This window comes from Nelumbo nucifera, chromosome 2, assembly GCF_055504915.1.
Source record: "Nelumbo nucifera cultivar China Antique chromosome 2, China Antique-T2T, whole genome shotgun sequence".
In the NCBI taxonomy this organism is placed as follows: Eukaryota; Viridiplantae; Streptophyta; class Magnoliopsida; order Proteales; family Nelumbonaceae; genus Nelumbo; species Nelumbo nucifera.
The window spans coordinates 25941060-26085238 of record NC_142650.1 but is presented as its reverse complement, the minus strand read 5'-3'; the positions used below and the strand labels follow the sequence as shown (position 1 = coordinate 26085238).

General features: G+C 41.7%; 4 protein-coding genes, 3 long non-coding RNA genes and 2 pseudogenes across 23 annotated transcripts in view; 8 read left to right on the top strand and 1 right to left on the bottom strand.

Annotated features, from left to right (window-relative positions):
- The window catches only part of LOC104595365 (RNA polymerase II transcription mediator), a 10861-nt gene extending 5378 nt beyond the window's left edge, over positions 1 to 5483 (bottom strand). Inside the window, exons 1-4 of the mRNA XM_010256069.2 lie at positions 5259 to 5483; positions 4978 to 5167; positions 1290 to 1403; positions 757 to 842 (exon numbers count right to left, since the gene is read on the bottom strand). Of these exons, the coding sequence (XP_010254371.1) occupies positions 757 to 842; positions 1290 to 1403; positions 4978 to 5167; positions 5259 to 5347 (479 nt within the window). The 5' untranslated portion in view covers positions 5348 to 5483. The remainder of the gene's footprint in view (positions 1 to 756; positions 843 to 1289; positions 1404 to 4977; positions 5168 to 5258) is intronic.
- A 1798-nt stretch (positions 5484 to 7281) lies between these two features.
- Positions 7282 to 8439, top strand: LOC148802019 (uncharacterized). Its single transcript, XR_016082257.1, has 3 exons — positions 7282 to 7492; positions 7626 to 8031; positions 8112 to 8439. It is a non-coding gene; the product is annotated as an uncharacterized LOC148802019 (long non-coding RNA).
- Positions 8440 to 10769: 2330 nt separating this feature from the next.
- On the top strand, positions 10770 to 18461 carry LOC104595364 (uncharacterized). 12 transcript variants are annotated; one of them, XR_734871.2, is made up of 6 exons: positions 10770 to 11065; positions 11993 to 12075; positions 12321 to 12402; positions 14366 to 14422; positions 15719 to 15781; positions 16029 to 18461. It is a non-coding gene; the product is annotated as an uncharacterized LOC104595364 (long non-coding RNA). The 12 variants fall into 12 exon arrangements; XR_016081854.1 differs by having other exon boundaries at positions 10772 to 11065; positions 12321 to 12382; positions 16035 to 18461; XR_734870.2 differs by having other exon boundaries at positions 10773 to 11065; positions 12321 to 12382.
- A 21795-nt stretch (positions 18462 to 40256) lies between these two features.
- On the top strand, positions 40257 to 41585 carry LOC104595363 (glyoxylase I 4-like). 4 transcript variants are annotated; one of them, XM_088899350.1, is made up of 3 exons: positions 40257 to 40716; positions 40820 to 40925; positions 41094 to 41585. In XM_088899350.1, exons 1-3 carry the CDS (start codon positions 40562 to 40564, stop codon positions 41232 to 41234), a joined length of 402 nt encoding a protein of 133 aa, XP_088755476.1. In that variant the 5' UTR covers positions 40257 to 40561; the 3' UTR covers positions 41235 to 41585. The 4 variants fall into 4 exon arrangements, with proteins under 4 accessions (XP_088755476.1, XP_088755475.1, XP_088755474.1 ...); XM_088899349.1 differs by having other exon boundaries at positions 41022 to 41585; XM_088899348.1 differs by having other exon boundaries at positions 40258 to 40716; positions 41098 to 41585.
- Positions 41586 to 63587: 22002 nt separating this feature from the next.
- On the top strand, positions 63588 to 67175 carry LOC104595362 (uncharacterized). The gene is made up of 9 exons (XM_010256066.2): positions 63588 to 64054; positions 64148 to 64322; positions 64437 to 64570; positions 64698 to 64822; positions 64952 to 65219; positions 65338 to 65493; positions 65592 to 65671; positions 65774 to 65823; positions 66783 to 67175. The coding sequence occupies exons 1-9, from the start codon at positions 63650 to 63652 to the stop codon at positions 66914 to 66916; spliced, it is 1527 nt and encodes a 508-aa protein (XP_010254368.2). The 5' UTR covers positions 63588 to 63649; the 3' UTR covers positions 66917 to 67175.
- A 7132-nt stretch (positions 67176 to 74307) lies between these two features.
- Positions 74308 to 76871, top strand: LOC109114534 (uncharacterized). Its single transcript, XM_019197370.2, has 9 exons — positions 74308 to 74712; positions 74803 to 74977; positions 75094 to 75227; positions 75349 to 75461; positions 75572 to 75833; positions 76020 to 76178; positions 76261 to 76340; positions 76458 to 76507; positions 76654 to 76871. The coding sequence occupies exons 1-9, from the start codon at positions 74401 to 74403 to the stop codon at positions 76791 to 76793; spliced, it is 1425 nt and encodes a 474-aa protein (XP_019052915.1). The 5' UTR covers positions 74308 to 74400; the 3' UTR covers positions 76794 to 76871.
- Positions 76872 to 82700: 5829 nt separating this feature from the next.
- LOC104595360 (uncharacterized) lies at positions 82701 to 101571 on the top strand. Of its 3 annotated transcripts, none has more exons than XR_734868.3 (6): positions 82701 to 83202; positions 83311 to 83394; positions 84527 to 84699; positions 87363 to 87684; positions 100461 to 100789; positions 101389 to 101571. It is a non-coding gene; the product is annotated as an uncharacterized LOC104595360 (long non-coding RNA). The 3 variants fall into 3 exon arrangements; XR_734867.3 differs by having other exon boundaries at positions 82702 to 83202; positions 84530 to 84699; XR_734866.3 differs by lacking the exon at positions 84527 to 84699 and having other exon boundaries at positions 82704 to 83202.
- A 6439-nt stretch (positions 101572 to 108010) lies between these two features.
- LOC104595460 (subtilisin-like serine-protease S pseudogene) lies at positions 108011 to 112146 on the top strand (annotated as a pseudogene).
- A 12134-nt stretch (positions 112147 to 124280) lies between these two features.
- LOC104595459 (uncharacterized) lies at positions 124281 to 126243 on the top strand (annotated as a pseudogene).
- The last annotated feature ends 17936 nt before the right edge of the window (positions 126244 to 144179 follow it).

Sequence of the window (144179 nt, the reverse complement as noted above, 5' to 3'; positions counted from 1 at the left end):
TCTTGGGGCATTTATAGCTATGTCAGTTATGAAAAAAGAAGAGTTTTTGGGCATTTATAACTAGGCCAGTTGGGCATTTATAGAGGGAGTCAGTTATGCCATCAAAAGAGTATAAGAAAGGGCTTTGGGGGATAGGGGTGGCATGTTTTTCTTTGAGTAAAGAATATTGTGAGTGTTTGGGAGAGCCGGCGGTCTCTCGAAGAACCGACCAACAGTTAATGTTTTCTGCTGAATGAATACTAGTCTCTTTTGTTGATGTTCGAGTGTGTGAACGCTGCTGTAAGTCTGTGAACTGCGTGTCAAATTTTCGGGACATATCAGCATGTCAATATGGCACATGTTCTGTATGTAATAGGTTTTACTTATCAAAATTCATCACCAAGACGACAAGGTGTTCCTTTGTGTGTTGTCACCAAGCTTGCCTTTATGCCTTGATAACCATTATACCAATGAAATGTTCCTTTATGCCTTTATGCCTTGATAACCATTATACCATTCTTTCTCTTGGGTATATTCGGGGAACTTCTTACGTGCCTTCAACAACAATGCAGTATATTAATGTACATGGCATTTCATATGAATAAAAATATACACAAATGGTTCAAGGTAAATTTAAATATATCGAGTTATATAAAAATGTCTTGGGGCAAGAAATAAACAGACAAAGATAAATTGGTTGTGATAAAGTACTGAGTGAAACCTGATTTTTGAAGTAATGGGACACTACAACTTTACTAAGATATAAAGTAGACTCACCTGATTAGGGCACCATAAAATCTTGCTTCCCGAGCAACCTGCTGTTCCAAACCTTTAGCAGACTGCTTAAAATATCTCCCCAGATTCTAAAGAGAATATATGATAAAAACAACATCAGAGTAAGAAATGAAATCACCAATTTTGGGTCTCAAAGAGAGTTTAAGCTACATGATATATAATATATAGGAATTTGAGATCCTATATGCTGATTTCACTGAGAAATTACTATGTTAGTCAATCAAGAGACATGGAACACCCCCCAGAAGGGTATTTTGGCATGGCATAGAGATTTCTCCATAGCTCTTGCTGTAGAGGATCTGAACTTGATTAACAGAAAGTTCTGGATTAGCATCCATACTACCATTTCTATGAAATAGTTTCTGCACATAATATAACTGTCTTTACAAGTGTTCTTTTAGCCCATAAAATTTTACAGCAAAAAACCAGGAAACAGTGCAGTGCACCAGTACATAAGTACATAAGAGACATTATCGTTGCACAAAACAGATAAAAGTATAAGATATAAACATTACCCGGAAACACTGCAGCTTAGTTGCTGCAGATACAGAAAGGTCCGAGAGAATTTCATTGGGTAATTGTTTTGGCCTGATCATACCAGCCACAGTAACTGCATCATTAGCTTCTACCTATGAAAGAATTTGAAGAGGAAAAAAACTGTCAACCATATAAAGACTCATTTCTATGATATACCAGACAATCCATCATAAAGCATGAGGTTTTACTTGTAAAAGCAAGGAATTGTTCAAAATGAAGTTAAAGCACAGAAGCAAAACTATCCACCTTTTTTAAAGTACTTTGATGTTTTTGAAAATAAAATATGATCTGAAAGCATGTATAGCATTTGGATATGCCTGTTTTCAAAAAGTATAATTGCTAAAAGTAGTACAGTAAAGCATAAGAACATGAAGCCCGAACTCCTGGTCACATGATTTTGTCCACGTTTTTACTTTAATTTTACAACTCATGTGTGGACTGTGGCTTATATGCCACTTTTTTGTCTTCAACACTTCTCTGTCTCAATGGATGACACATGACAGAAAGATCAACTAAATTAGAAAATGCATAGTGCATGCCATGTGGCATACCTATAAATGCTACGTTGCAACTTGTGAATGACATTGACATTTTGAAAGTATAAAAATAATGTCATATCACATGTGTGCCATGTGGCATATTTGATGCAGCTATGTGGCTTTTATAGACTTCCAAATTGCATTACTGAAAAGTTGATATGTGTACGGTTTGATGTCAAACAATGCAAGTATATTATTGTCTCCAAGCACTTATTCATACTTTTTACTATGAATGCATGTTCTGAAAACACATTTTACCAAATGGATCCTATAGAACAACATACACAATAAAAGCCCAAAGTATGCTTCTGCTTCAGGGCTTTTATTACCAGAGAACCCCCAAGAATGGGCACAAAATTGACACTTGGATAAGCTGAACTTAACTCAGCCATAATCCCAACTATTTGGCACTGGGTACGTGAATCCTATCCCTTCATTGTGCTCTATCAAGAACCATGTTTTTTGTCAAAACTCAAAGTCCTTAGGACATTTATTACCACTTAAGTTGATGTTTCCTTAGTCATCCCCTTGCTTTTTTAGAGTATTTACTTGCACCAAGTCACTCCTCATTTTTACAATCATTCGTCATCCATGCACATGACAAATCCACCTCAATTGACTTTACCTTATCATGTCACGAACTGGGGCCACTCCTAAGATGTGTTTGGCATGGTGGTTTTTATCTACGTGGCATTGAAGCATAATCAGCAATCTAATGCTAATGCATGCCCAACTTTTCAAAGTATTTTTTTCATCAAATGTGTTGGATAAAGATATACTGACTAGGCATATTAAGGGGTTTCTTTTTATTAAAATCCTTGGTGCATTAGAATGGAATAGCTTAGAAAAGTGGTTTACCTTTTTATGTCCAATACGCCACATCATAAGTGGCACTGTAACAACGCCCCCTAATTCCCCCCTCTGCACTAAACTCTAGAGTCTACTGTTGTATTGGCATTTCCACATAAATAGGCCTAAACAAACATAATCTTTGTCTTTTTATGCAAAAACGCTAATGTGATTAAGGTAAACAAAACTGTATCAAACACCTTAAGTCCTCACTAATGCGTTTTGTTTCTAATCTATCCTTTGTAGTCTTACCACCCATCAATTCTAGCATCCTCATCTCAACTACACTCATTGGTATTCATAAAAAACACCCTAAACAAACATAATTTTTTTACTGCAAGAACTCTGTTCCATATAACATTGCCAGTCTCATAGCCTTTTATAAAAATTTTCCTTGTACTCCCATTGGTATTCACTAGTCTGGCTGATACTCGGAAAAGCTAAATAAACAAAACACCAATTTGCTAGTGTATTACCTCTTAGTGTTTAGGATTCCTGCTAGGGAGGCCAAGAAATTGGAGAGATTGATGAGGAACTTTCTTTGGGAACCAGGGGCAGAGAAAAAGGATCATTTAATAAGGTGGGATGCGGGTGTGTCACGCCGGGCTACTTTATCCACACCTTGGAAAGCAATTCATGGTGTCTTTCCTTTATTTCTCAACTTTGTCAGGTATGATGCTTGTTCTGGTAATTCTGTTTTATTTTGGGAAGACATCTGGGTGGATAATTCAGCTTTCAAGGACCTTTTCCCCTCTCTTTACTCCATCTCTTTGTTCGAAAATTAGGTGGTGTCTCAGTTCCTCCCTTCTCCTGTCCTCCCTCTATCTCTAAGCTGGAATTTTGGGTTTTGTAGGGGTTTAAGGGACAATGAATTTGTATCTATTTTGGATCTTTTGAGCCTTTTGGGCAATGTCTGGTTAGACCCTTCTCAGTCGAACAGGAGAGTTTGGTTCCCTCATCCAAAAGGTTCCTTCTCTTGTGCTTCTTTCTTCAACTCCCTTTGTTCCCCTTCTAGTTAGAAGTTCTTTCTGGTTAAGGAGGTTTGGTTCAGGCCAGTTCCCCCCTAAAATTATGGCATTTTGTTGGGAGGTGTTTCTTGGGAAAATCAATAATTTGGACTGTCTGCAAAAGAAAAGGCCTTCCATGTGCTTGTTTCCTAACTGGTGCAGTCTTTGCAGAGTTGATGGTGAGGACTGTTTTCATTTACTAATATCTTGCTCTTTTGCTTCATCTATTTGGAATTGGATTTTTGCTTTGTTTGGGTGCAGGTGGAACTCACCTACAGATGTTTGTTTACAGTTTGAACTTTGAATCTTCCTTCTTTGTGTGGCCCACTAAAAGAGGGTGGAGCATGTGGAAATGCATTAGAGCAGCTGCTCTCTGGACAGTTAGGGAAGAGAGGAATGCAAGGATTTTTCAAGAAAATGAAAGAAGCCTCCTGCCTCCTAAATGTCAATGATTGCATTCTGACAAGAACAATCCATTGGTTGAGAACTATGGATTCCTTCCAATCCTTTTCTTTCGATGAACCTTGGAAGGAACTGGTCAATTGTAGCAGCTTGCTCTTCCAGGAAAGACAGAGTAATTGCAGATTGGATTCCTCCTCCTGAAGGATGTGCAAAGATGAATTTTGATGGAAGTAGTCAAGGTAATCCAGGACCTTCTAGAATAGGAGGGGTCTTAAGAGATAAGGACGGTAACATCTTAGCCTTATTCTCTGGCCCAGTGGGTTTGGGAGACTCTAATAGGGCTGAACTTTAGCAGCCTTATAAGGTATTCAAAGTGCACATCAACTTGGGGTGGAGAACCTAATACTTGAAGGAGATTCTAAAGTTGTTGTGGGATGGCTCATGGCTGACAGATTCAGACTCAGTGGTTTGGTGCTTAGGGACCTGATAAAGAAAGCTAAGTGGTTAATTAGAAATATGAATATCAGCCTACACTGGGTGGGAAGGTCGGCAAATGCGTTGGCTGATTGTCTTGCCAAACAAGGGGTCAATAGGGAAAGTTTGTACTGGGCTGTTTTGTAATGTTTTCACTACTGTTTTCTCTGTAATTTTCTTTTAAGGAGAGGATGCCTGCATTGTCTATCATTTGATTAATAAAATCACAATTCAATTATCAAAAGAAAAAAAAAAAACACCAATACTGATAAGAGAAAGAAAAAAAGATACACAAAATTTCAACCCTAAATGCTAAACTCGCTATGTTTCTCCAAGATTATTATGTAAAAAATAACTTAAAAATTCATGGAAATTAATGGAGAAATATCCCTTACCGTGTTAATGAGATCAATGATGACAGACAATTCTTGATGAGCCAACTGCAAATTCTCCACCAAGCTCTGCCATGGCCATGGCGTCGTCGTCTCCTTGGAGGTTTTCTGCTTCTTCGTGTCTTTCTCCACTGCCCAAGCAAAGTCGATGCGCCGAATCAGGGAAAGCCGCTTCTCGTCATGACCAATGTCACTGGTGCGAAAGACATAACAGAAACCAATTGCAATACATGAGAAACCAAACCAATCCTTGGACCAAAATAAGACGAAGAAAAGGAACGTACGGAGGAAATCTTTCGATTCCGTTCTCCTCAATGGCATCCAGACGTTTGATTGGCAGCTTGTCGAGCGAAATCTCCATGTTTCCGTCCATCGTTCGGTCTTCTCTCTGAGAGAAGCCTTAGATGGGGCTTCCAGCTGAAGCAGATCGAAAACCCCTAAATTGGATTATTGGACTAGTGCTCAATGCTCATGGTCAGGTGACCGAGACTCTAGAGTCTGAATTTCGCGAAAAGACAATTTTCTCCCGTTCAATTTTGAATATACGGCGCTATTTTTTGAGTAAATTACAAATACCCCCTCTATTATGGGTCAGTGACAAAGACCTGCACTTTTAATTTTTGCGATTAATATCCCCTGAGGCCATTAGATAAAGATCCTCTCCGCATTTCGTGAGTTAACTTTGGAAAGATTCTTATTTGACTATTTAAAATTTTCTAAATACCCAAATTACCTTTTTTATTTGGGATTTTTGAACTGCAATCCTATTCAGAAATCTGAATTGCAACTCCCTCCTAGTCTGTTAGTAGCCCCTATAAATCGCATCCTACCCGTGAATCCGATATCAATCCATGGTCAGGATTCCGTCCACCCTAGAGTAGAGCACTAGTTTTTAGGGGTGGACTGAACGGTAAAATCCTCTTTTTATTTTTGAAATCATTATACTTTTTTACAATTTGTTCTGTTCATTGTCTTTTATCGGCAATCAGCCACATTTAAGGCTGTGTTTGGTTGTAATACAAATAAATTTGTATTGATGCAAAATTATGACAGTGCAAATGATTTGAGTATAAATTTTACCCTATTTTTTATTTAAAATTTTAACTTGTTTTGTTTGATTGAAGTAAATTAAGGCATGAAACAGAATAAATAAAATCCAAAGCTAAATTAAACAAGAATTTGCATTTTTTTTATTTATACTCCTTTACATTTGTACAATTGCAAATAAAATTGCACTGAAACCAAACAGCCTAGGGTTCAAAATTTCAATATGCCTTTGTGTATTCACATAGGTGTATGGTACTAAAACCTATGTGCATTTTTTTTTTTGTTTTTTTTTTCAAAACTTAATTTATGGACATGTTTTTTGTCAAAATAAAGGAGGTCCCAAAACATCTGTAAACAGGTGTGTATCAGGACCCAAAAAATACAATACTATACGCCTGATACACCTTAGAGTTCATGCCAAAAGCATGTTATCAACAATTCGAAATGGCCCTCATCTTCTTCCCTGCTTGGAGCCATCTTTGCATTTCTCCATATTAAAGTCAACTTCTCATTGCTTGCATCTCTTTTTCTTTTTCTTGTTTTTGGTACAATAATGGAAAATAGAGTGTTGTTGTTACAGAAGAAAAAGAAGAAGAAGAAGAAGAAGTTTCTTTGCTTTCAGTGATAGTCATGCTCTTTCTTTGTTTCCTTCCTGATGAGGGGTAATTTGGCTTGACCCGTTAGCACGCGGACACCTAAGCCAAGACTGAGGTGCGAGCAGCTTGTTGTGTCATGACCTGCCGAGGCGCCACATAGCCTTCTTCTAGAAGCTAGCTAGTCGTCTCCGACTTTTTTTGGATCACACCGCACGTCAACAAGCCTTAACCTTATCCCGCTCAGATCGGACAAACTCGATAAGCCTTATCAGTTCACACGAAGTCCATCCCCAGTACAAAATAGACTCCTGGTTATGCGGGCCAGAGGTCTCAGATATATTTCATAAGGCCTACAACAGCTCGCCTATATAAGAGCATCACCCCCAGCCTCATGAGGTATGTGTGATTTAGCTCTTAGACTCTCTCACTTACAAGCAAATAGCTCGCTACTACAAATTCTTTGCTAACTTAAGCATCAAAGTGCCCGCACCGGGTAAAACACCCCAGGTCCTCTAATCTACTTGTCTTGCAGTTCGACCGGCCATGTGACAGTCCACCATTCGAGATGCCTTCCGATTAGGAGAGTACAGATGGCACATCATCACTTCTCTTTATGCTTTACTCTTTTTTTTTTTAGTTTTTGTTGTTTCTCCCCGCACAACTTCTAGGAATGGTGCTCTCAAACCTGAAGAGAATAGCGGAGAAGAATCTGAGTGCAGCAGTTGTGGATTGCTGTATCGGGATCCCAGTTTATTTCACGGATGTTCAAAGAAGAGCTGTCTTGGATGCAGCTACAATTGCTGGTTTGCAAACTCTCCGGTTGATTCACGGAACAATTGATCGTTCACAAAGTTCATTGTTGTTACTACGACAAAGTAAACTGCTATTTTACATTCAGACTTGTTATTTTGTTCAGACATTTATTGCTACATGTCATTTTGTTTTTTTCTTGTTTACTCGTAGACCTACCTTGATTTATTGATAATCTTCTTTTTAACCTTCAAATAGGTAAATGAGAGCTTCCCATTCCCAATTGCATTGTCCTGGAAAGGTTTGGCTCCAGATGCCCAGAATGGCGCAATGGATCAACAACAGAGCACCATTGTCTTCCCAAAAGGAAATCCAATTCCTAGTGTCAAAGGCTTTGACATTTTACAGGCCAGGCACATTCATGGATGATGCCCATTATGCTGATATGAGTGAACTAAAAGTTTCTGCAAAGATCAGTAACTGTTTTTCTTTGGCTTCATATTTGTATGACATTTTGTTTTGAACTTCCTAATTTTTCCTTTTTGATTTTCAAATGTATCCTTACAGATTGGTCCACCCAAATCTGCAAAAGGTGAACATGCAAAGCTGAAGGTGAAAATTCGCTTGAATCTTCATGGCGTTGTATCTGTTTGAGTCTGCAACTGTAAGTAATGCATTATTATCATAATTGCGATATTTGTTGTTTTATAGACTCCTTTTAATCTCCATTTTATCTACTGGAAGAAGAAGCAGTCGAAGTTCCAGTTGTAAAGGAGCCAGTTAAGGAAGCTACAAAGATGGATACTGATTAGGTCCCAAGTGATGCAGCTAGCCCCCCACTGGTACTGGAGAAAATGATGTAAACATGCAAGATGCCAAGGATGCCACTATGCCTCAGGAGTCGAAAATGGACTTCCTGAGTTTATACACAAGCCTCTGCGTATGGATACAGATGCCAAGGTTTAGAAAATCATGCATATTTTTTTTATTGCTTTGTTAATATAAATGTCATGTGTGAAGGAATCAAAGAGTAGACAGTTCTCGATTGCACAACCCTCAGTAGTTTTCCTTTTTCGGCGATTAATCAAAGGTATTTTTGGGTCAATTATTTTCTAAAGAGAAATTGGCAAAAATAAAAATAGAGAAAGTTTAATCGGGTATTTTGATAATTTAACGCATCCTGTGTTGTCAGACTTAATGGCCGATGGGGTCTTTGCCTAACGGCCAAAGTTCAGGGGATATTTGTTGCAAAAAAAGCGCAGGGGTCTTTGTCACAAACCCCATAGTACGGGGGGGTCTTTGTAATTTACCTTTTTTTAAATTTTCAATTAGTATCTTATACTTTGGGCCTAGTGACACTTTGGTCCCCGAGTTTTAAAATACAATAATTTAGTACCTAAACTTTCAAAACATGTCAATCTGGTACCTATCATTAACCAACTGTTTTAAATGGCATATGAAAAGACACAAATGTCTTTCGTAATTTTCTTTATCAACCATCCTTTTGAATAAAAACGAATTGTCAAATTTTTTGTCCCTTTTAATTTTCTTTATCAACCTCCTCGTACTCGGTCCGAATGGTCCGAACTTCATTTGCAGATTCATCACTTAGTAGGACCTTTGTCTTTACCTGAGCCAAACAACATTGATGAAGTTAATGTCGACCAAGGATCGGTGATGCTTCTAATGGTGATTTCAGATCTCCACTGTGTGAGGCTTCCACGAGACGTTGAGACACCTCTGTTTGATAATCAATCGAAAAAACCTGTTTTCCTGCAAGAAAATGGATGCCATAGTGATTGAAGACCGTCATTTTATGGGATGACAGGTATTCCGGCTATTTTGTTTTGAACTTCAAGCACCAAAAGTCACGCGAGACTAAATCATGCTTTCATCCGTGTTATAACTTAGGGGCCCGCTTGGGAGTGCAGACTGAAGATTCAGCTTAAGTTGCTCTAAAGAGGCTGAAGCAGATGATTATTCAAATGGCTGGGAAAGCCAAGAAGCCATTGCGCTTTAGCCTTTCCAAATAGTAGGGCTGCAAGTCGGGCCGGGTTAGGTCGGGTTGAGGCCAATCCTAGTCCAACCCTAACCCTAACCCAACCCAAAATTTTGGGCCCAACCCAATCTTCTTCCCATCCCTTAAAACCTCATAAATTTCTCGATTTTAGATCATAACTCAACTTTTACTACATAATCCTGTGTTTCATTAGTATTTGTTTGTTGGCGTTTTTTTTTTGTTTTGTTTTTTCGGTACACAATTCAGAAAAAGCAAGTTTTAGAAATAACTATAGTTTATTATAAGTTTATGGCTTATGATAGATCTTTCTTGAGTGGCAAACAACATAGAAGAGATGAAGAATAAAATTTTCAAAAAAACATAAAATAATATTATTAAGGTTTTATCTTTCTGATTAGGATTAAGTGAAGTAATTATCTTAAAAGAAATACATGATACTATGTAGTGGGGGCTATACAAATATCATGCATCTAAACAAATATATGTTACATATTACATATAACATATATTTATATATAACATGTAATATAGAGTTGGGTTCGAGCTGGCTAAGGGGTCAACCCTAATCCAATCCAAAGTAAAATCGGGTTCATAAATTTCAACCCTAACCTTAACCCTAACCCAAATATCAACCCGACCCGACCCAACCCAACCCAATTTTTTTGAATTGGGTTAGGGTTGGGTTCGGGCCAACCTGGCCCAAGTTGCATCCTTACCAAATAGGCACTTATAAACCACAAAACACTACCACCATTACTACTATCGCGGTATATGATGTCACCACCATCATCATCATTATATAAATAAATAATTATTAAAATATGAAACAAAAGGAAAAACTCTAAAAGCCATGTGTGAGTGAGTGATTTGAAGATAATACTGTAACACAACAAATGGGGTTAAGACTTCATAATGGGATGACAGAATAGCAATCCCGGACTTCCGTCAACAATGGTGGGGAAGAATAACCAAAACACGGGGTTGAAGATAAGTTTCAAATGAGATTAGTTATTTTTTATTCACTGAGTTTTCTCTTTGCTTTTGGTAGGGGGGGTTTGGTGTTTGTTGTTGAGAGATTGGACTCTATTTCATCTTTTCAAAGGAGAAGATGATGGATAGTGTTTTAATTTTAAAGGTAATTTTAACATTTTTAAAAGTTATAAGATGTGCATGATGTCAGGTGACACAAATAATTGATTGTCGGTTAATGGTAAATACCGGATTGACATATTATGAAAATTTAGATACTAAATTGTCACGTTATAAAGTTAGGGGACCAAAATGGCATTAGGCACAAAGTTTACTAATTAGGAATTTTCCTTTTATTTAAGGTAATATATGGCGTTAATTGGTAGTAGTGTCGTACAATCTTATGAATAAAATGGTAAATTAGAGATTCATTGGTTATTAGGGCCCGCTAATTGCTAAATAGCGGCAGTTTTAAAATGGGCTAATTGGCGATTGCCGCTAAAAATAATATTCTATAGCGGCAGTCGTTTTAAACTGCCGCTCTAAGACAGGACCGACTGCCGCTGCAAGTAGGGCGCGAATTAGGGTGCTACTTCCCCCTCCTCCTCTTCCCTTTCTCACTCTCTTCCCGCCCTATTTCTCTCTCGCATATACTCTCTCACATTTGAAATCTCACCCAGGCGACACCCAACAATGACGCTGGTATTAGGTAATCTCTCTCTCTCTCTCTCTATGGTTGAAATTGATTATGATCTGGTAATATTTATTGAAGAGTAAGAAATCTGTAATTTTTTAATGGATTGCAGTTTCGATTATCCGACTTTGACAAAATAAGAAAGAAACAATTGTTTAACCTTTCCTTTTAATTCCTTTTGTCTAGTGGTTGCGAGTAGCAGGGGATCCTCGAAGTTCAGAGGTCGTCTGTATTATTTTTTCATTTAGTGAAGTGGAGACTAATCAATTGATGATAGTGATAGACACAAAGGACAACGAACCAAATCCTAGCTTTCTATTTTTAGGTTTTTATCAACAAGAATGCAACCATTCGTCATTTGTCCTATTTATTGTTAATATTTCACTTCCATAGTGTCGTCCACACTATTTTTAAGTTGTCTTCTTCTAGCTACTGCCAACAATTGAAGATTGTGAACTCACTTTTTCTTGCTAGGCTTTAGCTGTTATTGTAGCTAGGAGGTTCCAACACTAGCAGTTGTTCATGCCCGTGTATGCATATCTAATCTCAATATGAGTGATTAGTCTCCACTTTCCCGCAATGAGTTATCCCCAAGTCGGATTATAAAAAATTTCCAAATATTATTGAAACTATTCAAATTTCTCATAAATTAACAGTAACTATTGAAAATTCTTAGAAATTATAAGAAATCTGCATAAATTAAAGAAAATTACTAGAAATCATCAGTAAATTATACAAATAACATATTCCATTATTTTCTTATCAATACCTTCCTTGTTCTTGGTTCCCTGTGTTATGTTCTTATGCTCTCTTTACGATCTGATACTCATTCTGGTGGGTTATCTCAGTTGGGTAAGGCATGCAAGTTCCAAATTAAGTAGAGGTTCATTCATTTATTTTTTTATTGAAGAGTAATACCTGTCTTTTATGTGAAATTTGCAGTTTGATTCAGACTTCTAAGAGTGAAAGGTGTACATATATTGCTATGTGTGAGGGAGACATTGGGAGTGTTATATCTATGCTAGGTAGGCCTTATTTACATCTCTATATGAATGTCTATTCCTAATAAAGCTAGGCCCCTTCATGTGGATCAGCTAACAAAGTTGAAGAATCGTTGAAATTTTAAACCAAGCATTCTACTTTGTACTTTGTACTTTGTACTTAAGTTTCTATTGAGTTCAGCTGATGTTGTGTCTCTTAGTCAAAGACTTGTAGTTACTTATTGTTATCATTTTTCATTTCCTACTCTTGATCATGTTCCAACGTGCAGGACTGGGCATAGTATATATGATTATAGATGCAGAGGAGAAAGGCCTCATTACACCAAGGAAAGTGAGTTGATTCCATGTTAGGTAGATGCTTCTAGAAGAGAAGTGCTTCCATCAATATTTGACATTGCCAACCATGCATGTTTCACAACCATCCTACAATACTTTGTTTTGAATATTTTATCTTTACATATATGAAATTCATGGTCTGTCACTTCATGCCATTAGCCAGGGTATTGCCAGCCATGTTTCACAACCATCCTACAATACTATGTTTTGAATATTTTATCTTTACATTTATGAAACTGATGGTCTGTTATCACTTCATGTCATTAGCCAGGGTATTGCCCCTGGTGATCCCTATCATTTTATCTGGTGCAACCTCTTCATGTTGGATCATTACAGAATTGTGGGGAGATGCTCCAATTTGTCTAACTTTGTCACTGCCAAATCATGATCAGACTAACTTGACCACATTTCATGGCAATGATTGTCAACTTTCTGTGGTTAATCTGGTTTGGAGTTACTTCTTTTACATGTATCTCTCAAAAATCAAGTTTTCTTTACCTTCATTGAAGTGGGACTATATTAGCTAGATAAGGGCACTGGACCTGAGATTTAGAAGGGCACTGAACCTGAGGCCTGGAAGGGCACAACTGGGAAGGTTAATGTTTTTGTTTCTGGAATAGAAACTTGTTATGGGCCCTAGCGTAGGATCTTGTCACGGGTCGGTCCACGGGGAGAACTCCTAGCTTCCCCTTGCCCCTCCCTTTGCGCGCAGACCCTATGGTGGCGAACTGAGGGTGATTTGTTCAAGAGATCACCCCAACTCTCCTACTCTTTCTTGACTGAAAACTGAATGCTTTATTCTCAATTTGCAGCTCCTTAAATAGGAGATTACAAGAGGTGTGGGAAGACTCCCAGTAGAATTCGAATACTCACAGATAAGGATAATTCACACTTTTAGGATCAACAGACTCATACTTCTAATAGGTAAATCAAACTCTAGAAGATAAGGAAAACTACTAAGAATAAGATAAGATGAGCCAAGATAAGCTGCCACCTTTGTGGGCCCCTTGTGGGCCCCTCCTCACTGCTGCTGTCGGCGGCTGTACGTCCTCCCTATGAATGCATCCGCAACAAAACTGGGGGTACAATAACAAGGACAGAGAAATTTCTCAAAAAGAAAAACCCTGTGGTTAAGGTTGACATTTTCATGTTGCATTTGGGCCACAATTTTTGCCTAGTATCAAAGTATTGACTTGAATGAGCTGAACTGAGCTAAGTTCTACTATCAGTTATTGAGTTAGAGGTCAGAGGCTAAGATGTGCAAATCTCAACTCATCTCTACTAGTTTAGGCTCCTACTTTTTGGTGAGGAATTTTCATGTTGGAATACAAGATTGATTGGGATTCAAGGCCTTAAATTAGCTGGCAGGTAGTTAATGGGTCTTTCACTATTTATAATTTATGTTATAATTAGATAGTTCATACCAGAAAAAGAGCTACACAAGGATGGTTACCCATTTCTGCTAGGTATGGTAACTGACATTAGTAAGACCAAGGTTACTTTGAAATTTGAAAACTTTAGAAAAATGTATTGATATTCTTCATGTAAACCTTTAAAACCTTTGATTAGGTGATCTTTTTCGGTGAACATGTGAATTTATCTTCATATTAGACATTTTCTGAAGCATCACTAATTAAGCAAAAGACATTGACATAAAGTTGATTGATTGCTAAATAACCCCCATGAGATATTAATCCTTTGTTAATGAGTTGGTGGGGTTACAAGGTCCTCATGAGCTTGTAATCGGTAGATTGTAAGCTTCAGGTTGGATAGGGTTAAAGCACTCATCTTATAATCTTGTACTGTTCTAGGATCCATGGACAGAATAACTTGGTCATGGTCCTTTGGCTGCCATGAAGGCCCTTGAACTGTAGTTTAATTTTATTTTCCTTTTCCTATAATTCATCAATGTAGTTTCTACTTCTGCAAAATATTTGATTTACTATTTATTATATTATGATGTTTGTGTAATTTCTAGGTATCAAGTGGTGAAGCTATTGAGACTGCAAAGCTTCTTGCTCTGAAGGAATTGCTAGTATATTCTATCTCCAAAAGAATGAATTTTTTCTATATTTCTATTACCATCTTATTGCTCATATATTGTTCAAATGATATAGAGGGGTAATAAAGACTAGGACAAATATCTGAAAGCAGAAATAAATGGAAGATGGCTAGATCAACTGACCAGAAAACAGGCCCTATGTGGTCCATTCAAATCCTCTAACTGGATTGCACCAAAATTTGACAGATTCATCTTTTTGTTTTTTTGATAGGCAATAGAATTTGACAGATTCATCTTTCATATATATCAGCACTCTTGGGTTTACATAAGTATGTTTTCATCTTGTAATCTGCTATGACATTGGTATTTCAAGAAGTGCGTTAATATCTTTTCCATTCTGATACATGTTTAGACCAATGCCTTTCTAAAATCATTTTCCTGATTGCTAGATCTCAGAGTTGTTACCCAAGCTAAACAATATTGTGTTGAACCCAATTTGGATGCTTAATAAAGAAAAAAGTCTTGCAATCTTAAGACTAGTTTTAATCTTGAATGGTTGCGGGTTGGGGTTGCCCAGGTTTTGGGTTCAGATTCAAACCATGGGGTAGTTCACCTTAGTTTTGTTCTTATCACTAGATTTGTTCAGCAAGCTTTCAGCTGCCTCTGTCTATCTTAGGACCCAGGCTTTGGAAAAACAAAGCTAGGTGATGGTTATAGGTTTGGAAATCAGTGGATGGGCTGATAGCAAGTTACCCTCATGGTTTGGACATCACCATTCAGTCTCTGAGGAATTGCAGGGCTGAAACATTGACCCTTGGACCACCTCTACAGGTTTTGTCCCCATAGTTCCCCTTGGAAGAAATGTATACCCCCTAGGATGGAGTAGTTGCAGATTGAGAGAGAACAAAGGTAGGAGGAGAAGAAAAATAATTCTGAATAGTCTTGGGGTCCCTTCCCTATCAGTAATATCTGAAAAGATTTGGGTTCAAGGCTGGATTGTCCCAGCTCAATCTCTGTATTGAAATCTGTCCTGGGCTGTTTTTATGGAGGTAAAATCCAGACCTTCTCTTGGGAGCAAAGGGCATTATGGGTCTGATATTGGCTTATATTGTTAATTTATTTCCATACAGATTGAGTTTCTTCTTTTTTGAGTCCAGAAATAGAAGTCAAAATCCTTATTCTGATTTTTCCATGTTGAGTTTCTGAAGAGTGAAGTATTTGTCTTTCTATTCTCTTCAGGGTATGTCTGAAAATTGAAACTACTATTTTGTTTCATCACCTTTCACAAAGACTAAAATCACCCATTTTGTTTTTAAATTTTGCGTGCAGGAATATTTCACTCTTCTTCATGATGGATATTAGAAAACCAGCTCTAATCTTCTTCATTCATCTGTACGTAAAATGTAAAAGAAAATGCTGGTTACTGCATATGGGGAAGTTGGGTTTCTTTTTTGATTCAAATACGAGGGAAGTTCTAAAATGCTAGACTGAGAATAACCTTTTCTCAGGATTGTTATATATGAGTTGAGAGTATTTAATAAAAATGTGTTTTGGCTGACTGAACTGAGAATAATTCTTTGAATGCAGTATTTTGGTTGCTTTGTTAATACAGTTTACTAATTTGTTCATAATATTCTAGTTGCAGAAGTAAGGTGCCAAAAAGGATGTGTTTCAGTTGTTTGCTGATAAGGTGAAGGACCATAAGGATTTAGAATCTAGATGGGTTATTTTACAGGAGACCCGGGTTCAATATTTCAGAGGAAATCATCCAGAGCTCAAGGATTTTGTCTACTTACTACTATGTACATGAGAAGACAAGAAGAGAAAGAGAGTTTAAAGGCTGTAGTGTACTATGCACATGGACTTCAGAATAATTTTTCTTTTTTTTTCCTTTCTTGTATGATTAAAGTTCCAATGGTTGTCAAGAAAGGAAACAAGTTGTTTTGTATTGAATTTTAATTTGGATGAATAAAATTACAAGTTTATTTAATAATTGACATTTGTAGCTAGGGATGGCAATCTTGTCCCTGACCCTTCTTACCCATCCAACCCACCCACTTCAAAACCCACCCATAGTCACCCATTTCAGTAGTGGGTTATATGGGTCAAATGACCCATTAGGGTCAAGGAAAAGAGGGTTATGGTGGGTTGGGTCGAGGGTATCCATTGGGTCAAAAGGGTTAGGGTCACTTGGGTCAAGGAGAGGGTCGAGAGAGGGTTGAGAGAGAATAAGAGCAGAGGGTCGAGAGAGAGAGAGTAAGAGGAGAGGGTAAGGGGAGAGGGTCAAGAGAGGAGTTGCAGAGTCGGCTGTCGAACAAACATCTTAGGTTTTTCTCAGTTCTCAGTCGAACGAACTTCCACCATCAAAGATCCATTTAAGGTTTTCTTTGTTCCAGTCATCCGATCAAGTGCAAGGTCAAAAGTTGTTAGGGTTTCAAGCCACTCGCCATCCAAATTTTTCGCAGTTCTAAGGGGAGCGCAAGTCTCTGTTAGATCCGCTATTGAAGCAACCAAGAGATCTTGGATAGGTAAATCTCTGTTAGTTCCGCCATCAATTTTTTCGCAGTTCTAAGGGGAGCGCAAGTCTCTGTTAGTTCTGCCATTGAAGCAACCAAGAGATTTTGGATAGGTAAATCTCTGTTAGTTCCGCCATCAGTTTTTTCGCAGTTCTTTAAAGCTTTGCTAGTCTTGACATTGAAGCATGTTAGTTCCGCCATTGAAGCAAGACATGTGAACTCATATGCTTTCACTAGTGAAGCTTAAAAAAAGCTAAGACAAAGGCTATATCATTGTCTTATATGCTCTAGAAAAATAAGACATGTGAAATGTGTATGCAAATAGGAAATCTTTTTCTCCCCCTTTTCCATTTTATTCCTTTCCCCTGAAAATAAGAATATCTTCGTTTGTGAATATCTTCGTTTTAGTCAAAATACTCCATATTTTAGTCAAAATTAAGAAGATCAGCTTCATGGACAAGTACAACCAAAACATACACCCTCACCTACTTCACAATAAAAACATCATTGTTGATAGGAGTTTATGCTTCGATTTTCTCAATTTGTTACATTTTCCTTGATAAAATAAGTAGATGGATGTATTGCCAATATGTACACCAATGCAGAGCAGAACTGTTTGATCCTGACCACACTATATTTCTGCATGTGGTTTCCTTGGACCTAACTTACAAGTACAAAAAGAATATGGTCTTGCCATGGGCATTGAAATCCATTTGTAGGGGCTACCTAAATATGCATTATTTTAACCATTATCGAGGAGAAGTTCAATTGAGTGTTATCAAGTGAGAAGAAAAAGGGCTTTTTTTTTTGATATTGTGAGAAGAAAAACGGTTTAACATTTAGAAAAGGCACTTTCAGCATTTTAGATTTTCTCTGAAGTGCTTTACCTATTAGACAATAGTTCTCTTACTGGTTTGTACAACAGCACTTAATATATAACCTTACAATCATAGTTCATAGTTTTTTTCGGAAATACAGTGAAATTTATCTCTGACAAGCATGAGAACACTGGGACTAACATTGAATAATGGCCTTTTATAGCGAAAATTTTCTATTTCTGCAAGGGGTGGAACAAAAGTATATTGTCTGCAAGGGGACCAACATTGGAATATCTTCGTTTGTGAAACAGGCTTTCCCCTTTCAATCTCATTTAAAGTATATTGTTTGAAAAGAGCTAGTGTAGTACTTCAACATTGAAGACTGTTTAGTGACTAGATGGGTGCATTTTTCTTTCTTGGTAAATGGATTTAAACAGTTCAAAGCATCTGGGTGTTGTTCTTCCTGATCCACTTGTATCTTCCAACTTAGAAAAATTTGAAGTTTCTTTTCTGGTATTCCTGAACTGCTTGATACTATTTGCCTACCAAAATTCCGACTGATACCAACAAGAGTTCGAAGTGACAGGCTGAACTTTAGGAGAAGACTAGAAGCCAAATAACTAAATGCCGTGTTTAGGCATATCTTTGTCAGTGAAGAACTTTTTTGGTTAAATATATGTTTCTCTTATTTGTATCAAATTAAGCACAGCATTAAATATATGTTTCTGCTAGCTGAAATTGAAGTTGATGTTCATTTTTGTTTTTGTAAATTAGTTTTTGAGGTTAATGTTACTATGTTGAGCTAAGAAATCAGCGAAGTCCATTTATCAGAACAAAGTTTATTGCGAATAGAACCCTAGAATATAATGTGTAACAACAGTTAGGTATACAATTTTCTGATATTTTCTATATTTTCTGCATTATTTGCAATTTTCTGGTATTTTTCTGCAAATTTTCGGTATTTTTTGCATTTTCTGTATTTTTTGCTACTTTTTGGTATTTTTTGTAATTTTCTGCTATTTCTGAAAATTTCCGCATTTTCTGGTATTTTCTTTAACTTCCTAGTATTTTCTGCTATTTTCTGCAATTTTCTGGTATTTTTCTGCAATTTCTTGTATTTTCTGCATTTTTGCAATTTACTAGTATTTTCTGAAATTTCTGCTATTTTTTAGCAAATTTCTACAATTTTCTGATTTTTTTTTGCATTTTCTGCATTTTTCTGTAAATTTTGCAATTTTATGCTATTTGTGGAATTTTTCTGTTTTTTTCTGAAATTTCTGATTTTTTTTATATTTTCTGCAATTTTCTGTTATTTCCTGATATTTTCTATAATTTTCTGCTGTTTTTCTACAAATTTCTGCTATTTTCCCGCATTTTCTACAATTTTTGTGAGTTTTCTACAAATTTCTGCTATGTTTTGCTATTTTCTGAAATTTTTTGCTATTTTCTTCAATTTTCTGCATTTTCTACAATTTTTTATAATTTTCTATTATTTTTCTGCTATTTTTTTGCAATTTTCTGCATTTTTGTGAATTTTCTATAATTTTTCTGATTAATTTCTGTATATTCTAGTATTTTATGTTATTTTGGGTATATGGGTCAACTTGACCCGTTTATACAACACGGCAATCTCGGGAGAGTTGTTTCTCTCAAAAAGTTGTTATTTTTTGGGTATACGGGCTGACATGACCCGTTTCTACCATGTGGCATCATTGAGAGGTGTTTCATAAAAAATGTTATTTTTGGGTACATGGGTCGATCCATCCCGTGTATATCACTTGACAGTCTCGGGAGAGTTGAATCTCTCAAAAATTGTTGTTTAGGGTAAATAGGTCGAGTCGACCCGTTTATGTATTTATATATGATGGTAGGTGGGTTAGTATGGGTGAGGGTGGGCAAGGGTCATATGAATGTGTCAAGTGGGTCATATAGGTCAGGGTTAAGGTGGGTTGTGATCCTTCAACAAGCATTGATGATGAGTCATGGTGGGTTGGTGGGTCAAGATGGGTGGGTTGGGATTCAACCCTTACCCAACCCACCCATTAGCCACCCCTATTTGTAGCCAATTACATTTAAATTATAGGTTATTTATAACAAATTCCATGTTGTTTTAGTAGGTGTAAAAAAATAATAGAGATTTAGCAGCAATCGAGGGACTGCCATTAGAAAAAATTGTGGCTTCCACTATAATTTGTAGCCAATTACATTTAAATTATAGGTTATTTATAACAAATTCCATGTTTTAGTAGGTGTAAAAAAATAATAGAGATTTAGCAGCAATCGAGGGACTGCCATTAGAAAAAATTGTGGCTTCCACTATAAACTTATAGCGGCAGTCACGATTGCTGCTAATAATCATTTATAGCGGCAGATTTTTGTATTTTACCAGCAGTCGCTAGAACTGCCGCTAGAACCTTTAGCGACACTTGCTTTAGCTGCACTTCGCTGCTCGGTAAAGCTTTTTAGCGGCACCTTTAGGACTTTTAGCAGCAGTCAATCATTCTTCTTATAGTATATTGGGTCCCATCGTAATTAAAGATACCGGAGAGTATCCGTTATGAGGGTAATTAATACCCTCCTACAAGATGGATAAGCAATTTATTCGGACGCCAATAACACTCTCCCTTCCGTGGCTTCGCCTCTCTCTTTACTCGGGTAATTTGTATCACACAACAACATTGTAACCTCAACTATCTAGACAAATTTTACCTAAGAAACACTTGCTCAAGTAAACATATTTATCCAGATAAGTAAAAATGAATGGAGCCTTAATGGCTGAAGTTGAAGTATGGTAAATCATGTCTATACTCTTGAAAGTTTTATTATTTAAGGGTAAATTGTTGAAACCTCCCCTAAAATTTAATAATTGCAAACACTTACTCTGAACCTTGTGACATAGTTACAAGTAGACCCTCTTTATTAAAATCATCTAAAAAGAGACATAAAAATGTCTAATATACCCATGCAATTACTTTTCACCAAAATGCTTATTTTTCAAAATTTCTCTTCATGTCAATTACTATTCCAAACCCTTCCAATCTCTTCTTTGAAATTGATTTATTTTCCAAATTTTCCCTTCATATCAATTGCTAAAAAATAGAGGTGCAACTTTAAATTCTCTCTTTCTTCTTATTGTTATTGCTTTTTTTTTTTTGAAGAAACCAGCTTCAATAATAATTTCATGGGTATTTTGGATGTTTTTCTTGCCTCTTGTTAATTAATTCTAACAAAGGGAGTCTGTTTGCAATTATGCCAAAAAGTTAAGGGGAGGTGGATGCAATTACCAAACTTTAGGGTGAGGTTTTAGCAACAATCAGAAAATTCAAGGGAGGTTTCAGCAATTTACCATTTAATTAATTTATCTTTTTTTTTTGATAGGCAAAAGATAAGTTACAAAGACGGGGGGTAACTCTTCCCCAAGAATTAGAAAAACAAATTACATTAAGATCATACGGGATACAATTAGCATTAATTGGAGTGATAGATTGAGCATTCCTAGCAAGCCAGTCTGTAGCTTCATTTGCTTCGCGATACACATGTTTGAATGGGATGCTTGCATTGATCTATGTCGTTGCATTAATGCACTCTTTGATGATATTGTCCAGGTTCCATGGGGGCTGCACCTTCCTTTTGAGACAATTAGCCACGAGCTTGGAGTCACCTTATAAAATGATTGGGGAATTAATCCTTGTAGTTAGTGGCCATGTTCACCGCTTCCCATGCCACCAAGCTTCAGCTAAATTAATCAATGTGTAGCCAATGCAGTAAGCCTTAAGATAGAGAATAACTCCTAAGTGGATCCTAGCAATACATGCTCCTAAGGTTCAGTTTAGAAAGAGTACAAATACAAATATGTAGAGTACAAAACCTTATATGTTATATTATTTTGTATGTATTTGTATTTTACGTTTCTATATTTCTACTCTTTCCAAGCTCAGCCTTAAAAAGACAAATCAGTTAAAACCTTTTATTATTTATTTGTGTAAAATTACATGTTGGGTCGGTCCCAGCTTGGATTGGTCCCATCCAAGTTGCACCCTAGCAATGAACACAAAAAGCTTGTATCTTTATTTGAACAATTAAGCATTTGATGTTATTTTAGTCAAAATTTGAAAGCAAGGTTCAAAGTATCGGAAACACCAAATGTATTCGAGGGGCAATTTTAAGAGAGATTGAGATATGTTTCAGAGAAAGATTAAGATATGCATGGAAACACTATAACTACTTTAATAAATCATAAAAATACATCAATAACACTAAATATAAGACCTCAATGAGATACATATACATTAAATTAATATATTTTAATGGTTTTATGAAGAAATACATTATAGTTAATTATAATTTTATTAAAAACACCTATGCTTAACTATAATTTATAAATTATAATTCTTAAGTTTCATGGGATGGGAAAAAACCCAATTCTCTTTCCCAACCATACAACATGCATTGGCATAACTTCTAAGTGAAAATATAATTAATAATTATCTATTTTTATTTTAAAAAATTATAGAAAATATAAATAAACATTACACAATATATTCGAAAAATAGTTATTAAAGAATAAATTTCAATTGCTTTGTGGATGTGACAGATCATTCATAGAATTATAATAAATTCAATCATTGTGATCAAATGATAAAATATAATTAACTATTATTTATTTATAATTTTAAAAATAAAAATAAAAAAAATAATTATTAAAGAAGAAATTTTAATTGCTCTATGGAAATGATAGATCATCAATAGAATTATAATATATTCAACCATTGTGATCAAATTATAAAATATAATTAATTATTATTTATTTTTAATTCTAAAAATACAAAAATTAAAAAAATAAAGAAGAAACTTCAATTGCTCTATAGATATGATAGATAAACCCATAGATCTAAAACATATTAAGTCTTTATAGGTAGAGACAAAATTACATTTTCAAAATTTTTATTAATTTATATTTTCCCCAAATATCTTCATGAAATTTCATAGATCTACTCATAACACAAAAAAAAAAATTGTGAATTTTTTTATCAAAACAAAAGGTGCTACATAAGATGGGGGGGGGGGGGGGGGTAGCACACCCCACAAAATCACCAAAACAAATAGAAGCTAAATCAGTAGGAAGGGTACAAAAAAAATTGAGAAAACATTCAAGAAATGTAAATCAACATAGATTTAAACATTCAAAAAAAATCACAAGATATTATAAAAATTGAAAAAACTTACCTATTTTTGCCATATTTTTTTTTTCAAAATTTGAAAAATCTTAAAAAAAAAAAATAATGATTCATGCTTGTTTCTTGAAATTTTTTACATATTTAGCACTCTAAGAATGAGGTTTGGAGTTTTAGAGTCATTTGGGCGGGGGGAGAAGGCTTATATTTCTAATAGATTATACTAAAAACACTTGCTTAAAATTATTTATATTCATGTATGAACATGCATGAAATACACATATATGTATACATATATTAAAAGGCTATTACCCAATATTGGTCCCATCTATCTTTTTTCTTTTTTATTTCTTTTTGAAGGGCTACACAACAGGGGGTAGCCCATCCCCTAACCATAGCCCCCCAACTCAGAAGCAAGTGGGATTCGGTCCAAAATCTCCCCTACGACTAGCAAGAAACCTTACCAACCTGCTTGTTGGCACCTTTCTTGTCCTGGCTATCTGTGGTGTTGGCAGGGATGAATTGGATATGGACCTAATTTTTTAGCATTTTAGCAAAAGTGGTTTGGGTTTGACTATAATGTTGGAAAGACATGATACTAAAAAGACTTATAACTAATCAATCCGCATTTTAGATTTATTTTTATTTTATTCTGCTTTTAATTGAGTTTCAAAATCCAAATAAAAGGTAGAAGTGCAAAAACATAAGCAATAAACCCTGAAACCCAACCAACCTTCCTAAACAACCCAAGCTTGAACCCTGCCTGAATTGTGCTAATTTGACCTAGGTTTGAAATAGGCTGGCCAATTCAAGCTTTGGCCTTGGGTTGGGTTGGGCCAAGGCCTGAAAATTAGGTCTTAGGGTTCAGCTTGGGTAAGGCCCGATCCATCCTGCCCAATTTGCACCACTTCTATTAGATCATTAGATGGCTAGAAAAAATCAAATTGCCCTCCCCCACGGCCCCTTTAGGATTCTTTCACTGATTCAGTTTGAAAAAGATGTTAAATTAGTTATTATCTTAGATGATGTCAATGGTGGTAGTTTGTCAAGGTTGGTGACTTGGTGTTGTCTAAGTAGTATAACATACTAGGCGTCTTAGGTGGCATTTTGTTTGCATTTAATAAATCTATGAAGTCTGAGAAAACGACTAGTTTGAGTTCTCAATTTGTTTGATGCAACTTCTGAGAAGACTCTCTGCTTAATTACAAAACTGCCTCTTAGTGGCTTAGATGGTCAATCCTTTCTAAGTGTACTAAGAGCTTTTTTGCATTACTTTTTTTTAAGGGTTCGACCTAAACATCATATCTGAAAAATTTGTGATCAATCAACTGGTATCATAAAAGGTGTTAATCAATGAAATGGTATTTATCAAAGTTCATGACTGAGTATCAAAGTTCTTTCAGTACCATTTCTTTCAGCATCATAAATTTTTCCTTTTTTTTTTTTTAATTAACTCTATATAAGTTTCGCTTTGACACAAATGCCATTGTTTCATCTTCCTACCCAAAACTCAAAAATATTTTCTTTTCAACATTTTCATTTGGATAGCTAAGGACAGAGGTGTATACATTGGTAATCTTGATATTTCACTTAAATTCTTATATATATCATATTGTTCCATCTCCTCTTGAGAGGTTAATTTGTAAAATGAGCTATTTTTAGGTGTTACAGAATTTAGATATTCAAACATTTCATTTGCATCACGACGCATAAAAATTATGGGAAAGTCATCTTGAGTATTCGAAGTCCAAAATCTCATTTAGGGTCTGTTTGGTATGGTCAAAATCTAAATTAGAATTGGAATTGAAATCCTTTAGAAGTTGGAACTGCCTACTCCCCCAGATTTTGGTTTATAAAAGAATTGGAATAGGATTTCATAAGATATGCACGACTCCCAAGGAGGATTGGCATCGGGTAAAGAGAAATAGCTGGGGGGGGAGGGTTAAGTTTTTTTTTTTTTTTTCATTCCCAAGGTGAGAGGTCCAAATGGCCATTCCCTTAAATGGGAGAACGCTATTTCACCAGGAATAAAAATCGGAATTGCATTCTGCTCAATCAAATGGCTGTTGGAGAGCCCTATTCCTGTGAGCCAAATAGACCAACAGATCTTTTTATATGTTGCATCTTGACCATTCTAAAACCTGCAGGGACAAACCAACAATGACATGGCTTAAAATAGTAAAAGTTGATTTTAGATTTCCTAATTTAACAAAGGATTAGGGGTGCAACTTTGGATGCTCAATTTGAAGAACTTTTAAGCACTAAAATAAATGAAAATTTTATATAACATCAAGAGTTGGGCCTGTTCAAAATTTAACAAATCCTCAATCCGAACAGGCTTTGTCAGTTGAGTTGAGCCAAGTGACTTTATGATTTAAATTTTCTACTGGTCTATTTGTCCTTTGGGCTGTTTTTGTTTGTGGCACAAATCTAAATCAGAAATAAATTTTGCACTTAGTCCAGTTTTGCCTTTATTTGCTTGTAATTATGATTTGCATTCCTATTAAATACAAATTTGTAATTTTTGTCTCATTTGCACTTAATAACAGTTCAAAATTTGCTTCTCAAAAACTAATACAAAATTTGCACCACATCCCTCCTACATTCAGTTCTTTCTCCATTCCCTTGGCCTAAAAAAGAAAGAAAAAAAAAGTGGTTCTCTTTCATGTAAGTTGGGGATGCACATTCTTTTGGTAATAAGAACATGTTTTTTATTTTTGTTTTCAGAAACAAAACCAACCATATTGTTAAAGAAAGGTAAATTCAAATTTGAAGCAAAGTAAATAAATTTAACACTCAGTTAATTTGCACTGCGCATAGCTATCAACTTCTTGTTCTTATTGGATACAAATTTCAAATAAGAGGAAAAAATGAACTTAACTTTTCTTGTTTCATGCTTGTTGACGACCAGGCGGCCGGAGAGGCGGTGGGCCGGTGGGTAGTTTTTTTCCTTAAAAACGTGAAAAAATGATTTGGTAATTGGCATGTCACATTGGAAGTGGACAGCACTCAATCTTCGAGTCCACATTCAATTATCAACTATGGTCCAAGGCCCACGGATTCAACTTTGGATGTTTTCGGATTCTGAATGCCTGGATCCATTGTAAGAAGACTTCTGTACCAGGCCACCGATGTGAGAGAGAGAGAGAAATTAAACTCAAGAAAACCCGGAAAGCCTAGATGTATCCAATCACAATTAGGAATAGTGGTCGCGTGTGCAAGCTTAAAAACCGAACTCAAAGTGGATCAGCAGAAATAGCCTGTAGTTTGTCGTGTTTTTTTTTTAACCAAAATTTGATTCTTTCTCCAAAACTTCTTAGACGCTTTTTGGCTTCTTTTATCAGTAGGAATTGGTCTTAGCTTCCTGGGGTAGGGACTTAAATGGGAAGTATATTAAGGGGGTGTTGGGGAAATCTTTATCATACATGCACATCAAATTGAACCAAGTTGGGTCATGGGTGGAGACTTGCAAAATATAATTCATACATCAGTGTTGATTGCTGCAGTCTGTATCGGATCCACATGAGGTGACATTATGTCTGAAGATAGTATTCCCTAGTCACTACACTCCTAATGGTAGTATCCTTCTATACTACACTTCTACCATATTAGTCTAAGAGTACGTGCATAAGCATTAATCATATATCATATATGGTATTTAGATTTAAGTTTTATGATTTTTATGAAATTCAAAAGGCAAGTATCTATTTTATATAATATAGGTGTCCAATTAATAGTCCTTTCAACCCTATGAAGTTAGGTATATGGATTTCATTGTTAAACTATATAAAACTTCAAGCATTTCTTATTATTTTTATCTATACCTTTTTCTATGGCTTCCTCCATCTATTTTAGGTTAGTTTGGATACCACAACACATTTTTGGCCACATTCACCCAATCGTAAATTAAGAAAATCAATGATATAAAGTATAAGAGATGTTCTCAAGGTTTGATTGAGTGAAACTTGACTAGCAATGTATTGTGATCAGTAGATCCGAACTCATTTTAGGCCTTTCAATTTGGAGATCACTTCTTATTGGTGCCATGACACGGATGATGGTTTATGGTTCAAAATAATGTTGTCAGCTTTGGACCACATTGAATGGTTGAACCAGTAACCGAACTTTTCAGGTCCCAGTTATTTGATGGTTCCTTAACAACCTAAGTAATTAAAGAGTTTCACCATATAGATAGCATACACCAGGGCCCACGCTATAAGTGCTACCCTCTTGGGTTTCTATTTGTTTGGAAGTAAGGTAGAAAGTAAGATGTCAATACAATTCTTGGAGGTAGACCAATTTATAAGTTTATATGATTATTGCTGCCTTAAATGGGTTGAGGGCAATAAAGTAAATTTACTTTTAAGCTGAGGGCTGATTGATGAGTCCGAGATTTACTGTGGCCGAGGGCCTATAGGTCAGTCTTGGAGAGAGAGAGAAAACGTCAGAGGTCTCGGGTACTAACCCGAGGTAAGGACTCCGATGGTCAAGTTAGTAAGGGTGTGACGAACGGTGGACGAGGCTTGAGTTAGGAATGCTCAGACAAGGCCATGAGGGACACAATGAAGTTCTCAGTAATAAAGAGTTTAGGTACTCACCTTGGGGGTCATCCCCTATTTATACTTGAGACCGCTTGGAAGTGGATGGATGCGGATGGCCAGGATGTGGTCCGGCCTTGAGGGCACAGCCATCTGAGGTCTCTGCATGCGATCACGCTTTGGCCCTGCATCACACGCCAGCCTCTACTTTGTGCGATGCTCTCATTAGATCTACTCTACGCACCGCCTTCCACCATGTGCGTGCATACCATTGGCCCGAGCTATAAACACCTACATCAATGATAGAGAAATGAGATAGGAGAAATGTGATACAAATTTTATATCAATTTGTGAGTTACAAAATTTATACCACTAGTACATAAAAATGAGACAAAAGAGTATAAATTTTATATCAAGTAATTGAGAGTATAAATAATAAATACAAACCAACGTATGAAAACTGAACTGGGTGTTGTATCTGATTCAGATCTGCATCGCAACCAAATGCAGCTTAAAATACTAACTATACACCCCCCAAAGCCGCACCATTGTATCAAAGAAAGTCCTAATTTGGGGATATCTTAATGTGATAAGATATTTTATCGTTGCAAGCTCATTATCTCGGTATCTCAAATCAAGTAAGTCTTATGTGTTATTGTTAATGAAATAATAGTCAACTTCTTTCTTATGAATGCCGGCAAAGAATAGTTTAATTTAAAATTAAGGAAATGTTATTCTTTTCATTATCAGTACTTTTATATATTATAATATATCAGTATATGATTATTTCTAACAACATTAGGAACATGCACTTAATTTGATATTTCATCAACCTGTGGCTTAGAGCATCTGCTGTAATCACTAAAGCATATATAATATATGATTCATATTTAAAATCTAACTACGCCCAGTGTCACTAGTGAGAATGAGGGTCCCACCCTTCTTCTAAGTGCCTTTTTAAAAGGGTTTTAAGGTTGCGGCTTCTGGGTTCAAGTGGGCCTTACCCGAGTGGCTTCTGCGTTCTGTTTAGTCTAAACAGTCCAAAATAACTACTTTTCAGTCAGGAATAAGGCTTTCTGAACTGAATCGCAGGGAACCTGAAACGGAAAAGATGAGGAAGCTCCGGGGGGAACCCAGTGTAAAGGCTCCGAAGCTCAAGTTAGAATCCTTCAAAGGCAAGATAAAATCAGATAGCGCAAAGTTTGCATATCATGTTTTTGGGGGGTAGAGAGCCTTTTATAACCACTTCGCGCACTCACTCCTAGGTTTTTGTCAGGTCGGGTATGATTACTTCCATGCTTTTGCCAATTCGGGTGTCATCACCTTTGTTGGGGCAGAACCGTCACTACTCTTTTTGTCGGAGCCGTCTCTGTAATTGGTGGTAAGTGATGGTGGCAGGTGGCTGTTGAAGTGCGACTGTCAAGCGTCAGATCCCAAGTTAGTCAGGTGCGCCGCCCCTGGATACGGACTCCTTCGGTGTCGGGTACGGTGTGGTTTGTCTAGTTCGGCGTTCTAGAGGCGAAGTGCTGGAGCGGTGTGCGAGGCGAAGTCTTGAGTTCGGATAGGGGAGTGTCCCGAACTACCATGAGGCGGGCCAGTTCGGGTCACTGCTTTGTGTGGCTTGGGGCCTAAGGGAGAGTTCAGGCTCCTCGTAGGGAGTTCGGATAGGGGAGTGTCCCGAACTACCATGAGGCGGGCCAGTTCGGGTCACTGCTTTGTGTGGCTCGGGGCCTAAGGGAGAGTTTGGGCTCCTTGTAGGGAGTTCGAGCTCTTAGTAGGGAGTTCGGACTGCTAGTTTCTTCCCTTTGGTGTTTGCGCCCTGGGTACGCTGCTTTAAGTGCCGAGCTATTTGTTTTTTGCCACGTGGCGTGATTGCGAGGTTGGGCCAAATCTTCCTTCATCAATTGCCCCCCACTCCTCGCGCTAAGGGTCTTGCCCTAGCGCAGGGAGTTCACAAGGTGTCAGGTAGATTTGCCCTGTACTTTGAATCTTGGTTCTGATGGCGCGAGGTGCGTTGTCAGGGTTCCTTGGGTTTCTTCGAGCGTCCAAAAGACGGGAAGCGTGCCGGCCTGCCTAAATGCTGATAGATGTGACAGTGCACGCTTTATTTCGACATTTCAAAAAAGCGTGTCACTTGGGAGGCGCGATAGCAGGCGTCTTTTCAAATTTGAAAAAATGTGCCGCTGCCGCTTTTATTGAGGAGACGTGCGCTGGCGTTCCGTCAATTTCGAAAAGACGTGTGCCAATCACGTCTCGGTCTCAGGGGACGTGCGGTCAGTGTGGCTGTGGGCCGTCGGATTGGCTTTGATCTAAGCCGTTGCTTTTCGATCACTGTGAGTATAAATAGCGGGGGGGGGGACCCCAGTCGCTGTCACTTCTGTATTTCTCTCGAGCTCGCGTCTGAGTTTCAGCTTGCATCCAGTTCGCGTCCAGGTTTTTTCAGCTCGCGTTCAAGGTCTTCTGCTCGTCCGAGCTCCTATGGTCTACAACCTTTTTCCGGGTGAGTACTTTCCTAGATCCCATCTCACTCCCCGATGTCTAGCTTGGATAGCTCAGATAGTCCTTCCAGCGGGTCTGATGCAGGTTCTACGAACCGAGTTGCATCCCTTGATAGCCCTAGCGAGCCGAAGGTAGAGCTCGAGGAAGAGTTCGAACTCGTAGGCCGAGGCGCTTTGGGTAGTTTGGCGTCCACCTCTCGTCGGGGTCGGATGTTAGACAAGTTTGGTCCTTCGACCATGACGCCCGAGGGGCTCCAATCCCTCATTACCTACTATAACTTGCCCAGGGAGTATGCTTATTTCATACCTTCGGGTAGCTTTCCTTGGGAACACGGTCCTGATGAGATCGTGATATTCCGGGAGCAGCTCGCCACGGGGCTGCGATTGCCTTTCCATCCCCTCCTTGTCGAAGTCTTGAACAACTTCGGCGTGACGGTCGGCCAGCTTCACCCGAACTCCATTCGAAATTTGGTGGGGACAATCTCCTTATTTTGCGAAGAGAGCTTTCTTTGGACTTGGAGATTTTTTCTTCAATCTTGATGCTTAAGAAGCAAGCGGGTCCCCTCCCCGGGCGTAGGCGGGCATACTACCTGTCTCCTCACCCGGGCGTAGGCGGGCATACTACCTGTCTCCTCGTCCGGGCTTTAAGCTTTTACATGAACTCCCCAACAAGGTCCCAGCATGGAAGCAGGACTATTTTGGGGTGCAAAGTGTGCTGGGGTGGCCGTTTCAGACCGGGTGGGGGATGGCCACTCCTGACTCCGGGGTCACGCTTGACAAAGAGACGGCGAAGGGTCTCCGGCAATGGGCGCGACCAGCCTGAGCTCGGGTAAGTTCTTCACTTAGAGATTCTGTCTTGCTATCTTTCTTGCTTTTTACTGATGGCGAACTTCTTTTCGCAGGTGTGATGGACTCTCGAGGGACCCGTGGGGGGCACTTGTTCCAAGGCATGAAGAGGAGAAAGCAGGTTGCCAAGCGAACTCGCACCGAGATGCCCCCGAGATGTGGAGCCCGAGGTGTCGGACTATCCGTCAAAAGATCTGCCCAGGGAGCCCGAGATGGTTCCTCCAATGCAGGAGCCGACGGGGGTCCCTTATGCTGAGACTACTTACACAGGGGCTTCTACATACTCCGGTGCTCCTGCTTACTCCGGGTCTGCTCATACGCGAGCTGGGCTCTCAGGCTCGGGGGCCCTGGGGGATTTCAGGAGTGTGCTGTCGCCGACCCATGCTCTTCAGAAGAGTAAGGAGGCCATTTTCCCCGAAGAGGTCGCGGCGCGGACTGATCTCCCTCTGCATCAAGTGGCCTGTCATGCCGTTACCTATGCCATGGTGGTAAGTGTTCTCCCTTTTTTAGAGCTCTTTGGCTTTTGTTTTGTTGGTTCTTTTGATCACTCGGTTTTTTTTGGTAGGTGAATTCTTCTATTCACGTCTTGGCGGCTTAGGTGGAGAGGAGCTCGAGGTAGGCGCGAGCTGCCGAAGAGGCTTGTCGCGCTGCCGAGGAGGCTGCTCGTTTTTCACAGATCAAGCAGGCGAGGTCTCAGAGAGATGCCGAGGCCATGGGAGTGGTGGTGAAGCACATGACGGACTTGATGCAGCATCAGGTTGAGTACCTTCAGGAGGACATCAGGGAGAGGACGCAGATCTTTTCTCAAGGTATCGAAGATGCCAAGAAGAAGGCTGTCGATGAATACATTGCTTTGTCGGGCTTTGATGATCTGATGGTGGATTCATACAGGATGGGTTTTAAACTAAGCCGGTGGATGATCTGAAATACGTACCCCAAGCTCGATATTAGCGCCATATCCACTTCGCGCATAACTCAGGAGATGGCCAATGCTGCTGACGGTGAGCCAGACTCCGAGGGCGAGGCGGGGCCTTTGGGTATTGTTGAAGTGCCTTCTGATAATGAAGAAATAGCTCCAGGCTTGTAAATTTTATTTTTTTTTGTACTACCTTACTTTTGAAATGGAATGACTCTTTTGGTTAAGTGTTGGTTGTTCTTTCTCCCGAACTGAGCATATTTGCCGAACTAATCATACGTCCGATCTATTTCCTGTCTGGGCTGCCGCACTCGCGCGGCCTGTTTTGGTGGTGATTTTATCCACTTTGCTTGGTGGTCTATAGGTAGTATCACCTTAGGTTAACGATGTTCCATGCTCGGGGTACTTGCTTACCCTCTAAGGTTTCGAGCTCGTATGCCCCCCCGAGTGCTTTCTTTACTCTGTAGGGTCCTTCCCAATTTGGTATGAGTTTTCCCACGCCGGGTTCGGGTACCATGATCTTACGGAGAACCAGGTCGCCGACGCGGAAGCTCCTCTTCTTTACTCTGGCGTTATAGTACCGAGCTACCTTTTGCTGGTAGGCCGCAGTTCGGATGTGCGCGAGGTCTCTTACCTCATCCAGTAGGTCGAGGTTGGTGCGTAACTCGTCTCCGTTTGTCTGCTCGTCGTATGCTTCTAGTCGCAGTGTAGGTACTTCGATTTCCGCCGGGATTACCGCTTCGGTGCCGTAGGAGAGGTTAAAGGGGGTCTCTCCCGTAGTGGTTTTTTTCGTGGTTCGGTGAGCCCACAAGACACTTGGTAGCTCGTCCGCCCACAACCCTTTAGCTCGGTCTAGTCGTGCTTTCAGTCCGTAGAGGATGGCTCTGTTCATTACTTCTGTCTGACCGTTTGCCTGCGGGTGTGCGACCGACGTGAAGTTCTGACGAATTCCCATATTTTGGCACCATTCTTGGAACTTGATATCCTTGAACTGTTTGCCGTTGTCGGAGATCAGTACCCGAGGTAGCCCGAAGCGACATACTATGTTCTTCCAAAAGAAGTTCTGTATGTTTCAGGCTGTAACTATTGCTAGAGGTTCAGCTTCTATCCACTTTGTGAAGTAATCTACTGCCACCACTAGGAACTTTCTCCCACCTGTTGCTGGCGGGAATGGCCCCAGAAGGTCGATGCCCCATTGTGCAAAGGGCCATGGACTGGTGAGGTACTTGAGGTCGGCAGCAGGCTGATGGTGGATATTGGCATGCTTCTAACACTTGTCGCATTTTCTGACGAGCTCGACGGCTTCTGCCTTCATCGTTGGCCAGTAGTATCCTTATCGAAGTGCCTTTTGAGCGAGGGCTCTGCCCCCTAGGTGTTCGCCGCACAGACCTTCTTGAGTATCGCGGAGTACGAGCTCGGCTTCGGCAGGTCGCAAGCAACGTAGGTAGGGGAGCGTGTAAGATCGTCGGTACAACTGTTCATCTATTATGACGTATTTGGTTGCTTGGCGCTACACCCTCTTGGCTGCATTGCGGTCCGTAGGGAGGATTCCATCTAGTAGGAAGCTCGCGAGTGGGTCGATCCAGCTCGGCTCTGCTTCAAGGACGGGAGCGACCTCTTCTGCCCCATTGAGAATGCTGGGCCGAGGTAAGTCCTCTATGTACACAGTTCTCATGGCGTTGTGACTCATGCTAGCTAACCGGGACAGGGCGTCAGCCTCAGTGTTCTCTGACGTCGGGATTTTCTTGATGAAGTGTGACTGGAAGTTGAGCAGAACCTCCTTTACTTTTGCCAACTATGCAATCATAGTGAGCTCGCGTGCTTTGTACTCGCCTGTAACTTGGTTGACCACGAGCTGGGAATCACTGTAGATAACTACGTGTTTTGCTCTGACCTTGTGCACTAGGTTCAGCCCGGCTATCAGTGCCTCGTACTCCGCCTCGTTGTTGGATGCCGCGAACTCAAAGCGTAGTGCGTATTCCAATTTTGTTCCGCTCGGGCCGCGTAGCACTATTCCAACCCCGCTGTCCTGCTGGTTCGAGGAGCCATCTATGTGAAGGATCCAGGGCTCCTCATCCCAGTTCGCGTTTGGCCTAACTAGGAGAGATGCTACACTGGCTGCTACTTCATGGGGTTCGGACTCTATTGGCTTGGGAGCTCCGAGCTCGCCCGAACTGGGGATCTTGGGCTCGACTAGCTCAGGGGCTTCGAGGCTAAACGTGCACTCGGCGATAAAATCTGCCAAGGCTTGGGCCTTAATAGCAGTTCTTGGTTTGTACTGGAGGTCATACTTGTTGAGTTCGATGGCCCATTTCATCAGTCGACCGGAAACCTCGGGTTTGAGTAAAACTTGCCTTAGAGGTTTGTTAGTCAGGACGATGACGGTGTGAGCCTAGAAGTACGGGCGGAGTTTCCGAGCTGCTATCACCAGTGCGTATGCTAGCTTTTCTATCTGCGGGTACCTTGTCTCTGCTCCCTGCAAAATTTTACTAACATAATAGATGGGTCACTGGACCCGGTCTGCTTCTTTTATTAGTATCAAATTGACCACCTTGTCGCTTGCCGAGAGGTAGAGTTCTAAGACCTCGCCCTCCTCGGGCCGGGCTAAGGTTGGCACTCTAGCGAGGTAACTTTTTAGCTCGTCAAATGCGAGCTAGCAGTCTCGGCTCCATTCGAACCCTTTGCCTTTGATTGCTTTGAAGAAGGGTAGGCAGCGGTCTGCTAATTTGGACATGAAGCGGCTTAGAGCGGCTATGCGGCCGTTTAGCCTTTGAACTTCTTTTACTTTCCGGGGTGGTCTCATATGTAGGATGACTTTTATCTTGTCAGGGTTGGCCTCAATACCGCGCCGGTTGACAATGTACCCTAGGAACTTGCCCGAGGTGACACCGAAGACACATTTGTTAGGGTTCAGCTTCATGCTAAATTGATGCAGGATTTGGAAGACAGAATCTAAGTCTTGTATTAATTCCTGTGAAAACTGTGTCTTGACGACCATGTCGTCTACCTAACATTCTATCTTCGTGCCAATCAAGGGCCGAAACAGCCTATTTACAAGTCTTTGGAAGGTTGCCCCGGCATTTTTTAATCCGAAGGGCATGACCTTGTAGTAGTACAGGCCGAACTCGGTTATGAAGCTAGTTTTTTCCTCATCGGATTGGTCCATCCTGATTTGGTTGTAGCCTGAGTAGGCGTCTAGGAAGCTTAGCAACTCATGTCCCGAGGTCGTGTCCACTAGGCGGTCAATCCTGGGGAGGGGGAAGCAATCTTTCGGGCAAGCTCGGTTCAGGTCAGTGTAGTCGACGCACATGCGCCACTTGCCGTTTGCCTTTTTCACCAGCACTGGGTTGGCTACCCAGCTCGGGTAATGGACTTCCCTTATGAAGTTTGCTGCGAGGAGCTTCTCGACCTCCTCGTCGACCTTCCTCCAACGCTCTGGGGCTAAGTTACGTTTCTTTTGTCTAACGGGTCTGACTACAGGGTTAGTATTAAGTTTGTGAGTTATCAGGCTGGGGCTAATACCGGGCATGTCGGCCGCGGACCAGGCAAAAAGATCTAAATTTTGAAGTAAAAAACTCACCAGTTTGGTTCGTAGTGGTTCCTCGATGGAAGCACCGATCTGTAGTGTGCGAGCTGGGTTTGTAGCCAAAGTAGAGACTGCGACCGTTTCCTCTGTGGGCGAAGCTCATTCCTCGCCTTGCTCCATAGGCCGCTCTAGTTCAAGGTCGTCGGCCACCTTGGTTTTTCCCTTCAGGGTGGCAACATAACACTTGCGGGACTCGAGCTGGTCGCCCCGCGCTACCCCCACACCGAAGTCTGTAGGGAACTTCATGGCCAAATAGTAGGTGTAGACCATTGCCAGCAGGATATGCGTGATTGGCCGCCCTATTATGGCTTTGTATGGGGAGGGGGTCGCGACCACCAGGAAATCATGGTTGAGTCTGACCGCACAAGGCCATGTGCCGACTTCCACAGGTACTGTTTTTTTTCCGAGGGGCTTGACTTCCTCTCCGCTGAAACCCACCAGAGGAGTGTTCGCGGGGTTCAGCTCGCTCCTCTATAATTGTAGCTGGTCAAATGCTGATTTGAAGAGGATGTCCGCTGAGCTGCCCGAATCTACGAGTACGCGTCTGACCTCAAAGTCGCTGATCCTTAGTTTAATGACAAGCGCGTCATCATGGGGGTAGTGGACCCCTCGCGCGTCGTCTTCCGTGAAGAAGATCGGTTCTTCAGTCTTTGGTCTTTTTGGGGGGTTTCGTTCCTTGAGGGTCGCTTTGCGAACTGATGTCCGGGTTGTTGCCGAGGTACACCCTACTACCACCGAACCTCCCACAATACATGGATGGTTCCCTGAACTGGCCTCTCTTCCGAAGGCTGTTGTTGCAACGGTTCTGCTGGTCTGCTGCTAGATTCGGGGGCATCCTTTCCGTGTTCCCCTTGCCGACCCGCCTTATTGTTATTATTGTTATGCTGTACAAAATTTCTTAAGTATCCGCGACGGATGAGTCCCTCTATCTCGTCCCGGAGATTATTACACTGTTCGGTACTATGACCGTGGTCTCTATGGAAACTACAATACAAATTCTTATTTCTCTCGTTCGGATTTCCCTTTAGGCGAGGTGGCCACTTTATGTATGGGGCGTCCTTGATCGTCATTAAGATCTCGGTCCGCCTCGCGTTTAACGGCGTGTAATCCGTCTGAACTGCTAGGGGAGTTCGGAACGACTGGTTCGGCTTCGGCTCTCAGGCCGGGTTTTTTCTGTCGACTGGGTTGGAGGGCTCGCCTTCCCTCTTTCTTTTCTCATTCCCGCTTTCGGTTCGTTGGTTGATTTCTTCCTCTGTTCTCATGAACTTATCCGCGAGCTTGAGGAATTCGGCCACGGTTGCGGGCCGGTTAGCTACCATGTGCCATTTATACTCTTTGTGCGTTACTCCTCTCTTGGCCGCCGCGAGCTGCACCGCGGGGTCTAACCATGGTATCTGTAAGCATGTTTCATTGAACCGCTTGATGTAGCCCCGGATGGTATCTCCTTCCCTCTGGACTACTCCGAAGATGCTTTCCTCTGTTCTGGGGCACCGCTTGCTGGTGACAAAGTGTGCGGTAAAGACCTGCACGAACTAGGCCCAGCATTTTATCGACCCGGGGGCCAAATTCCTGTACCAAGTGCGGGCTACCCCCCTGAAGGTGGTGGTGAAGGCCACGCACATGCACGATTCACTAGCCCTGGCGAGGTGCATTTGGGACTGAAAAGCGTCAACGTGGTTGTTGGGGTCGAAGGACCCATCATACTTGTCCAAAGGTGGGAGCTTGAAATCTCTGGGCAAGGGGACTGCCAGGAGTTCGGATGGGAGGGGGGAAGGAACTGAGAGAATCGAGGCAGCTCCTACCTCGTCCGAGCTCGTCTCTTCCTTGCCTCTGGGCTCTGATAGGACACGGGTGGCAGTTCGGCGACTTCGCCAGCGCCTTTGTTGTTGAGTGGGCCTGGTACTGGCGCTGTTGGCCTCTGTGTTGCCGAGCTCGATGGGCCCGGAATGCTGGTAGTATGCTGCTAGGGCGCCGAATCGGTTTTCCGTGAGCAGGAACTCGGGCTTGGAGCGCCGAGGTGCCGACCTTTCGGGCGAGGTTCCTGACCCGCCTGCGAGCTGCGAGGCGGGGATGATTTTTCTCTCTCTTCGGCCTGGGTACGAGGCCTGGTTGTTAGGGGTGTTCTGGGGCTGGGAGGCCTTTCCCTGGTGGGGGCGTCCATCCTGTGGGGAGGCCTTAACTGGCCTCGGAGCAGGGTGCCGAGGTGGAAGTAGTGGTTGGTTCAATGATAGTTGGGGGAACTGCTGTTGATAGTGATACTGGGAGATGTGCAGTACTTGGTGCTGATGAAGCTGGTGTTGTTGGAACTGTTGCATTTGGGTTTGCATTGCCCGCATGCACTGCATCAGGTCGTCCAACCGGTTTTGGCTGGCTGCCAGGGGGACGGCAGTTGGTTCAGTAAAGGTTGTCTCAATAGGGGGAGGAAAGGGGATGCTCATGGCAGGAAGGTTTACGGGCGCCACTGCTTGTGGCGCATTCAAGCTGGGGATCCCATCCACCGAAAGGGGGATGGTGAACTGTCCAACGCACACCACGGGGACTTGAAGTTGTTCCCCGGTGGTGTTTGTCTCCGTGCCACGTTCGGCGTTGCTGGAAGAAGCCATGAGTGTTGGGTTTTTTGAAGAAAAGAGGTTATGAGAGTTTGGAGGGAGGCTTTTTGAAGCGTTCCCACAGACAGCGCCAATTGATGGTGCGCAATCCGGCCGGTCTTAGCTGTCAACGACCTTGCCTCTGAACTGAATCACAGGGAACCTAAAACGGAGATGATGAGGAAACTCCGGGGGGAACCCGATGTAAAGGCTCCGAAGCTCGAGTTAGAATCCTTCAAAGGCAAGATAAAACCAGATAGCGCAAAGTTTGCATACCATGTTCTTGGGGGGTAGAGAGCCTTTTCTAACCACCTCGTGCACTCACTCCTAGGTTTCTGTCAGGTCGGGTATGATTACTTCCGTGCTTCTACCAGTTCGGGTGTCATCACCTCTGCTGGGGCAGAACCGCCACTGCTCTTTTTGTCGGAGCTGTCTCTGTAACTGGTGGTAGGTGACTGTGGCAGGTGGCCGTTGAAGTGCGGCTGTCAAGCGTCAGATCCCAAGTCAGTCAGGTGCGCCGCCCCTGGATACGGACTCCTTCGGTGTCAGGTACGGTGTGGTTTGTCTAGTTCGGCGTTCTGGAGGCGAAGTGCTGGAGTAGTGTGCGAGGCTAAGTCTTGAGTTCGGATAGGGGAGTGTCCCGAACTGCCATGAGGTCGGCCAGTTCGGGTCACTGCTTTGTGTGGCTCGGGGCCTAAGGGAGAGTTCGGGCTCCTCGTAGGGAGTTCGGATAGGGGAGTGTCCCGAACTACCATGAGGCGGGTCAGTTCGGGTCACTGCTTTGTGTGGCTCGGGGCTTAAGGGAGAGTTCGGGCTCCTCGTAGGGAGTTCGAGCTCTTAGTAGGGAGTTCGAGCTCTTAGTAGGGAGTTCGGGCTCCTCGAGGGGAGTTCGGACTACTGGTTTCTTCCCTTTGGTGTTTGCGCCCTGGGTACACTGCTTTAAGTGCCGAGCTATTTGTTTTTTGCCACGTGGCGTGATTGCGAGGTCGGGCCAAATCTTCCTTCATCAGTTTTTAATGTAAAGTTTTTATCGATGCAAAAGTATATTAATTGCTTTAAATAGTGAACCATTGTAAAGTCAAAAAGATATGTTAGTGCGTGAAAAAATTACATTAATTATCGATATAAAATTTTATCATGAATAGAGTTGATATAAAATTTATATTAAAAATCAATATAAATAAAACCGAATTAGGGTGTAAAGTTTATTCCGGTTCTCATTTACATCCAAAACAAATGTAGCCTTAATAATTTTTCTAAAATGACTCAAGGCCCGTTTGGGAGGGCTGAGGGATTCAATTCAAGCGGGTTCAACTTCTTTGAAGCATTCTGAAATCTGAATAAACTATTCAGATATGCTGTAGAATGGGCTCTTTAAAATATTCAGCAAACACAGCTTATAGGCTGTCCATATCAGCCCTACCTCAAAAAATCAAAAGCCAAAAACAAATGTACTTCAACCCTCTCAAACAAGCCCTAAATTCTAGTTGAACTTTCTAGACAACCCTCGGCCAAGGGTAGAGATGGTAATTTGACCTGTACTCGTGGGGCCCCCACCCCCATGACGCCTTGATTAGGGTGGATTTTTGAACCACTGATCGGGGTTATGGGAAAATCCAAAACTCCGAGGTCGGGGAATGTATTTGTCCACCCCGCCCCAACCCCACCCGATTATATTATATAACATATTATATTATAGTATTATATATATTGCAAAATATAAAATAGTTCTAGGTTGATCTAGAAAAAATAAGTATAGAAGTAAGAACCTGGCCCTACCCCAACCCGTTGCCATTCCTAGCCAAGGCCGTCCCGTTCTTCCTCTACCCCATTATTTTCCCAAAGTATAACTTAGTTTTCAACAATCAACATTTCTTCTCGTGACTTATCGTGACAAAAAAATGCAACTGATGAGTCATGACTCATCAGTTTGTTTGGTCCGACCCATCATCGACCGGTTCAGGTAGAGACAGGAAATTTCAAACAAGCCAGCTCGGCTGTTTCTACTGTTTATCTTCTTGATAAAGCCTTACGTGTTGAGGCGTTGTCAACCTCTCGGATGTTTATCCAACTTTGGACTCTTCACGTTACGGGTCATCCCTACTTGATCCATGATCCGTACAATCGGGTCGGGCAATTGTGTGCGTGGACCCACATTAAAACAGCTTATCGACCATTAACATGAATTACTGGCTGTGGTTTAATTGTTAATTAAGATCACACAATTAATATAATACTGTAATTAGGAACTCGAATAAGCCGTATGTGACGTCGATCCTAGTCAGCAACGTGGAGTCTACGAGGCATACTAATCGCCCACTTGACACGTGGAACTAATACGTGCCCTCGTTGGGGGTGAAGTCGGGTTTATAAAAGCCCGGCTTCTGCGAGGTTCAGGAGGAGTGCCGTGATAAACTCAGCGACTTTCTCTCCGGGAATCCCAGAACCATCCGTCGACATTTCCGTTCCCAAGCTTCTCTTTAAATTGTCGGAATTTCTTCTGTCTCGGCTTTAGGAAACCAAATCCCATTTCATCAGGGCTTGTTTTCCTCTCCGTTCATCCTCTGTATAATTGAAGACTCTTAAGTCTGAACCCACCTGCAGTTGGTTTTCTGTTTTTTGGTTTTTTGGTTTTTGATTCTTCATCGATTGTTTGGTATAGGTTGAGCTTACAATCTTGTTGTATTTGGGCATGTTGGGTGCTATGGGAGGACCTCTGCGTCTTACATCGTTGAATCACATTTCAATTGTATGTAGATCAGTGGAGGAATCTCTGAAATTCTATCAGGATGTTCTTGGGTTCATCCCAGTCAGGCGGCCTGAATCTCTGAAATTTGAGGGAGCCTGGTAAATTTTAGACAGACCCAATTTGGAAAATTTTAATTAAATTGGATTAAAAAGAAGCAGTCTTTAATTTGTCATTCCTGTTTGGATTTTCTTAAATGAATAGGCTATTCGGTTATGGTATTGGCATCCATCTTCTGCAATCGGAGAACCCAGAAGGCATGCCGAGGAAATCAGAGATTAATCCCAAAGATAATCATATTTCTTTCCAGGTACTTCTTTGATTTCTTTATCTGTTTCAAAATTCTAAAATGAAAATTCAAAAAAACATTTTGATTTTCTCTCTCTCTTGTCTGTTTCAAAGCCAGAAACCCTGGTGCTTGCTCTGTAGCGGCAGAGGTTCTGGATAACCCATCAATAATGGTTGAATCTGAACTCAGAAAGGCCCTGAAAATAAGATTGTTGGTGCAGTGCGAGAGCATGGTGGCAGTGGAGGTGAAATTGAAGGAGATAGGCATCGAATACGTGCAGAGAACAGTGAAGGAGGGTGGAATATACGTGGATCAGTTGTTCTTTCATGACCCAGATGGCTTCATGGTCGAGCTTTGCAACTGCGAGAACCTCCCAGTAGTCGACCTCAACGGAGAGCCAATTGGAGGAGTGTGCTCGAGACGCATTTTCAAGCACCAGCAGCTTATTGCGCAACAGCAGAAGCAGCAACCACCACCATCGCCACCACAAATGGTTCAATGTACCCCTGCGATTCCCGTAAATGAGGACTTCCTCTCCTGTGCATGATTCAATCGAGAGAGTAACAGTAGAGTTTTAATCTTATTTCTGTAGGCAGCATTTTGTTTTTGTTTGTAATATGAATATGATAAGGACGGTCGTGGACGAAAATGAAAATCAGATTAATCTATTATCAACTCAAATGAATGAGCCAAACTCTTCTGTTTCTACACGGCACTGCTCTCAGCTCTGTTGAGTCTATTCGAGTATTGTAGGAAAATATCTTGACTTTGTCTCTTTGCGTGACACGTTCAAGGGGCACAGGACACGAGTCTGAATCATCTAAATAGTTGCAGTAAGACTCTGCATTTGACAGCTACCCAGATGCCGATAACAAGAGTACAAGATGTACAACTGGAAATTATCCAGGCTATCCTGGGCGGAGCGGCCAGCATGAGCCGAAAGAAGCGTCTCAAGACTACGCAGGTGGGATTTAATGGAGGATTCCGGCTCCGGCGATTCTGCATAGACGTATGGTGAGGTAATAGGACGCCGGAGCCATCAGGAAAAAGAAATTCTGGACAAACGCTGATGGACAACGTTAGTAAACGTAATAGAAATAAATGGGTTAACGAAGTTAATGGCATATATAGTAAGGTGGATAGTATGGTTGAGTTGTTTTCATTGGTGGTTGATTTTTTCAACCACGATGTATCGACTGATGTAAATGTGTATATATATGTATTTTCGCTATTTAATTTTAATCATAGGGTCATTAATATTAAAACGCTTTATGGAAAGAAAAAGCACAAAAAATGCAACTTTTTTGCCGTTTTCTCAAAATTTGATATGAGAGTCTGATGTAAAGGTTTAAAAATTCGATATATATATCGGGTCACATCGGTAGTTTCCCGATACACCTGCGAGTTTCGGATTATAGCTTCGTTCATGGGGTAGAGCGGTGTTAAACCAATTAAAAAACTAAAAAATATGAGAAGCGAGCCACGGTACGGGCCGATACACCCATTTTGAACCTTGAGTGTAATTTTATAAAAAAATTGACAAATGGTCTCTGTTGATACGTACGTGAGATACGTTATATAACTGCCTTGTCATGCTTAAATAGAGAAATATAAAACAAAAAAAGAAGATATAGTGAAAACATGTTTCGTGGTGAAATGGGATCTGCTCCTCCTCATATATAGAGTGAGTTTCACACTGACCTTACAGTCACATCGCATCCTGAAACCATGTATGGTTAGTTCGATCTAAAAATTAGAGTATATATCAGAGATACAGACTGCGAATTAGATGAAACACGAAAGCAACAACAAACTGAAATTTTTGTTTAGGCCTCATTTGTTTGCACTGAATGGACGTGGAGGTATAGAAATATAAATTTATATATAGACATCCCAAACTTTTTATGATGCAACATTCGAATATGAAAAGATTTCTCTCTTAGTGGTTCATATGTTCATCCATCTACTCTAACATGTGTTTTTATAACTTGTTCTAAAAATGACTGACACTTTGATAGACATGTTCATGTCTTTTACCTAAAATCCTTTCTCTTTCTACCACCGTTGTCTCTCTTTTGCTTCTCTTTATTTGGTTTAGCCAATTTAATGCATGTTACTAGCAAATCATTTTCTTTTCATTTTTATTCTTTCTTTTTCTATTCATCTAAAACAATATTCTCTTTTAAGGTGCGACCGCGTATTAAAGTACCTCTTATAGTTTAAACTTTAGACATAATTTTTGAAGGCCATCAACCGAACCCAAGGCAAACACATCCTTGACCCAGTTCAGAGAGATTGCCAACCATCCTATTGTTGCTGGTCAAAATCGTCCTCACCAAATATCTATAAGGGAAGTTGTCAGCTGGAGGGTTTCGTCAAAGTGAACGTGGATGGAGGGGGGGCATGCTGTCTACGGAAAGCGGGAGGTGGAGTGATTTTTAGAGATGATAGAGGACATATTTTTCTCTTTGCGAGAGCTCTGTTCCTTTCGCCCCTTGTTCTCAAGAAATGGCAGAAGCCCATGCATTTCATGAGGGCCTTAGGATGGCTCATGAGCTTCATATTTCATACATGAGAGTTGAAGGGTTGAGCTTGGCTAATTTTAAACCACCATGGCGTATTCGATCTCTCATTGCTCACTGTACAAGACTTATAAGCATCCACGACAACTGTGTGATTAGTTACACGCCTAAGAATTATTGTAAGAAAAAAAAGTCAAACACCGTTGTTTGGGTTGATGGTTCAACCTTCCTGATCAATGGGTTGCTGATTAAATCAATGGTTTTTGCCCCAAAAGAAGTTTTATGGTGAAACGAAATTGGTTATTTGACCAATTCCCATTTTTTTCTAGTCTGATCTGGTTTTTCAAAACCATGATCACAACAGCCTTTGTAGTTCTACATTGGGGACATCTTGCGATGGAAGATAAGGGAGAGGTTACTAGGGGTGGATTTGAGCCGAGTCAAGAAGAATAGTTATCTATTTGAGCTTGGCTTATCAAGACAGTATGAGACTTGAGTTCAAACTTGAGCTCGGTTCGAGTTAGAGACTTGAGCTTGAGTTCGGCTTGAGTCAAAAGCTCATAAGCTTGAGCTCAACTCAGCTCGAGTTTGACTATGAGTCAAATGCTTTATAAAAGTGTATGTATATATAGAAGCTCGATTAGACTTGTGAGCCTCACGAATCGAGCTCTATTAGGCTTGAGTTTAGCTCGATTAGCAAACGAACCTATAAATTGGTTCGAACTTAGCTCAAAACTTGATTTAAACCAAGCCTAGATAAACTTTTCACGAACCGAACTCGAACGTCTTATAAAAAGCTCGACTTATTACCACCCCTAAATGTTACCAACGCTTGGCTGCAAAGGCTGTTGTGGTTGTTGGGACCTTCTACTGAAATTACAACTGGTCTCCAAATTCTGTTGGGAGGGGGGAGGGTTTCTTTTCTAAAACCTAATATGAAGTGATAGGAGTAATTTTACAATGAACAACCATAAGGTCCATGCCGTTGAACAATTTCGATTACCAACTATGCAGGTGTATTTAATTTTGTAAAAGTTGTAAGTAAAACTATATTATAAATATAAAGGGTATTTTAGTAAATGAACCTTTATGATATTATTACATTAATTATTCGTATATTCAAACAGCTCAATTGCATTTAGAGGACAAAATCAAACTTTGGCTAGCCACACTCAAAATTCGCTTTCTCGCACTTCAGAGTTCAGTTTTACACCAAATACCACCCTAGTCAATAGACAAATGGGGTAGGCTTAACCAGCCCGATTACGAGACCCTCTTATGCATGCGCAATATATTCTAAGAAATGAATCAGTTTTCAAAGTACTTTTCCTTTAATTTGTTGTATTATTTGACTGTAATTTGGAAAAGGAAGCTTGAATGATTGGAACAAGCACGGCTCTCGTCAGATTTCAATGGAAGAGCTGGACCCCTTTTTCAAAAATGACTTGCGGAGATACGCTTATCCGTCATGACAATTCATTTTTGTCTAGTGGCTCGTTTGCATGTGTTTTACATGGGGGCTGTGTTTGGTTGCACATTAACGCAAACGGTTTCCTTGGAAAATGATGTTCTACAGAAAATCAAATCATAATCCTAATTTTCAAGTGTTTCACTTGAAAAAAAAAAAAACTTTGAAAAGGTGAAAAATATACCAGTGGTGCAAGCTATGAATCAAAGAGATTAATCTTTGTTTGGAAAATGATTTATAGAAAATAGAATCAATGCCTTTCCTATAAATTAAATAGTACTCAATTATTTTGGAAAATATTTGTTTTCAATGGGCATCTCAGCAGGGGTGGAATTAGGATTTCTTCCCTAAACATGGATAGGGGGGGGGGGGGGGGGGGGCTAAAATATAAGTGGGATTCATTTAAATGTATATTATGGGGATTTTCAAGGGATGGGGGAGGGGGTCATGGCTCCCCTTTGCCATCCCCCTATCTCTGCCTCTGCATTTCAGGTGCAACCAAACACCATAAATTAGCAAATTTGAAGAATTCTTCTTCATTTTACATACAACTAAATGGAGCCCAAAGTTGCATTTAGTAATTCATTTTACATATAACGATATAAATTATTTTCCATGTTTTTCATATGTTTGAGTTCTTTGGGTAGATAATAGTTATTCAGCTGAAAAAGGGCTAAACAAAGTCCAGATAGAAGAGAAAAAGAACCAAAAACTCAAGAGGACCTGACTCTCTTCCAAGATAAATTAATTAGAAGGAATTCGTTTATCTTTCATAGGCGGTTTTTATATGATGTCAAACACTATAAAATGACTTTCTACCAAAAAAAATAAAAACTATAAAATAGCATTTTCCATGCAAATTATTTGTTTTTATTCATTTTAACTACAAATTAATAAGTGGAGCCTACAAATACCCATTAATTACGGAGGTTCTTGGTAGGTTCAGTGTTTTCAAAACCAGATCAGACCAGACCAGAAAAAACTAGGACCTGATCGGTTCCATTTCACCCCCAAACCCCTATTTGGCCCAAAACTGTTGATTTGGTCTGTGAACCACTGAGCCAGAAAGTCAAACCGTTGATCTAGACACTATTTTATGGTCATTTTTTATTTATTTATTTATTTTTTTTGTCAGAATAGGCCTTCCATTTGGTCCAAACGGTCAGACCGTTCTTCCCTTGACAATGAAAATGAGAGATCACCACAGAACATGGTGGGTTCAATTATATTTATATAGTAAAAACATTGAAACTGTTCCATTTCAGATGCATAGCATCAACTCGTAAGGAAACATAAAAAGAAAGATGTCAATTTTGGCCAACTTATTTTGGTTTATTGTTGATTGAATCAATAGTAGTAAGCGATGCAAATATGCAGTAGTTGGGTGAGACATAGGCCAGAGTTTCGTTGTTGAATGATCCAAAACATGCAAGCTGTTGAGAGCTTTTGTTCTTTTGTTGCCTACTATCTGAGTTTGTAAGGCTTAAGCTAGTAGTTCAAGGGTCTGAAAAGGTATGGCTATCTGAAGATGGGTTACATCACAGCATCTCCATCTTTCTCATCAAAGACAGTGTCAAGATTCAGCAGTTAGTGAACAAGGTACTTTGAGTCATGGAGGTGGATAAGGTTGAGAACCTTGAGATAGTCCATGTTTGCTCTTTTATTTTGGGGGTAAATTGTTGAAATCTCCTCTAAAGTTTCTGATTATTGCTGAAGTCTTCCCTGAAGTTTGGTAATTGCAATCACCTCTCCTAAATTTTCTGATATAGTTGCAAATAGACCCTCTCTAGTTTTTTTTTTTTTAAATCTTCTAACAAGAGGCAAAAAAAAAAAAAGGCCAAAATATCCATGCAGTTACTGTTGAAGCTGATTTCTATCTAAAAACAATACAAACTTTATTAATGAAAAAATACGTTTAAAGTTGTAACTTTACCTTTAAGGCTCAGTTTGGAAGTACAAATACAAATATATAGAGTGCAAAACCTAGTATTTTGTATGTATTTGTACTGTACATATTTTTTTTTGAACTCTTTCCAAAGGGTCAGTTTTGAAAGAGTGAATACAAATTTGTACAGTCAAATACATACAAAATAATACAACAGACTAGGTTTTGCACCCTACATATTTGTATTCGTAAGGTTCAATTTGGAAGGACTACAAATACAAATATGCACAGTATAAATACATACAAAATAACACAAAGTACAAGGTTTTGCACTCTCAAATTTGTATTTATACTCCTTCAAAGCTGAGCCTAAGTGATTGATATGAAGGGAAAATTTTGAAAATAAATCAATTATGGAAAAGATTGGAAGGGCTTGGGGTAGCAATTGATACAAACAAATATTTGAAAAATAAACATTTTGGTCAAAAGTTACTGTATAAGTATTTTGGACATTTTCATGCTTCTTACTAGAGGATTCTTACATAGAGGGTCCACTTGCAACTATGTCAAAAAGTTCAGAGGAGATGATGGAACTTCAAGGAAGGTCTCAGCAACAGTCAGAAACTTACATGGTAAGGCCCTAAACAGATTCTGTCAAGCCCAAACTAGGATGGGCCTCAAAACGGTTATGAGGGCAGGTAATGGTATGTGGAGCAGAGTGTTGGACATATAAGAAAAAAAAACTACGAACAACTCTAATAATAGGTGATAAAATGAAGGAAAATATAAAAAAAAAAACTATGCTGATGGAAAGATATAATATTAGAAATGCTTTGACCAATCAAACTATCCCGAATTTGATAAATAAAGGATATATGGCACTCAATATAACAGTATGGCAAAACAGGATTCATAGACCAGGTGATGATGAGACCTTAAAATATAGGATCTGATCTTAGGTTAAATTGGACGACTTGGGTTGAATCACCCATTAGCCTGAAACTAACTCGTTACATATGATCCATTTATCATGCCATCTGTACACTATACAATATATATTAATTGTAAGTGCCGCGATTTCCCAACTTAGAGAAGAATGCTATTCCATATTTGGGGTGGGGGGGTATTTGGACGAGTTTCTACATTCCTGGAAGAAATTCATTAAGTTGACACACGCTCCTTTAATAAAAAAAGGAATTGATTGTGGATGTTATATACAAGGAACTCATGCAGGAAATTCCGATTCCGTTTTTGTTTTTGTTTTTGTTTTTGTTTTTTTTTTTTTTGGGAGGGGGTGTGTATTTGGACGAGTGAAATTTGCTGGAGCAAAATCCCAACTCCGTCTACGGCACCATCAAGTTTCCTAAAACTAGCAAACGTTAGTATAAAGGAAAGTTTGCACATGGATTCAGTTTCTTCGTAGGTGTTTGATAAGAATGTATTAAAAATGAAAATAATCTTCTCATATCAACCGTTTTTGCATTGAAAATGGAAGTAAACTTTGCATTTAGAATTGGTGAATGTAATTAATTTATCCATTCAAAGTTAGGACCTGTTTGGCAAATCTTTTTTTGAAAATCTTTCAGGTTTTTCAAAGATTATTAGACCAAAAAAAAAAACCTTTTCCTATTTTATAATAAAAAAAGGGGAGTCGGAGACTAGGATACTTACCAAATGGTCTTGGTCACCGTAGACTAAGATACTAAATGGTCTTTTCTCGGAAGATCCGTGTCTAAGAAAGTTTGTGAAAGCCTAAAATGACTGAAAATGATCATGAGGAATCTTCCAAATTTTCGTTTAATAGCCCAACAAATCACTGCAGATTAGGATACTTATCAAATAGTCTTGATCTTTAAAAACAAGATCCCAACAACTCAATATGTTTTAATTTTTTTTTCGAAATTCTTCTTAAAATAACTTGCCAAATGTCACCCTAATATACTATCAACCATCATCCATTACTGGAATATGGTGACTCATAACAATACCTATGGGAGAAGAGGACCCTTGGATGTGAACTCCAAGAACTGTCTATAATCTATATTGTTTGCAACGATAGATAAGATAAAATTAATTGAATTAAGGCTTTGCTATGCTGGTCAGATGCTTATAATTAAATATGGACGTAGCTGCTTGAAGTTGTCACCTTCAAACATTAGTTATTGAAACTAACCTCTGATCTCATCAAGGAGAAGATACATGGCCTCCAAACTTCCTACATTTTCAATTCTTTGGCTTGACGTAGCTGCTTGAGGTTGTCATATTCAAGCATTAGTTCTTGAAATTAAATAACCTCTGATCTCATCAAGGAGAAGAAACATGGCCTAAAAAATTCCTACATTTTCAATCCTTTGGCTTCCAGGGTTGCTTGACTTGCTTCTTCTTTGCATAACTTACAAGAAAAAAGGTCAAATCCGGCGGTCCTATGACTGCCGGCTTAGGTCTAAGGCGACGGTCAGGCATTCACCCCTTGAGAAGTTGCCGCCTTTGATCAGGACCGCCAGCTTAGGTTAAAATGACCGCCGCCTTTGATCAAAAGCGGTTCAAGTTGCTCTAAAGTGGCGGTTCATTGGAGCCGCCGGGTTAGGCGGCGGTTTCTACAGCCGGGTTAGGTGTTTCAGACTGCCGCCTTAGGTTCCGCAAGCATTGCTACAACCTTCTTTTAGATGGCGGTCCAAACCGCCGCTGTAGTTCCTATTTATGTCTATGCTGGCAGTCAATAAGACCGCGGGCTTAGATTTTTTTTTCTTTTTAATGGCTATTTACCATATTTTTGTTTATACCTCTTGTACTGTATTTTGTATTGCTTTATGAGTCCTTCTTAATGCAAATCCCATCCATCAAAACTTAAATGTATATAAAAATGCAATTTGAAACAATATCTATTAATTAGAAGATTAATTATTATAATATCTAAAATTTGTTTAAATACAATATGCAATTGTTGAAATACAAAAAAAAAAAAAAATCAAATTCTCAAATAATGTAGTGCATCTCCGAATGCATGTTCATTTTCAAATTGAACAAGTTCTCCCTTTCACTGTCTCTACAGAAGCTCTAAGTCTTTCAGCGTCTCTACAGAAATTCCAAGTCTTTCAGTGTCTCGACAAAAACTCTAAGTCTTCCAGCTTCTCCGGTAGAAGCTTGCATCCATCTTTGCAATTTTAGACTCCTCAGCTACCAAAACCTAATAAAACAGATTCACCATAAGTTAGGTCAGCTCATAATTTGGATATTGGTATAGGAATTTGAAGAATCCATATTTGCTTCTGAGACTACAATATGGAAGATAAGAAGCATATGAATAAATGTGTTTAATTAAGATAGCCTTGTATCCATCATACCATGATACTTTGTAAATGCACCATGATTTGCACTTCTATTATTATTAAATTAATATAACATATATTCTGTTTTAGTCCTATTTATTTTAGAACCTGTTATTTCTAAGATATTTTTTGTCCATAAACTTAATTTTGCCTTTAAGCTTTCATTTTTTTTTAATGGAACCATTCAATTTTTAATTGTCCTTGGGATTATAAAGAACTTAGTTACTTGTAAATAAATATGGATTAGATTTAAAGGTCTTAACTTAATGATTAGTTTTAAAGGTTAAAATATTTTGTCAACTACACCCTTTGCAAGCATTGACATTATATGGTACTATCAAAATATTCTGATTTAACTTTTATGACTTGGAGGCAAGTATTAGCATTATATAGAAAAGGTAGATACATAAATCATGGAAGAAAAGTATACCAGTTTGTGAGAGTTGAAGTTTCATCTTGGCCTTAACTCTTTCAACTGGAGTCTGCAAACAATGTCATGTTTTACAATCAAAGACAACAAAAGTAATATTGGTAAAAAATGTCAATAGAATCAAAACGAATGAATAAACAAATAAAATAAAATGGCAAAAAGAGAAAATAGTAAACCCAAAAAGTAAACCATGACATTTTGTAATTTACCAGAACCCTTCCTTGTTGATTTTACCACCTACCAGTGAATCACCTACAAGGAAGCAATATCTAATACTAGCACACAGAAAGACAGCTCAGTCCCTTGCAGGGTAAGAAACTGCAGTTCCCAGCCCGCCTTTATTTTATACAATGAACTGTTTATTTTTAGATCCAACAACACTAACACTAACACACATAAAAATAGCCAAAACAGTAGTACAATGGAGGCACCTCGACAATCATTAGAGAAGTAAAGAAAGAACATGCATAAACAGGGGTCCATTTGGGGGAACTTGACTTAGGCAGCATATGGAAGTGGTTCAGCATCTGCTCAATATACAGAAGATTGTGTAGGATACTTATCATCAATGGCGAAAAGCAGGCATCCAGGAAGCTAGGGTCGACTTCCATGTTTCCATTAAACATTGTCCATGAAGCTAGAAAACAGCTCCAGGATAGACCGCTCAAACATTTACTAGATGTTTGGATCAAAATCCGGCACACTAGATTGCCAAACACTGATTACAAAGGCATGCTGTTAATAAACTTCTCTTTTATCATTTCCATAATGCACTATGACAAAACTTCATGGAACACATAAAATAAAGCTCCTAATGATTTTCTAGGACTTATTGGGAATCTGGTTTTATCTATATTTTTAGATTTTAGGCCCAGTAGATCCCGGGAAAATTTGTCTACTTTAAGATTGCCATCTGACTTTATTGCTGCAAAAAAACAGTGACAATGCAGGATATGTGATTGGACATCACAATGCTACGGAATGCAATTCTCTCCAAATAAAAGTCTCCATTAAACGAGGAAGCAGATCTAACAACAACCTTAGCAACAACATCCATAAAATTTCAGCAACTTTTCAGTTCAATATCCTAGTTCCCTCCAACCAGCATGTTATACACTTAAATGTCCCAAATCTTTTCAATGGGTCACTAGGTCGAATACAAAGAGGGAACAAGGACCTTGCTCCAGCATATTAACTTATTCATTTTTAAGTTTGACTTCCAAATGAGCATTACTAAATCAGAATTCCCTACTCAAATCACTAAGTTGTCTTGTAAATGGAGAGATCTCCACACACAATTGCCCTATGCCTACAGTTTCCAATTCATCCATCACAGTGGACCTCCCTCCCTCCTTCCCACTCTCTCCCTCTCTCTCATAGATATTGCCAAGGTTCAGTTTAACAGAGAGTTGATCATACACATCACACTAAAAATATAAATATCAAACACCAAGCTTGGGAGTGCATTAAACCAGTGTAGTTTGCTATCATACCAAGGGGACTCATTTCATCTAGACCCTCCGACTGAACAACTAATGCTCTTCTCATTCCAAATCTTTGCTGTGCTTTGGCCATTTTGATGACCTGTCCAAGAATTAAGAATCCATTCACTTAAACATGGCATTAATTTGTAAAGGACGATCAATGAAAACAAAAATTCAAGTGAATCCTACTCGACCCTATAGGGCTGAAAATATAACCATAGATAGGGGTATCAACGGGTCAGGTTTGGCACGGTTTGTCTCAACCATAACCCAACCCTCCAGCACCACAACCCGAAACCAACCCGACATGGCTTAAAAATACTTGATTCCCGAATCCTACTCAACCCTATAGGGTTTAACCCGATATCGGCCCAACTTGACCCGTATAATTTTAAATGTATTATTTAACACATTTTGAAGACGTAAAATACATTAATTTAAGTAAGGAAATTGTTTTATAGATTTTAAGGTATTATTTTTTTTCATTAAAAAAAGAAGAAAATCAAAATCAACATATAAATAAATTATAAACTTTAAGCCTATAAAATTAGAAGTAAAAAAAATTGCAAGAATACTTGGTATATATGCAGGGTATCATGACCCAGTGGGTGGATTAGACAAAACCCGAATCCGATTTGAACCCGACTTAGGTCAAAGAATCCAAGGTTCAAAAAATCGTTACGTATCAGCCCATATTGGCCGATACGTATCATTCCAGGACCCCTCCGATATGCCCCTATAGTGGGTGTATCGGGGGTCTGACCGGTTCAGGGGGTGGAGGAGCCCTAAACCGCCCCCCCTGAACCGGTTTCAGAAAAAAATAAATAAAAAAAGTATCAATTTGCCCAATACGCCCCTACCGACGTATCAAGTGTATTGATATCTTGAACCTTGAAAGAATCAAAACCCTAACCCAACCTATTAACATCTCTAACCATAGATGCTATTACGTTTCCCTAGCGTATAAATGGTCACTAAATTAAAAAAAGGCATAACAGGAGCAATTCTCACACTAAAATTACATTCATGCAACAAAGTTATTAGTTGTAAAATTAAAAGTTAAATCCAAAGTGCTGAAGACGAATTTTTTAAAGTCTTTTATTTATTTTTATTTTCATTATTCACTAAGGTTATGTTTGGTTTGAGAGAGAGAGAGTTCTTATTTTCTATCAAGCCAAACACAACATTAATTCACCTAAGTGTCTACTACATGTGAATCTCTCACCATGCCATTTGTGAAAGAAGATTAACACTCAATAAATAAAAGGCAAGCATTTGGCCTTGGAAGAACAAGAATCTTTACCATATCTACTTGTCTGGGGTCTTTGAACTTTTTCCATGTCCCATATTCACATGATAAAAAGATTTGAACATAATGCAACCCAAGTCTTTCACCAAGGACCAGAGGGATGAAAAAACTTGAGCGCCCTTCGAAATTATATGCAATAGAGTAAGAAGGGAAATTACAAAACAACCACACTCATTCAACTAAGCTTTGGGCTTCACCAACTCCGAAAGCTAGTGAAGAGGACAAAGAGATAGGAGAGGCTGGAGAGCTCTAAATCTACTCGATCAAAGAAAGTTTTCAATTGAAATTCGAGATCCTTTAATTTGCACTACATGGGAATGGGTATTCATAGTAGGAGGCAAGGCCTAGCAATCAATGATAGCCATTGGCTCAAAGAAATCTTAACCATTGATTTGGACCTTTCATTTCCCTAATAAATTCTATGAATCTTCCTCTATATATGCCTGATACAAATCCCTTATCTCCCCTAGAAAGGTTATATATGCTTGAAGCTTTAGTGGCTTCTCAATAATACTTTTTAACCTCTCATTAATTGAGGAGTTATATGATCCTTCAGTGTCTCTTGCATTAAATGCTCTTACATCAGACCTCTTACATTGAGAAAGACTCATCCTTAAGTCAAGATCATCATCATCAGAATTGATAAAGTTGCATGTAATCTGCAACATTAAATGTAACTGAGACATCTATGTCACCAAGAAGCTCAATCTAATAGGTATTCTCTCCAGTTTGTTTCAAAGTTTGGAATGGCCCATCAAATTTATCCTTCAACTTACCATGCTTTCCTCATGGGAATCTTTCTTTGTGCAAGTAACAAGATCTCCTTCCTTGAATTCCACTTTCTATCGATGATTATCTATAATGTTTTTATATTTCTTGTTCCTTTCTTCTAACCTCCTTCGTACTTGTGTACGTAATTTCTTAATGTAGCTTGTCATGTCTTTAGCATCTCCACTAAATTTCTTGGTTATAGGTAATGGAGAATAAGATCCAATGGTCTGTTAGGAACTCGGCCATAAACAATCTCAAATGAGCACTTCTCAGTTGATTTATTCTTCGATTGATTGTATTCAAACTCAGCTTAATTATGATAGGGTCAAATCCCATTGATGCTTGTTATCACCAACCAAACTCCGGCCGTAGTAGATTTCCAAGTGTCCTATCAACCACTTCTATCAATCCATCAGTTTGTGGGCGATGGGAACACTACTGAATTGCAATTGAGTCGGTCCCCATTCTTCTCCATAGAGCTTCACAATAATCCCCAGAAGTATTGGTTTTAGGAATTCCACGAGCTTCACAATCTCCTTCAAGTATAGTTTTACCACATGAGGTCCATCAAATGTTTTGTTGTAGGCAATGATGTGTGTTATCTTGATTTGTCCACCACAACTAGTATAGATCAACTCTTCTCCTTGTTATTGGTATCCCCAATACAAAGTCCATTAAGACGTTCTCCCAAGTTGCTTTTGGAATATGTTGTTCTTTATCCGTAATGTATACTAATATATCATTAAAATATATAACAAGGAATTTACCTCTTAATAGTCAAAATACCTGATTCATCAAACGCATAAATGTACTTGGTGCATTTGACAAGCCAAATAAGGCATGACTATATACTTGTATATATAACCCGTCCTTGGTATTGAATCTAGATCCCGTTTGATACGTCTTTTTTATGTGGGCTGTTGGTTTTTTAGAAATCTGGTAGTCTATGTTTTGGTCTTTTCTCGTTTGATTGGAAAAAGATTTAACTACTGAAAACTGCAGCTTCAAAAAAACATGAAAAACCCATTTTGTACTATTTTTGGAAAAATTACTATTTCTTACCCTTTAACAACCTTAAGTATGTAGTCCTTCCTGGATGGACCTAAGCTTTTTATGACACCATCTTTCTAGAGGGTGTAATTCAGTATTTTTGAACCCATTGTGTTGAGCTTTTCTATCATATTGCCATGGTCTACCCAATAAAAGATGGCAAGTATCCATAGATGCCACCTCACACCATATGTTGTCTGTAGTTTTTGCTAATATAAGACACTAAACAATGTTTATCAGTAATTATCTCATTTCCTTTCTTGAACCATGCTAGCTTATAAGTTTGTTGGTCTTTACAAGTGGTAAACCTTACAATTGACCTGTTAGATTTCTGTGCTTGTTGTTTCTTCACTTTTATTGCCAATTGGTAGACAACATTAATTATATGTCCAGGTAGACAACATTAATTATATGTCCAGTAAGGCTACAAAACGTACCATTATGTCATGTATCTCCTTGTGTAGTCCACTTATGTAGTGTACAATGGTTTGTACCTTTGGTTCGACCACTCTACGTCATATATATAGTGAATAGATATAACTCTCTTATACCTGTGATGATTTTTTTTTTTGTGTACCATTCTTGAAGATAATTTTCAGGAAGAAATTTCTTCCTCATTTCTGTCTTCATCTTTATTTATTTTTTATTTTTTTTTATTTGCCTAATCTCTCCTTTCAGACCTTCAATTGTTTCCACCTATCAGATACATACTTCTTTAATTAACTTGATGGCTACAATTTTTACCTTCTGCTGATCTAGTACTTCTTTATATGCATTTTATAGTATTCAACCAATCAGTGAGTTCATCTGGTTTGATCTTACCTTCGAATTTAGGGATGTCCACCTTCATATCGACATCTCGAAATTGAGCATAGGATTGATCTACATGATCATCCCTTTCCCCTTATCTGATTATTCATGTAGATCACGATGATAAAAGGGTTAATTTCATCCTCAAAGGTGAGACCAACATTTACATGGCTTTTAGTTTCAAAGTGTTGTAAACATGTTGTTAGCTATTGAACTTGTCTTGTTAATTCTTCCACTTTGATATCTCGAAGATTATGTTCCCATATTGGGTCATTAGCATTATTGGCACGAGCATGCCTGCTTAGAACCATCGGACCAATCTTCCCACAACCCAACAAACGATATTGCTCTTGATATATACCACCTAATGCAGTCCAAGTTTCATTAAGGACCAGGTATGATAGACTTAAACGTTCTTCAAAATATATGTTGGAGTAAGAAGGGAAATCACAAGATAATCACACCCACTCCACTATATGCTCTCTAGTTTCGTCAACTCCAAAAGCTAGAGAAGAGGAGAAAGATATAGAAGAGCTCTAAAGCTACTTCAAGAAACATTTCAGGGGCGTTCTTTTTTGAGATTTTGAGAGGGGGGAAATTTGGTCAATGGGATTTTGGTTCCCATTGATCAAGAACTCCATGTTCTTTTCTTCAGCTTTATGTGGAGAACAGGGAAAGTTTATTTTCTTGGGTATCATTTATCTGGGTAAGTAATACCCATCTCCTATGTGGGTAAATAACTTTTTCACCTAAAGGGAAAATTGCCAACACTTGAATGGAACAAAAATGCCCATTTTAATAATGGATTTTTATGGCTAAAATGGTCATTTACATTATTTACCTAGGAAATAAAAGAACATGGGTAAATGCACTTACTTGGATAAATGTTTCTCCAGCCTCGGGACGAGTTTCCGGTTGTGGTCGCTCTTCTGCCTCGGGACGAGTTTCCGGTTGCACACCAGCTCGTTCCTGCCTTTGTCGGATCGCCTTCATCCGACGAACAATTTCTTCCTTACTGGCCATGCTCACACTTGCAACATAGGCGGCCCAAGATAAGTACAAGGTAGGCAAGATAAATTCAGTTCGGCAAACAAAAGTAAAAGAAAACAGATCGGCCACCCTTTCCATCAGCCCGACGAGCATCAGCATCTCCGAGCATGTGTACGCGATAACATCGATTTCGTGGATCATGGTCAGGGTCGACCTCTCCTCCCAAGTAAGCGCCGACCATTGGGACTGCGGCAGAGACGTCCTCGACCCCCACAACTCGGCAGCAAAAGGGAGACCCCCAGGGATTCGCACAAAGAAGAACGACTCCTACCAGTGCTTCACCGAAGAAGGGGCCCCGACCAACGACCGAATGTTCTGCCGAGTGGAGAAGTAATAGTACCCCTGCTGGTGGTGTTTGAGTTGGAGCATAAATCTCACTATCCCCAGGGTCAGTTCAATATCGCGGACGACACAATAGGACAAAAGGCCGAGTAGAAACCTAAAAGAGTTCGATATCAGCTGCATCGGCAACACCTTGTACCAGTTTAGCACCTCGACGAACCCCTTGCTCAACGGGAACCTCAGCCTAGCCTCCAAGCTATGTTCATAAACACACAACTCACCAGGCTGAGCATCAGTGGCCATCTCCCCGGGCAGTGGACACCTTATCTGGTATTCTGCGGGAATGGCATATGTAGCTCGGATCCGAGCCATATCCCCAGGCATGGTACCGAACCGGCAACCTGCCCGAAGAGGAAGCTCCATCTCCATCTCGAAGGGACCAGCCTCGGCTTCCTCAATTTCGGCAGCCACGAAGTCTCTCAGCTCAGGCTCGTTGGTCGAACCGCGAGAAGAGTTGGAACCATAACTATTGGAGGACCCGAATGAGAAAAAGGACTGACGAGATAAAGAGGACATACTGGGCAATTTGCGAAGCTAAACAACGAAAGCTACCGAGCTACTCGTCGAGCTATCTACTGAGTTATCTACCGAGCTGTCTACTGAGCTATCTGCCGAACTATGTGACCGACGAATCTACCAAGCAATGGATGCCAAACTCTTGTAAGCGATACTAAGGATAGGGAAGGGGGGACCACTTTTCCCTTTTATAACTATCAAGGGCATAGGCGGAGGAGAGATCAACGGTGCAAATGAAGCACCACTGACAACGCCTCGGGAGGCCAACCGATGCGACCAATAACGTACGGCAGGAAGCCTCGGAAACCGAAGAGGCACTCTCGGCAGGCAGCAGTTGCGCCCATTAATTGTGCCAGTTCAGCTACTGTACCGGTCCAACCTTCAACGCGGAGACCCGTCATACCGGTGCAGCCTTCGACACAAATCCTCGGCTAGGCCACTCAAATCCTCGAACTAGGCGGCTTATGGCCACAAGGCCCCGTAATAGTCAGGCCAAGCATTCCCCCTCCTCGACAGCAGAACTGGGGGAGTGGTTTGGGAACCAAAATTTTGGTTCTCATTTAAGTTTTGCAGCCAATGATCGGAGGACTCCTCGGCAACGATCAACACGGCATGGACGACACGCATGCTCAGATGTTCCTCAGTCGGGCAATGAACCTAGAAAACTTCATTCCTCGACTTCATAATTGGGGGAGTGGTGTTCGGGTCATGGCTGAACTGGCCCTGCAAGACACGTGGCCACCCAACTATCGCCCTGCCACATCATCCTAACTCGGCCGAATCGGCATAGCTTGGCCACGTCGAGCTAGCTCGACCAAGCTACGCTATTACTGTGGAACCCCATCTTATCCTTCCAGCCACGTCGACTACACGTCACATGGATGAGCACAACTAGGGGTAATGAGGAGTAAGGAAGATGACTCCGTTGGGGAATGAGACTCTATCCCGAATACCTCAGCGACTAACTTCATTCCAACAACCCCGGAAGCCCAATCCGACCAGGACATGGATCTTCGGCTATAAAAAGGTACTCCATGCTCGAGGTAAGGCATCCAAGTTCTGAGATCTACATTGCTACTTAGCTCAAACCAGAATCCTTATAGCTCTACCCGACCATCCTATCACCTCCTACTGATTTGAGCGTTGGAGTTCTTATCCGGGGATAATTCCTCGGGCCTCTGACTTCTATTTCCTTGATCACATGTCTTTAAGCGCGGCCTCACCCTTGTAGCTCGGCCCCGCCCTGCCAGCAAGGACTATCTAATTGCCCTCCTCGATTCATGCACCACCTCAGATTGAACAACATCAGCATTGGTGATGATTTCCCAGAAATTGGCACCACATAGGATCCTCATCAAAATCTGAAGAATCAATGATTTTTTCTTGTTTGATTGGCTGATTATGCTGATTTTTGCTAAATCAGCCAAAATTTGATTATTGAAATCAACACTTTTCAGGGATCACTTTTTCTAGTGATTTTTTTATTTTTAACTGATTCCAATTTTTTTAGGATGACATGGCATCCCACATGGCATTGAATAATAACTCTAATACAAAAATAATCGGCTCTTGAAAATCAGTACCACACAAATTCAAGGCCGATTTCTCAAAAATCAGTTTACATGGCATAAATGATACCAAACAACAATTTTTGACCATTTTTCAAAAATCACTAATTCCAAAAATCACCAATTTCTGGATAATCAACAAGGAGAAATCATCATTGACGCCAAACGTCACTTAAAGGATCTATACTTAATGGACATCTATCATTTTTCCTACTAAAAGAATAACAACATAATAGATGCAAATCAAAGGAAAATTTATTAAAAGAAAAAAAGACAAAGTATGATACAATCCATATTGCCATGCATAAGAGCTCCAAGGTCCTTAGGAAAACAACGAAAAACCTTCAAACCCTCTGGTAACCTTTCCTCTTCTCCCACTCCCTCTGCCCCAAACCGCCTTTAGGCCTCTAAGATTTGCCTTTACTAACATATATACACGTAGAAATCAACGCGTCTTCGTAATTTTCTACTACTGGAAAGGCCACCAAACCTGAATTCCTCACTACAAGTCTTCTTTTCTCTTGCGCCTTTTCACCTTTTGTCTTGAACCTTCTACAAGCCTCCCTAGCGAAATTTTACCCTCCCCAAAAACATAGGCCCAAAGACTTTTGGGGGGTCGTAGCCAGCTTCAAACAGTCCCAAATTGTTGACACCAGGACTAAACACCCGTCAAACCCTGGGCTTCCATTCTTCTCAATCTCTGTTGCCACCAAACATGGGCCCAAGAGCTCTTTCCTCCTGTTCTCACTCTCAACTTCTTGAGGCCCAACCAGACCTACATAATTAGACCCGACCACCTTAGAAAAAAAGTAGCCCATGGGCCCACGAGATTGGCCCGCCTCCACTTTTGAATTGAGTTTCCCAGTTCATATTCTTACCCAACATCTTAGTGTTCCACAAGAAGAACACTTACAGGCTGCCAAGCGAGTTATTTGTTATATCACAGCTAAACCAAGTCAAGGTACGTTTCTTCTTCCCAACATCCAATGGTCTAACTTTGTGGGTCTACTGTAACTCTAATTGGGCCTTATGTCCTACTACCTGGAAATCTACAACCGGTTACATCACTATGCTTGGAGTTGCTCCTTGTCATGGGAAAAAAAAAAGAAAAAAGACTATTGTGGCACGGTCTTCTGTTGAAGCTGAATATCACGTTATGGTCACCGCAGCTTGCGAGATTTTATGGCTTTGACATGTTCTTCGAAACCTTAATCTATCCATTTCTGCTTCAATGACACTCTATTGTGACAGTCAGGTTGCTATCAACATCGCCACATATCTTATCTTTCATGAATGAATAAAACACATCGATATTAATTGTCATTTTGTCCGAGAACATGTTCTATCCAAGGCACTTCAGCTTCATCACATATCCACGTCTTCTTAGCCTGCCGATCTGCTCACCAAAGCCTTAAGCGCTGACCGATTTGATTATTCAATGAATCGTGTTATTTCATTATTCTTGACACAGAATTTGTTATCCACATCAGCAAGGTCAGTTATAACCATACATAAGTCATAGATACATTTATTAGTTAACATTTTACAAAAGATGGTTAACTAGAATTTGGCCTTGGAAGAACAGGACTCTTTACGGTCTACCTGTGTCTAGGGCCTTTGGACTTGCCACACGTTCCATAGATTTAAACCCATCGTTGAATTGATGAGACCAGTTTAAAACACTACATGGTGGAACCATTCAATAATGGACTTGATCCCTTTGACATGAGGCAAGTTACAAAGGCTCTAGCAGTCAAAATCTAGAGACCCCTCAATAAATGTGTACAATCCATGACTCCAATGTTTGAAATAAAAACAAAACATCACATAAACTGACTGGTGTGTTTGGTTTAAACACTTGCATGATCATATGTGAAAAAATTTTTTGCTTAGGCTTAATTTGAAAAGAATACAAATACAAATACGTACAGTATAAAATACATACAAAATACAAGGTTTTACGTTCTATATATTTGTATTTGTAATCCTTTCAAACTAAGCCTTAAGGCCATACGTCATTGTTTTTGAAAAGTTTTGTACTTTGATATTAAGGGGATGTTTGGTTCCGTGGGTGTTTATTAAAAAGTGCTATCACATCAATGCCACATGGGTGTTTGTGTTTATTGAGCATGAAATCACTGTTTGGTTTCCCTTTTTATCAAATAAACACTAAAAAGCATAAAGATATGAGGCATTTGGGGAAACATTAATTTCTTGTTTCTCCCAACACTTAGGTATTTCTTGAAATAAAATACTTATGTGTCATACCTTATAAAGTGTCAATCTGATGTGGAAAATTAAAAAACGTTTAAAATTATGCTCAACCAAACAATAAAAGTAAGAAACATTTAGACTCAATTTAGAAGGATTACGAATACAAATATATTCAGTATAAATACATACAAAATACAAGATTTTATAGTACAAATATATACAAAATACAAGATTTTACACTCTACATATTTGTATTTGTACTCCTTCCAAACTAAGGTTTAAAGTAAACGTTTAAAACAATAAGCACCCAAGAATAAACGCCCATGAAACCAAAATATACTAATAGTGGCTTTAATTAACATCCACTGTGAATGGAACCGTTTCCTCTTTTATAATAGGAGTGGAAGTGTGCTCACACGAGGTTTTGACGGAGTTCTCTCTATCCATCCTCACTGGACTAATATTTCTGTTGGGGTTGTTCCGTGCCTGGGCTAATTGAGGAACTCAGGAAGTTGAAGAATTAATTCTATGTGCCGATTTCACAGCTTTCAGCAGGATTCGATTCCATATTTGTGGTGGGGGTGTATTTGGACGAGTTTCCACATTCCAGGTGATCCATCCCAAGAAGAATAAAAAAGAGGGGACGGCTTTGGATATTAAAGCTACAAACCTCAACTGAAATTACAGAAAAAAGAATAAAAAAAAAAAATAGAAGCAAGGACTCAAGGAGGCGTGACATATCATGTAAGAATGTAAAAGGCAAAACCCAAGCTAATTGTGCACGTAGATTCGTTTAAGCAAACTTTGCATTTAGAATTGGTCAATATAAAATAGATTCGTATGCATCGTGACCAAACAAGATAATGCAAATAAACCGAACGAGGAAATTAGGGTTTATTTTATCACTTCTTGAATGTAAACTCCAATAAGAAACTGTCAGATAAGATAAAAAGAGGAAAAGGATACAAGCAAGGAGGTGTGGCCTCGCTCGTCTTCCTTTTTTTTTAAAAGATGCAAAAGCTTTTTCTTTAATAATAAATTTTGTTTAGTACTGTTCACATATGATGTAGGAGACCTTGCGTTCGGTTCTTCGGTCCAAATCAAAAGTCAACAAAATGTTAATAGCCGAAAAAATGTCAGAAACTTACCTTCTGACTGAGCCTTGTTCCGTTGGAACCTGATTTCTCATTTTAATTTGCTCAGTGTTATGAACAATAATCATATTTCTCATTTTAAACAGTTGTTTTAGCATTTGTGTTGCATTTGATGATAAGAGCATCAAGCAAAACCCAAGCGAATTTGCACATGAAATTAAAGTTATTATTTCAACCACTTTTGCACCCAAAATGGAAGCAAACTTTGCAAATAGACTGGTTCTAGAATATGGAGAAAATTAATTCAGCCAATCAAAGTCAATATATATCATCAATCATCATGCGTTAATAGAATATGGAGAAAATTAAAGGACCCTTGGATGTGGACTCCAAGAACTGTTTTAAATTGTACTTTTTTTGCACCCAAAAAAAGTCAGATGTAGAGAGTATTCACTATATAATCACTAGCATTGTTATCTTGCGTTGTGGTTCGATCTACGGCCCAGATCAACTAGTTAACATATCATAGGTGTAATTGATAGGTTCGATTTTTATGGGTATAAGTGCAAAACCCAAGCTAATTAATTAATTTGCACATGGGTTCGGTTTAATTTATAGGTGTTTGACAATTTTTCAACCGCTTTTACATTCCAAGTGGTGGCAAGTTTTACATAAACTTTTGCATTATTAGAATCAGTCAAGGTGAACTCATCAAGAACTGTTTTGTATAAGTTGGTTTTGATTTATATTTGCAACTATCAGATAAAATATTTGAATAAGGTTTTTGAAATATTAGTTCTTGAATGTCTATAAATATATGGACCTAGAGCTAGTTGAGCTTGTCGCCACCTTCAAATATTAGTTCTTGAAATCAACCTCATCTCTTAATATTAAGGAGAAGACATGGCTTCCAAACTTCCTACATTTTCAATCCTTTGGCTTCCAGTGTTGCTTGACTTGCTTCTTCTCTGCTCAACATTTGCCTCCGCAACACCTCTGAATATGCCGAGGCTCGGTGTCATTCCAGACACCGAGGTGTGGAGGCTCAGAGCTGCCCAATCTTCCATTTCGTCAGATTTCAAAACCTATTTCTATACACAGACGCTAGACCACTTCAACTACAGGCCGGAAAGTTACACCACCTTTCAACAGAGATACGTGATTAATTTTAAGTACTGGGGCGGTGCCAAGTCCGGCGCTCCGATCCTTGTTTACCTCGGGGCGGAACAGTCTTTGGATAACATCAACTTTGACGGTTTCCTAACTGATCATGCTCCTCAATTCAATGCTCTTATAGTATACATAGAGGTAAGATTATTATTAAATTACTGAGAGAGCATTAATTATTAATTTTTCTGAGAATCTCAGCTGACAGATTAGTGTTGTGTTGTTCATTTATAGCACCGCTACTATGGAGAATCAGTCCCATTTGGCAAGGTTCAAAATGCTAGCACACTTGGGTACTTCAGCTCGTCTCAAGCTCTGGAAGATTATGCTGAAATTATCTTAGATATAAAGAAAAACTTATCTGCAAATGGTTGTCCTGTGATTGTTATTGGAGGATCTTATGGTGGAAGTAAGTACTTAACAAACAAACCCCTTAAAAATGAACTGCTTATATCGATATCACCACAGAGCAGGACTCTTCAATTTATTGTTAATTTGATAAGTTTTTGCTTTTCATCATCAGTGCTTGCTTCATGGTTTCGCCTCAAGTATCCTCACATAGCCCTCGGCGCCCTTGCATCATCTGCTCCAATTCTTTACTTCGACGATATCACACCGGATGATGGATTCCTTTCTGTGGCTTCCAGGGTTTTTAAAGTAAGCTAAAAACGATCGAAGAAAAGAAAGAAAAAAAATGATTGCATGTATTCAATTCGTTCTCATTCATTCAATTCGTTCAAATTCTAAACAAGATTTAGCTTTGACGTACATGTGGGTTGTGTAGAAAACTAGCAAGAGCTGCTACAATACCATACTGCAATCGTGGGCTGAAATTGATAAGGTGGCTTCTTCTCAACCTCAAGGTCAAGGTCTTTCGATACTACACAATAGATTCAAGACTTGTGGCGTGTAAGTCATAGCAAAGCTAGACCGGCGAATAATAATGTAACTCTATCTCTGCTTCATCTTAATTAGTTTTAATTCAACATTCTAACTAGATCTTTTTGTTGTGTGTTAATTTCTTCATTAATTAATTAGCTCGTTTACCAACCTTTCGGAGCTCAAGGGATACTTAACATACAGTATATATGCAAGAGCAGCCCAATATGATTATCCTCGAAGATCCGTTGATTTGATATGCAAAGCCATTGATGGAACACCCAAAGCAGGAACGACGGATATTGTTGGCAAGATCATTGCAGGTGTGTCTGCTTATAAGGGGAACGTCTCAAGCAAAAGCAATGTTCCAAGTGCACTAGCACCTGGAAACGTACAACTTAATGAAAACACTGCGTGGAATTGGCAGGTGATCAATATCAGTGCATGTCTTCATCAGTTTTCTAAATAATACTTGGTTTCATCACTAAAAAAGATATATAGTATTTGATTTGAATGTTCTAATAATACGTCCCTTTTATTTCTAGACATGTACTGAGATGGTAATGCCCATTGGCGGAGGTATCAACGCTACTCTGTTCCCAGTTCCACCTTTTGATCTTAATAGCAGGATCGAGACCTGCAAGAGCTTCTATGGTGTCAGCCCTAGGCCTCATTGGATCACCACCTACTTTGGTGGCCACGTATTTCTCTCTCTCTCTCTCTCTCCAACCAAAGAAAAAACTACTAATTAGGCCTTACATTATTATCAATGAATTAATGAAATTAATTGTGCATGCAGGATATTAAACGGGTTCTAAAGAGGTTTGGTAGCAACATAATATTTTCAAATGGACTCAGAGACCCTTACAGTGTTGCTGGGTAAAAAAAAATGAGAACTTGTTGTATATACTATATAATCCATTTTCTAGCTATCATCAACTTATTTGAATTGAAACGATTGGGTTTTGTTTTGTATCACAGTGTATTGAGAAGCTTATCACACAGCCTTGTCGCCCTAATTACTAAACAAGGTATATCTTTCACTTCTTATTTAGTTTTTAATTTGAGGCAAAAATGTGATTATATAGTGTTTGTAATCATCTCGATCGGTCCCCATTCACTTTTTTTTGGGCCAAATGTTTACTATATGGGAAAAGGTTTATTTAAGGCAAAACCTTCCACACATGATGGGATAAAATTGTGTACAGTTTTTGGGTAGATCATATGATAAGACTAGTTTCAGCCAATGTTGTCAGACTCAAATTAGACTAAAAATTGGAAGCTCACTGGGTCACAGTTTTGATGGTTAAACCACCCTCACTGGTTCATCAACTGGTCTGGTCCAGCTTGGATCTAACAAATTAAAACCAGTCCGGATCTTGTTCCAATTGCCATTGCAGCCATACATTTGAAATATCTGGCCATGAAGGGGGTAAGGTAGATGCTTCCAAACAAATTAACACGAATCCGGATCCGATCCCAAATCGTAGTTTCAACAGGATATGGGAGATGTTTCCAATGTACGGTTGCAATGCCTGTTGAAACAGTGTGTTGGGACTAGGTGTGTCAATGGATTCGTTTTGGGTTAGACCCTGTCCAAACTAAAATCAATTTAGATGGATTGGAAGAACCAACAAGTCGTGCATATTGAAATGGACTAATCCTGATTTAATGGTCTAAAGGATTTATTGGATTGGATTGCACCTGGGTTGGCTTGAGCCAATATTTCTGTCCAAATATTAAATTAGACCGATCCAATTATTGTAATGGATTCAATTTAATTTAGATTGGATCGGATTTAACCAAATCCAGTCCAATCAACACCCTAATTGGGACCAGATCCCAATTCAATTAAAACTGGTTTTAGCAAAAGAGGTGATCTCTACTGGAGTCATAGTATATCCTTTAGACCCGCTCCAACATGCGGAACCTTAATTGTACGTTCTTCTCATGAATTTTAATTTGTAAGAAATCTGTATACCTTGTACAGGATCCCATTGCTTGGATTTACTTCCTGCATCACCAGATGACCCACACTGGTTAACCGCGCAACGAAGCCGTGAGGTCCGAATCATTGCCCGATGGATCACACAGTATAAAGCGGATCGGGCTGCAAATCGTTGATGTGTCATCCGTCACGAGAAGATTCCTTATTTACCTTCCTCTGTCTGATGTACGTTTGTTTGATTCTTCTACTTTAGTTTCCCATATTACCTTTCTAAATTCTAATAACAACACTGCTAAGTGCTAAGCCTGCTAGCCCCATCATCCCATGTATTAGGGCATGGCGTCTTGGGTTTAGAAGAACAACCGATGTGCTGTACGCTACCTGCTAGCTATGTTTGAACAATCAGAATATTCAGAATAAGATGTTGAATGCATGTATCAAGTATTGTTCACGTACCAGGTTAAGCTTCTTTTATAATTTTTCCTTTCACTCTTTCGTTTTTCCCCCATAAATCAGACAACCAACAATAAAGGTCTCTCCCTCCATTTAATACAAATCATCAATTTACTTATCCAAAAAAAGGTAAGTGAATTAATATATGTTTTTCTTTTCAAACTTTAAAAGAGTTGCAGATTAAAAGTAAAGGACAAAAGTGTTCTTAACTGTTTTTTTTTTTTTAATTTTAAAAATAAGGAACAACAAGAAACATAAGAGAGATTGAAAGAAAAAAAAGGAAATACTTCAACCCACCTGAATCATTTTTCCCAAATTCTAGCATCCTTTTTTAGAAATAGAAAGGACCAAGAGAAAATTTTCATGGATTTCATGGCATTCTGAAAGACATTCTATAAGCAAATGCAAATGTAATATCATCAAGGTGATGTTTGGCATTTGTTTGGATTATGGCTGAGCTGGCCCTACAAGACACATGGTCGCCCAATTATCACCCTGCCACGTCATCCTAATTCGGCCGAATCGATATATCTTGGCCATGTCAGCCTAGCCCAGCCACGTCGGGCTAGCTCGACTAAGCTACACTATTACTGTGGAACCCCATCTTATTCTTCCAACCACATTGACTACACGTCATATGGATGAGCACATCTACGGGTAAAGAGGAGTAAAGAAGACAACTCGGTTGGGGAATGAGACTCTATCCCGAATACCTCGGCGGCTAACTTCATCCTGACAACCCCAGAAGCCCAGTCCGATCAGGACAAGGATTTTCGGCTATAAAAAGGTACTCCATGCTCAATGTAAGACATCCAACTTCTAAGACCTACACCGCTACTTAGCCCAGATCGGAATCCTTATAGCTCTGCCTGACCATCCTATCACCTCCTACTGACTTGAGCGTCGGAGTTCTTACTCGGGGATAAACTCCTCGGGCCTCTGACTTCTGTTTCCTTGATCATAAGTCTTGAAGCACGGCCTCGTCCTTGTAGCTCGACCCCACCCTACAGGCAAGGACTATCTGATTGCCCTCCTCAGTTCGTGCACCACCTCGGATTGAGCAGCATCAGATTGGCGCCGTATGTAGGAACCAAACAGAAAGCCTTTCCTGAAAATCTCATTCCTCGTCACGCAATCAAGGAAGCGATTGAGATGCCTAAAAACCAGTCTGAACGAGCAACTGGCCATTCCCCGTCTTGGGAGAACCAAGAAGTCCCGCAACCTTCGGCCGTAGTAGATCCAACGCAGTTCCGAGCCATGCAGGAAAAGGTTGATAAAATCTTTGAATTCATACAAACACTAGGGTTTTCCGCACCACCCAACCGTGCGGTCCCCCCTCACGCCCCAACGCGCACGAAGGACGATCCTCAGACCGCGACCGTCAAACATAAGGGGAGAGAGGTCTGAGCATCTGAGGTAAGACACGACCCGAAGGCCCGCCACCACTGCCCATTCCCAAGGACGGGACTACCATAACTAGACATACCAGTCAGTGTGCATCCCCTTCAAAGAAAGGCTCGGCAAAAGGATGCCGCCCTTCATAGTTTCAGTCACCGAGTCAAGCTCGGTCAAGGATCACCCTACACAACCCAAAAGGGAGGCCATAGACACTGCAATCCCAGACAACAGAGATGCCGAAATTAAAAAGCCCCGACAACGTCTAGAAGAGTTAGAGCGCACTTCCACCCATAAGAGTGCAATTCCCGTCGTAAACCAACTTGTGCAGGACATAGTGGACGAGGTACCCCCTATTGGATGGCGAGCCCCCCAATTCGACAAGTACGATGGGAACTCCGACCCTTTCGACCATGTTGCGACACTCAAAGGCCAGATGATGCTACATGGTGCGTCGGAGGGACAGATGTGCAAAGCCCTTGTAACTACAATACAAGGCCCAGCCTTAGCATGGTACTCCTCCCTACCACCGAGGTCTAAAGCATCATGGGCCCAACTAGAGAACTAGTTCCTTGCACAGTTCACAGCTAGTTAGAAGCATTGGAAAACCTCGATCAGCCTTATGCAAACCCAACAGAGGAAGACAGAGTCCCTTAGAGATTACTTGGAGAGGTTCAACAAAGAAGCACTTCAAGTCAGGGACTTGAATCAATTAGTTGCGGTGACGGCCATACAACACGGACTCTACCCTTCCTCGTTCAACTTCTCCATCTCTAAGAATCCTCCTCAAACGTTGGTTGCGCTAATGAGCCACGCGCAGAAGTATATCAATGCTAAAGAGTCCCAGGCGCATCTTAGAGACGAGGATGAGAAGCCCAACCAAAAAATGTGAGAGAACAACGAGCGGAAGTCCGAGAGGTCGGACAAAGACCACAAGAGGCAAGATCGCCGGACCGACCATAGACCTCGCACCCCTTCGTCGACCTATCGGAACTTCACGATGCTTAATGTTCCACAGTCTGAAGTTCTGATGCAAATCCGTGACCACAATTATGTCAGGTGGCCGGAGAAGATGAAGACGCAAAGTAACAAGAGGAACCGAGACAAATATTGCGAGTTCCACAAGGACCACGACCACGATACGGAGGTCGACGACCGATGTCACGGGAGGAGGCACGACACATCTATTACCTTCACTGACGATGACCTCCGAGGTGTCCAAACACCGCATGACGATGCCTTGGTCATCACAGTCGAAGTGGCCAATTTCGAGCTACGACGGATCCTTATGAACACAGGGAGTTCTGCCAATGTACTATTTGAAGATGCATTCGAAAAGCTTGGCATTGCTAGATCGGAGAGTTCCTCCAGCCCACTAGGAGGATAAATCTTCCCCTCTTGATCGGAGACGTTGACATGACTGCGACGGCAATGGTAGACTTCATTGTGGTGCGCTGCCCCTCCTCTTACAACGTGATCCTCGACAGGCCGACCCTCAATGCTCTGTAGGCCATAGTCTCAACATACCACATCGCCATAAAATTTCCTACCAAATATGGCATAGGGGTGGCACGCGAGGACCAGAAAACAACGTGACATTGCTATCAGTTATCCTGCCGAGGACCACGTCCAGTGATTGAGACATTGATGGCGAAAGCATAGGACCTGCATGACGAAGTGAAGGTGCAACGTGGCCAACCTGTGGAAGACCTCATCTAGGTCTCCCTATTTGAGGAAGACCCTGAAAAGATGGTCCAAGTTGGCTCCCTACTAAGTGACTACCTCCGAGAGGAACTTGTTTGACTACTGGGGAATTATTCTAACATGTTTGCTTGGTTAGCAGAGGACATGATTGGAATCGATCCCAAAATTATCACACATCGATTGAACGTCGACCCCCGTTACTGACCTGTGAAGCAGAAGAAGAGAAAATTCGCCTCAGAGTGGTGGCAACTTCACTCTTTCGGTTTTTCCCCCCAAAATCAGACAACCAACAATAAAGGTCTCTCCCTCCAATAGTCTGGCCCAAGGCCACGCAATAGTCTGGATGAGCATTCCCCCTCCTCGATAGAACTGGGGTCCACATGCTTCACTGGGCCTTGTTCCATTGGAACCTGATTTCTCATTTTAATTTGCTTAGTATTATGAACAATAATCATATTTCTCATTTTAAACAGTTGTTTTAGCATTTGTGTTGCATTTGATGATAAAAGCATCAAGCAAAACCCAAGCAAATTTGCACATGAAATTAAAGTTATTATTTCAAACACTTTTGCACCCAAAATGGAAGCAAACTTTGCAAATAGACTTGGTCAATGCAGAATAGACTGGTTCTAGAATATGTAGAAAATTAATTCAGCCAATCAAAGTCAATATATATCATCAATCATCATCCGTTAATAGAATATGGAGAAAATTAAAGAACCCTTGGATGTGGACTCCAAGAACTGTTTTATGGCTTCTCTTGAAACTGACTATGCTTGGAGTTGCTCCTTTGTCATGGGAAAAAAAAAAAAAGAAAAAAGTATTGTGGCACGGTCTTCTGTTGAAGCTGAATATAACGCTATCGTCACCGCAGCTAGCGAGATTTTATGGCTTTGACATGTTCTTCGAAACTTTGGTCTATCCATTTCTGCTTCAATGACACTCTATTGTGACAGTCAGGTTGCTATCAACCTCGCCACATATCTTATCTTTCATGATTGAATAAAACACATCGATATTAATTGTCATTTTGTCCGAGAACATGTTCTATCCAAAGGCACTTCAGCTTCATCACATATCCACGTCTTCTTAGCTTGCCGATCTGCTCACCAAAGCCTTCAGCGCTGACCGATTTGATTATTCAATGAATCGTGTTATTTCATTATTCTTGACATCCATTTATAGATACAGAATTTGTTATCCACATCAGCAAGGTCAGTTATAACCATACATAAGTCATAGATACATTTATTAGTTAACATTTTACAAAAGATGGTTAACTAGAATTTGGCCTTGGAAGAACAGGACTCTTTACGGTCTACCTGTGTCTAGGGCCTTTGGACTTGCCACACGTTCCATAGATTTAAACCCATCGTTGAATTGATGAGACCAGTTTAAAACACTACATGGTGGAACCATTCAATAATGGACTTGATCCCTTTGACATGAGGCAAGTTACAAAGGCTCTAGCAGTCAAAATCTAGAGACCCCTCAATAAATGTGTACAATCCATGACTCCAATGTTTGAAATAAAAACAAAACATCACATAAACTGACTGGTGTGTTTGGTTTAAACACTTGCATGCTCATATGTGAAAAACTTTTTTGCTTAGGCTTAATTTCAAAAGAATACAAATACAAATAAGTACAGTACAAAATACATACAAAATATAAGGTTTTTGTTATGGTCCCGCACGTAGGATCCCGTCACGGGTCGGTCCACGGTGCGAAAGCCCTGCTTCCCCTTGTGCCTTCCCTTGCTTGCAGACCCGATTACGGAAACTGAATGGGTGATTTGTCCAAGAGACCACCCGAACTCTCCCTTGGGGTGATTTGTCCAAAAGACCACCCAAACTCTCCTCACTCTTTTTTTGGCTGGAAAACTGAATGTTTTATTTCAATTCATAGCTCCTTAAATAGGAGATTACAGAAGGAAATTCCTAATTAAACTCAAACTCCAACTTGAACTCAAACTCCTAATTACCTACTCCTAATGGTAACTCACTCTTACTTAAGATAAGATAAAGATAAGATTAGATAAAGATAAGGGATAAGGGATAAGATAAGGATAAGGTAAACTGGCGGCGAGTTGGCTTGATGTGTCCAGATAAGGATGGGCCCACCCCTATGAGTTGTCGTGTGGGCCCCGCTCTACTGCTGCTGCTGGTTGCCGCGCGATGCGTGCGCGCAGAGCGTACGCGCGCCTCAGGGTGCCGCTGCCATGCGCGCGCCTCATGGTGCTGCTACCGTGCGGTACCGGGTGTGTGCGCGGTGCGTGCTGGCGTGCAGTGCGTGCGGTGCGCGCTGCTACCTGGCGGTGCGTGCTGCGCGCCATGGTGCCGCTGCCGTGCGGTGCCGGGCGTGTGCATGATGCGTGCTGGCGTGCAGTGCGCGCTGCTACCTGGCGGTGCGTGCTACGCGCCGTGGTGCCGCTGCCGTGCGGTGCCGGGCGTGTGCATGGTGCGTGCTGCCATGTGGTGCGTGTGGTGCGCGCTGCTGCCTGGCGGTGCGTGCTGTGCACTATCGACGGTGCATGCTGCTGTGCAGTGTTGCCAGGCGGTGCCCACTGCTGTGCGGCCTGCTGTGTGTGCTGCTGCCTATGATGGCGCCGCGGTGCCTTGCCGGATGGTGTGACCATAACAGTTTTGCGTTCTACATATTTTGTAATCCTTGTTTTTGAAAAGTTTTGTACTTTGATATTAAGGGGATATTTAGTTCCATGGGTGTTTATTAAAAAGCGCTACCACATCAGTGCCAGATGGGTGTTTGTGTTTATTGAGCATGAAATCACTGTTTGGTTTCACTTTTTACCAAATAAACACTAAAAAGCATAAACGTCTGTTTGGTTTCACATTCCAGGTGATCCAACCCAAGAAGAAAGCTTTCGAGTTGACATTATAAAAAAGAGGGGACGGCTTTGGATATTAAAGCTACAAACCTCAACTGAAATTACAGAAAAAAAAATAAATAAATAGAAGCAAGGACTCCAGGAGGCGTGACCTCGTCTTCCTCTTCTTTCTTAAAAGGAACAAAAGTTATTTTTTTTTTAATGAATTTTTTTTTCAACGTTAACATATCATGTAAGAATGTAAAAAAGGCAAAGCCCAAGCTAATTGTGCACGTAGATTCGTTTTCTGCATTCGTTATTTAGAATTGGTCAATATAAAATAGATTCGCACGCATCGTGACCAAACAAGATAATGCAAATAAACCGAATGAGGAAATTAGGGTTTATTTTATCACTTCTTGAATGTAAACTCCAATAAGAAACTGTCAGATAAGATAAAAAGAGTAAAAGGATACAAGCAAGGAGGTGTGGCCTCGTCTCGTCTTCCTCTTTTTTTAAAAGATGCAAAAGCTTTTTCTTTAATAATAAATTTTGTTTAGTACTGTTCACATATGATGTAGGAGACCTTGCGTTCGGTTCTTCGGTCCAAATCAAGAGTCAACAGAATGTTAATAGCCGAAAAAATAGTCAGAAACTTACCTTCTGACTGGGCCTTGTTCCGTTGGAACCAGATTTCTCATTTTAATTTGCTTAGTGTTATGAACAATAATCATATTTCTCATTTTAAACAAGTGTTGTAGCATTTGTGTTGCATTTGATGATAAGAGTATCAAGTAAAACCCAAGCGAATTTGCACATGAAATTAAAGTTATTATTTCAACCACTTTTGCACCCAAAATGGAAGCAAACTTTGCAAATGGACTGGTTCTAGAATATGGAGAAAATTAATTCAGCCATTCAAAGTCAATATATATCATCAATCATCATCCGTTAATAGAATATGGAGAAAATTAAAGGAACCTTGGATGTGGATTCCAACAACTGTTTTAATTTGTACTGTTTGTTTTATATTAATTTGCAAAGATCAGAGATAAGATAAAATAATTGAATTGAGGCTTTGCTATGTTGCTCCGATGTTTATAAACATGGACCTAGATGGTTGAGCTTGTCACCACCTTCACATATTAGTTCTTGAAATCAACCTCTCATTAAGAAGAAGACGTGGCTTCCAAACTTCCTACATTTTCAATCCTTTGGCTTCCAGTGCTGCTTGACTTGCTTCTTCTCTACCTAACATGTGCCTCTGCAGCACCTCTGAATATGCCGAGGCTCGGTGTCATTCGAGACACGACGGAGGTGTTGAGGGGCAGAGTTGCCCAATCTTCCATTCCTTCAGATTTCAAGACCTATTTCTATACACAGACGCTAGACCACTTCAACTACAGGCCTGAAAGCTACACCACCTTTCAACAGAGATACGCAATCAATTCTAAGTACTGGGGAGGTGGCATGTCCGGCGCTCCAATCTTTGTTTACCTTGGAGAGGAGACCTCTATGGATACCGACCTAAGTGCTATCGGTTTCCTAACTGATCATGCTCCTCAATTCAATGCTCTAATAGTATACATAGAGGTAAGATTAATTATATATTGATGAGAGATCATTCAGTTATTGACAGTTTACTTGTATATTAATTAATGACGACCCTTATATAATTTGCAGCACCGATACTATGGACAATCAGTCCCGTTTGGCGAGGTTGAAAATGCTAGCTCACTTGGGTACTTGAGTTCGTCTCAAGCTCTGGCAGATTATGCTGAAATTATCTTAGAGATAAAGAAAAACTTATCTGCAAATGGTTGTCCTGTGATTGTTATTGGATGCTCTTATGGTGGAAGTAAGTATATATATGTACACGTACTTGACAAATTAATTAACCCATGCATCATAATTGTTATTGGATGCTCTTGATTGTTTCTTTAAATAATACTGTTGTTTGCTTCTCATCACCAGTGCTTGCTTCATGGTTTCGCCTCAAGTATCCACACATAGCCCTTGGCGCACTTGCATCGTCGGCTCCCATTCTTTACTTTGACGATATCACACCCCAAGATGGATATCTTTCTGTGGTTTCCAGGGATTTTAGAGTAATATAATTAAGCAGCAAAGCAAAAAAGAATAAATTATTCAAAAATTGTTTTCATTAATATAATTTCTCCTTCAAGTTCAAACCCGGCCTTAACACAAGATTTAATTTGGGTTGTGTAGGAAACCAGTGAGAGCTGTTATAGTAGTATACTGCAATCGTGGGCTGAAATTGATAAAGTGGCTTCCCAACCCCAAGGTCTTTCGGTACTAAGTAAAAGATTCAACACTTGCGTGTAAGCATATAACTAACTGTGCTATTATATTGCTTAATTCATCTTTAACTAATTAATTTCCTCATTAACTCTTTGTGTCGGCTGCTGTTTCATCTTCATTAATTAATTAGCCCGTTAAACAACTCTGCGGAGCTCAAGAGCTACTTAACATTCAGTATATATGCGGTCGCTGCACAATACGATTATCCTCCAGGCTCCGTTGCTTTGATATGCAGAGGCTTCGATGAAACACCCAAAGGAACCGACGTTCTTGGTAAGATCATTGCGGGTGTGTCTGCGTATAAAGGAAACCTCCGATGCCTTAATGTTCCAAGTGCAATTGGACCCGCTGGAAACGTAAATCTTAATCAAAATACTGCGTGGAGTTGGCAGGTCAATTATTAATTTGCATTGGCAATGTCTTCTGCTTTTTATTAATTTTTTTTTCTAAATACTTTGTTACTTAATTTCATCACTATAATTAATTAGATGGGCATATATATATATATATATACAAGTATTGGTTTGAATGTTGTAATTAATAATTAATACCTTAATTTCTATATGTGATAATTATAGACATGTACTGAGATGGTAATGCCTATTGGCGGAGGTATCAACGCTACCCTGTTCCCTCATGCTCAGCATTTTGATCTAAACGCCGGCATCGAGTACTGCAAGAGCTTCTACGGTGTCAGCCCTAGGCCTCATTGGATCACCACCCATTTTGGTGGCCATGTACACACACTCTCTCTCTCTCAAACTACTACTATACTAATTAAGCCTACGTAGTATCAATGGATTCATTGTACGTGTGCAGGATATTAAACGGGTTCTAAAGAGGTTTGGTAGCAACATCATATTTTCAAATGGATTAAGAGACCCTTACAGTATTGCTGGGTACGTGACCAATTGTATAAACCCCCACAACTACTTGAGTTGTATATACAGCTTCATTTTTCTATATATCATCAACGTATTTGAGTTGAATTGGTTGGGTTCTGTTTTGTACCACAGTGTGTTGGGAAACTTATCAGACAGCCTTGTAGCCCTAACTACTAAAAATGGTATTATCTTTATTCTTTTTTAATTTGTTATTTGAAGCATAAGTACTGTAGGTGGTGATTAATGATTCTTCTCAGTGGATTTTAACTTGTTGCAACAAATTTTTCATATACAAATAAAAAGCTTGGATATGTTATAATTTGTGCAGGAGCCCATTGCTTGGATTTACTTCCTGAATCACGAGAACCAAATGACCCAGACTGGTTAACCGCCCAACGAAGCAGTGAGGCCCGAATCATTGCCCAGTGGATCGCACAGTATAAAGCGGATCAGGCTGCAAATTGTTGATGCCTATCATATCATCCTTATTTACATTCTTTGTCTAAATAATATTATTGTTTGTTTCATCGATTTTACTTTTAGTTTCCCATATTATCCTCTCTAATAACAACTCCGATATTCCAATGTAATAAGGCATGGCATCTTGGGTTTAAATGTGCTACCTGCACCTAGCTATGTTTGAATAGTCGGAAGAAAATGTTGAATGTACCAAGTTGTTCAAGATAATAATAATAATAAACCTATGTTATACATGCAGCAGCTTAAGCTCCTTTTACAATTTTTACAATTTCCCCTCACTATTTTTTTATTTAAATAATACAATAAAGTTCTCTCTCCTTCCATTTAATAATTAATACAAACCTTCTGTTTACCTATAAAAAGAAGAGGGTGAATGTTAGACCTATTTACTAAGGGGGTGTTCCACAAACAGGGCTCAAATCTGCTACCCTCTACCTGTTCCCACATCTCTATCCACGACACATTACAGCTGCACATTAGGAATATTGTCCTTATCATTCATGGGTAGGTGTTCCCAATACACGGCATACGATTGGTGTTCTATAGGTAGGGATGTGGGGGTAACAAATCCATAGTGTCCACACCATGACTGGTTCTGTTTTTTGAAAACAAAAGCAATCACCACATCAGCAAAAACACTAATTTTGCTTGTGTTGCTGTTGTTTTTGTTTTCAAATATAAAACCAACCATGTTGTTGAACACCATTTAAGTCAGTGGGTTAAGGGTGATAGAGATGCATGTGATCTCATTGGACCACCCCACAAGGGCAAGATGCTATAAGCTAGACCAAGTTAGTTTCTAAACCAAACTAGTAGTACTAGTTTTTGAAAAACCGGTAACTAAAACTGAACCAAAATTGATCGTTTAACTGATTGATTGGTTTGGTTAACCACCGGTTCAATTTGTCGGTTTTTAGATTTTCATAAAATATATAATATATAATAAAAAATAGAAATACATATAAAATATTATGTTATAAATAATAAACAATATATTATATTATATATCTATATATTTGTATATATAATGCATATATATTCATTTATAATATATGGATAATATAAAATATATATAATATATATAAATATATATAGCAGTTGGTTCGGTTAAGCGTCGATTTTTTATATTGGTTAATCAAAATCAAATTGATCGGATTAGTTAACTGGGATTTTTGGTTCAGTTTTGTTGGTTTGGTTTGGTTTTCCAGTTTTTTTATTTTTCTTCACCCCAATTGCATCAGGGGATATGTAAGTCAGGTGCTTGATTTGAAGATATTTTACTATAGTGTCCTTGGCCTTCCAAACAGGGTTTATTCAAATTTTAACTAAATCCCAATCCAAATCCTAGAAAGTCGCACTCCTGTACTGCATACACAATGTGAGATCCAACTCCAGATCTCCTACCCACGAGAACTCTGTTCATGCCTACCCACAATACATTATCCCCCGTAAATTGGGAACATCTCCCCTTGCATGATACTATGCAGAGGATGAGATGTTCTCCATGTGTGACTGCGATAAACATTGACAGAGTTCTCATGGGCAAAAGATCTGGACTCGTGAGATCCTACCTTTCCACATGTTTGAATTTGTGCCTTCTCAAATGGAAGAATGCCAACTAATCGTTTAGACTACATTATTAGTTAAGGAGGATTTTGTCATGTCGGAGGAAGGTTTTGCAAGGAGGATTGATTAGGGTGATTGTCGCAGAGGAGGGGATTGAGGAGCGGGAAAGTTTCCTTCGAAGATGCCTGATGCTTCGCTTCTCAGGTGGTTGCCCAACTAGTGAAGAGATCGAGCGTTGGGTGTCTTTGTTGCGGCAGAATTTGTAGAAGCCGTTGGCGAGAAGACTTAAAATTTGAAACTTAATTAGAAATTTCTGTATTTAGTAGGGCATGCTTAACATAGGTATATTTTGTCTAGGCCTTGTAGAAGCCGTCAGCCCACTTTTTTTTCAACCCAAAGGTTAGGATCTTCATTTGAGCCCACAGTGGTGTGAATTAATGCCCATGTTTGCTGAAGTCTCTTGATCCGAAGTCTCCCATTCTGTCTATTCTCCATCTCAATTGCTATCTATTAATTATTTTATCTTTTGGCGTTGTTATCCCTGGGTTACCATGATGTATTCATTCCTTTACAATTATTAATATCATATACGCTACTCATTGTATTTATTAATTGGAAGATCTTTTCTTGTATAAGCTTTGTTATGGTATCAGAGCCTAATACCATCAATTTTAATTTCAAAGAACTCGATTTTTGGGCTGCCTAGTACGAGTTTCACCAGTTTCATAATGATGAAACTCAACAAATTCAATTACTTGTTGTGATATTCACCGAAGGAATGGGGGATCTATCATATAGATGGCCGAACCTTGTAAGAAGGTTAGGCGAAATTTCAACAATTCTTTTACTCCCTCCCATCCGGGAATCCTATTCCCAATTTAGAAAATTGCATTTTCAAGGTTTATTCTTGTAACTAAATCTGAAACCAAGATTAATGAGGGATAATCCTGATACGAAAGCCATGCAAAAAGCTTCTCCTAACGTAGGTGTTCACGCCCAAAGAGTGTACCAAATCCTCCCTCCATTGAAGATGACACAGTTTAGGATGAGACAGGATCAACAGGTAGTTCTTCACCAAGAACTTGTGATTATTCGGCAAGAATCGAATGGGGTAGTGAGCATAGTTTCAAAATTGTTTATTCTAGCAAGAAACAATATCAAGATCAAATCTTGATTAAATCCAAGAACTGGAGATCGAACATGGTAAGGTGGCAAAAGTAAGAAGAAAAAGAACTGAAGGCAAGATCAATCTAATTGAGTTGTCTTCTCTCTGTGTTGTGTCTAGTGTCTTTTTCATGTCCGCCCTGCTTTCTATTTATAACTTCAAAGAGACAACATCCTAATATGATTATGAATCTTCTGATCCAAATCTTTATTTGGATCTGAACTCTTTAAGTGATAAGGATAATCCCTTATCTTATCAGCAATTAAAGATCAACTTATTTCTAATCGAATTAGGAGTTTCCTGATACAAATCTTTATTTAGATCTAGACTCTTTAAGTGGATAAAATTTATCGTCTTATCCTTATCTGATGATCCAAACCCAGATCTGCTCCTATTTAATTAATTCAATTAACCCAGTTCGAAATGGACTTTTAGGCCTATTAAGCTTTCAGGCCCACTTCCTTTTAATGCTGGCTAGCTTGGTTCTCTTTGTATGGCGTAGGACCCTAACATTGATCTACATATCAGTCGCATAGGTTCAGCTTAACCTCTGTTACAAGGCCTGGCCGAATTCACTGCTGAACACAGTGAACCCCTAAGTCCATTACCATGGGCTCTTAATGGGCCCAACATTTACACTAAATGGTCATTGGGTCCAGCCATTTTATGAGGACCCAAGGACTGTGGGCAGATGCAAGATTCACCCATCAGGTATAACCCTCAATGGTTTTACACTTAACCTCTCAACCCTTAATGATCAAACACTGCCCGACAAGAGAGGACCTCTCCTTCGGCTGCAAGGTACAGTGCTGCACTCTATACTCACATGGATCCCGGGAATTAAAACATTTTAAAACCCTAATATATATAAGTATATCTTTGTATAAATATATTTTGTAAAAACAAATTTCAAATACATTTGAAATCCATTGCCGACAGTTTAGGATTCCATCAGAGAGAGTGCATTTACCCGATCATTCACTTTGTCCGACAAAGCGGCTGATCCTGTCACTATGATCACCCACTCAGATGATTTCTTGGATTGTCCCAACATACCTAGGTTTTGACCCCTTTTAAGGATATCATTGATTGGCATATCAAAGACAACCTAATCCGACACCTAGTGCAGTATCATAATCGAGTCTAGGGGTCAGGTGTAACATTCTAGTTTCGCCTATCTGTCTCTAAAGTCCAAGGCAATACTGAAATTTTGGTCCGGTTCAAGGTTTCAAGAAAACCCACACTGCATATACCTTAGGTCTCATCCTAGCAACTGAGACAACCCACTCCAACCAACTTGGCGGTACATCAATGTCAAACTTGATAGGATAAATCTCCCTAGATTCATCCAATGACTATGAGGATTCTAAACTAACACAAGTCTCATATGTGTCAAGTTTAAATGTATTACACAGAAACACATCACAATAACATGAATCAAATATGTATTTTACTCATTTACAATAAATGTAATAATGTACATCATGCTGATTGAAGCTAAGGGCATACACTATCTAACATTCACAAGTCTACAATGCACTCAAGGGGTTAAATCTATTAGGCTTTGTAGATGGAACTAACATATGCCCTCCTAAGCATATTACAAGGTTGATTGATGAAAAGAGGCTGTATTGGGACAAGTTGTTGGCTCCACCACATCAATTGCACTTTGGAGAGCACTACAACGATTCTATGCATCGAAATCACATATGAGAGTAATGCAGCTACGCTTTGAACTTCAAAATCTTAGAAAATGTACACTCAACATGTTTGATTATCTTCAAAAAGAAAATTTACTTATTGATAAAAGGTCAAAGTATTTGTAGGGAGGGTCTTTTTAAGACCGCTGCCTCAATTGAATTCAAAAAATAGCGCGGCGGTCTAAGAGAATAGACACAACGGTTTTAAAAATAAACTGGATTTGAACCGGTATAATCTACAATGAATTGGTCTTCGTAGCTAGGGGTGAGCAAACAGTTTATTCTGTTTAAAACCAAACTGAAAAAACCGAATTTTTAAAAATCGAATTATGAAATGTGGTAACTGAATCAAAACCGAATTTAGGTTAAACCGAACAAACCAAACCGAATTTATTTTTCGGTTAATTCGGTTTTTTCGATTAAAACTGAAAATTACAAAATCCGACAGAAGGTTGCAAAACGAGAAGAAGAAAAAGAAAAAAAATAAACAATAATAAATATTACATAACCGAGAGTAAGAGACTTCGACAACCGACTTGCTGCTCGCCGTCGCCGTTGCTGGAGTATGAGACTATGAGGTTGTTGCTTCGGAGTTCGAGAAGAGAGAACTGGGAAAGTGGTAAGATAGTCAGAAGCCAGACCAAACACAGACAGAACACAACACAGACTTGGAGAGGAAGACTCTTAGCACAACATAGAACTGGGAAAGTGGGAAGACAGTCGACTCACTGCTCACTGTCGCCGTCGTTGTAGTATGAAGTTGTTGCTTCAGAAAGAGGAAACTGAGGAGTGGGAAGACAATCAGATGCCAGTCGCCTGTCGCCAGACACAGAGATTTGGAGAGGAAGACTTACGCTCATCGAAAAACATTTTCTCACCCCTAATTTTAATGGTTTTCCATTGCTCTTCTGGGAACCTCCTTCGGGAGTAAACGCAGAAACCTTTTTCGGGTATGCAATTGTTGCTTTCGCCTTTCAGTGCTCGTAACTAGTGAGAGAGAAGATAAAATAAAGGGACAAAGAATCCAGCAGGATGCTGAGTGTACTAATGGCTTTTCTCTTTGATGGGACCGAATTTTTTGTAGAGCAACTATACAGGTGCATCATGCCATCATCGTTCATCCCCTATTGAAACTTGAAATATCAATTAAAGATGTATTGACGGAAAGGACCCTTAGGGTAGCTCACTTCAGTTCCCCACCCAATTTCTTTAGTCACACGCCTTCAATGCCTCTCAAGTCTCAATGGTTTTGGCGGGCCTAAACAAAAAAGTTTTAGTATAATTACTAATATATCCATATAATATCGGTTATTTCGATTAACTGAAATGCAAAATACTCCAACCGAATATTAAAGAACTGAAATTAAAAAACGAAACCGAACTGAATATCCGAACAAACCGAACCGAATGCACCGAAACCGAAATTTCGGTTCGGTTTAAACCGAACTATGCTCACCCCAATTCGTAGCCTAATGAAAAACCCTTCGAAAACTAGAGCATCATTCTTCCTGCTTCTCTCCGATCAATATCTGTTTGCGGCCATGGCGAACCCCGGCGAGGAGAGTTTTGCCTTAACCTAGGCCCTCCTTCCTCTTAATGTGCGCACCTATTCAGGTCAGCAAATCCTCTGCTTCTGCTCTGTTGCCCTAAATTTGTTCCAGTGGAATTTCCAGTAGAAAAACCTTCTCCATCGACGCACTTTTATGGTTTCTCACTCCGCTTCTCATTGCTCTGAGGGCAATGAGCCCAAGGCTGCGGAGAAAGAGGACCTACAGTACCCTTTTCTCTGGGAAAGACTGGTAATGGATTGTTACTGGGAGAATCAGAAAATCCTATAGTTACTTCTGGAGACTCTCTTCTGGTTAACCAGCGGGAATCTAGTGAATCACATTGGAAGGAGCGGTTCCTCCCCTACAAACATTCTTGAGGAATTGTGACCATTCGTGTCAGGAGGAGTACATCCAGAGTAAGTGTTCTTTGAATTTATGTAAACCACTTAAGATTTTATCGTTTTTCTCTCACAAGTTTTTTAATTCTTGTCTTAACTAATCTCTCTGTTTCTGTTACTTATTAGTGCTACGGTCATTACCCCCTGTTGGCCGTAGCAGACATGCAGTTGAACTGGAGAAAAGTGCAACCCATCTGTCACTAGAGGAAGGTATAGACTCTGCACTTCTTAATGTTCTTCCTAATAAATTATCAAAAATCTAGTAGCGCAAACAATGTAAGTGTGCTCAGGAAGAGCAAGTGATTCAGAAGTTGTTGAAATATAATGGGGTGGATTTGGAATAATAATTGATTGATATTCATTTAGTGTCTATTTGGAACATTCTGAGCATTTGAGTTGAGTTTCTACCAGAAAGATGTTGGGACTACTATATTTATATCTGGCTAATATGTTTATTTTTGTCATTGTTTTAAATGATGAAAATGTTATTGCAAAGTTTCAGAACAAAAATTACCAAAGAAGTGTCAAAACGTAGGTATGGACTGTGGAGTATTTGTACCTAAGGCTCTGTTTGGGAAGAATGCAAATACAAATATGTTAAGTGCAAATACATGAACCTTGCGTGTTTGTATTTGCACTTGTCCCAAATGGAGCTTAAGGCTCAGTTTGGAAGGAGCACAAATACAAATATGTACAGTGCAAATACATACAAAATACAAGGTTTTGTACTCTACATATTTGTATTGGTACTCCTTCCACACTGAGCCTAAAGTTCTAAAATTAGGGTAATTACATATGAGAGTATTGCAAATGAATGATTGCTTTTATTCTGTCTATATTTGCTGGAGGAGCACATGTTTTTGAGGGTATATTGCATGTCATCATCAAAAAGAGCAGCGTCCACATCAACGTTATCAAGCATTGGTTTTGACAATTCTTGTGGTTCTTCTCTGGTTAGTAGTATCAGATGCTAATTAACCAATAGAAAAAAGAGTACCAGATGCCAATTTCTAGATGGTTTGTATTCACAAGTACATATGCTACATCCACACCTCAAAACTCTAAAATATGTCCACATATATTTAGGAATCGAGACCTACTTTTTTTGGGTTGCTTTTAGGAGATTTTGTAAGGTTGCATTTCTGCATCTTGTCTCAACCCAATTTTGATTATTTTCCATAAATACACCACCCAGCATATTTATTGTTAAATTAGATATATTGGCAATTTGTTGCTCATAAATTTGTATTTCTTCAGTTCTATTACAGACATAAATGGTAGAAAATTAACACCTAGAAGAACCCAATATGTTTTAATTTCTTCATTTGTTTTTCCTCTTAAGTAGGGAAGGAGGTACATTGGATGACAGTTCTGAATGTCTTGGGCAAGTCTGTGACAAAGAGTAATGCATTGTTGTCACCTCAACAACCCAACTAGTGAAAGGATAAGAGAATAAAAATTCTTAACATATACTGCTTCATCCATGGCCATGAAGGCATTCCCAATTATCTGCAGGTAGAAATTCAAACTAAATTAGTGCTAAAAGCTTTTGAAACTGTATTATATCCTTCCATGAGTTTTAGTAAAGAATCATTTGAGAAACCTGGAGGCTCTGAACTCCTTAACTGTGATTTCTTTCAGATTCCAATATGTGGTTATTGGTTTGTGTCACGGTCTTCTATTATGAGCTGAAATTCTTAGTGCTGGATGTTAGTCACTTGCATAAGTGATCAAATTTGACTACCTGCTTCATTTAACTTGATAGCCAGATTTGGATCAGACTGTTTGGATAGGGAAGGTAATTTGCACTTAGCTCAGGTTACTGGGAGGTGGAGTTGACCTTCACACATATATGTGCGTGTTTTTTGTTTTCTCTACCTTCAAAGCTTCCAAAATCAAATTATTCATTAGTACCTCTTCCACCCCACTTATCCAAAAAATGGCCCAAGCAATAAACTCTTGAAAGTCAGCATACCCAATTTACTTTGAATTCTCTGATCCCCCGATCTTTGTTTTCTCACTACAAGAAAAATGACTTTTAGCGGCAGTCAGGTCATCAAAACTGCCGCTAAAAGAACTGTTGCTAGACATTCTAGCGGCAGTTTTCGTGGCTGCCGGTATAAATACTAAGCTGCCGCTAAAAGTTGTTTTTAGCGGCAGTCGTGACTGCCGCTAAAGGTTGTTTTAGCGGCAGCCGTGACTGCCGCTAAAAACCAAGTTTGGCTGCCGCTATAAATTTGCAGCGTGCTTTTTAGTGGCAGTGAAACTTCTCTTCAAATTACCTGTTTTCTATATATGATTCATTTGCGGCGTGGTTTTTTTTCCAAATAACCTATTTTATATTTAATTTTCTTCAAATTACCTGTTTTCTATATATATTCATTTAAACCGAAATAAAATATAAAAGATGAAAAAACATCAATTACAATAAAATTAAAAAAACCATTTTCCATTCAAACTATTTGAATCACAAATACATCTTAATTTCAATTTGATAATTTCTTGGTTTGTACAAGAATTCAGTAGGGTCTGAACCAAAGAGTTTGTGACTGCTACACATTCCACTCTTTTGCTTTTGGCAGCCCGGATTTGATCTGCAAGTGAAACTTTTCTTCGCATTTTCTCTCTTCTTATAAACTCAAGATCCATATATTCTTATGAGGGATAGAAAGTCTAATGTACTCCTGGCTGCCTAATGCCATCTTCCTGAATTTCTTCATGTCTTCATTGTACTGCATTGTGTCATAGTCTGAGCTCCCATAGGAACTGTAGACTTCTATGCCCAGGTCTGATGCCTTTGTTCAGATCGGCCAGAGAGACTTCTCCTTTCAATGCCCGAACAATCTGCTTAGTTTAAAACCATTGTAATTGGTTAGAATTAGAGAAGGGGAGTATGGCATTAAAGCTGAGAGTTGTTCTTTGAAGAGAAAGTCCAAAACCTTGGGAAACAGGGCTTTTGTGAATGAGAATAATATGTATGCTGCAATCAAGAGGGCCTCCCATCCAATGAATGATGTTTCGACCAAGTCATCCCTGCCAGGAATCCCATCTATAAAGCAGTCAAAGCCTGACCAACAGAAAAATATAGTGAATCAGAAAGGAAAAATAAATAAATAAACATTGAGATGTTATATGCCTTTGGTGGTACATGTATTCAGATTTTTTGAGTAATGAAGTTAATAGTTCCACTCACTACAGGTTACACACTGAATAGTGCTAATTCTTTCCCATTACAGGGGATCAATACAGGTGGTTGGAGGGAGACTTAGCTAATGTTAATAGATCGGTAACTCCATGGCTTGTAGCTACTTGGCACCAACCTTGGTATAACTCATACCAAGCTCATTACAGAGAAGTAGAGTGTATGAGGGTGGAGATGGAAGAATTACTATATTCTTATGGTGTTGACATAGTATAACGCTCTTTTATTTCTGTACTTAGATTCTTCTTAATCATAACCAATGAGCCTAGAAATGTTTGAGGCTTTATCCTCAATGCAAGGTGCAGGGAAAGCACATTGAACTCCCACTGGGAAGGATAACATTCTTACGAGGCATGCCTAAGGCCTACTACTCACCTGATATGTACACTTTTTTGAACTTCCAAGTTAAGCCACAAGGATCTTGAAAATGCTGATAAACCTAATGGAAAAATACAAAAAAAAAACCTGAATGAGATGAAAAATCATTGATATCTTGTTCTTTTTACTCAATTCTTAACTCCAACCTAGCCCAATAAAACACAATAAGGACAATATGAGCACACACGTGAAGACAAACTTGCTATTAAAGCATGCTTGTTAGACATTTCTTATTAGTGTACTACTGAGGCTTTAGGTTAGTGGAAGGACTTAGATATACCTTAATGTTTCTCTACCTACTGTAAACAATCTTGTAACCTGCAGAAGAGTAAGTTCCACAAATTTATAGGTAGTAAGTGTACTCAGATGAATCATTTTGTAGTGTTGATTTCTGGTGTAGTAGCTGTTGTAGATGCTATAAAGGGATGGCTCCCCTGCTTGCAAGCCAGATCTAAAGATATGCTGTTTATAATCATATTTATGGTCCAGTATTATAGTGAATATAGTAATGCCATACTATCAGTATTTCTGTAAATTGATAATGCATTAACATACACGAGTTGTTTTACACTTTTACTAATTTGGATGGAATATGCAGGTTCATGCATATGAGAGGTCAAATCGAGTTTATAATTACTTGTTGGATCCTTGTGGTCCTGTTCATATCACGATTGGAGATGGGGGAAATCGAGAGAAAATGGCAATCAAACATGCTGATGCACCTAGTGACTGCCCTGCAGATTAATTGAGTACGCCAGATGAATATATGGGTAGCTTCTGTGCTACTAATTTTATGTCAGGTTCAGCAGCAGGAAAATTCTGCTGGGACTGACAACCTGATTTCAGTGCATACAGGGAAAGCAGCTTTGGCCATGGGATCCTTGAGGTACCAAAGCAGCTTTGGGCATGGGATCCTTGAGGTACCCTCTCTCTCACTATCAGTATACAAACATATGAAGGTTACTGCATGCTATATTTAGACCAGAAAATAATAAATGGTGGTTCTGAAACAACCAAATTCCATGGTGCTTTTACATGTGAAAAGATTGTGCTCCAACGTGATTTAATTGGTACCACCTCTAGGAAGGGCATTGCTCCAAAATCAGACACAATATAATGTTTTAAAGCAGTAAACCGACAGCTATCAGGGGTCTTGGGAGGAGTGGATTGATTATGCACCTAACATTTGGCATTCTTTCACACCATGTGGATGAGACAGCCTTGAATCCATGCTCTTTAGGCTTTTCAGCCAAAGATTTTATCATTACGCCAACATAACAACAATTAGAAAAAATGGCCAGCATAAGCAGAAAATATTGCACTAGTAATATGAGCACAAATCCAGTGAAGAAATCAGTGAATAAGTCTGGAAGGAGCATGGAGTTGTAAAAACCTTTCCAACTAGAAAATCGGACAAGATTCCATTGCCACCAAGTAACTCTCTTCCAAGAGAAACAGTCCCCCTTGCTCTCAACATAATCCATGCCTAAATATTCAAAAACAAGCCATTGCTTGGTATTGCAATCAGTAATACCTCCAAATACATTGCCTTGGGGTAACAACTTTACCTTTCCTAAACTGGCATGGCTGGGTGTCATCTTTCCCTTCTCATACAACTTGCACAGGCGCCAGCCAATCTGTAATGATGAAGGAAGATTTGGCCCGACCTCGTGATCACTCAACACGTGGCAAAGGCAACAACTCGGCACAACAGCGCCCCAAGGCGCTGTTCCGAAAGGAGGAACCAGTAGTCCGAACTCCCTGCAAGGATCCCGATCTCCCCGCAAGGAGCCCGAGCTCTCCCTTAGGCCCCGAGCCTTACAAACACAAAGGGCAACAACTTGAATTGGCCTGCCCCATGGCAGTTCGGGACACACCTCTGTCCGAACTCGAGACTTCACCTTGCTCACCACTCCAGCACTTCGCCTCTAGGACGCCAAACTGAACAATCGTACCACGCCTGACACCGAGGAAGTCCGTACCCAGGGGCAGCACACCTGATTGACTTGGGATCTGACGCTTGATAGCCGCACTTCGACAGCCACTTGCCACCGCCATCTCCAGTTGCAGAGACAGCTCCGACAAAGAGAGCAGCGGCGGTTCTGTCCCAGCAGAAGTGATGACACCCGAACTGGCAGGAGCTTAGGAATGAGTGCGCGAGGTGGTTATAAAAGGCCCCCTACCCCCCAAGAACAAGGTATGTGAACTTTGCGCCATCTGGTTTTATCTTGCCTTCGAAAGAATACTAACTTGAGCTTCGGAGCAATCTCGTCGGGTTCCTCCCCGGAGTCTCATCTTCTTCGTTTTAGGCTCCCTGTTGCCCAGTCAGAGGCAAGGTCGTTGATAGCTAAGACCAGCTGGATTGCGCACCATCAATTGGCGCCGTCTATGGGAAACGCTTCTAAAAGTCTCCCTCTAAAACTCTCATAACCTCTTCTTCTTCCAAAAACCCCAACACTCATGGCTTTTTCCAGCAATGCCGGACGTGGCACAGAGACGAACACCACCGGGGAACAACTCCAAGTCCCCGTGGTGTGCATCGGACAGTTCACCATTCCCCTTCCGGTGGATGGGATCCCCAGCTTGAGTGCGCCACAAACAGTGGCGCCCGTAAACCTTCCTGCCATGAACATCCCTCTTCCACTCCTTATCAAAACAACTTTTGCTGAACCAACTGCTGTCCCCCTAGCAACCCACTAGAACCAGTTTGATGACCTGATGCAATGCATGCGGGCAATGCAAGCCCAAATGCAACAATTCCAGCAGCATCAACTCCAGCAGCACCAAGTACTACACCACCTCTCTCAACACCACTATCAGTAGCAGTTCCCCCAACTACCCCTGAACCAGTCACTCCTTCCACCTCGGCACCCCGCCTCGAAGCCGGTTAAGGCCTCCCCTCAGGGTGGACGCCCTCACCGAGGAGAAGCCTCCCAACTCCAGAACCCCCCTAACAGCCATGCCTCATCCCCAGGCCGAAGGGAAAGGAAGATCACCCCTGTCTCGCAGCTCGCAGGCGGGTCGGGAACCTCGCCCGCAAAGTCAGCACCTCGGCACTCCAAGCCTGAGTTCCCGCTCACAGAGAACCGGTTCAACGCCCTAGCAGCAGACTACCAACATTCTGGGCCCATCGAACTCAGCAACACAGAGGTCAGCAGCGCCAGTACCAGGCCCACTCAACAACGAAGGTGTCGGCGAAGTTGCCGAACTGCCACTCGTGTCCTACCCGAGCTCAGAGGTAAGGAAGAGACGAGCTCGGACGAGGTAAAAGCTACCCCAATTCTCTCAGTTCCTTCCCCCTCGCATCAGAACTCCTGGCAGTCCCCATGCCCAGAGACTTCAAGCTCCCACCTTTGGACAAGTATGAAGGGTCCTTTGACCCCAACGACCACGTCGATGCTTTCCAGTCCCAAATGCACCTCGCTAGGGCCAGTGAATCATGCATGTGCGTGGCCTTCACCACCATCTTCAGGGGGGTGGCCCGCACCTGGTACAGGAACCTAGCCCCAGGGTCAATAAGAAGCTGGACCCAGTTCATGCAGGTCTTCACTGCACACTTTGTTACCAGCAAGCGGTGCCCCAGAACTGAGGAAAGCATCTTCGGAGTAGTCCAGAGAGAAGGAGAATCCATCCGGGGCTACATCAAGCGGTTCAATGAAGCATGCTTGCAGATACCGCGATTAGACCCCGCGGTACAGCTCACGGCGGCCAAGAGAGGAGTAACGCACAAGGAGTTTAAATGGCACATGGTAGCCAGCCAGCCCGCGACCGTGGCCGAATTCCTCAATCTCGCAGACAAGTTCATGAGAACAGAGGAAGAGATCAACCAAAGGACCGAAGGCGGGGTCGAGAAAAGGAAAAGAGAAGGTGAGCCCTCCAACCCAGGTGACAAGAAACCCGACCCGGGAGGCGAAGCCGAGCCAGCCGTCCCGAGCTCCCTTAGCAGTTCGGACGGATTATACACCGTTAAACACGAGGCAGACCGAGATCTTGATGACAATCAAAGACGCCTCATACGTTAAGTGGCCACCTCGCCTAAAGGGGAATCCAAACGAGAGAAATAAAAATCTGTACTGTAGTTTTCATAGAGATCACGGTCATAGTACCGAACAATGTAATAACCTCCGGGACGAGATAGAGGGATTCATTCGTCGCGGATACTTGAGAAATTTTGTACAGCATAATAATAATAATAATAACAATAAGGCAGGTCGACAAGGGGAGCACGGAAAGGACGCCCCCGAATTCAGCAGCAGACTAGCCGAAGCATTGCAACGACAGCCTCCGGAAGAGAGGCCAATTCGGGGAACCATCCATGTGATAGTGGGAGGTTCGGTGGTAGCAGGGTGTACTTCGGCAGCAGCCCGGACGTCAGTTCGCGAGGCAGCCCGAGAAGAACAGAACCCTCCAAAGAGGCCGAAGACAGAAGAACCGATCTTCACGGAAGACGATGCGCGAGGTGTCCACTACCCCCACAATGACGCGCTCGTCATGAAACTAAGGATCAACGACTTCGAAGTCGGGAGCGTACATGTGGATTCAGGTAGTTCGGCGGACATCCTCTTCAAGTTGGCATTTGACCAGCTACAGTTGCGGAGAAGCGAGCTGAAGCCCGCAAACACTCCTCTGGTGGGCTTCAGCGGAGAGGAAGTCAGGCCCCTCGGGAAGATAACAGTACCTGTGGAAGTCGGCACATGGCCTTGTGCAGACTCAACCACGATTTCCTGGTGGTCGCGACCCCCTCCCCATACAATGCCATAATAGGGCGGCGAATTACGCATATTCTGCGGGCAGTGGTCTCCACCTACTAACTGGCAATGAAGTTCCCTACAGACTTCGGTGTGGGGGTAGTGTGGGGCGACCAGCTTGAGTCCCGCAAGTGTTATGTTGCCGCCCTGAAGGGAAAAACCAAGGCGGCCGACGACCTCGAGCTGGAGCGGCCTACTGAGCAGGGCGAGGAATGAGCTTCGCCCACAGAGGAAACAGTCGCAATCCCGACCTCGGCTACGGATCCGGCTCGAACGCTATAGATCGGTGCTTCTGTCAAGGAGCCTCTACGAACTGAACTGGTGAGTTTCTTACTTCAAAATTTAGATATTTTTGCATGGTCCGCAACCGATATGCCCGGTATTGACTATGGCCTTATAACTCACAAACTTAACACTGACCCTGTAGTCAGACCCATTAGACAGAAGAAACGCAACTTAGCCCCAGAGCGCTGGAGAGCGGTCGACGAGGAGGTCGAAAAGCTCCTCGCAGCAGACTTCATATGGGAAGTTCATTACCGAGGTAGGTAGCCAACCCGGTACTGGTAAAAAAAGCAAACCGCAAACGGCAAGTGGCGCATGTGCGTCGACTACACCGACCTGAACCGAGCTTGCCCAAAAGACTGTTTCCCCCTCCCCAGAATTGACCGCCTAGTGGACGCAACCTCGGGACACGAGTTGCTAAGCTTCTTGGACGCCTACTCAGGCTACAACCAAATCAGGATGGACCAGTCCGATGAGGAAAAAAACTTCATAACCGAGTTCGGCCTGTACTGCTACAAGGTCATGCCCTTCGGACTGAAGAATGCTGGGGCGACCTTCCAGAGACTTGTAAATAAGCTGTTTCGGCCCTTAATTGGCACGGAAATAGAATGTTATGTAGATGACATGGTCGTCAAGACGCAGTTTTCACAGGAATTAATAAAAGACTTAGATTCAGTCTTCCAAATTTTGCGTCAATTTAGCATGAAACTGAACTCAAACAAATGTGTCTTCAGTGTCACCTCGGGTAAGTTCCTAGGGTACATTGTCAACCGGCACGGTATTGAGGCCAACTCGGACAAGATAAAGGCCATCCTAGATATGAGACCACCCCAAAAAGTAAAAGAGGTTCAGAGGTTAAACGACCGCATAGCCGTTCTAAGCCACTTCATGTCCAAATCGGCAGACCGCTGTCTGCCTTTCTTTAAGGCAATCAAAGGCAAAGGGTTCGAATGGACCCGAGACTACCAGCTCGCATTCAACGAGCTAAAGAGCTACCTCGCCACTGTGCCAACCTTAGCCAGGCCCGAGGAAGGCAAGGTCTTAGATGTGTACCTCTCGGCAAGCGATGAGGTGGTCAGTTCGGTACTAATAAAAGTAGATCGGATCCAGCGGCCCGTCTATTATGTTAGTAAAATTCTGCAGGGAGCAGAGATGAGATACCCACAGATAGAAAAACTAGCATATGCACTGGTAATCGCAGCTCGAAAACTCCGCCCATATTTCCAGGCTCACACTGTCATGGTCTTGACCGACAAACCTCTGAGGCGAGTCTTATTCAAGCCCGAGGTTTCCGGTCGGCTAACGAAGTTGGCCATCGAGCTCAGCGAGTACGACCTCCAGTATAAGCCACGAACTGCTATTAAGGCCCAAGCCTTAGCAGATTTTATCGCCAAGTGCACGTTTAGCCTCGAAGTCCCTGGGCCGGTCGAGCCCGAGATCCCCAGTTCGGGTGAGCCCGGAGCTCCCAAGCCAATAGAGTCTGAACCCCGTGAAGTAGCAGCCAGTGTGGCATCTCTCCTGGTTAGGCCAAACGCGAACTGGGATGAGGAGCCCTGGATCCTTCACGTAGATGGCAACTCGAACCAGTAGGGCAGTGGGGTTGGAATAGTACTACGCGGCCCGAGTGGCACGAAATTGGAATACACACTACGCTTTGAGTTCGCGGCATCCAACAACGAGGCGGAGTACGAGGCACTGATAGCCGGACTGAACCTAGCGCACAAGGTAAGAGCAAAGCACGTAGTCATCTGCAGTGATTCCTAGCTCGTGGTCAACCAGGTTACGGGCGAATACGAAGCACGCGAGCTCACTATGATTGCATACTTGGCAAAAGTAAAGGAGGTTCTGCTCAACTTCCAGTCACACTTCATCAAGCAAATCTCGAGGTCAGAGAACACTGACGTCGATGCTCTGTCTCGGTTAGCCAGCACGAGTCACAACATCATGAGAACTGTGTACATAGAGGACTTACCTCGGCCTAGCATTCTCGGTGGGGCAGAGGAGGTCGCTCCCATCCTTGAAGCAGAGCCGAGCTAGATCAACCCACTCGCGAGCTTCTTGCTAGATGGAATCCTCCCTGTGGACCACAATGCAGCCAAGAGGGTGTAGCGCTAGGCAGCCAAATACGTCATAATAGATGAACGGTTGTACCGACGGTCCTACACGCTCCCCTACCTGCGTTGCTTGCGACCTGCCGAAGCCGAGCTCGTACTCCGTGACACTCGTGGTCTGTGCGGCGGACACCTGGGGGCAGAGCCCTCACCCAAAAGGCACTTCGATAAGGATACTACTGGCCAATGGTGAAGGCAGAGGATGTCGAGCTCGTCAGAAAATGCGACAAGTGTCAGAAGCATGCCAATATCCACCATCAGCCTGTTGCCGACCTCAAGTACCTCACCAGTCCATGTCGCTTTGCGCAATGGGGGATCGACCTTCTGGGGCTATTCCCGCCAGCAACAAGTGGGAGAAAGTTCCTAGTGGTGACAGTAGATTACTTCACAAAGTGGATAGAAGCTGAACCTCTGGCAACAGTTACAGCCCGAAACATACAAAACTTCTTTTGGAAGAACATAGTATGTCGCTTCGGGTTACCTCAGGTACTGATCTCCGACAACAGCAAGCAGTTCGAGGATATCAAGTTCCAAGAATGGTGCCAAGATATGGGAATTCGTCAGATCTTCACATCGGTCGCACACCCGCAGGCAAATGGTCAGACAGAAGTAATGAATAGAGCCATCCTCCGCGGACTGAAAGCACGACTAGACCAAGCTAAAGGGTTGTGGGCGGACGAGCTACCAAGTGTTCTATGGGCTCACCGAACTACAGAAAAAACCACCACGGGAGAGACCTCTTTTAACCTCACCTACGGCACTGAAGCGGTAATCCCGGCGGAAATCGAAATACCTACACTGCGACTAGAAGCGTATGACGATCAGACAAACGGAGATGAGTTATGTACCAACCTCGACCTACTGGATGAGGTAAGAGACCTCGCGCACATCCGGACAACGGCCTACCAGCAAAAAGTAGCTCGGTACTACAATGCCAGAGTAAAGAAGCGGAGCTTCCGCGTCGGCGACCTGGTTCTCCGTAAGATCATGGTACCTGAACCCGGCGTGGGCAAACTTGGACCAAATTATGAAGGGCCTTACAGAGTAAAGAAAGCGCTCGGGGGGGCATACGAGCTCAAAACCTTAGAGGGCAAACAAGTACCCCGAGTGTGGAACATCGTCAACTTAAGGCGATACTACCTATAGACCACCAAGCGAAGTGGACAAAATCGCTACCAGAGCCCAAGGGCTAGGGTGCCGAGCTAACGAAGGAACCTCGGCATAGGCAAGCAAAGAAAAGTGCCAGCCAAAGGCAAAGCGGAGACAACGAACTAATAGGGACATCGACATCTCAAAGACCAAGTATTAACACCAAAACAGGCCGTGCGAGTGCAGTAACCCGGTCAAGAAACAGATCGGGCATATGGTCAGTTCGACAAATACGGTCAGTTCGGGAGAAAGAACAACCAACACTTAACCAAAAGAAAAGTCATTCCATTTCAAAATAAGAGTACATTTCGAACAAAAAAAAAATTTTTTTCACAGGATTGGAGCTACTTCTTCATTATCAGAAGGCACTTCAATGATACTCGAAGGTCCCGCCTCGCCCTCGGTATCTGACTCATCATCAGCAGCAGCAGCATTGGCCATCTCCTGAGTTATGCGCAAAGTGTATATGGCACTGATATCGAGCTCAGGGTATGTATTCAGGATCATCCACCGGCTTAGTTTAAAACCCCTTCTGTACGATTTCACCATCAGGTTGTCAAAGCTCGGCGAGGCGATGTACTCATCGACGACCTTCTTCTTGGCATCTTCAATGCCTTGAGAAAAGATCTGCGTCCTCTCCCTAATGTCCTCCTAAAGGTACTCGACCTAATGCTGCAAATCCAGCCTCAAGTTCGCCATGTTCTTTACTACGACTCCCATGGCCTCGGCATCTCTCTGAGACCTCGCCTGCCTGGTCTGTGCAACGCGAGCAACCGCCTCAGCAGCGCGAGCAGCCGCCTCAGCAGCGCAAGCAGCCGCCTCAGCAACTTGGGATGTCGTCTCGGCAGCACGGAGAGCCTCTTCGGTAGCTCGCGCTTGCCTCGAGCTCCTTTCCACTTGGGCCGCCAAGGCATGGATAGAAGAATTCACCTACCAAAAGGGAAGAACAAGCGATCAAAAGAACGACAGCAAGAAGAATGAAAGCAAAGAGCTCGACAAGAAATCTGACTTTACCACCATGGCATGAGTGACAGCGCGACAAGCCACCTGGTTCAAAGGAAGATCGGTCCATGCCGCAACCTCCTCGAGGAAAATGGCCTCCCTACTCTTCTGAAGAGCGTGGTTTGGCGACAACACGCTCCTGAATTCCCCTTGGGCTCCCGAGCCTGAGGGCCCAACTCACGTATAAGCAGACCCAGAGTAAGCGGGAGCCCTAGAGTAAGCGGGAGCCCCCGTGTAAGTAGTCTCGGCATAAGGGGCTCCTGCCGCTTCTTGCATTGGAGGAGCCATCTCTGGCTCCCTGGGCGGATCCTTTGGCGGGTAGCCTGGTATCTCGGGGCAGCTCGACACGAGTTCTTTTGGCGACTCGCTTCCTCCTCTTCATGCCGTGAAACAGGCGCCCACCACGAGTCCCTTCTAAGTCCATCACACCTGCAAAAAGAGTTCGGCATCAGAAAAGACAAAAGAACAAAGCAAAATAAAAAAACCTCTAAGGAACCTACCCGAGCTCAGGCCGGTCGCAATGAGCTTGGCCTCCGTCAGATACTGATGGCATTTTAGCCCAAGCCGTGCCCATTGCCGGAGGCCCTTCACCGTCTCTTTATTAAGCGTAACATCGGAGTCAGGGGCGGCCATCCCCCACCCGGTCTGAAATGGCCACCCCAATACACTTCGCACCCCGAAGTAGTCCCGCTTCCACGCCGGGACCTTGTTGGGAAGTTCATGTAAAAGCTTAAAACTCGGGTGAGGAGACAGGTAATACGCCCGCCTGCGCCTGGGAAGGGGACCCGCTTGCTTCTTAAGCATTAAAATGGAAGAGAAGATCTCCAAGTCTAAAGGAAAGCCCTGTTCGCAAAATAGGGAAATTGTCCCCACCAAGTTCCGAATGGAGTTCAGGTGAAGCTGGCCGACCGCAACGCCGAAGTGGTTCAAGACCTCGACAAGGAGGGGGTGGAAAGGCAGTCGCAGCCCCGCAGCGAGCTGCTCTCGGAATATCACGATCTCTTCCGGACCGTGTTCCCAAGGAAAGCTACTCGAATGTATGAAATAGGCGTATTCCCCAGGCAAGTTGTAATAGGTAATAAGGGATTGGAGCCCCTCAGGCGTCATGGTCGAGGGACCAAACTTGTCTAACGTTCGACCTCGACGAAAGGAGGACGCCAAACTACCCGAGGCAACTCTGCCTACGGGTTCGAACTCTTCCTCGAGTTCTACCTTAGGTTCACTAGGACTGTTGGAGGATGCAGCTCGGTTCGTAGAACCCACATCCGACCCCCTTGAAGAACTGTCTAAGCTATCCGAGCTAGACATTAGGAGAATAAGGATCACGGGAAAGTACTCACCTGGAAAGAAGCAAACGGACTACGGGAATGTGAACGCGAGCTAGAAGCTTGGACGCGAACTGAAACTGGGACGCGAGCTCAAGAAGCAAAACGCTGAATAATGACCAACTGGGGTCCCCCACTTTTTATACCCATAGTGACCAAGAACCAACGGCTCAGATGAAAGCCAATCCGACGGCCCGCAGACGCACTGACCGCACGTCTTCGGAGACCGAGACGTGATTGGCGCACGTCTTTCTGAAACTGACAGAACGCCGGCGCACGTCTTTCTGAAACTGACAGAACGCCAGCGCAAGTCTCCTCGCATTAAAGGCCGCAGTGGCGCGCTTTTTCCAAAATTGAAAAGACCCGCTATCACGTCTCCCAGCGGCGCGCTTTTTTGAAATTTGAAATAAGCGCGCGCCGCTGTGTCTGTCAGCATTTTTAGACAGATTGACGCGTTTCCTGTCTTTTTGGCGCCCGAGGAAACCCGGAAAAATCCTGACAAGCACGCACTTCGCGTTATCAGTCAAAACCAGTTCGAAGTACGGGACAAATCCACCCGCCACCTCGCAAACCCCCCGCGCCAGGGCAAGTCCCTTAGCGCGAGGAGTGGGGGGCATTTGATGAAGGAAGATTTGGTCCGACTTCGTGATCACTCAACACGTGGCAAAGGCAACAGCTCGGCACAACAACGCCCCAAGGCACTGTTCCGAAAGGAGGAACCAGCAGTCCGAACTCTTTGCAAGGAGCTCGATCTCCCCGCAAGGAGCCCGAGCTCTCCCTTAGGCCCCGAGCCTTACAAACACAAAGGGCAACAACCCGAACTGGCCTGCCCCGTGGCAGTTCTTGACACACCTCTGTCCGAACTCGAGACTTCACCTTGCTCACCACTCCAGCACTTCGCCTCTAGGACGCCAAACTGAACAACCGTACCACGCCTGACACCAAGGAAGTCCGTACCCAGGGGCGGCGCACCTGACTGACTTGGGATCTGACGCTTGACAGCCGCACTTCGACAGCCACCTGCCACCGCCACCTGCCACCGCCATCTCCAGTTGCAGAGACGGCTCCGACAAAGAGAGCAGCGGTGGTTCTGTCCCAGCAGAGGTGATGACACTCGTACTGGCAGGAGCTTAGGAATGAGTGCGCGAGGTGGTTATAAAAGGCCCCCTACCCCCCAAGAACAAGGTATGTGAACTTTGCGCCATCTGGTTTTATCTTGCCTTCGAAAGAATACTAACTTGAGCTTCGGAGCAATCTCGCCGGGTTCCTCCCCGAAGACTCCTCATCTTCTCCGTTTCAGGCTCCCTGTAGCCCCAGTCAGAGGCAAGGTCGTTGACAGCTAAGACCAGCCGGATTGCGCACCATCAAGTAACATTGCTTGAACATTACCCAACATGCGAACAAGTTTCTCTTGGTTAAGTTGGAATGCTGCCAATGGAACTCCAAATTGTTTCGTTTCTTTCAAATACCTAATTTTCAGTCTCTTACATGTTAGCAAGACATCTTTGAAACAAAGCATCAAAATATAGCAAGGAACTGCTAGAAAATCATAACATGTAGTACCTGTGGCATCCATCATAGACCCCCATTGAAATGCCAATTGGTTGCCAGGCAACCATAACCCTTGAAACAGCAAGAACCTGTTTTCACTTTCTGGTGGTTAGGAGGAACTAAATTCAGGGGAAATTTAGGAATAAAAAGAACAATATATAATAATGTTAGACATGCAGTGAAAATAATATTCAAAGTGATAGGCAAATCACTTATTCACCTGGACCTCAACCCACAGCTGGATAAAAAAACTGCTTTAACTCTATCACAATTGGAATAAGATTCAGGTACTGAAACTCTTTAGTTGGCTTGATTTTATCATCATTAGAAAGTTTATTTCATTTTCTATCTAGCAAGCCCTAGATTTGCTAATTCACGGTTTCAGCCTTATATTAAGTTATGGCCAATTTACAGCCAACCAACAAGGTATGGCATGAATTACTATATTGGGGATATTTGAATTGCTTTAACATCCTATTAGTTTCAGGACTTTTCGTGTGTCTTTAGTTAAACCATATAATTACAGAAAAACTATGACCATAATCACTACTTCTTTTGAGATCCTTATTGCCTGTAAATTTTATTGCATTGAAATTTCAGAAAATCTTAGGGGATCCTGTCTCAATTTCTCCATGAATCAGATTTATAGAACTTACAAGGAAAAAGAAAGGAGATGATTTTTAGTGTATATTTCTTTTTGATAAAAACTGAAACTCCACCAATCCATAAAAGCAAAACTCCACCATACTCATTCTTAACACCCCCAAGACATCATATTCATACTCCACATCCAGACCCCCTGTAATTATTGTCAAAGTCCCCCTCAACTCTTTCAACCAAATATTACCCACTTCCAAAGACAAAAATAGCACTTAAAGCATGCCAACAGAATCCACTGCCCTCATCTCTTTTTTCTTTATTTTTTTCTTTTTGTTGACAATAGAAATTCATTAAGATAGATAAAACCAGTACATAACTAGAACAGATTAAATATATTCATCTGATGGCCTTTATTCAACTGGGACCAGCATTGGGTAATGGCCTTTATTCAACTGATGAAACTGTGGATGAACAGATTAATATATATTCATCTGAATATTCTACAGCCATGTAAATAATGAGATAAAAATGCAGAAAATTATGAAACAGGAAAAAGGTTTCAATTATATGGCCCTACATGGAACAAAATAGGTAGCAGGATTTATGTGGACAAAATAGAGAATTGAAACCAATTCTTTCATGATGTGATGATGTGCTTAGAATCACTAATAAGGAGCTTGACAGAATCAAACTTTACAAGGTCCTTTGGACTACATGAATGGTTCCAAGGATGAGAAGGCCATATACAAGAACTTCATTCAGCAAAATTTAATAAAAACTGCCATCTGTTTTTGCTGTAAATGGTGTTTTAACTGAAAAGGTGAAGAGGATGTTTAGTACACAAATATGCTCACTTTTTTTTTCTCGTTTACAGACTCGCAGCATTATTTATTTCTCAACACTGATTATGGACACTGTGTTGTACAAGTTTTTCCAGGGAAAGTTGATAGAAGGCAATCGTGGAAGAAATGTGCAGCTCATGTTTATATCAGTTGTCTCATCCGGGCATACCAGAATGCAGAGAAAAGTGTCTAAGTTTCCTGTTCTTCCTGATCAATTGAAAGTAAAAGAAGAAACGAGGTCAGGTGGAGTGAGAAATGATTTGAGTGGAGCTACTACTTCCTCCAGCAACACATACAGTTATGCTGCCGGGAAAAGTCTGAATGAAGCTTTAATTGGTATTCAACCAGACAAGATGCTTCAGCAAATCAGCAACAAACTTCTGTAGCAACTGGAATTCTCAGTTCACAGAAGCTGGTATGATCATATTCATTACCTACTAATGCCTTTCTCATACCTTTTATTCTGATGCTTGTGAATTGTGATTAGCCCAACGTTTTTTTTTTGGTTTTGGCAGAATTGTGATTTTCTGTCATTGTCAGCCGGCTACAGTGGTTTGGAAAGCAACAGCAATAACAACAAAAATAAAAGCAAAAATACCAATAATAATAGTAATAATAATCCAATAAGAAATGGCTTGGAATCCCCCACGCCATTCTCAAAATACAGTTGGAAGGGATAAATTGGACATGAACCTAATATCTAGTATTATAGCATGAAATGACCACTCTCAAACTCAAACTGACATTCTCACATTTAACAACTAATAATTTACCAACCAAGCAAGGCCCGGTTCTTTTTTTATAAAATTGTAGGAAGTGTTCAAAATGAGTCATCTCCCATTAAATTAAGATTACATACATATTGTTGCCATTATTTTAATTTTAATTTTAATTTTTTTTGTAGTAATAGTGAATAAGGAATATATTGAATATTCATTTTCCTTTATTAGTCCTCTATCTTTATAGTTAAAATACTTGAATATAATTCTAATATTTATATGTTTTGATTTGCAGGTTCAATCAATATGTTAAGTGGATTCGCATTGGAAGATGTGCTGAATTATTAGAGAATTTGATTATTTTTTGAAGTTCTTGTACTATTTATATGTCAATTGGATATTGTATTTGAACAATGTCTTTTAGATATTTTAATATATAATCTTTGAATTAATAGATTTCATTTTAAATTGATTTTTGTCAAATTGGTTTTGTTGTATTAAACAGGTATGAAAATAAAAAATTTCAGGTACCACAAAAATGATGTAATTAAGCGGGTATATATGCTTTTTTTTTTTGAAAAAAATAGGTATATGCCGGAGGCCGTGTCTGCTAGCTTAGCTATCAACATGACCAGAAAAAGGTTAGAATTAATCTAGTATAATAAAAAATGAAAAAAAAAAATCTAAGCCGGCGGTCATGAAACTGCCGGTTTAGCCACAAACAACATATAAGGCGGCGGTCATTTAGCATATAAGCCGACGGTTTCGACCGCCACCTGAGAAAATGAGGGAGTTTGATAGAAATCTAAGGCAGCGGTCTTTTGGTATCTAAGCCGGCAGTTTAAACCGTTGCTTGATTAATGCTAAGCCAGCAACTCAGTGTGACCACTGCTTTAGAGCAATTTGAACTGGCCACCTAAGGTGGCGGTCTTTTGCATCTAAGTCGGCGGTCTTGACCTAAGCAGGCAGAGGTTTAGGGGGCGGACTGGAGACCGCTGCCGTAGATCAAAGCCGGCGGTGCCGACTTAGACCGTTTTTTTTGTAGTGTATTTCTGATCATGATTTGAATTTGAGAATATTAATGGGCTTAGGCCTAGACTATGAGGCTTTTGTGACCTCCATTAGCCCCCGATTTGATGAGTTCTCTGTTGAAGAATTAGAAGGGATGTTAGTGAACCATGAACTCTGCTTGGAGTATTATAAAACCGGCTTTGATTCCATTGCATTTACTACAAATATGGCTACAAGAGGTTAGTAGTGCATGTACAAGCAATAAAAATCAATAATCTCGTGAAGATAAACTAGACTATTCATCCCAACACAAAAGATAGGGCAATGGTGGCCAACCATAGTGACAAAATAACAACTAAGAATCCATTAGACCTTGCCAGATTTACAAGAAGAAAAACCATATGGCTGTAAACTATTGTTACATTACAAGTATGAGAAGAATAAAAATAATAACAACAAAGCTGCCTATGCTACCTCCTCATCCCCTTTAGTGAGTGATTCTCTATGGTATCTAGATTCCAGTGCCATAAATCACATTATTAAATTCAGAATATTGCATGTACTGATGTAACCGTTTCTGGTCACGTACCAATTTTTGTGATGTATCGATTTTTTTTTGGCTAAGTACCTCGTTATTTGACCTGGTAGTGAAGTGCCTTGGTGATGAGCTACTTGGTGGCGAACTCCCTAGTGGAGAACTGCCTGGTGGCGAGCTCCCTGGTGGAGAACTACATGGTGACGAGCTACTTGGTGGCGAACTCCCTGGTGGAGAACTACCTGGTGGCGAGCTCCCTGGTGGAGAACTACTTGGTGGCGAACTCCCTGGTGGAGAATTGCCTGGTGGAGAGCTGCCTGGTGACGAGCTCCCTGTGAGGTGGCGAGCTGCTTAGTGGCGAGTTGCTTGGTGACGAGCTCCCTGGTGGAGAGCTACTTGGTGGCGAACTCCCTGGTGGAGAACTGCCTGGTGGAGAGCTGCCTGGTGACGAGCTCCCTGTGAGGTGGCAAGCTGCCTAGTGGCAAGCTACTTGGAGACGAGCTCCCTGGTGGCGAACTCCCTGGTGGCGAGCTCCCTACTAGGTGGGCTATGACTCAGAGAATGGTGGAGCTCACTGGTGCAGCGCAACCCGACTACCCTCTGCATGAGGTGATCTTCTTTCCTTTGTAGGCAGTGGGAGCTGAGGGACCTGCGAGAACTTCCATCTTTTCCTCCTCTTTGTAAGCGGCGGGAGCTGAGGGACCTGCGAGAACTGAATCAGAGGACCCGGGGGTATTTTCCCGGCGGGGACTCTCCGACGCTTAAGTTAGCACTCTAATTGTAGAGAACTTTGAAGATGATATTGGAGAAATGAGAGAGCTAGAGAGCAGGGATTACCTCAATTTTTTCCATTCTCTCCCTCCCCTTTGGGGGATGAGGTCTTTATATACTGGAGTCCTCGCGGGTTAGGTGGGTGAAAAGCCCTCAAACGGAAAGACTCGTCACATCTCGTCAGAACCGGGGTACGGTGGTGAACTCCTCGAGGTTGTCAGGCTGGCGCTTGTGTCAGGCAGCCAGGTCGGCACCTGTGTCAGTCGACGGGTCGGTGTCTAGGCCAGGTTGTCAGGAAGGAGATCTTCTTGCGATACGCCAAACTACTCTTTTGTATCGAGTTACCCTACAAGTGGCGAGCTGCCCGGGGGAGCTATGCCGAGCTACTTGTGGTGAGCTCTGCCGAGCTGTCTGGCTCCTTGGTGAGCTCTTTGGTGAGCTACCGAGCTCCTTGGCGAGCTCCTTGGTGAGCTACCGAGCTCGTGGGGTATGCATGCCGAGTTTTTCGGTGGGCGTCTTATGGGCGGATAGGTCGGCCAGGTCGGATCATGTGCCAGGCTGATCAAGGTCGGCCAGGTCGCGCAGGTCGCGCCAAGCAGCGGGCAGGCCGCGCTAGGCAGCGCGCAGGCCGCCCGTAGGCTGCGTGCAGGTCCCCCCAGGCCGCGCCAGGCCGGCCAGACCGGTGCCCGGGTGGGACACCAACTTGGTAAGTTGTTGCCTGGGTGTTTGCCTAGTTGTCACGAGGTGCCACGTGTCGCAATTTCACTGGAGGGCCAAACCTGCCCTCATTATTTTCCCCCCACTCCCGAGATGAGAGTAACTCAGCGAAGGGAGTAGATATCTTTTGGCCCGTAAGTCGACGAGCTAGTAAGTGTTGATCCAATTCCTTAGCCTTTGGGAGCTGCTTGTATGTGGCGAGCTGCCAGTAAGGTGAGGAGGTCTCTACCAGTTCAGTAGTGTAGCCCTTAGGCTCTAGGAGCAACTTATAGTTCACTTTTAATGATTTTGCTCATGCTGAGGAAGCGACTGGGTATTTAGCAATAGTGTGGCCCATAGGCTTTGGGAGTGACTCGTAGTCTACTCTTTTTTGACTTTGCCCGTGCCGGAGAGGCGATTGGGTCTTCAGCTGTAATGTGGCCTGTAGGTTTTGCCTGTGAGGTGCCGAACTAACCAGGCACTGAGCTACCAGTGAGGTGTCGAGCTACCTGCAAGGTGCTGAGTTGACCAGGTGCCGAGCTGACCAGGTGCTGAGCTACTTGTAAGGTGCCAAGTTGACCAGGTGTTGAGCTACTTGCAAGGTGCCGAGATGACCAGGTGCCGAACTACCTGTAAGGTGCCGAGCTGACCAGGTGCTGAGCTACCTGCAAGGTGCCAAGCTGACCAGGTGCCGAGCTACTTGTGAGGTGCCAAGCTGACCAGGTGTCGAGCTATGATTGCGCTGCATCAGCTTCGTAATGCCGGTCACCCACTCCTACAATAAGCTACTAGGAGCTCGACCTTCGAGGGCAGCACTACTAACTTTAGGTCGCCAGCTCACACGGGAGCGTTGGAAGGCTCGACCAGTAAGGAAGCCTATGTAGTCTGTTGGCCGCCAGCTCCCGCGGAAGCCACGAAGAGCTCATCTTTGTAGGGGGGACCTTGCGGAGAGGACTGATGAGGCTTTATCTGAATTGAAAGTAAGGTTGGTAGAGCTACTTAGTCTGTTAGCTCCCTGCATAGTCTTTGAGTTCATAAAAAATGTAAACTATAAAGCGATAGCTTCAATTTCTAAAAAGTGAGGACTTAGCTTTGGTAAGATGAGAACTTAGCTTTTGTAGGATGAGAACTTAGCTTTTTGTAGCGTGATCTCACAGACGGAGCCAATTGATGTAACCGTTTTTGGTCACGTACCAATTTTTGTGATGTATCGATTTTTTTTTGGCTAAGTACCTTGTTATTTGACCTGGTGGTGAAGTGCCTTGGTGATGAGCTACTTGGTGGCGAACTCCCTGGTCGAGAACTGCCTAGTGGCGAGCTCCCTGGTGGAGAACTACATGGTGACAAGCTACTTGGTGGTGAACTCCCTGGTGGAGAACTGCCTGGTGGCGAGCTCCCTGGTGGAGAACTACTTGGTGGCGAACTCCCTGGTGGAGAACTACCTGGTGGAGAGCAGCCTGGTGACGAGCTCCCTGTGAGGTGGCGAGTTGCTTAGTGGCGAGCTCCCTGGTGGAGAGCTACTTGGTGGCAAACTCCCTAGTGGAGAACTGCCTGGTGGAGAGCTACCTGGTGACGAGCTCCCTGTGAGGTGGCAAGCTGCTTGGAGATGTGCTCCCTGGTGGAAAACTCCCTAGTGGCGAGCTCCCTACTAGGCGGCCTGTGACTCAGAGAATGGTGGAGCTCCCTGGTGTAGCGCAACCCAACTGCCCTCTGCATGAGGTGATCTTCTTTCCTTTGTAGGCAGTGGGAGCTGAGGGACCTGTGAGAACTTCCATCTTTTCCTCCTCTTTGTAGGCGGCAGGAGCTGAGGGACCTACGAGAACTGAATCAGAGGACCCGGGGGTATTTTCCCGGCAGGGACTCTCCGACGCTTAAGTTAGCACTCTGATTGTAGAGAGCTTTGAAGATGATATTGGAGAAATGAGAGAGCTAGAGAGCAGGGATTACCTCCATTTTTTCCATTCTCTCCCTCCCCTTTGGGAGGTGAGGTCTTTATATACTGGAGTCCTCGCGGATTAGGTGGGTGAAAAGCCCTCAAACGGTAAGACTCGTCACATCCCGTCAGAACCGGGATACGGTGGTGAACTCCTTGAGGTTGTCAGGCTGGCGCTTGTGTCAGGCGGCCAGGTCGGCACCTGGGCCAGGTTGTCAGGTCGGCGCCTGTGTCAGTCGGCGGGTCGGTGTCTAGGCCAGGTTGTCAGGCAAGAGATCTTCCTGCGATACGCCAAACTACTCTTTTGTACCGAGCTACCCTACAAGTGGCGAGCTGCCCGGGGGAGCTATGCCGAGATGCTTGTGGCGAGCTCTGCCGAGCTGTCTGGCTCCTTGGTTAGCTCTTTGGTGAGCTACCGAGCTCCTTGGCGAGCTCCTTGGTGAGCTACCGAGCTCCTTGGCGAGCTACCGAGCTCGTGGGGTATGCATGCCAAGTTTATCGGTGGGCGTCTTATGGGCGACTAGGTCGGCCAGGTCGGATCATGTGCTAGGCTGATCCAGGTCGGCCAGGTCGCGCAGGCCGCACCAGGCATTGCAGGCCGTGCCAGGCAGTGCACAGGCCGCGTGCAGGCCGCCCCAGGCCACGCCAGGCCGGCCAGACCGGTGCCCAGGTGGGACACCAACTTGGTAAGTTGTTGCCTGGGTGTTTGCCTAGTTGTCACAAGGTGCCACGTGTCGCAATTTCACTGGAGGGCCAAATCTGCCCTCATCATGTACCATTACTAAAAATTTACTCTCAATGAGCTAATTTTCTTCGGACAATAATGTATACTTTGAATTCTACGGTGATAATTTTGTTGTAAAGGATTTCCAATCCAAAAGGATACTTTTGCATGTCTTTTGAAAGCCCTTGGCAACTAGATGGGCTTTAAAATGCTCAATAGAACCAGCGCTTGATTTTGAAAACCCAATGGTTCCCAATAATATTTTTGTCCTTGGGAGGAGGCACAAGAGACCATGTGCAATTGTGCATAAAAGCCTTGTATTCATCGGCAATGGCAACTAGACGGGCTATAAGCTAGACCAAGTTATGGGAGATTTTACGAGTGCAAATCCAGTATTTGATTTGAGGATTTTAATAGGGGTTAGCAAATGGGTAGATTCTACCTGAAGCGATATGGATCCTAGCTTGAATCAGACTTAAAGCATCCCCACTAATCTGTTATTGGGTAGAATTTGGAACCAAACCACCACATAGGCTGGTTCTTGGGTCTAGGGGTTTACTCTACCTGAACTGACCTGAATAACCAGTCTTGGAAATAAACTTGCCTTGAAATAAATCCCAAAAAAAGCTGAGGATGTAAAAATCATGGTCTCATTTGACCATGAAGCCACTTAAGTGACTTGATCAACTTTCTCCAATTTAATATTTAAATGTATCTAAAAAGTAATGTACAAGGTAATATTTACAGAATTTAAATTATTAAATTGTATTATTATTATTATTATTATTATTATTATTTATTGAAAGAACGATAAAGAAAACTTCCACCAATAGACCTTGGAACCACCAAACAAAACCAACCCATCCCATACTCACCACGTACTAGATTTTACACTGTATCATTCCAAAGCTTCTGGACCAGGCCCAACAATCCAACCCAAACTACCCAAGTTGCACCCCAATATACTGCACACACAACGTGGAGAGCCTGCCCCCCACCCGTCCCCACCCCCCCGAAAAAAAAAATAATTATGAATTGGGATGAACTGGGTCAAAATTAATTACAAACCCAAACCAGGGACATGGGTTTAAATCTAAAAATGTACTCACCCTAATTTCCTTGATGGAAGACCATCTCACCAGCCGGCAACAGCTCACGTCTCTCACGTCTAGAGACCTTACGTGATCCAACAACCATAGGATAATGGTGACAGTTCCATGTATTGATAAACATTGGAAGATGGTGGCTATCAGACGGTGGATATCAAAGGCAAATTTCAAAGATGTCTAGAAGTCCAGTTCCTAATTGTTTTAGTTGTTTTACAATTTTAACTTTCCTAGTTATTCTATAAGTCTACTAGATGTATTATTAATACTGCTATTCTGAGTTAATAGAAAACACACAGAATTTCTTTATTCACTTCTCTCTCCTCCAAGGCATATGCCTAGTTACCACATGCTTCATGATGAAGCCTTGTGTTCGTCCGATGCTTGCATAGCCAGCCCGGTTTATTGCTTCTATGCTGCATTAGGTGGTATCAGAGCAGGGAATTCGCCCAATCAGATGGCCAACCAAGACGGTAGCAGTCGCAACCCACCCCGTGACAGAGATCAGGGGTTACAAGCTGTTTGGAGAGCAATTGAAGAACAACGCACAACCACCTGTAACATCGAGCAGCAGTTGGCAGAGATGACTGAACAACTACGGACCTTGTTGCGGAAGGTCGTTCTAAGGAACCGGGATAACCCGTACCCAACCGGAGGAGATGATCACGATAGATCGCTCATCAATCCTATACCCCAGAATCCTGTTCTTGATGATGATAGCGAAGACGAAATAAAACTCGGCGTTGCTCCAGTTATTCCCAATGACGGAAGAAACGATGGGAGGTACGAGAGCACCATCGCTACGACAACTAATCCAGAGAGAGAAGGCCCCAAGCTCGAAGATTTCTTGGGTGGTTACTCCAATTCTTCTCAGGATAACAACAATGCATACTACCAAAGCCAGCAACAAGCTTTCCACCAAAGAGATCTAAATCCCGATAGTGGATGCGGAATCAACGTGAACGTACCTCCAATATTCAACAATAACGGAGAGAGAGAAATAGAAGAAAATCCTACGGACCAGTCTTCGTTAATCCAATCTTTCCATTATAACGAGAACCCACATGCCATTCTCCCAACTATACATCTTCAAGCCACTAACCCCAACCCTAACCCCGGTAACAGTCTATACCACGTTCCTCTTGATAGTGCAACATCGATTTCTGGGTTCAAGTCGTGGTTCCGTCAGACACTATTTTCAGGTGAAAAATCTTCTGCAAAGCGAACAACTATAACTTCCAGTCGTTCTCGCTCTCTATGAACCCGGGCTCTCAGACTGGAGTCCCTGGACTTGCGTCGTCGCCGGGGTCTGACAACCGAAAACGACAGGTTGGGAAAGCTGTCAACCGAGAGCCAGTGCCGCGTAAGTCAATCGATACATTTGGACAACGAACATCTCAATACCGTGGTGTTACAGGCTTTATCGCCGACGTCCGTCATCATCCCTCTCCTTCCTCGGGGAATCAGTTAGATACATCAACCACAGAAGCCACCGGATACTCTACTTTGAGCGGTGATTCATTTGGATACTGTAGGACCAATTCTGGAACTTCAGCTTTCTCAGAACCCATCGATGACAACAGTTGTTCTGACGAGCATTCTACTTTGGGCTGGCCAATCGCCAAATCTGTCGCCAGTCATGACGTTGGCATCACGAGTTTGGTAGAGACGAAGCAACCCATCAAAGTTGTTGACAAGAAATCCGATGTTCATGAGGCTTCAGACTCATACCCGGATTTAGATTCTGTGATTAGAGCCAACCACGAGATGCTTCCTTCAGTGATTGGCAGTATTGACGGAGCACAACAGGCAATAATTCACCATTATACCAAGAGCTTCAGGGGTTTCTCTGCCATGCTCACGCTAGAACAATTAAAGAAACTTTCTGAGATTGAATAAGTTGTTTCCGTCTTCGAGAGCCGAACATATAATCTTCAGACCATGCATTCTTGGGAATTCTTGGGAGTCGATTCTATTCAACAATACAACCAATTGCCCGTTGACGTGAAGTCGGATATTATCATTGGTGTCATTGACAGTGGAATTTGGCCTGAATCAGAGAGCTTCAATGATAGAGGCTTAGGACCTGTGCCCAAGAGATTTATGGGAGAATGTGTCACTGGTGATCATTTTACATTGGCAAACTATAACAGTAAAGTTGTAGGTGCTCGGTATTACTGGAAAGGATTTGAGGTAGAATATGGGCCTCTTGAATCTTTAAATTCTACTTTCTTCCGGTCAGCTCGGGATGAGAATGGGCATGGCACCCACACCGCATCCATAGTGGCTGGATCCATGGTGAGAAGTGCCGGTTTGTATGGAATTTCCGGAGGTGTTGCGAGGGGAGGTGCGCCTAGCGCTAGGCTTGCCGTCTACAAAGTTTGTTGGGGGACCTTGAGGCTATGTTCCGAAGCTGACATCCTTTCAGCCTTTGATGATTCCATCAATGATGGCGTCGATATAATCTCCATCTCACTTGCCAGGATCCCTTTCGTTAGCTACTCTGGTGATGCCAACTCCATTGGAGCTTTCCATGCATTCAGGAAAGGAATTCTGGTCTCAGCCATAGCTGGAAATTTTTTCTTCCCTGGAACAGTGGGAAATGTCGCGCCTTGGATTCTCACTGTCATTGCGAACTCTATGGATCGAGAATTCATCTCCGATGTTCATCTTGGTAACTCAAAAATTCTCAAGAGTTACTCGTTAAACCCATTTAAGATGGATGGGTTTTATGGTGTGATAAACGTGAGCGATGCAGCTGCTCCCGGTGTTCCTTCTACCAATGCTAGCTTCTGTGAGGAGGAGAGTCTTGACCACACGTTGATTAAGGGAAAGATAGTGGTGTGCGTGCGTAATAGCACAAGAACAGATATACCAGGGGATACCATACGACGGGGCGGTGGTGTCGGGATGATACTCATCGATTCATTTCCCAAGGAAGGACTCAGACAGTTCAAAATCCCAGGCATTCAAATTAGTGTTAAACAATCACAAGTACTTCAATCATATCTGGCTACGGATAGGAAACCAATTGCCAAAATCTCTCCAACAAGAACGGTTCTGAAAACAAGACCACCAGTGGTGGCTCTGTCTTCTTAAGGGGCCCAAATTTACATGCACCTAGCATAACAAAACCCGATATTGCAGCACCAGGGGTCAATATATTGGCAGGGACATTCTGGAGGGTTATTCAGCGGAAGAAAGAGAAGTACAACCTGAAGAACCCAGCGGTGAAGAGGATCCTTCAGGAGGTGAAGGAGATACGAGCAAACCCTTCCGATGATTTCATGAGCCTTCCTCTCAAGGAAAATATATTTGAGTGGCAATTTGCGATCAGAGGTCCCCGTGACACAGAGTTCGAGGGAGGAATCTATCACGGATGGATCCAATTGCCAGCAGAATATCCATTCCAACCTCCTACATTTATGTTTACTCCTGATGGTCGTTTTGAAACACAAACGAAGATTTGTCTAAGCATATCCAATGATCATCCGGAGCATTGGCAGCCATCTTGGAGCATGAGAACTGCTTTGGTAGCATTGATTGCATTCATGCCCACCAACCCAGATGGTGGGTTGGATTACAAGAAGGAAGAAAGACGTGCATTAGCCATCAAATCTCGTGAAGCAGCCCCCAGATTTCGAACTCCAGAACGTCAGAAATTGATTGATGAGATTCACCAGTGTATGTTAAGCAAGGCACCAACAATTCCGCAATTAAATGCCCCACAGACCTCGAATGAAGAAGAATCAACCGAGAAAGAAGCAGAGGTTAGCCCGCAAAATTCTGGTGCGGTAGTTGCAGCCGAGGGGGGTCATCCAAACCCAGAAAGTGATGAAGTCATGGTGTTCTTAAGGAAGGAACGCATACCCGTGGGGAAGTATAACTAGCTACAGCCTTGGCAATATGGCCCATACAAGATCCTCAAGAAGATCAATGACAATGCTTACGTAGTGGACTTTCCAGATCACATAGGTATTTCCAAAACATTTAATGTTGCTGATCTTCATCGTTATTTGCATATCCCGATCATGACTCGGGGTTGAGTTCTTTCCAAGTGGGGGAGAATGATGGAGGACCATCTCACCAGCCGGCAACAGCTCACGTCTCTCACGTCTAGAGACCTTACGTGATCCAACAACCATAAGATAATGGTGACAACTCCATGCATTGATAAACATTGGAAGATGGTGGCTATCAGACGGTGGATATCAAAGGCAGATTTCGAAGATGTCTAGAAGTCCAGTTCCTAGTTGTTTTAGTTGTTTTACAATTTTAACTTTCCTAGTTATTCTATAAATCTACCAGATGTATTATTAATACTTCTATTCTGAGTTAATAGAAAACACACAGAATTTCTTTATTCACTTCTCTCTCCTCCAAGGCATACGCCTAGTTACCATAGGCTTCACGACGAAGCCTTGTGTTCGTCCGGTGCTTGCATAGCCAGCCCGGTTTATTGCTTCCACGCTCCGTCATTCCTCCTCTCTACTGCATCAAGTGTACAAATTTAAGTATAATAATTCAAGGTGTTATCTTCTTTTGCATCAAAATATAAGTTTAATAGTAGCTAGTTTAATAATACAAGATAATATAAAATTGAGTTTATTATTAACGCAGGAACTGTATCTGACCCATTTGTGTGCTAATATATACAAGCGTTGATGAATAGGTCTTGATGAAGCACAATCCAGCCGATCTTAGCTGTCAACGATCTTGCCTCTGATCTGAGTGGCAGGGACCTGAAACGGAAGGAGAAAAGAAGCTCCGGGGAGAACCCGGCGTAAGGGCTCCGAAGCTCAAGTTAGAGTCTTTCAAAGGCAAGATAGACCGAATAGCGCAAAAGTTAGCATACCTCGTTCCTGGGGGGTAGGAGCCTTTTATAACCACCTCGCGCACTCACTTCCAGGCTTCCGTCAGATCGGGCATGATTACTTCTGAACTCCTACCAGTTCGGATGTCATTTCCCCTGGCCGTACAGAACCGCCACTGTTTTCCTTTTGTCGGAGCCGTCTCTGCGGCTAGTGACGACGGTTGCAAGTGGCGGTAGCAGGAAGCCGTTTGAAGTGCGGCTGTCAGGCGTCAGATCCCAAATCAGTCAGGTGCGTCGCCCTTGGATACGGACGTCCTTGGTGTCGGGTACGTTTGGTCAGCCTGGTGTTTCGGAAGCGAAGTGGAGTGGCGAGCGAGGTGTCTTGAGTTCGGTTTGGAGTGTTCCGAGCTGCCATGGGCCAGCTCGAGTCAGCTTTGTGAGGCTTGGGGCACAGTATAGTTCGTGCTCCTTGCAGGGAGCTCGGGTTCTCAGTAGGGAGCTCGCTCTTAATAGGGAGCTCGGACTCCCAGCAGGGAGCTTGCTCTTAATAGGGAGCTCGGACTCAGTAGGGAGCTCGGGCTCCCAGTAGGGAGCTCGGGCTCCCAGTAGGGAGCTCGGGTTCTTATTTAGGGAGCTCGGACCCTTAACAGGGAGCTCGCTCTTAATAGGGAGCTCGGGCTCCGAGTAGGGAGCTTGGACTCTTGGTAGGGAGCTCGAACTCAGTAGAGCGGTCTGGAGTTTGGGCTCGGTAGTGAGCTTGGACTTGCTTCCGATGTTCGCTTCGGGCGCTCTACTGTCCCGAGCTGCTTGCCTTTGCCACGTGTCGGGCGATTGCGAGGACGGGCCAAATTTCCCTTCATCAATTGCCCCCCACTCCCTGCGACAAGGGTCCTGTCTTGGCGCGGGGAGTTCGTAAGGTAGCAGGAGGGTTTTGGTCCGTGCTGAGGGCGCTCGATTTAATTTGACTTTCAAAAAAGGGCGCGCGTTTGGGAGACGTGATGGCAGTCATTCGAGAGTTGGGCTGTAGACGCTTTTATTGTGAGGAGATGGGCACCGACACCCCGTCAGTTTCAAGAAGGTGCGTGCTGACACCCGTCCTCTGACAGGACGTGCGCGACGCTCCATCAGTTTCGGAAAGACGTGCGCCGATTGGTCTCGGAAGACGTGCGGTTTAGCGCGGCTGTGGGCCGTTGGATTGGCTTCGATCTGGGTCGTCGCTTTCCGGCCATTGTGGATATAAATAGCGCGCAGGGGGGGCGTCCTTGCTACTGTTGTACATCTTGAGCTCGCGCCTAAGTTTCAGTTCGCGTCCAGGCTTTTCAGCTCGCGTCCTAGGTTCCTTGTTCGAGCTTTCGTGGTCTGCTTCAGTCTTCTTCCCGGGTAAGTGCTTTTGGAATCCCATTCCGTTTCCTGATGTCTAGTTTGGAGGGTTTAGACTGTTCAAGCGGGTCTGATGTAGGTTCTACGAACTAGTTTGCGTTCCCCGAAAGTTCAAGTGAGCCCGATGTAGGTCCTGAGGAAGGGGTCGGGCCTACAGCCCGAGGTGCTTCGGGTAGGTCGGCGTCCACCTCCCGTCGTGGCCGGGTTGTAGATCAGTTCGGCCCTTCGACTATGACGCCTGAGGGACTTCAATCCCTCATAGATTACTACGACTTGCCCGGGGAGCACGGTTACTTCATTCCTATGGGCAGCTTCCCTTGGGAACACGGTCCTAATGAGATCGTGATTTTCCGGGAACAGCTTGCTGCGGGGCTGCGACTGCCCTTTCATCCTCTTCTCGTCGAGGTTCTAAACCACTTTGGTGTGACGGTCGGCCAGCTTCACCCGAACTCTATTAGAAATTTAGTGGGGACGATCTCCTTATTTTGTGACGAGAACTTTCCTTTGGATCTGGAGATTTTCTCCTCTATTTTAATGCTGAAAAAACAAGCGGGTCCCTTTCCTGGGCGTAGGCGGGCATACTACCTGTCTCCTCGCCCGGGCTTCAAGCTCTTACACGGACTCCCTAATAAGGTCCCGACGTGGAAGCGGGACTATTTCGGGGTGCGAAGTGCGCTGGGGTGGCCGTTCCAGACCGGCTGGGGGATGGCCGCTCCCAATTCCGGCGTCACACTTGATAAGGAGACGGCGAAGGGCCTCCGGCAATGGGCGCGGCTTGGGCTGGATTGTCAACGGTATCTGACGGAGGCCAAGCTTATTGCTGCGGGCCTGAGTTCGGGTAGGTTCTTTCCCTAGTGATCCTGTCTTGCTCTTCTTTTACGTCTTACTGATGCCGAACTCCTTTTCGCAGGTACGATGGACTCTCGAGGGACCCGAGGTGGGCACTTGTTCCAGGGCATGAAGAGGAGAAAACGGGTGGCTAAGCGAGCTCGCGCCGAGCCATCCCAGGGTGCGGAGCCCGAGGTGCCGGATTATCCGGCAGAGGAGCCCGAGATGGTTCCTTCTATGCAGGAGCCGGCGGGGGCTCCTTATGCCGAAACCACACACACGGGGGCTTCCGCTTACTCCGAGTCTGCCCATACGCGAGCTGGGCCGTCGGGCTCGGAGGCCCCGGGGGACTTCAGGAGCGTGCTGTCGCCTGTTCATGCTCTTCAACGGAGTAAGGAGGCGATGTTTCCCGAGGAAATTGCGGCGTGGACCGAGCTGCCTCTGCACCAAGTGGCCCGCCGTGCTGTTACTCATGCCATGGTGGTAAGTGCTTCCTTCTTTAGAGTTCGGCTTTTATTCTTCTATTCGTTCCTTTGATCCCGTTTTCCTTTGATAGGTGAACTCTTCCATTCACGCCTTGGCGAACCAGGTGGAGAGATGCTCGAGGCAAGCGCGAGCTGCCGAGGAGGCTGCTCGAACTGCCGAGGAGAATGCTCATGCTCCTGAGGCTGCTGCTCGCCGCGCGCGGTCTAGGCAGGTGAGGTCTCAGAGAGATGCCGAGGCCATGGGAGTGGTGGTGAAGCATATGGCAGAATTAAAGCTGGACCTGGAGCACCATGTCAAGTATCTTCAGGAGGATATCAGGGAGAGGACTCAGATCTTCTCTCAAGGCATCGAGGACACGAAGAAGAAAGCTGTCAGTGATTACATTGCTTCGCCGGATTTCGATGATCTGATGGTGGACTCCTACAGGAGGGGTTTCAAGCTAAGCCGGTGGATGATCCGGAATACGTACCCCGACCTCGATACCAGCGCCATATCCACATCGCGCATTACTCAAGAGATGGCTAATGCTGTGGATGTCGAGCCGGACTCCGAGGGGGAGGCAGGTCCTTCGGGTGTTGTCGAAGTGGCTTCTGATAATGATGAAGTGGCCCCTGGCTTGTAATGGCTTTTTTTTTTTTGAATGTACACATCTATCTGAAATGAAATGGCTTTTGTTCAAGTGCTGGTTGTCTTCGAGCTGCGTTTTTTGCCGAACTAACCATTTCGGTCCAGTTCGTTTTCTGACACGGATGAAATGGCTGTTTTTCTGGTCGTCGTCGAGCTGCGTTTTTTGCCGAACTGACCATTTCGGTCCTTCAGTCCGTTTTCTACCTAGGCTTCGGGGTGCTTGCCTTGGTGGTTTATAGGTAGTATCTTCTTAAGTTGACGACGTTCCATGCTCGGGGTACTTATTTTCCTTCTAGGGTTCCGAGCTCGTATGCTCCCCCACCGAGTGCTTTCATTACTCTGTAGGGTTCTTCCCAGTTTGGTCCAAGTTTCCCTACGCCGGGTTCGGGCACCATGACCTTACGGAGAACCAGGTCGCCGACGCGGAAGTTCCTCTTCTTTACTCGCGCGTTGTAGTACCGAGCTACCTTTTGTTGGTAGGCCGTAGTTCGGATGTGCGCGAGGTCTCTCACTTCATCCAGTAGGTCGAGGTTGGTGCGTAACTCGCCCTCGTTTGTCTGTTCGTCGTACGCTTCTAGTCGCGACGTAAGCACTTCGATTTTCGCCGGGATCACCGCCTCGGTGCCGTAGGTGAGGTTAAAGGGGGTCTCTCCTGTCGCGGTTTTTTCCGTGGTTCGGTGAGCCCATAGAACACTTGGTAGTTCGTCTGCCCATAAACCTTTGGCTCGGTCTAATCGTGCTTTCAGTCCGCGGAGGATGGCTCTGTTCATTACTTCTGTTTGGCCATTTGCCTGCGGGTGTGCGACCGACGTGAAGTTCTGACTAATTCCCATACTTTGGCACCATTCTTGGAACTTGATATATTCGAACTGTTTGCCGTTGTCAGAGATCAGTACCCGAGGTAGCCCGAAGCGACATACAATGTTCTTCCAAAAGAAGTTCTGTATGTTTCGGGCTGTAACTATTGCCAGGGGTTCAGCTTCTATCCACTTTGTGAAGTAATCTACTGCCACCACTAGGAATTTTCTCCCGCCTGTCGCTGGTGGGAATGGCCCCAGGAGGTCGATGCCCCATTGGGCGAAGGGCCATGGGCTGGTGAGGTATTTGAGGTCGACAGCGGGCTGATGGTGGATGCTGGCGTGCTTCTGACACTTGTCGCATTTTCTGACGAGCTTGATTGCCTCTATCTTCATTGTCGGCCAGTAGTATCCTTGTCGAAGTGCCTTTTGGGCGAGGGCTCTGCCCCCCAGGTGTCTGCTGCACAAGCCTTCATGGATGTCGCGGAGTACCAGCTCGGCTTCGGCTGGGCGTAAGCATCGCAGATAGGGTAGCGTATAGGATCGTCGGTACAACCGTTCGTCTATCATGACGTATTTTGCTGCTTGGCGCTGCACCCTCTTGGATGTGTTGCGGTCCGCGGGGAGGGTTCCGTCTAACAGGAAGCTCGCGAGTGGGTCGATCCAGCTCGGCTCTGCTTTGGTGACGGGAGCGACCTCTTCTGCCCCACCGAGAATGCTGGGCCGAGGTAAGTCCTCTACGTACACGGTTCTCCTGGCATTGTGGCTCGTGCTAGCCAGTTGGGATAAGGCGTCGGCCTCAGCGTTCTCTGACCTCGGGATTTGCTTTATGAAGTGTGACTGGAAGTTGAGCAGAGCCTCCTTTACCTTTGCCAAATATGCAATCATTGTGAGCTCGCGCGCTTCGTATTCGCCTGTAACTTGGTTGACCACGAGCTGGGAATCACTGCAGATAACCATGTGCTTTGCTCCGACCTTGTGCGCTAGGTTTAGCCCGGCTATCAGTGCCTCGTACTCCGCCTCGTTGTTGGATGCCGTGAACTCAAAGCGTAGTGCGTATTCCAGTTTTGTTCCACTCGGGCCGCGTAGCACTATTCCAGCCCCGCTGCCTTGTTGGTTCGAGGAGCCATCTACGTGAAGGATCCAGGGCTCCTCATCCCAGTTCGCGCTTGGTCTAACCAGGAGGGATGCCACACTGGCTGCTACTTCATGGGGTTCGGACTCGTTTGGCTTGGGAGCTCCGAGTTCGCCCGAACTGGGGATCTCGGGCTCGACCGGCTCAGGGGCTTCGAGGCTAAACGTGCATTCTACGATAAAATCTGCCAAGGCTTGGGCCTTAATGGCAGTTCTTGGCTTGTACTGGAGATCGTACTTGCTGAGTTCGATGGCCCACTTTGTCAGCTAGCCGGAGACCTCGGGTTTGAGTAAAACTTGTCTCAGAGGTTTGTCGGTCAGGACGATGACGGTGTGAGCCTGGAAGTACGGGCGGAGTTTCCGTGCTGCTACCACCAGTGCATACGCTAGCTTTTCTATCTGCGGGTACCTTGTCTCTGCTCCCTGCAAGATTTTACTAGCATAATATATGGGTCGTTGGACCCGGTCCGCTTCCTTTACTAGTACCGAACTGACCACCTCGTCGCTAGCCGAGAGGTACAGTTCTAAGATTTCACCTTCCTCGGGCCTAGCTAAGGTTGGCACACTGGCGAGGTAGCCTTTTAGCTCGTCAAACGCGAGCTGACAGTCTTGGGTCCATTCGAACCCTTTGCCTTTTATTGCTTTGAAGAAGGGTAGGCAGCGATCTGCCGACTTGGACATGAAGCGGCTTAGAGCGGCTATGCGGCCGTTTAGCCTCTGGATTTCTTTTATTTTCTGAGGTGGTCTCATATCTAGGATGGCTTTTATTTTGTCCAGGTTGGCCTCGATACCGCGTCGATTGACAACGTAGCCCAGGAATTTGCCCGAGGTGATGCCAAAGACACATTTGTTGGGGTTCAATTTCATGTTATACTGACGCAGGATTTGGAAGACAGAATCTAAGTCTTGTATTAATTCTTGTGAAAACTGTGTTTTGACGATCATGTCGTCTACATAACACTCTATCTTTTTGCCGATCAGGGGCCAAAACAGCCTATTTACAAGTCTTTGAAAGGTTGCCCCGGCGTTTTTTAACCCGAAGGGCATGACCTTGTAACAGTATAGACCGAACTCGGTTATGAAGCTGGTTTTTTCCTCGTCGGATTGGTCCATCCGGATTTGGTTGTAGCCTGAGTAGGCATCCAGGAAGCTTAGCAATTCATGTCCCGAGGTCGCGTCCACTAGGCGGTCGATCCTAGGAAGGGGGAAGCAGTCTTTCGGGCAAGCTCGGTTTAGGTCGGTGTAGTCAACGCACATGCGCCACTTGCCGTTCACCTTTTTCACCAGCACAGGGTTGGCCACCCAGCTCGGGTAATGGACTTCCCTTATGAAGTCTGCCGCGAGGAGCTTCTCGACTTCCTCGTCGATCGCTTTCCAGCGCTCTGGGGCTAAGTTCCGTTTCTTCTAACGGGTCTGACTAAAGGGTTAGTGTTAAGTTTGTGAGTTATAAGACCAGAGTCAATACCGGGCATATCGGTCGTGGACCATGCAAAAATATCTAAATTTTGGAGTAAAAAACTTACCAGTTCGGCCCGTAGGGGTTCTTTGACAGAAGTACCAATCTGGAGTGCGCGAGCTGGGTCCGTAGGCGAGGTCGGGATCGCGACTGTTTCTTCTGTGGGCGAGGCTCGTTCTTCGCCTTGCTCCGCGGGCCGCTCCAGATCGAGGTCGTCGGCCGCCTTGGTCTTTCCCTTCAGGGCGGCAACGTAGCACTTGCGGGACTCGAGCTGGTCGCCCCGCGCTACCCCCACACCGAAGTCCGTAAGGAACTTCATGGCCAAATAGTAGGTGGAGACCACCGCCCGCAGGATATGCGTGATTGGCCGCCCTATTATGGCATTGTATGGGGAGGGGGTCGCGACCACCAAGAAGTCGTGGTTGAGTCTGACCGCACAAGGCCACGTGCCGACTTCCACGGGTACCGTTATTTTTCCAAGGGGCCTGACTTCCTCTCCGCTGAAGCCCACCAGGGGAGTGCATGCAGGCTTTAGTTCGCTTCTTGGCAGCTGTAGCCGATCAAACGCCGATTTGAAGAGGATGTCCGCCGAGCTGCCCGAATCTACGAGCACGCGTCTAACCTCGAAGTCGCTGATCCTTAGTTTGATGACAAGCACGTCATCGTGAGGGTAGCGAACTCCTCGCGCGTCGTCTTCTATGAAGAGGATTGGCGCTTCGGTCTTTGGCCTTTTCGGAGGGTTCCGCTCCTCGAGGACTGCTTCGCGAACTGAAGTCCGGGCTGCCACCGATGTGCACCCCGCTACTACCGAACCTCCCACAATTACATGGATGGTTCCCCGAATTGGCCTCTCTGCCGGAGGCTGTCGCTGCATCGGTTCGGCAGGCCTGCTGCTGGTCTCGGGGGCGTCCTTTTCGTGCTCGCCTGGCCGATTCGCTTTATTGCTATTATTGTTGTGCTTGGCCTCTCTGCCGGAGGCTGTCGCTGCATCGGTTCGGCAGGCCTGCTGCTGGTCTCGGGGGCGTCCTTTTCGTGCTCGCCTGGCCGATTCGCTTTATTGCTATTATTGTTGTGCTGTACAAAGTTCCTTAAGTATCCGCGACGGATGAGCCCCTCTATTTCGTCTCGGAGGTTATTGCACTGCTCGGTACTGTGACCATGGTCCCTATGGAAACTACAATACAAATTCTTGTTTCTTTCGTTCGGATTTCCCTTTAGGCGAGGTGGCCATTTCACGTACGGGGCGTCCTTAATCGTCATTAAGATCTCGGTCCGCCTCGTGTTCAGTGGCGTGTAATCCGTCCGAACTGGCAGGGGAGCTCGGAACGACTGGTTCAGTTTCGGGTCCCGAGCCGGGTTTTTTCGGTCGGTTGAGTTAGAGGGCTCGCCATCCCTCTTTCCTTTCTCGTTCCCGCCCTCGGTTCGCTGGTTGATTTCCTCCTCCGTTCTCATGAACTTGTCCGCGAGCTTGAGGAACTCGGCCACGGTCACGGGTTGGTTGGCTACCATGTGCCATTTGAACTCCTTGTGCGTCACCCCTCTTTTTGCTACAGCGAGCTGCACCGCGGGGTCTAATCGCGGTATCTGTAAGCATGCTTCATTGAATCGTTTGATGTAGCCCCATATGGGTTCTCCTTCCCTTTGGACTACCCCGAAGATGCTTTCCTCTGCTCTCGGGCACCGTTTGTTGGTGACAAAGTGTGCAGTGAAGACCTGCACGAACTTTGTCCAACACTTTATCGACCCGGGGGCCAGGTTCCTGTACCAAGTGCGGGCTACCCCCTTCAGGGTGGTGGTGAAAGCCACGCACATGCATGATTCGCTGGCTCTGGCGAGGTGCATTTGGGACTGGAAAGCGTCAACGTGGTCGTTGGGGTCGAAGGACCCGTCATACTTGTCTAGAGGCGGGAGCTTGAAATCTCTGGGCAGGGGGACTGCCAGGAGTTCTGACGTGAGGGGGGAAGGAACTGAGAGAATCGGGGCAACTCTTACCTCGTCCGAGCTCGTCTCGCCTTTGCCTCTGGGATCTGACAGGACGCGGGTGGTGGTTCGTCGACCTCGACGGCGCCTTCACTGCTGAGTGGGCCGTGTACTGGCGCTGTTGGCCTCCGTGTTGCCGAGCTCGATGGGCCCGGGGTGCTGGTAGTCCGCTGCTGCCAGTGCGCCGAATCGGTTTTCCGCGAGTGGGAACTCCGGTTTGGAGCCCCGAGGTGCCGATCTCGCGGGCGAGGTTCCTGATCCGCCTGCGAGCTGCGAGGCGGGGATGACTTTTCTCTCTCTCCGGCCTGGGGACGAGGCCTGGCTGTTTGGGGGGATCTAGGGCCTGGAGGCCTTTCCTTGGTGGAAGCGTCCATCCTGCGGAGAGGCCTTGACTAGCTTCGGGGCAGGGTGGCGAGGTGGAAGTAATGGTTGGTTCGGTGGCAGTTGGGGGAACTGCTGTTGATAGTGATATTGGGAGAGGTTGTGCAACGCTTGGTGCTGGTGAAGCTGGTGTTGCTGGAATTGTTGCATCTGGGCTTGCATTGCCCGCATGCACTGCATTAGGTCATCCAACCGATTTTGGCTAGCTGCCAGGGGGATGGCGGTTGGTTCAGTGAGGGTAGTTTCGATGGGGAGAGGAAAGGGGATGTTTGTGGCAGGTAGGTTTGCAGGCGCCACTACTTGTGGCGTATTCAGATTGGGAATTCCGTCCACCGAGAGGGGGATGGTGAACTGTCCAACACACACCACGGGAACTTGAGGCTGTTCCCCGGTGGTGTTTGTCTCTGTGCCGCGTCCGGCGTTGCTGGAGGAGGCCATGAGTATTGAGTTTTTCAAAGGAGAAGAAAGGAGTATGAAAGTTTTGGAGGGAGGCCTTTTGAAGCGTTTCCCACAGACGGCGCCAATTGATGAAGCACAATCCGGCCAATCTTAGCTGTCAACGATCTTGCCTCTGAACTGAGTGGCAGGGACCTGAAATGGAAGGAGAAAAGAAGCTCCGGGGAGAACCCGGCGTAAGGGCTCCGAAGCTCAAGTTAGAGTCTTTCAAAGGCAAGATAGACCGGATAGCGTAAAAGTTAGCATACCTCGTTCCTGGGGGGTAGGAGCCTTTTATAACCACCTCGTGCACTCACTTCCAGGCTTCCGTCAGATCGGGCATGATTACTTCTGAACTCCTGCCAGTTCGGGTGTCATTTCCTCTGGACGGACAGAACCGCCACTGTTCCTTTTGTCAGAGCCGTCTCTGTGGCTAGTGACGACGGTTGCAGGTGGCGGTAGCAGGAAGCCGTTTGAAGTGCGGCTGTCAGGCGTCAGATCCCAAATCAGTCAGGTGTGTCGCCCTTGGATACGGACGTCCTTGGTGTCGGGTACGTTTGGTCAGCCTGGTGTTTCGGAAGCGAAGTGGAGTGGCGAGCGAGGTGTCTTGAGTTCGGTTTGGAGTGTTCCGAGCTGCCATGGGCCAGCTCGGGTCAGCTTTGTGAGGCTTGGGGCCCAGTATAGTTCGTGCTCCTTGCAGGGAGCTCGGGTTCTCAGTAGGGAGCTCGCTCTTAATAGGGAGCTCGGACTCCCAGCAGGGAGCTTGCTCTTAATAGGGAGCTCGGACTCAGTAGGGAGCTCAGGCTCCCAGTAGGGAGCTCGGGTTCTTATTTAGGGAGCTCGGACCCTTAACAGGGAGCTCGCTCTTAACAGGGAGCTCGGGCTCCGAGTAGGGAGCTTGGACTCTTGGTAGGGAGCTCGGACTCAGTAGAGCGGTCTGGAGTTCGGGCTCGGTAGTGAGCTTGGACTTGCTTCCGATGTTCACTTCGGACGCTCTACTGTCCCGAACTGCTTGCCTTTGCCACGTGTCGGGCGATTGCGAGGTCGGGCCAAATTTCTCTTCATCAGGTATTCTTTGGGTTGGGACTTTTAATTTCCTTCCCTTATTGTATAAAAATACAGAACCAATTAATCAGCATTCATCCAAGTGGTAACAATTCAATTGTTATTCATCCAAATTGACGATGGGTTTCTGATTGGTTATTGTTTATCAGAAACCATACCTTTCCGGCAGCATAAGAATTGCCCTTAAATGGATGATGGGGTGTCCTAACTTCTAAGCCCAAAGCTGAGAACAAACCGTAGGACGTTGGCCGCTAGCTGTCTCCAAAAATTCAAGGAGATCAGCCCTTTTGTTTCAATTCCATACGTGCGTGAGAGTAGGCGCCCTTTGAAAGTGGATTTTGGTTTCTAGCTAAAATCAACTCTGTTTCCGCCCACAAATTCCATGGTGATCCATCCAATAACAACATATGAAGGGAATCATACATTTAACAGTGAAGTCTGATTCAACTTTAACATGTAGAAGAAACGTATTTGCGTTCACTGACCCTGTAATTTCTTTCTTCTTTCTCAGGTCTAAGCGGGTTCACCCCATGCTAAACATCTGATGAGGTCACACGTACATCCAATTCCGGTGGATCGTGATCTGTTGGATCTCGGATACATAGAAAGTTATACAAGAAAGTTTAAATTAGTGGATATACCAATGGCATCTTCCTCTTATCTCTTGGACCGGGTCTTAATTGACCCATTTGATGGTCCTTATCATATCCCAACTTAACCAAATTGAAGGTCTAAATTAAGGGGGTCAATAGAATAAAACTGTTTCTTTCTTTATCACTTCTTTTAATTAAAACCAGCCCATCAATAGCCCGACCATTCCCATCTTTTTTTCTTTAGATTTTTTTACTAATTAAAAATATTATCAACAGGTGGCCCTGGCCCATGGGTTATCATACTTCTGGTCATTGATGTTTATTTTAAATCAACGATCAGACAAAGCACAAAGCTGTTTCTGAGGTGATAATAAATATGGATCAGGTTGGTTGATTCTGTGGCCTTGTATCAGTCTCTAAACTTCTCACCAAAAACATGGCCATTAACATCCATTTATTTTCAGTCCTTTGGCTTCCATGGTTGCTTCTACTCCTAATAACATGTGTGTCTGCAACACCTATCATTATACCAACGCTTGGCATTAGAAACCTGATAGGCCCCAGAGCGACAGCATCATCTTCCTTTCCTTCCCAAGATTTCAAAACATACTTGCACACACAGACACTCGACCACTTCAACTACAGGCCTGAATGTTATACCACCTTCCAACAGAGATATGTGATCAATTTTAAGTATTGGGGTGGTGCCAAGTGCCAACTCCAGCGCTCCGGTTTTTGTTTACCTTGGAGGGCAGTCCCCTTTGGATTTCTATCTCCCTGATATTGGCTTCCTAACTGATAATGCTCCTCATTTCAAAGCTCTTCTAGTATATATAGAGGTGAAGGAAGATTGAAACCTAATAGATCTATTTGATGTTATAATCCATTTCAAGATTTACTGTTACTGATGATGAGCTCATGCATGTTAATTATATTTGATCGATCATGATTTAACCCATATGCTGTGAATGATTTTCAGAGGAAAATGATCCTTAATTAATTTTTCAACTATTATTTATTTGTCATACTTATGTCAGGAATTAATGCAACTGTTGTTTCTTTACAGCACCGATATTATGGAAAATCAATCCCCTTTAAGTCAAGAGTAGAAGCCTTTCAGAATGCTAGCTCGCTTGGGTACTTGAGCTCGTCTCAATCTCTAGCAGATTATGCTGAGATTATCTTAGATATAAAGAAAAACTTATCTGCAACTAGTTGCATGCCCTGTGGTCGTTGTTGGAGCATCATATGCTGGAAGTAAGTGCTTAGCAAACCCACTCAGCTCTGATGATGAATTATTATTGTCATGGTTGGTTTGTTTCTTTAATAAGTACTCTTGCTTTAATTTCAGTGCTTGCTGCATGGTTTCGCCTGAAATATCCTCACAGACATTGGGGCACTTGCATCGTCCTTTCCAATTCTTTACTTCGATGAAATCACACCCCAAGATGGATTTTTTTCCATTGTTACCCAGGATTTCAGAGTAATTATATATATAGCAACGAAATTCATCAATATATATAATTTCGTGCCATCAGCCCGTTAACAAGATCAAATTATTAATAGTGTTATGTTTCTGTTTTGGGTTATTTAATTGCAGGAAGTGAGTATGAATTGCTACAACGTCATACGACAATCAGCCCAATGGTCTTTCCATACTGAGCAAGAGATTCAACATTTGCGTGTAATCAAGCTATACATATATACATTTTGAGAGCTTGATCTATGTCTAAAACACTGCTGGTATTTTAACTCTTATAGTTTCTAATTTCTTTTGGCTACTTGTGTTTAGCCCATTAACCTCGTCTTCAGAGCTGAAGGACTACTTGATCGCTGCATATGTAGTAGCCGCTGAGTCTGATTCTCCCCCAAGCAACCTAGTCACTCTGGTCTGCAACTCAATCGATAGAACATCCCCTAAAACAGGTATTATTGGGAAGGTCATTGCGGGTATTGTGGCTTTAATTGGAAACACTTCTTGGTTTAATCCAAACGACTACTTTCCAGTTGAAATAGTTGAGGCTTTGCTTTGGTTGGTAAGATGTGTTTTCATCTCTCTCTCTCTCTCTCGAATGTTCTAATTAATACTTGTATTACTGTAGAAATGTAGTGAGCTAGTAATGCCCATCGGCATGAGTGGCAACGCTACCATGTTCCAGACTGCTCCTTTTGATCTAAATATCTACATAGAGTCCTGCAAAAAAATATTTGGTGTCAGCCGTAGACCTCATTGGATCACCACTCAATTTGGAGGGCACGTAAGATTCTCTCTCTCTCTCAAGTTTTTGTAAGATCTTGTAATGGAAGAAATTGAACTGCATGCAGGATATTAAACTGGTTGTGAAAAGGTTCGCTAGCAACATAATATTTTCAAATGGACTGAGAGACCCCTATAGTGTTGGAGGGTAACAAATTAAACGAATCCTTGTTTAATTTCCTACATTTATTTTCTATGAAATCAATGTATTTGAGTCAAATTGATTGGACTTGTTTTCTTTTATCATCAGTGTTTTGCAAAACATATCAGACAGCCTTGTAGCCCTAACTACGAAAAATGGTATGGTTACAATCATCTGAATTAATTAATGGTTCATTGGGGCACCTGTGTTCCTCTTGGTGAAGTTTTGGGTATGACCTGTGAGATAGCTACCCACTTACGAAAAGCTTGTTGGTGCAGGATCCCATAGCTTGGATATATTTCCTGCATTACCAACTGACCCAGATTGGTTGGTAATGCAACGAAGGAGTGAGATCACAATCATCGACCAATGGATTGCACAGTACTATGCGGATCGACGCGCTGGAAACTCTTGAAAGAATCTTGTATAACATCTAATTAAGAGGGAGAAGTTTGAATAAAGTTACAGAATCCTATGGCTTAGAGATTTTCTTTCTTTTCCTTGAAGGCTTAAAGCCCTTGTTGCTAAATAACAGGAATTCCCATATTGTTCCTATATAATTAGACATGTATCACTTTGGGTTGAATATTAAGCTATTAGAAAGTTATGTCGTATATGAACTTTGATTGAATTTTTCAGTTTTGTTTCCTTTAGCTCTCAATTCATCCTTAATCCCAGCAATTCTCCTGTTATTGTGCTCTATGAAGTGGCACGTTTTGTTTCAAATTGTTTCTTTCATTTTTCTTATAATTAATCCATGGTTCTTGACTATGGAGAGCCACCGGGTAAGCCTTCGGAAAACCCTAGCTTCGATGCAGTGCTCACGGCCAATACTGATCCATTTTCGACTACTATTGATCCATGATATTCTGATTAGATCTCCTTCTATAACCAGTTGTTCATTTTCTGGATGAAGAAATAGAGAAATCCCTTCAGTCGCTTCATTTTGCACTAGTGGGGAAGAGTGTTCGTGGGCATCCTTCTATGGCAGAGATTGGGGAGTTGTTGGTAGGGTCATTTCATCTCAAGGGTTTTATATATAGTTGTAACGGCTCTAGATCCAACATATTTTGATTCGACTTGCATATGAAGTAGAGTTTCTCAAGGTTTGGCTATGAGAGGTGATCAAAACAAAAGATTTTCATTTTTGTTTCTTTTAAAGCGGAGTCCCAGATTTGGGTATTCATGTTCAATTTGCGGGTCAACTTCTATAATGATAGGTACGCTCATTTGGTTGCCCAGATTGCTAGTAGGGTGCTTAAGGTAGATCAGGCAATAACAAGGGTAACTAGAATTATGCAGCTCGTGTTTGTGTTGAGGTATATCTATTGAAAGATAACCCCCATGTAGGGTTCGGATCAATTTAAGGGGATAACGGTTCTGGATCGGAAAGATTTGATCTATGAGAATCTCCCTCTATATTGTTTGTGTTGCTTTAAACACGAACATGGAGAGGATGGTTCTAAATAAGAGAAAAAGAAAGAGGAGAAAACGAGTAGTAAGTTCTAGACGAAGAGGAAAGGAATAGAAATTGTGGAGGGTGAGGTAGAGAAAGCTAAGGAGAAGGTGGTTCCTGTGAAAGCAAAGCCATTAGCTAGTGATCAAGCAAATTTACCAGGATAGGAGGAAGAAGATGGCGTTGTAGGGTGTGAATAACTCTAAAGAGGATGTTCTTCATAGGGATGGTGATGCTGGTTTTGGAGAAGGCTCAATGGTGATAGTTAATAATGAATTCTGGCAAAGGATTCATAGGTCACATTCGCACAAGTCCAGGAATAGCATGTGAATACATTACAGGATGGCACAAGTGGTGTTTGACATAGCGCACTGTAGTTTTCTACGCTGGGGTAGCTTGCTTCCACTGGTGGCGGGCGGGCGAAGGGTCCAAAGGACACGTAGCCGGGGCGAGTCACAAAATCCAATCCAAGTTTCCTTCTTGTTCATCAATCGGAAATCAAGACAAACCGGGCACTACGGTGAGACGTGAAAACACCCGATCCCATTCCGACCTCGATATGTGGAATCGTCTTGCGCCATATGTACTGAGATTGTTCGGGAGACATGGTCCAAGCCCGGTGAAATGAAAATTTCAAATTGCATAGGAATAGAAGAGGAGGACAACACTGCACTGAACATAGGACTGTCAATGTTCACGTGGCAAGATTTCTAAAATGAACTTTTATGCAACAAATAGTTTTTGGTAGTATAAAGAAAAAACATTAAAAAAAAAGGAAGGAAGAAAATACAAGTGAGCTCACTTAGGGCTGTCAATGTATCGGGTTTATCTGATGATCTGAACAAGCCAAACCGATTATAACAGCTCTGGTTCTACAATTTTTGTACCGACTAAAAATTGGGTCGGTTCCGGTTCCTGTCTATCCCGAACCGATTCAAACATAGAACTGATCATTTTATTAAATATATAATATTTTCTTAAAATTTTTATCATATTTTCTTGTATTTTATGTTTGAAATGACAAATATGATAGAGAATATATAAGACGATATTTTATTAATATATAAAAAATAGTGTTTTCTATCAATTTTGTTCCGAGTATATTTTCAAAATTAAAATTTTATATTATTATTTAAATAAAAAATATAATTTTCAGTATAATCAAATCTAGACCAATAGACATTAGATTATTAATTGAGATGGTTTTTGGCCTAACAATTTTGTTTTGATTAATAATTGGTTTGGGACTGATTCTACTTAGGCCCGACTTTACCGGTCCTAAGATTACAGCTAATTAATCATTGCCTTTAGACCCCAAAGAAAAAGGCAGCCCAACAAAAGGCAGTCCAAGCCCTAAAAGACCACACCAAGAAAACCTTTATAAGAAAATTACACGAAAAGAATCAAACATAAACATTTAGAAAGAAACAAGAACAAAAACCCATGGTTTAAAGTATCGGGCATATCGTATCGTATTTTTTAAAAAAGATACGGTCCAAAATGCTTGTTTCCAAGTGTTTTGGACCCCCCCCCCCCAATTTTTTTTAATAATAAAAACACATATTAAGCTTTTCAAAAAACCAAATTTTGAAAAAAAAACTAAAAAAAATGTGTTTTGACCGTTTCTAAGTACTGATACGATACGACTGATATGATATATACTTTGAGAAAAATGAAATGGTCTCTCCTCTTTTGACTTTCCCTACACCAACATCAATATAAAGGTCCTTCCGTTCATTTTGGCATTCTATCGACAAAATCCTCACTGTCAAGTGTCAACAAATAGCCTATCGACCATTCAAGGAGTCTTGAGAATGACTTGGCATAGGGTATTATTGCTCCAGTTTTACAAAAGTCTTGCGAGCCAAATCTTCCTCATCACGAAAAACACTTTCTAGCCTGAACATCTAAGCGTCTGTTTGGCATCGATGTTGTTGCTCCAGAAAACTGTGACACATTAGTGCCATATTGGAAAAAAATGGTGTTTCAGGAAATGCCTGTTTGTTTGGAACCATTTTTCCATAAAAAAATGGTATTCCAAGCTATGCCATGGAAATCAGGAAGGCGTGGCTTGGAGCAACGTCAAATTTGGTGTTTCCTAGAGTTGCAGCTCATTGCTGCCAACAGGGACATGAGGTGGTAGTGACAGGGACGTGATGTGGCATTAGATAACAAATACCAGTACTGAAAACATTTCCTGAAGCATTGGTACCAAACAAAAAACATTGTTGTTGCTCCAGGAACCGTTTTACCTGGCAGCAACGTTTCCAAACAAAAAAAAGATATTGTTTTTTCAGAAAACATGCTTCCAACCCACACATCAGCAGCACTGTTTTATGAGAAAACGGTGTTGTATCTATAGCATGAATGCCAAACATATACTAAATCCACTCACTACACACAAGCCTTAACCGGTGGAGGGTTATATGGAGTAGAAGAAATAACCCCAACCTCTGTAGTTGGGGGTTGCTCCATGACTTCGACATTAACCGCTTTAGAAAATGCGTTTTCAACTTTTTGCCCTTGGAATGGATCGATTTTCCCCTAAAAGAGCTGAAGGAGCTTCAGCAAAACCATCAAAATGATGCACTAAGTAGACGCAGAGGTGAACGGCTGAGATGTTTGTGTATCAAACCTGCATACAAAGAGAAGATAATAGTAGCTGCACAATACAGGATCTGAGACACCTATCTCTCAAACAAAATGCAAAAGAGAATTGTCAAATCTGGATGGAGCCAAATTTGGAGGTTACCTGACCTTCCAAGTTATCTTTTGTTTTTCACACTTTGCTATCCTTGTGATAGCAAATATATATAGGTCTTTCCCCAATGTTCCCTTCCTTGTTTTGAGGAGGGAGTGTAACCCACTTGAACGTTTGGAGGGAAGACTAAGTCAAGGCCTCTCCAGATTGAGACAAATGTCTCATATTGACCAAGGATCTATCCACATGGTCATCTAGTCTAAACTAGGTCAAATGGATATCCATTGACCCAATAAGAGCTGGAATATGAATCCAAATAATCCAACAATATTGGTATCTCCATGCATAAAAACATTTTCAAATAAATTTGTTTTTATAGAAAATAAATAAATAGGTAATAATTTAAAATGAATGATTGTGTGTGAGAGTGTTGCATGGAGATAACCATAAAATAATCATCTTCCATCAACATGTTGCTTGTCACATGGCCATTGGATATTCCAACATGTTGAGGATTAAACGAGGGCCTATGGCCACTCTACCATCATCTCCCACTTGGCTAGTTAGGCCCGAGATGAATAAGTGCCAACCAACCCCATTGCTTTAATGTGCCTTACATAATTTGTAATTGCAATGGGTTTAGTCTAAGGATCGGCAATCATATCTTTTGTAGGCACATATTCTACCAGGATCACATTCTGTTGGTAGACATCATATAAATACCAATAATGGAAATCTATGTTTCCCTTTAGGGCCGATCTCACCATTTTTAATTGTCTTAACAACAACTTCGTTGTCATTGAAGATCTTCACAGCTCCTATTGGCACATCAGGAATTCGGAGTTCTTCCAAGAATCTCCTAATCCAACCTACTTCAGATGCCGCGGAGCTACAAGAGATAAACTCAGCTTCCATGGTGAATTTAACTACATAGCTTTGTTTCTTGCTTGTCCATGAGATAGCACCTCCTCCTAAGAGGAATAAGTACCCGGTTGTGGATTTTCTATCATCCGGGTCACCTACAAAATCTGTATCACAATAACCCAGTAACTCTAAATCATTTGCATGATAGGTTAATTTGAAGTATTTTGTTAACTGCAAATATCTAAATATTCTTTTAACAGTCTTCCAATGTATTTTACCTGGGTTATTTTGGTATCTACTAACAAGACCTACAACATATGAGATATCTGGTCTTGTGCAAAGCATGGCATACATCAAGCTACTAATAGTTTGAGCATAGGGTATATACTTCATTTTCTCTATTTCTTCATCATTAGTGGGAGTCATATTTCTACTTAATTTGGTTCCTTTACAAATTGGAATTTCAACCCCATTACAATCTTTCAAATTTAATTTCTTTAGGATTTTCTCCAAGTAATGCTCTTGTGAAAGAATTAAGGTTTTAGTGTTCCTATCTCTTTTTATTTTAACTCCAAATGCATAACTTGCATCACCCATGTCTTTCATTTCAAAGTTGGTTTTTAACCAATCTTTAGTTTCATTAATCATAGACACATCATTTCCAGTAATAAGAATATCATCTACATATAATGAAAGAACAACAAAACTGCTCCCACTATTCAAAGAGTAAACACAATGATCAAACAGATTAGGTATAAATCCAAGTTTAGAGATTGCTTCATGGAAGGTATGGTACCACATCCTAGAGGACTGTTTCAAACCATATAATGATTTCTTTAATTTATACACTTTATTTTCTTGTCCCTCTATTACATAACCTTTGGGTTGAGTCATGTATATTTCTTCATTCAGCTTTCCATTGAGAAAAGCAATTTTAACATCTAATTGGCGCAATTCTAAGTCCAAAAAGGCAACTAAGGACATTAAAATTCTAATAGAGGTAAATTTGGCAACTGGACAGTAAGTCTCCTCATAATCAATCCCTTCTACTTGGGTGTACCCTTTTGCTATTAATCTTGCCTTATATTTTTCTATAGACCCATCAGCATTGAGTTTTCTCTTTAATATCTATTTACACCCTATAGGTTTCCTATTCTTGGGTAAATCAACTAATTCCCAAACCTGATTTTTATTTATAGAGTCTAACTCTTCTTGTATAGCTTCACACCACTTTTCTTTATCAGCTGCATCCATAGTATCTTTAAAGTCAATTGGATCATCAAGAGACTCTTCATTCAAGTAGGAATAATAATCTTTTAATCTTGATGAAGGGAATCTTTCTCTTTGAATTCTACCTAATGTGTCATTATTAGGTGAAACTTGTATTTCAAGTGCATTCTCAGCTTCTAAAATTTATTTATTTAATTCAAATAAGCTAGGTAATTGTTTATTATCCTCAATTTGATCTTCTAGAAAAACAACATCCCTGCTTTCTATTAATTCAACTATTACATCATATTTATGATTAACAAACCTATACCCTTTGCTATTATCACTATACCTTATAAAGGTACACCTTAGACTCTTGTTATCTAACTTGCTTCTTTGTTGATTTGGTACTCTTACATAAGCACTAGCCCCCCAAATTTTGATATCAGTCAGGTATGGTTTTCTATCAGTCCACATTTCATGGGGTGTTAAGCTATTAACTTTAGTTGGAACCTTATTTAGAATATATACAATAGTACCTAAGGCCTCTCCTCAAAAGTGTGTTCCTAGACTTGAGTGAGATAACATTGATCTCACCATATCCAACAAAGTCTTATTTCTCCGTTCAGCCACTCCATTCTGTTGTAACGTGAAGGACATGGTTAATTGGTGTATGATTCCATTTTGTATACAAAAGTCACTAAATAGGTTAGAGATATATTCTCCACCTCTATCACTCCTAAGAGTTTTTATTTTTCTACCCAATTGGTTTTCTGCAAGTGTTTTATATTCTTTAAATTTCTCTAAGACTTCTGATTTTCTTTTAATCAGATACACAAAACCAAATATGGAGAAATCATCTATAAAAGTTATAAAATATTCCATACCCCTATGTGTTTTTACGTTCAAAGGGCCACAAACATCAGAGTGTATTATATCCAACAATTCCTCTTATTTCTTTCCTTTCTTAAAAGGGTGCCTTGTCATTTTTCCACTAAGGCATGATTCATGATAATTGAAATTCATTTCTATTTTGGGAATTAAGCCATTAGTGCTCATTCTCATCATTTTATCTTTGTTTATGTGACAAAGTCTCATGTGCCATATGTACGCATTTTCATTCACATGATAAGCATAATCATAACTAGAAAATGCATCAACTTTATTAATAGTCAAACGATACAATCCATCAGACTTATTCTCAAACATTAAAACTCTACCATGCTTTCCTAGGTTAGTTTTCCTCCCCTGAAACGTACATCAAAACCCTTCTCATCTAACAGAGGTACAGACAACAAATTTCTCCTAAACTTAGGTGCATACAATACATCATTAAGGATTAAATTTGTGTTCTCATTTATGGGAATCTTCACTTTTCCGGTTCCAAGTACATCAATGTAGGTGTTGTTTCCCATAAAAATTATATGTTTTCTTGTCTTCATTTCCTTCAATTCCAGGAACATCTCTTTAGTTTTGCAAATATGCTTAGAGGAGCCAGAATCTATGCACCATTCAGAAAAAACAGAATCAATAAAGTAGGATTCAAAGACTACACAGACTATGCCTTTCTTTTCAGTTTTTCCTTTTTCATTATTTGATTTATTCTTCTTGCATTCAGGGCAATTATATTTTGTATAGGCTTACTTTCCACAATTAAAGCAATGTTTACCTTTAGTCTTCTTGAATCCTTTTGAGAATTTAAATTTCTTCTTAAATTTCTTCCCATTATTATTTTTGAAAAACTTGCCCTTAGGCTTTTCAGCCATTTGGGAAGTTTCAGTTGGTTTGGGAGTAACCATTAAGGATGAAGGTTGAGATTTCTTCCTCTTCCTTTCAGCCTCTAATCCTAACAAGGTAGGTAAATTTTTTATGCTAACTTCTCTTCCAAATAGGGTTAAAGTTGTTACTACAGAATTCTAAGAAGATGGGAGGCTATTAAGAATGGTGGAGACCTGAATTTTCTCAGGAATAGGGTTCCCAGTGGCTGCCAACTCTTTGGCAATCACATTCATTTTACTAACATGATCTACTACAGAATCATCTTCTCTCATTTCACAGCCATAATATTTTTCAATTAACAATTGAACATAGGTTTCAGTTATTTTTCCATATGTTTCTTTAATGGCTTCAAACATATCTTTAGCATTATTGTATTCTTCAAACACAACTTCTATGTCAGGCTCCATAAAAGTTAACAAACAATTTTTTGCCTTCCTATTATCCCTTTCCCATTTTTTATATTCACGAATTACAGTCAAGATATCATCATCAGTAGGTTTAGCAGGAATAGATTTATCTAAAACATAATCAACATTTTCTTCATCAAGTATCCTTCTAATCCTACGTTTCCAAAGAGAAAAATTGGTGTCATTCAGTTTCTCAGTTTTACTGAGTTCTTGGGATAAGGCATTAGCAGACATGATTCAAAAATAGTAACAGTATTTCAGAAAAAAAATAAAGCAAGTGCAATATCAGTTGGTTGTATTTTACGAGACTGTCATTCAAGTTCAGAGGATAAAAAAAATAAAGTAAATGAAGAGAGAGCACTTAGTTGTATACGCAAAAAAAAATGCTAATCCGCAGCTCAAGTGATCAGTAATCAGATTTAATCTGTCCAGTTCCCACTGCTCCTATTAACTCAAGAACAGATCGTGCATTCGGCAATGATGCTTCTAGGTGGCTTGGAGCCTTGAAATAAATATCCTCAAGAATGACAGTAAATAGTAAGAATCAACGAATGCAAAAACGAACAAAAAAAATGAAAGAAGAGAAATAAATAAATAAAACTCTAATACCCGATTTGAAATTCTTGGGTTCGGCTCACTAGTCGAAAATAGTAAAAAGCCCTAAATTTATTTAGGGTTTCTTGCCTTAAACTTCAGGTTTGAGCAGCTGTGGAGATGACTGAAGTTTCTGAGATGACTGTGGTCAATCTAGATTTTGTAGATGGTTTCTTATTGAAGAAAAAAGAAGAAACGAAAGAGGATGGAGTTTTTGTAGTTCCTCGAGCAGCAGATTCGTTTATGTATCTGAGAAAACTCGAATAAGGGTATGCCGTCACAAAAGGAAGTCGTCGGAGCCTGTATTCATTCAGAGATGGGAAAAATAGATTCGAATACGTGCTTCGGAGGTTGCAGCAATGTTGGAACTAAGGCTGGCGTCGATTTCGAAGAGCCTTTTGAAGGAATCGCCTGGCTCAAGTTGAGTTTTATAACTCCTCCATGAAAGAAAAAGAACAGATGGGAGAGGCCGACGAACAGGGTTTCTGTGGAGATCAGAGGAAACCCTCGTATTAGTTCTCCTTCTCGCAGTGGAGGGTAAGCAGATGTGAGAGACGAGAAGAGAGGCAGAGATGCAGAGATGAGAGGAAAACCCTCGAAGTGGCTTAGTTTTCTCTCTCTTCTCACTCTGATGAGGCACTATTCAGTGTGGCGTGACTACAATCAAAATAATATGCCAGTCGATGACTTGCTCTGATACTAGTGATGCGCTAAGTAGACGCTAAGGTGAACGATTGAGATGTTTGTGTATCAAACCTGCATACAAAGAGAAGATAACAGTAGCTGCACAATACAGGATCCGAGACACCTAACTCTCAAACAAAATGCAAAAGAGAATTATCAAATCTGGATGGAGCCAAATTTGGAGGTTACTTGACCTTCCAAGTTATCTTTTGTTTTTCACACTTTGCTATCCTTGTGATAGCCATATATATAGGTCTTTCCCCAACGTTCCCTTCCTTGTTTTGAGGAGGGAGTGTAACCCACTTGAACGTTTGGAGGGAAGACCAAGTCAAGGCCTCTCCAGATTGAGACAAATGTCCCATACTGACCAAGTATCTATCCACATGGTCATCTAGTCTAGACTGGGTCAAATGGATATCCATTGACCCAATAAGAGCTGGAATATGGATCCAAATAATCCAATAATATTGGTATCTCCATGCATAAAAACATTTTCAAATAAACAATCAAATAAATTTGTTTTTATAGAAAATAAATAAATAGGTAATAATTTAAAATGAATGATTGTGTGTGAGAGTGTTGCATGGAGATAACCATAAAATAATCATTTTCCATCAACATGTGACTTGTCACATGGTCATTGAATATTCCAACATGTTGAGGATTAAACGAGGGCCTATGGCCACTCTACCTTCACAAAAGTCACTCCCAAGATATTAAATGAGAAAAAGGGCTCTCTCTTTCTCTCCACAAGAAGAATGACTCAGTTTTGGCGTACTCACTGCTCAATCTCTTTCTCACACACAAGTCATTGTCTAAGAAGAAATGACTCCATTTAGCACTCTCAATCTCTCTTTCTCTCTCTCTTGTATGAATTTGGATTTTGTCCTCATAAAATCCATCTTCACGCCATCCTCGTAACCCTTGCAGCCGTGCATTCAGAACATCTCCTTATTTGTATTTACTCATGGGCAGATACTCCCAGTGCATATGGATGTAAGGGCTGTGAGGACAAAATCCAAACTCCACAAAAAAGTCAGTTCTCCACGAAGATATGATTCCCTTTAGTAGACGCCAATCTCTCCAAGAAGAAATTACTCCATTTAACTCTCTCTCCAATTTAGAATAAATGACTCCATTTTGGCATATTCACTTCTCAATCTCTTTCACACATAAAAATCGTTGTATAAGAAGGAAAGACTCCATTCACAACATATCCCTATTTGTATGTTTTTACTCATGAGCACATATTCCCAATACATGGCTGGCTGTGGGGATAATGTGAGGACAAAATCCGGACTCCACACAAACGTCCATTCTCCACAAAGAATTGGTTCTCTTTAGTACATGCCCAATCTCTCCAAGAAGACATGACTCCATTTAATGCTCTCTCTCTCTCCAATTTAGAAGAACCATTGCTTAATCTCTCTCACACACACATAAGTCGTTAGCATTCTCTCTCTCTGTATGTGAATTTGGACTTTGTTCTCACAAAATCCATCCTCACAACCCTCTTGAAGACATGCAATCTGAACATCTTCATATTTGTATATTTTTATTCATAGGGAGATATCACCCTGTAAGAGCTGTAAGGATAATGTGGGGATGGATTTTGTGAGGACAAAAAACGAGCTCCACACACGTCAATTCTCTAAGAAGAAATGATTCCATTTAATACGCCCAATCTCTCTCTTACACAGATGTCACTCTTCAAGAAGAAATGACTCCATTTAATGCTCTCTCTCTTTCTCCAAGAAGAATTGACTCTATTTTGGCATATTCACTGTTCAATCTCTCTCTCACACACATACAAGCCATTCTATAAGAAGGAATGACTCCATTTAACACGCTTACTCTCTCTCTCTATATATATATGAATTCGGACATTATCCTCACAAAATCTATCTTCACACCATCCTCACAATCCTTGCAGCCATGCATTCAAAGTATCTTCATATTTGTATGTTTTTACTCATGGGTTGGCATTCCCCATGCACGGTTGTAAGGGCTGTGAAGATAATGTGATGATGGATTTTGTAAGGACAAAATCCAAACTCCACACACATCTTCCCAATTCTTAGGATGGGCTTAGGTTGAGCTTAAACCCCGTCTACTCTGCTTTTCTTGCACCCTTAGCCATAGCCCAACACTTCTACTAGAGATTCCAATTAGCGATGCAACTTGGTTAGGCCCAACCCAAGTCCAAACCAACCTAACACACAATTTTCAATGGGTTGGGCTTGGATTTTCAGTTTTTAGGTTGGGCCTAGGAGCAAAAGTTTGATTTTTTCAAATTTTCGGACTAGGCTCAAGCCTAGCTCTTAGGTAGTCTAAACTCAGCCTAAGCCCGGCCAGACCTTATCCCAACCCAATTATATACATGTATATGTTCATATATAAATACATATTTTCATGCATACATGTATACATATACCCAAGCTCAACCAAGGTGCATCAAATTTTAGTGTGGACCAGGCTTTGGTTGGATAGTTTGGGCTTGACATAAGGCCTAAAACCCCGCCCAACCTGCCCAACTTGTACCCCTACTCTCTAAGAAGAAATAACTCCACCTAGTGTGGTCAGTCTCTCTCTCTCTCTCTCTATCTATCTATCTATCTATCTATCTATCTATATACTAGTAATTAAGCACATGCATTGCACATAGTAATTAAGCACAAAATCTAGATTCCTCTCACACATAAACAATTTCTTTAAATGTGCATGATGGGCAGGTTATATATACACCCTAAACAAACGCCTCAGCAATCCATAGCTCAAATCTGTTCGGTTCAAATTGAGCTTCAATCCAAGCTCAAACAATATGGAATTTGACTCGTAAAGGTCAAGAGCCCGGTCAAGTTTATATATAATATTTCTAATTATTTATATAAAGCTCGGTTTATTGTCCAGTTTAGAGTATGCAGAGCTCCAACATATAAACTTGTGAGTCAAGCATTTCTAGCTTGAATTGAGCCCCAGCTTAAAACTTGAACTCGAGCCTTGCTTTTCTTTCCATCTAACTTCAAATGGTCTAATATTTGGCTGAGCTTCGTTTGACTCGTATTCACCCCCACCATTTTTTGGAAACTACTATTTTTTGGAAAAATGACCCATCTTGGGTAAAAACCTTACGAAATTAGGGTAAATTTGTAAAAATGACTTTTTTTTTGGAAAACAACCCTTACTGGGTAAAAACCTTATGGAATCAGGGTAAACTTGATGAAAATTGATATTTATTGGGAAAAGGACCCCTCCTAGGCAAAAACCTTATGGAATCAGGATAATATCAGTGAAAACTGATATTTCTTGGGAAAGCAACCCTTCCTAAGTAAAAACCTTATGGAATCAGGGTAATCTCGATGAAAACTAATATTTCTTGGGAAAACGACCGCTCATGGGTAAATACCTTACGGAATTAGGGTAATCTCGATGAAAACTAATATTTCTTGGGAAAACAACCCTCCTAGGTAAAATCCTTACGGAATCAAGGTAATCTCAGTGAAAACTGATATTTTTTGAAAAAACGATCCCTCCTGGTTAGAAACCTTATGGAATCAGGGGTAAACTCAGTGAAAACTGATATTTCTTGGGAAAATGGCCCCTCTTGGGTAAAAACCTTATAGAATCAGGGTAATATCGGTGAAAACTGATATTTTTTGAAAAAACAACCCCTCCTGGGTAAAAACCTTACAAAATCAGGGTAAACTCGGTGAAAACTGATATTTCTTGGAAAAACGACCCTCCTAGGTAAAAACCTTACGGAATCAAGGTAAACTTGATGAAAACTGATATTTTTGGGAAAATGACCCCTCATAGTAAAAAACTTACAAAATCAGGGTAATCTTGGTGAAAACTAATTTCTTGGGAAAATGGCCCCTCATGGATAAAAGCCTTACAGAATCAGGGTAAACTCGGTGAAAACTAATATTTCTTGGGGAAATGATCCCTCCTAGGTAAAAACCTTACGGAATTAGGGTAAACTTGGTGAAAACTGATATTTCTTGGGAAAACGACCCATCCTAGGTAAAAACCTTACGGAATCAGGGTAATTTTGGTGAAAACTGAAATTTTTGAGAAAAATTGCCCCTCTTGGGTAAAAACCTTACGAAATCAGGGTAAACTCGATTAAGAATGATTTTTTTGGAAAAACAACCCCTCCTGGGTAAAAACCTTAAGGAATTAGGGTAAACTTGATGAAAACTGATATTTTTTTGGGAAAAATGACACCCTATGTAAAAACCTTACGGATTTAGGGTAAGTGGAATACTACAGAGTTGTACTTATGGAGTTGATTACTAGAAGAAAACCATTGGACCTTGAGTTTGGAGAATTTGTGAATATAGTTGGATGGGTCTGTGAAAAGATTAGAGACAATAATCCATTGGAAGAAACACTACACCCACATCATACCGGATTAGTGCAAGCATGTGTAATCCTCTGAATTGCACTCCTCTGTACTACTATGTTCCCGAATGATATACCTTCTAAGAGAGATGCCATAACTATGATGGGGGAGGCAAAGCCTTGGAGGAAAAGTAGCGCAGTAGCAATGGTTGCAACAATGGTCTCAAAGACCCTCACCTATGACAAGGATTCTATAGGAACAAAGATGAGTTCCTTTAAACCATTTTTTAGGGCTCGTTTGGTGCATCTTTCCACGCGGTCTTTCGTCTGTTTACAAGCTGGGCAAACCGATTTTCAATCCATTCCCGTTTGGTCCACGAAAGATCTAGCTGCCAAAAGCTAGAGCGCCGAAAAGACGCAAGAAACCCATTTTGGGCTGATTTCAGGGAGCTCCAAATCAAGCTTTTCGCGTCTTTCGCATTTTATTCTCATGCAAAAAGACACGGAAAGACGTGATACTACCAAACTAGCTTTGGGCTACTCAGATCTCCATGCAAAAGCTCAATGTGTCTTTTGACTGTCATAGCTACTAGAAGATCTTCCCAAAAAGATGCACTAAACAGGCCCTTAATTAATTCTTCTTTTGTATGTAATTTTTTTGTCAAATTATGTATCATGGTCCAAGATGGTTCATGTTTAGAGAACGATGCATATATGGAAAAAGGGTTTTAATATTTTTAGTGATTATCAATAAATCTCTATTTTTTATGGATGTGAATTCTTAGAAATTAAAAGACAATTAAACTTGATGTATAAACTGATTATTTTGCACAAGTGAATATGTAAGTGGGACCCACAAGTGTCATTTTTGCACAAATGAAAGTGTATATAGGGCCCACAAGTGCTAAATGTACATTTGGATGTGTAAATGGGTCCACCACATGACATTTCCTAGGTGCATTTTCATTTAGATGTTCAACACTTGTTTGTGGGGCTATATATATATATATCAAACAGTCTTTTGGTCTTTTTAGCTTTAAAGAAGATCTATTAAAAAATTGCAACCAAACAATCTTTTGTCTTTAAAGATCTACACTGGATCGGCATTTCTCAATAGCCATCTCCTTATTTTTTTAACTCGACATTTTCTGATTCCACACTTTGCACAGATTCGCTAGACCTTCTTCTTCTTCGTCGTTTTCCTTCGCCTCACTTTACTCTTCCTTAATGTAAGAAAATCATCTCATGAATGACATGGGAGATATTCACAAGACACGCCTATATTGTGTTGTGCGTATGGACATGGAAACTATTTATAAATAGGAGATATGAAGTATAAAAACACCTCAGCATTCCATACTGTTACCTGCACATGTGTCGGTAACTAATGTGTTTGTTAGTGATTAGAGGTGTGTAGCCCGCTGTACAATAAAGTGGATGTAATAGTAGTAGAAAAGGGGAATCGTCACATACCATGCATGCACCAATAATCTAGACCAAACGAATTTTAATGTTTTTAGTGAGGATGAGATGTACAAAAAGCCTCTCTCTCTCTCTTATTTAGGGGTAAAATAGTAAAATTAGTGAATTTCAGATGCTGAAGGTTTGATCCAATACAAAGCACCTACTCTATTGTATAAACATAGAATGCAATTGTTTATTACCAAAATCAACCCAAAATGGGTTGAGATTCTGGATTATTCAATTATAATAAATAGATTAAGATTTTAAATATTTGGATAAATAACGAATATTTAACATAACTAGTTTTTAAATAGTTAAAATAATAAAAGTATGTATTAATAGTACTATAATTTTATGGATTATTAAATTCAAAAAGTAATTAATATTTTAAAATTTAAATAATGATATTATTTCAATAAATAAACAATATTGTAAATAACTAATTTCATTTATACCAATTAATAATTCTAAAGATAACTTTCAAAAAAAATATTGTTTGTTAATAATAATTTTAAAAACTTAGTCTTTATTTATTATATATTTATCTATACTAAAATTAATATTTATTGTATTTCAGTAATTATTTATTATTTTTGTGATAAATACATTTTCAATAATTATGTATAAATCTATTTTTGTTTTATTATTTAATAGAAAATTTACAATAATTATTGAAGTTTAATTAAACTACTATTATATAGCTTTTAAAATTTAATTTATTGTATATTTTCTCTATAAATTTTTAATAATTATTAGAGATTAAACTATAGTTCACTAGTTGGTTCAGTTCAGTTGTAGGTTGTTTGGCTAACCAAATCGACCTAATTAGGTTGGGGGGTTGGTCACTCAGGTTATATTGGTTTGGGTCAATTTTCGATTTGATCGGTCGGTTCAAAAGATTTAAACTTAAAAAATTAAATTTAAAAATTAAGTTTGAATTAAAAAAATACAATGGCAGTATTAAAAATTAAGTTTATGGTATAAACTATTTTAGCCTAAGAAATAATGGAATTTTCCAATTTTTTTGTATTAAAAACATATATTTAAAATATAAAATATTAATATATATCTATGGTCGGGTCATTCGACTTTAGTCTATTTACAAATTGCCAAAGCGAAACTAATCCAACCCAATCAGGTTGGGAAATTGTTGAACCAAAGTCGATAGGAAATAATAGAAATCAAGTTGGCCAGTTTCATTAGATTGATTTGGAATGGCAACGGAGCGGGGCGGGGAAGAGGAGCCTCTCCCTATCCCCGTCTTCATGGGGATCCCCGCTCCCTGTGATTCTTTGTAATGTCAACCATTATGTTTTTGTTTTTTATTTTTATTTAAAAAATAAAAATAAAATAATTAAGATTTACAATCCTATTAGAAAAGATTCAAAAAATTCAACCATATTTTAAAAAATATTAACATTATATATATATATATATATATATATATATATATATATATATATATATATATATATATATATATATATTAGCGGGGATTGGTGTCCTCGCGGAGCAGGGAGTGCTCTCCCTGTCCTCGCACCATTCCCACCAATAGGGATGAAAATTTCTCTATCTCCATCCTTGTAGGGGGAAAACTAATCATCCCCACCCCTGCCCCATTCGGGGAAAATCCCCATGAGGATCAAGGAAATGGGGAAAATTGCTATCACTAAGTTTGATAAACAATCCTATCTAAAATTAATTATTATTATTTTTGTATTGTAAAAAAATTATTAAAAGTAGTATATAAAATATAAATGATTATTTATTATTATATAAAACAAATGTATACTCTTACATGTTTCTATTGTTTATCTTTAACTTAACAAATCCCATGCATTCCACATGTTCTTATTGTTTAACCATTATAGAAGCCTAAATAATCCCATCAAGAAAGTCTGGATAATAAAATTTTCCGCTTTGGACTACAAAATCACGGAATATTTCTCTATTTACATAAGCATGCATACTTGCATGAATGTATTAAAACTTAAAAGTCATATTTTTTGGCCAATATTTTTTAAATATTTGGTTAGAAATTGGCCTTCTAAAAAATGGTTTGAAATTTCTTAAGAATTTGTCATCAACTTTTTATTTCTCTACATTTTATTAATTTTTCTTTAAGAATAGGTTTCAGAGGTTTCTTACCAAACAGTCTATATACACTGGCCTTCTCTAGAACTGGGATCTTAACCAACCAAACTAGTTTAATAGTCTATCTACTCCTTCCCCGACCAATGCACTTTAACTAGGTTGTGCATTTTAGGAAATCGAGCAACAAGGAATCATTAAACACGAGGCCCCAACCCACAAAAATGGACCCCAATCCTATTACACAAGGAGTGGGCCTGCATCTTGAGGTCAAATCATTAATAGAGTCAGTTGTAATTTGGGAAATACATGAATCAGGAGAGAGAGGTTGTATGGGACCCAA

Excerpts from the sequence above, each read along its gene's own strand:
- LOC104595363 (XM_088899348.1), top strand. The coding sequence starts at position 40,562 with ATGTTGGGTGCTATGGGAGGACCTCTGCGTCTTACATCGTTGAATCAC. Across the intron at positions 40,717-40,819 it reads CTGAAATTTGAGGGAGCCTG|GCTATTCGGTTATGGTATTG; the intron begins GTAAATTTTAGA and ends TTAAATGAATAG. Across the intron at positions 40,926-41,097 it reads ATAATCATATTTCTTTCCAG|GCCCTGAAAATAAGATTGTT; the intron begins GTACTTCTTTGA and ends GAACTCAGAAAG.
- LOC109114534 (XM_019197370.2), top strand. The coding sequence starts at position 74,401 with ATGCCGAGGCTCGGTGTCATTCGAGACACGACGGAGGTGTTGAGGGGC. Across the intron at positions 76,179-76,260 it reads CCACCCATTTTGGTGGCCAT|GATATTAAACGGGTTCTAAA; the intron begins GTACACACACTC and ends GTACGTGTGCAG. Across the intron at positions 76,341-76,457 it reads GACCCTTACAGTATTGCTGG|TGTGTTGGGAAACTTATCAG; the intron begins GTACGTGACCAA and ends TTTGTACCACAG.
- LOC104595362 (XM_010256066.2), top strand. The coding sequence starts at position 63,650 with ATGGCTTCCAAACTTCCTACATTTTCAATCCTTTGGCTTCCAGTGTTG. Across the intron at positions 64,323-64,436 it reads TGGAGGATCTTATGGTGGAA|TGCTTGCTTCATGGTTTCGC; the intron begins GTAAGTACTTAA and ends TTTCATCATCAG. Across the intron at positions 65,824-66,782 it reads CGCCCTAATTACTAAACAAG|GATCCCATTGCTTGGATTTA; the intron begins GTATATCTTTCA and ends TACCTTGTACAG.